Source organism: Rhineura floridana, chromosome 10 (assembly GCF_030035675.1).
Source record: "Rhineura floridana isolate rRhiFlo1 chromosome 10, rRhiFlo1.hap2, whole genome shotgun sequence".
Lineage (NCBI taxonomy): Eukaryota > Metazoa > Chordata > Lepidosauria > Squamata > Rhineuridae > Rhineura > Rhineura floridana.
The window spans coordinates 62046268-62174795 of NC_084489.1; the positions used below are offsets into that span (position 1 = coordinate 62046268).

A 128528-nucleotide genomic window follows, 5' to 3' on the forward strand; every position below is an offset into this window, starting at 1 on the left:
AAATGCAAGAAGCACAGTCTAATTCTGTGTAAATCTTAGATATAAAGACATGTGCAGTGACCATTCTAAACAATAATAATAGGTTATAGCATTATCTTCCTAGCTTTTCTATGCTAATTTAATAACTATAATGGAAGAAAACAGCCATTGTCCCTATAGTCCTAAATAAATAGAATCAAACATAATGATAAATGACGCCTAGTCTGCTGGATCATACCAAAGGTGTATCTAGTCCAGCATTCTGTTCTAACAGTGGCCAACCAGGTGCCTATGGGAATTCCAAAGCAAAACATGAGTGTGCTCACCCACTCCCGTGATTCTGAACATCTAGTATTCAGAGGTATTCTGCCTCTGGCACTGGAAGTAGCCATAGTGACTAGTAGCCACTGATTTCCTCATTCCCATGAATTTGTCATTACATTTTGTGGTAGCAAATTCCATTGTTTAACTATGCATTGTGTGAAGAATGCCTTTTCTGTCTTGGATCTTTCAAGACTGAGCTTCATTGGATGACCCCTGGTTCTAGTAATATGAGGGAAGAAAACTTCTCTAGACTCACTTTCTCATACGTTGTACACCATGTCCCCTCTTTCTCATCTTTTCAAAAATTACAAAGCTCCAGCATTGTAATCTTTCCTCATGGGGAGTTGCCCCAGCCCTTTGATCAGTTTAGTTGCCCTTTTCTGCATCTTTCCCAGCTCTACAACATCTTTTTGAGGTGTGGTGATCAGAACTGTACACAGTGACAGAACTGTACACTGAATTGCACTGGAGGTCCACTTTGAAATTCCTTGGTTGAAGAATGTTGACTTCAATAAGGCTGCAGAGTATTCTTGAAGACGGAAATATTATCTTACTAGTTTCTGAATGCTGTCATTTTTCATGTCATACTGTATTTGAGTTAATTTACTGTTTTAAACAGCAACTGACCTTTCCTATGTAGACGGGAGAAGAATATTGCTGACAACTAATAGTGTATATAATATAACACTGGAAGATTAACAGGTTGAGTCTCTCCTGGAATTTCTGATAAGATGGTATCTGCAGGAGACCTTCACCTGCAGAGAGCAGTGATCAACTGGGTATGTAAGAGATAAGACAGTCTTTTGGGTATCCTGGTCCCAAGCTGTATAGGGCTTTGTACACCAACACTAGAACCTTGAACTTAGCCCAGTAGCGAATAGGTAGCCAGTATAATTTTTTGAGAAGTGGGGTGACATGTTGGCGATACCCTGCCCCAGTGAGCAGTCTCACCGTTGCATTTTGCGCCAGCTGCAGCTTCCGGACCAACCTCAAAGGTAGCCCGCATAGAGTGCATTACAGTAATCCAGCCTGGAGGTTACCAGTGCAAGGACAACAGAGGTCAGGCTATTCCAGTCCAGAAAAGGCCGCAGCTGTCTTACCAGCTGAAGCTGGTAAAAGGCACTCCTAGCCATGGAGGTCACCTGAGCCTCTAGCAACAAAGATGAATCCAGGAGCATTCCCAGACTACGGACCTGCTCTTTCAGAGGGAGTATGACCCCATCCAAAGCAGGCAACTGACCAATTATCTGAACTCGGGAACCACCAATCCACAGTGTCTCCATCTTGCTAGGATTCAGAATCAGTTTATTGACCCTCAGCCAGCCCACCGCTGAGTCCAGGCAGCAGTCCAGGGCTTGCACAGTCTCTCCTGATTCAGATGTTACAGAGAAATAGAGATGGGTATCATTAGTGTACTGCTGACACCTCGTCTCAAATGTCCTGATGTTCGCTCCCAAGGGCTTCATATAGATGTTAAACAGCATGGGGGAGAAGATGGTACCCTGCGGCACCCCACAGCACAACTACCAGGGGTCTGAAAGACAATCACCCAATGCTATTCTCTGAAAATGACCTTGGAGATAGTATCAAAACCACTTTAAAACAGTGCCTCCAATACCCATCTCACCAAGTCAGCCAAGGGCTTGATAAAGACAATCACTATATTCACAAGCCATGCTAAACTATGGCTTAGTATGATGTACATGAGCTCGAATGAGCCTGAGTAACCTTGGCCTTGCACACTCCCTCTGTTCTCTCTTCCTCCTGTGCAGCTAGCAGCAAGTTCCTTTTTATCTTTGTCTTGTTGTGTATGAACCAGAGATCATGGTTTATAACAAACTCTTGTCAGTTTCCCAAGCCAGCTACACATCCCATGGTTTGAAGTTAGCTTGTGAAACTGGCCAGAGTTTATTATAAACCTCAATTCCTGGTTTGTGTGCAACTGCATGTCAAGATTAGGAGAATTTGCAAATAAATGCTAAAGCCGTCCTCCTGTCATGCAAAAGGAGAAGAGGGGAGGGTGGCACACAGAATCCTGTGGCTTGCCTGGGCTTATTCTAGCTTCTGATCGTTCTGCTATATCGTGGTTTAGTATTACATGTAAACATGACCAATGGATCATCTAGTGTGCTCTGAGCAGGAGCTGGAAGCAAATAATTATATTTAGAGGTCAGGTGAGTTTCTGGTATAAGGTGGTGCTTATATGTTCATAATGCAGATGCACAACACTATCTAGAAAATGAACTTAATGTATGACTGGGCCAGCCTTCAATTGATGGTGGTTCTGGTTGTTACTGAAGTTGTAATTCTTGCAGAATTTCTCAAGGTCCACTTGCTATTAATGTTGAAATCAAATATAGTTTAATATCAAATAATGTTGCTGGAGACAGAATTATCAGTGAACAGGATTCTGAGAATAATTCGAGAGGGCAAATCCCTGTCATGCCCTACCAAACATGCCCTAAGTTGGATCACTATTTTAGTTACTGTTCATGCTGGCATAAAACAGGAATTCCTGCTAGTTGGTTATTTGCTGCAAAACATCAGTTCACTGTGCAATTGAATTGGGTTTGTGTGTGTGTGTGTGTGTGAGGTACCCAGTGATGATCTAAGAAGACACTCCAAAAATAAATTGCTTTAAAAGGGTCAGACAAACAGAAAAGCTTACTTTAAATAACACTGAGAAACCACAGTATGAATGCTAAAAACGTTTCTCTAAATTGTAACATTTGTGTCACCCAAGATATAATGTGACTTTACTTGTTTCCTATAATACAGACCGAAGAGCAAACTAAATATGGTTATTTATATTCAATTGTAAACATGATTATATTTCAGGAAACACTTTCATCTCAGTTTTTAATTTGCATTCAGCTGCAAAAACCAATCAAACAAAACATACAAAAACAATTTGGTATGTTTCCAATGCAAGCCCTCCTCTGAGCCTTATCATCTAATCTGGTGAACACCCCACCCTGGCCTTATGATCTTGGGTGACAAGTTGATTTTTGTCATTTTCAAAGTGGGTAACAGTGCAGAAGAAGCAAACTCTGCCAAAACTTTTTCCCAGCATGGGGAAAGTTGAGGATTTATCTGCACTAAACCCTCTCACAGCATTTCCATGATGCAAATAAAATGCGAAAACAAATGGGGTAAATTAAAATCAAAGAAACAAAGATGAATAAGGTTGTTTCCCTCTCTCCCCCCCCCCTTCTGTGTTCTATCTATGAACTTAGGGGAGATGCTGGGAGTGGAAATGGCGGTTAGTCCTCTTCCTCAGCCTCTCAGGAATTCTTGCTGCTACAGCTGGTCTTGCTGCAGCAATACAAATGAGTACCATGTAGCTGCTTTAACAGGAGTGTTTTATTTATATCATCAGCTTAGTTTTCCATGAGAACAATGAGAAGCTAAAGACCACAAGAAGAGACTAGTTGGATCAGACCAAAAACCCATCTAGTCCAGCATCCTGTTTCCCACAGGGGCCAACCAGATTCTTTTAAGAAGCCCAAATTAGAACAGGAGGGTAATAGACCTCTCCCCTATTGTTCCCCAGCAACTGCTATTCAGATACATGGGGCTTCGTATCCTGGAGGTAGCCATTGATAATCCTCCACAACAAATTTGTCTATTTTCCTTTTTAAAATCGTCTATGTTGGTGGCCATGACGAAAGCTTTGTTAGTCTGATCCTGTGGTAGATTTCATGGAGACGCATGCTCATTTGTATGTCTTACTGGGAAACGTAAAAGTAACTCTCCCTGCATGGGTCTCCCTGAACAACAAAGTTGACTGTGGTGTGCGCCATCAGAACAGTAATGGATGAGTACAAAAGACAGGTTCTTTTGTGGAACCAAAGCTTTGGAAAGCTTTCCTGAGGGAGGTCTGTTTGATCCCATCAGTGCCTGTTTTCCAGCAGGCAATGAAAACTATCTCATTGCTGTATTTTAAGTATTATGCTTTCCCCACTCTCCTTATACATTTTTGTCTTGCTGTGTTAGAATATTTTTGTCAGTTGTCTTGATTATCTTTTAGATGAAATAGCAAGGTATAAATGCCGGGGCGGGGGACCTCAAGCCTGGAGGCCAAATGCACCCCTCTAGACTTCTCTGTCTACCCCTCTTCTCTTCCTTCTTTGCAGTCTCCTTGAGTGTTTTTGCCTAGCGGGAATATTTATTTGAAATCTGATCATGCCTCTTGTTTGCCTGGATGGAGGGGTGTGTGAGTCTCTATAGAAACCTGCCTACAGTAAAGGTGGGATTTACATTTGTTGCTCCTCTTGTTTTTGCCTCTGGCCTGCCCACCACTGGAATGTGGCTTCCCAAAGGTTGCCCAGAAGGGAATGTGGCCCTTGGTCTGAAAAAGTTCCCCCGGTATACATTATTAAAAATGAATATATTGGAAACAATTAATAGATTCACAGTCAGTGGTGTTCTGGTAGTGCTGCATGTGCTGATACATGTGACACAAATAGCCATGTTCTTTGTTTTCTTCTGTTGGTATAAGTAGTATTGCAATTTTCTGATGAGCAAATGCCACAATACACACTGTCAAATAGCTACTTATTTGTCAATGGCATTAGATAAAACTCAAGTCCTGAATAGTCAGTGCAGAATGAGATGAGAACCAGGATGTTTTCTTTCACAGTTCTGTTTATTCAACAGATTCTTGGTGGGGGTGGGGGTGTGTTGGCTATTTCATAAAACATTTTTTTCCTCCTACGAAAGAAAGAGGTGGAGAAAGAGGAATTTGAACAGCAAAGTTCTCTGCTAAAAGAAGGTTAAAAAGTTCTTTTCAAATACCAATTTGTTAATGGTCCCATGAGAATAATGTTTATATTGGCAACAATGAAACAAAGAGAGATGAATGACAGGTCCACAATTATTCATGAATGACAGTGAATACTCCCATGCATAGTAGGCACACCAACTGCCAACAGAAAGACAAACCAATATTTGGATGTCCTGAGGCCATATTCTTATGAATACATCCCCCCAGATTTCCAATTAGACCTGTAAATGGTCTCCTGGGATATGATCATACCTTTTAGATCAGTAGCATTAATACTCTCCACTTCAGTCATAGAATGCATGGTTATGCATGTGAACTTATGGGATGCTTTGACCCTGCACTGTTTGCATGCTTGCTCTTTGATAGCTGGGAAAATATATCACTCTGCCAATTGCTTCTTGTTGGAATTAATTATCAACAGAACACCAGTACAGGAATTTAGGCTGTGGGATAGGGAGAGTTCCTGTCTGGAAAAGAAGGATATATAATTTCTAGGTTACTGGATACCACCTGTGTGGTATTCTAATTTCCCCACAGTCCCATGGACTTGCATAGGTTGTCATTTTTTAAGCTGGGGAGGAGTGATGGCAACTGTTCATTCCATATTCAATCATTTCTCCTTTTTCAAGCAAGACTGGTGGGGCATGATTGGTAACAATTTATTTTGCCGGGAGGAGACAAATAGTCTGTGCAGTTTTTGTTCATTTCTTTGATGTCTTTGATGCTTCTGGTGTTCTTGGAGTTATGTCCTTTGGGTTATCTACTTTATGGACTCAAAGAAGATGAAGGATGTTAGTTGTTGTACAAGGTGGTATGTGTGCTTTAATGGGATTTTATATAAATTTATAGGCAGATTCTTCGAAATTTTGTGAAACTGCCTAGGGATCCAGATATATATGCAGGAAATATGCAGTTCTGTAGAGAGGTGGAGGTTAACTATCCTATAGTGCTGTAGTAGGGAAGGTTTCTATTTTGTGGATCTCCAGTGGTGTTGGACTTGAACAAAGGAGATCTGGGTTCAACCATGAAGCTTACTGGATGATCCTGGGCCAGTCACTCATTCATCCTAACCTACTTTAAACAAGGTCTGTTGTGTAGAGAGGATGGGCTGCAGCTTAATGATAGACATCTGCTTTGCATACAGAATGTCTCAGATTCAATCTCTGGCATCTCCAGGTAGGACTGGGGATGTCCCCTGTCTGACACCCTGCAGAGCCACTGCCAGTCACTGTAGACCAGAGATGAGGAACCTATAGCCCTCTAGATGTTGTTGGACTCCAACTCCTATTAGTCCCAGCCAGCACGGCCAATGCTCAGAGACAGTGGGACCTGTAGTACAACAGTATCTGGAAAGCTACAGGTTCCCACCACTCCTGGTGAAGATAATACCAAGCCAGATGGACCAATGATCTGACTCAGTATAAGGCAGCTTCCAATATACCTTCCTTATAGGATTGTTGTAAAATTAAATTGACTCCCACATATAGTGCCTGAGCTTCCAGAAGGATGTGTAGGATACAGATGTTATTAATCATGATGTAACCTTTCTATTGAGTTTATGGAGAGGTGAAGGCAAAGTCTCACCAGCTCCATAAGGGGTTGGACACCATCTTAGCAGGTTTTTATTTTACAGAAGTGGATATGGGCTTTATTTATTAATAATTTGTACTGGTGCAACACTTGTATATGTAATATTATGTACTTTTGTAACATTTGTTGTTTAAGATTTTTTTTGTATTATTTTGTATTTTGTAGCATTATAGGATAATAGTATGATTATTTCTGTATATTTTTTACATTTCTATAGTTGTAAATCACCTTGAGTGCAGTGATGTAGAAAGGTGGTATACAAAAGGAAATGAAATGAAATGAAATAAATGAAATAAAGGTGATTTTGCTCACTCCCACTTTTGCAGGTAAGACAATCTGCTCCTAATGACTAGCTAAGGGGAGTGAAGGTGGTTATGGTGGTAGCGATTTTTAGTGTCGGTTAAATTCTCAAAAGAAAGAGACTCCCATGTTTGTATGGGAGTTTATCTGTTGATATTGGACCAGGAAGACTCATCTTTTAATTCCAAATATGAGAAAATGGAATGTGGATAATGTGCTTCTGAGTTTGTTTAGTATATTTTTTCATCACCCAGTAATTTATATATATATATATATATATATATATATAATACCCTATCATGTACTCTTTACACTGCAATTAAAAGAGGCATAGATCCCTATCAATTCTAGAGTTTACAATTTACATCTCGACAGCTGGAGGCATAATCAATGGAAGAGGGAGGGAAAAAAACAACAGAAGAGAGGAAGAGGCAAAAATAATGATAGTGATACTTAAGAAATTGAAATAGTGAATATTCATGAATATTCTTCACCTCTTCCAAGAAACACACATGAAAAATCAGGCATGTGCATTCTTTGTTATTACGGTCAGTGACTAGCATTGAAAAACAGCATAAAATGTATGTCCAAATACATAAAGTGGAATAAAATACAGCAGAATAAGATAATACCATATTATAGAATAAAATAAGATATAGGTACTTGCATAAATATTACAGGCATGGGTTAATTGCAACCTTTTTATATGCACAGCGGCGAGGGGTAGGAGAGTGATGAAAAGCGTGGGTGTTTCATGCTGAAGTGTGGATAGACAGAAATCTGATCCGAAATAGTAATTCTGTAAACAAGCGAATTGATGTTATTCCAGATTAAGTAATCGGGAGTACAGGGCTGTGACTGTGTGTGTGACAGAACACATTATGGAAAATGTGGTTAAAGTGCAGTATTATTTTTTAAAAACGGCACTTACTATGTGAATGGCAGCCTAAGCTATGTGAATTATTTCCGAATGGGAACTGCATATCTAGTGCCAGAGGGAATGTGGGTGTTTTAGGAACTAACACTGGACCACATTTCTCATTTACAGCTCCCCTGTAATGTGGCACGACGTAGGCGTGAGGGAACGAAACAGCTTCCCGAGGAGAGACGGGAGGAGGAGCTGAGCCTTCGAGAGGCTTTCGAAATTCTAATTCCTGACAGCAACTACGCGTCCGTCAGCAACAACCCAGCGACTGCATAGGGATACGGTCCGATAGAAAAACGATTCAGTTATTCAGAGCAGGCCGGAATGAGGGTGGGTTCGATTTTCAGCCAAAATCTCCCATACAGCCCACCCCTTTCAGGTTGCTGTAAATATAAGTCTACTAAAATCGCCCTCTTAAACTCCCTGCCAGCAGAAATCCAGCGCTCAGTTTATTTGTTTAAAACACTTTTACCCTCCTCTTTATCGCAAAAAGCAATACCGGAGCGGGCAACAATTAAAAAGTACAATCCATGGATATAAAAACAATAGCATGTTGAAACTTTCTATTCTATTGACCTGCATGCAGACTGTTGTGATTGTAAATGTGTTAAAAATTAATACAGAAAAGGTCTGAGAATAAAATCTTTGCTGCCATCTTTTTGTTTTGTGTGTGACGGGAAGACGCTGCTGCCCAATCGTAGGCATGCTAAATTCCATGTTTCCCCCATTGTTTTCTAGGGGAAGCATAATTAGTTCCGCCCGTGAGTGAAATCAAACCTGACGTTCAAAGCCACCCCGGAATCTATAAGTTGGACCTGTCTATGACTGGGGACCTCAGACTCTGCCTGCATCCAGCCGATACTCTGCGCTTTGCTGGCCCTGGAAGCTCCTCCAACGCATGCGTCCTGGAGTCTCTCGCCTGGTAGTGTTACCTAGCAACAGGCAAAGCCGGACGCGCTAAGAAAAAAGCTCTGTGAGTTCTTGGGGACGCTGCTCCCCGTATAAACAACAGTGTACAGATCTCGCCGAGTGAGTGAAGCTTCTCGAGGCAGTCAAAGAAAGGGACGCGTGTTTGTTCCCGAGTGACGTATGTGTGTCAATGTGGGTGTGTGCAAAAGATTTGTAAGTGCTTCATTTTCTTTTATTAGATTTATCACTTGATTAAATAAATCTTAGTTAATAAATCCTGTGGGATTTCATTGATGTTTTATTAAATTTGCAAAAAGTTCATCTGAATAAGACAATTAGTTTTAAAGGGGGTAGGGTCATTCTTTCATTGGGTTTAGAGACTGATAGTACACGCATGTATCACTCACAGCAGGCACCCTCTCAGAAAAAACATTTCCTCTTGGGGGGGGAGGAAGGAAGGGCTTTTCTAAGCAAGTGTTTTCTTTATGCAAGTATTCGAACGTTGTTTTTTTTTATTTAGTTATTTCAGAATTTATAAACCACTCTACATTAAAATAATACCCAAGCGACATACAAAAATAAAATATAAGGCAAATCATAAGACAATGTCAAAAACAGGAAGTCAACAATAATTAAAAGCTGCAGAAATGGAGACTGTTTTATTTATTTCAAATATCTGCTTAGTCCAATCCTAGGCACGGTTTACTCAGAAGAGCCAACCTGAAGGTGATGGCAGCAACTATGTTCTGGAGGACAAAGGGTAGGGAGGTGCTTTTCCACTTTCCGTTTTTATTCTTTCTGTTAGTATTTTCCTCTCCCACTCCTCCCCATATTCCTCCATTGATTCCTAATAGAGGGGAAATAAATGAGCTAGCTCTAGGTCTGGTGTACATTGCCACATATTTCAGGGATATGTCCAGGGATGCCTTTGGATCCACCAGATCCAACATCTCCCCAAAGCATTCCTAGAATGTTCCCCTTTTGGCTTCTCCACCGTTGGAGCTATGGGCCTTTCTGCAGCAACTGGAATAAGATTTCTCAAGGTAGATCTTCCTCTCTCTTCCCATGGAGAGAAACATCTGCAAAATTCTGTGGATCCTGGGATGCTGGTCCAGGAATCATAGGATTGTACTCTATTTTATTGCTTGTATGCATACCCTTCTCATCCTCTAGGTTCAGCATTATTTTTCTCCTTTTGAGTTCTGGCCACACTGCTTCCTGGAACCTTGGTAAAAGGTGCTTAGACACAAGTAAAAAAGATAAGTAGCCATGTTGATCCATTAGAAAAAATCTAAAAGTTAAGTAGGACAGTACCACTTTAGGACCAGCTAAAATGTGCTTTCAAGTTCTCCAGAATTCTTCAGGCTGGAGGTTACACAAAACAACATTGGGGGAAGGAGCAGGGAATAAAAAAATGGGTGTGATGAAAAATCCCCAAGTCTGCAGTTTCTAACATTTCAGGAGATGTTCTGTAATGATGTGAAATGTATGCAGATTTTAAATTTTTTAGTACATTTATATCCTTCCTTTCTTCTGTCCTGGAACTCAAGATATAATTAGATTAGACTTTTGGATGTATTTATTTTTGTATTGGATCAACATGGCTACCAACAATTTTTATTTGTATTTTCATCCCACCCTTCATCCACTGGAGATTAGGGCACTGTAGTTGGGGGCTTCTCTACTTCCCTGATCCTATATCTCCAGAATCCATTTGATCCCAATCCCATTTTAAAGATATCTACCTGCCAATGGGGAAGAATGAATGAGAATACGTGAGCTTTGCTCAATTTTGATTATACTTTGGGCAGCTCAACTAGGTTTTTTTCTTGACTTCAGAAGACTCACTATGTCACAACTGAGGATTTTGTGCTTTACTTGGTTTGCTCTTTAACCTATGTGCATTTCTCTTTTTCATATTCAGAAGCTAATATTATCCCTGCCAACATCACAGGTAGGGATAGCTGTGTTCTGTCTTTCTGGGAACATCTCCACTATAGCAGTATAATGAGCCTTGATTTAATGAACAGCAGCTTAGCCTAAACTATATGGGGAAAGCTCAGGGAAAATAATGACTTATGAAGAAGGATTTCAAGGAATTTAGAAAGTAATGCCTTTCTGAAGTATATATTTTTCCAGTTCCTAATAAATCAGTTGAGGTCAGTATAGTTATAGTTTCATGCTGTCATCTTTGCTACTCAAAGCGCTCCCTGTGTTTGTCCAAGAAGGAAATGCCACTTTTTAAAAAGGGTGAGGAAGAGGTGTAGGCATTAGTAGTGTGGATTGTCACAAGGGTAACTGACTGCTTGGGTAGGGATGCCACATCTGCCAGAGAAGATCTTACTTGTGTAAGTTAAGAGCAATCATTTTAAACTGTCTGTTGCAAATATTTTACTTGAACAAAAAACCAAGAAGAGATAAAATAAAGAGAACTTTCTTATACAGAATCTGGCCATTGCTTCATCTAATTCAGCACTGTCTATTCTGATTGGTAGAGGCTCTCCAAGGCATGAGGCAAAGAAGAATCTTTTCCAGTTCTGCAATCTGAGATCCTTTTAAATAAATATATAATATAAATAAATTTAATTTTTGTGTCACCTATCTGGCCGAAGCCACTCTAGGCGACGTACAAACTAAAATTCAGTAAATTACAATACAATACAGATAAAATACAATAAAATCAGTACGATCATTAATCACAGCAGCATGAAATCAGTTAGGGCGATCAATAGATAATAAAATATCCCCAAAAAGTTAGCCTTCCCCGGAATTCCTGAAGGCCTGTCCAAAAAGCCAAGTTTTTAATGCCCGGCGAAATATATCCAGGGAAGGGGCATGGCAAAGATTGAATGGGAGGGAGTTCCAGAGAGTGGGGGCCGCCACTGAAAATGCCCTCTCTCTAGTCCCTACCAACCTAGCTGTTTTCGTTGGTGGGACTGAGAGAAGGCCCTGTGTGGCTGATCTGGTTGGGCGGCTTAATTTGTGGTACTGGAGGCGCTCCTTCAGATAAACTGGGCCGAGACCGTATAGGGATTTAAAGGTTAATACCAACACCTTGAATTTAAGTGGAGACACCAGAGATTTTGTGTATAAAATATATGCTGTACTATAGAGATATGGCCCTAAGCAAACAAAGACCCCTAATTGCTCCTCCTTGTTAGTAGGAACTTCCTTTTCCTTGCATATGTCCTAATGGTATCAAATATGTGTGTGTGTATGTGGGTATCTTTATAGCCCCATCAATGTATCTGGCACTTTACAGAGCAACACAAGACAGATCTCTGTCCTAAGGAGCTTGCAGACTAAATTCAACAGTGGACAAGAACAGAGGGAGGAAAGGGAGGGGCAGTTGTAATAGAGGATGAAATCGTTGTATAGTGGTTTTCAAAACCTTAATTAGGTGGCTACTAACTCCTAATTGATTAGGATTGACAAGTCAGTTCCAATCAGACCAGAAAGTTATTCTTCACCCATTGTGTTTCATTGTCTCTTGTACACCCTGACACTGACCCAGGCTATGATCTGAAGGCATGTAAAGCCAACTCCCTGCTGAAGCTAAGCAGGGTCAGGTCTGGTCAGTGCCTGGATGGGAGACTGCTTGGGAACAATATATAAGCCGCCTTCGGTTTCATGAAAAAGAAAGGCGGGGCATAAATGTAATAATAAAATAATTGATTCACAAGACTCTCCTGTCACACTGAAAATTTTAGCTGGAGTGTGGTTATCCTGTGCTCTGACTGAGTTCTGTCTGGGTCCATTTCCCTGTTACTGATAGAAGTTAGATGGACTTTAGTAATAGGTTCAAGTACTCTTCCATGTTTGGTTGCTTCCCATTCATTTGCTCCTCTTGATTCCATCATGTTCTGTTCTGGGTGTTGGACATCTTTGACACTCATCTAACTTTTCAGGGGAGACACTTAAGACTTTTGCTGATAAATGTAGCATCCAGTAGGAGACCTTGCCAGTAAAAGATTTGAGGCAATGGATTTGCACTTTAATGAAAGGATGATGATGATTAGAAACAGCCACTTCCTGTTCACATGTATTAATTAATATAACAGCATCAAAATATAATTGCATATTGCCTAAGACTGGGCTGGTATCCATGAATGGTTGCATTATCCTGTTTTGCTACTGCATTTGAAATACGTATCATTCTGCTTGTATACTGTAGCAAACATGAACTAAATAACACAATTGAACTTCCAGATATTTTCGAGTCTAGAGATGGAAAACAGAACTTAAACTAATTACAGTGGCACTTCTTCAATAAGCTCTTTAGTTTATGTGACCCTTTAATATGATTTGCTTTTGAGGCAGGCCTCCCTCATTTTCTTGATAAAATTGCCCTGCTGTTAATTTAAGCAACTGATTGAATTGCTGTCATGTTCATTTATTTTATGTTCATATTAAAGTATTTTTTCTTAAAGTCTCTTCCTCTGGGGAGAAAGGATTTTACTGTGCATCTCAGCAAGACATTTGAAATCTCACACATCATTTTTCCATTCAGATTGTTTGTCACAGCATGTGGTTTGCTAGTGTCGCTTCCCCTAGAAATCTGGATTCTGCTTAAGAACTCCATGGCTGCAGAGTTTGGGATGAGTTTTATCCTAAATAAAGTTATATTAATGGAGCCAAATGTTGTCATTTGGCTCCATTAATATCAATAAATGAATAATGACTATATTTAGTATTGTATCAGAAATGAAGATATGTTTCCATTTTGAAATTTATTTATTTTATTTATTTATTTATTGAATTTATGAGTCGCCCATCTGGCTGGTTATCCAGCCACTCTGGGCGATGTACAAAATAAAACATCCAATTACATCAAAACATTAAGACATTAAAGTGACCTAAGCAAAGCATCTTTAAATGCGAGATGGAAACAATATATAAGGCAGGATAAAATAAATCAGTAAAAGTTTAAATATCTGGGAAAATGAATACGTCTACCTATAGCTTACAAGACTTGGTTTTGGAATTTCAGATAGGAACGGGGTCTTATAGTCACTGGGTGTAATAACATACAATGAAACTATTCCTACAATTAGATCCTGGTTGAAAAAGAAGTTGTTAGACAAAAACTAAATTTGAAACCAGTTAGCCAGATGCGCTGTTTAACACCTTGCCAATGATCTTCTAGTACTGCTTGAAAAGGATTCAGAGCAGTCAAAGATCCTGGAGTCACAGGTGTGATTTCTCTTAGGGAAAGGTGATGTTGGCTCCATCAGTGTATCATGCAATAAGTAACTACCCAGTAGCTCACCTTATAGCCTTCCTTTACTGCCTGTTCTCCAGAGGAGGTAATTACCCTCAGCGCTAACCTCTGATTTCTTGACAAAAAGGCAAGTTACACAACTGGCAGTGTTTTCCATTTTATGGTTTGCAGACTGCTGCGCTTCAGGATTTAGTTTTTCTTCTGTTGTGTGCTTTTCGAGATTGAAGGAGGATAAAGAAACACTCAGTATTTTCCAAGTAAAACTATTCATACCCACCTACAATCTGTATTTTTTGCTTTTAACATATGATTTGGGTCTGACATTTAAAGTGAATTATTTGCATTGTCAAAGGCACATTTATGAGAAGTCTTATAGATATGAAACAACATATATTGTCAAAGTGAAAATTGAAAACTGGACACAATAATTGATCATGAAGATGTTTGAAGAAATTTATATAGAAAAACCTGTTACAGAGTGTTAAAATTATAGTATAGGGTTATGCGGTGTATTCAGATGAAATGCCAAAACATGGTTTGGCATTAATATGCACAAGCAGCAGTGAGGCATGGACTCACATCTTCCCTTCAAATGCCACAATTTCTAAACTGACTTCTGGGTTCTTGGAAATTCACAGTTTGCTGTTGTGTTCAGTTGTGGCACAGTGGTTTGTGCATCCTGAAGTGGGATCTTTGATTTTAGGAACATTGTGGTTTGTGCAGACCATACTATAGTCTGCCAGGAACCTGAGCGTGAGCTGAGAATTCATGGCATGTGAGCAGAGGAGGAGGGAGGAAACACATGAGCCCAAAACTATGATTTGGAGTTATAATTTTCACTGGATTCAGACAGTCATATCTCACCTTAATAACGTGCTAAGATATGAACAAGACAACTGCACCCAGCCACTTTTCTCTGCCCTTTTGTGCCCATGGGGAAATGAGCCAGGAAGTGGCAGTTAATTATAGTTTCCTGTTAAATCATGGTTTAATAGGGTGGTATTCAATCCTAGTCCTACTCAGAGGAAACCCATTGAATAAATAGACATATAATAGACTTGATTAAGGCGGCAATCCAATAATGTCTACTCAGAAGTAAGCTCCATTGGGTTCAATGGAACTTACTCCTAGGTAAGTGTATATTGGATTGAAGCCTAACTTAGGTTCATTCAAGGATGAGTCTATTCTGAGCATAACGTAGTTGAATACAACCCAGAGTTTCCTGATTTGGAAGTAATGTCAAGCTATAGTTAACTGATAGTTCCTGACTTGTTTCCCCACTGGTGAAACACTGGACCAAAGTGGCGGTATGCCAGTGCAAGAGACTCATTTGTATCTCAGCTTAGATATAATCATCTGAATGCAGCCACTGAATGTGTTCTTCTGATCAGTCTAATAGTGTTAGCTTCGTATTAGACTGAGATTTTCCAATAACAATGTTTGCTTTTTAAACTCCCAGGTAGTGTAACTGGAATTTTAAGTTATAGTTGAAGAGATTCTACAAATATATAACTTTTACTAAGAAAATTATGTTTACATAATTAGCTTGTATCTGAAACTTTGTGTTTCACTGCTTCATACCATGAATTCAGCAATTTTACATAATTGGGTGCAGACCTGGATGCACTCCCCAAGTAATGTGCAACATGGCTGTACTCGTGTAAATTGCCTGAGTTAGGTGTGTTAAGTAGATAAAACTGCACACTTGGCATCTGATCCTTTGCCTTTACTTTGAATGATGGCTCAATAAGAAAAAGAAAGAAGAAAGAAGCATGCATATACTTACGGCCAAACTGGGTGTGATGGGCCAGGGTCATTTGTTTCATAATGTGTCTGCCCCATTCACATATAAAATGGGTAGAGGGGAGACCCATTTTTTCAAGAGAAAGTGCATGGGGGTGACAGGAATGGACCCCTTCCTTACCTCCCTCTATGCCACTTTGTTAGGCACTGTTCTCCCCAGCCCAGCTTACTTCGAGAATAGATCCTCCACCCCGTCACTCAAGGTCTCAGGGGTGGGGGGAGAGGCTTAGATCCCTTGTTTTTTTGGGAGCAGGGTGCTAGCTAGGTCCCTATGCCCCCAGCGTGAAAGGGGAGTGTGTTAGCCACTGAGAAGAATCTCCTAACATGCTTCCTTTTCCTTTCCTGCTGATTGGAGCCAATCAGGGTAAAAGGAGGTAAGTCAGCCACTGAGAAGAGTGTTCTCAGTTACTAACACACTCCCCTTTCATACTAATTGGCTCCTAGGAACATCTGCTGTTGTGAGAGAAGGCGCGTGGGGGAAGGACTAAGGAGGATGGAGAGCAAGCAAGCGTGGGAGTGTGGCTGTGAGGGGACATGGCATGTCTATCATGCAGGAATCCTGCATATCTAACTTTGCCGCTGCACTACTGCTGTAACCCACTTATATGTGAACAGGCAGACATGGGAATAAAAAACATAGCGGCTCCTTTGATCACATCTAGTTTGGCCCGTATATTGCAGGCTGAACAATGTAGCTCACTTTATCACTAACTCCATTACATAAGTGGAAAGAAGTCCCATGAGGTCTATACACCACTGCAAGATGAGAATGCTGCCCACCTGCTCCTCTTTATCCAGTTAGGAATATGTGTGAGCAGTACAAAAGTGAGATTTTGAATACGTTCTGTTGCTGCACATTAAATATGATTTGCCTTGGTCATGGAAACACAGCTGGGAAAAGGATGAGGCCAAGACATAGCCAAATGTGTTACAGGACGTTTCTGCAAAAAACAGAAGCCTGAACGAGGACCAGAACCAATACAGACATGATGCTAATCAACCAGGAATTTGCATAACTGAGGGGGAAAGTACCATTGTCATGATTTTTCAACATCTGTGAACATTTGTGTGATTAACACAAATAATTCCACTTCATTTTAACATGCCTACTTTTAAGTTGCCAATAAACAAAAACATTTATCATTCTTTGTTGCTTCAGATTTGAGAGGGCAGAGGGAATCCAGTGAACTAGCAAGGAGGGAAGACAATCGATTTGGATCCTAGTTGTAGACAGTAGAATAAAAGAGGTAATTCAGTTTCTGAGAAATAAGATCAATAAATGTTTCATATTACTGTTTTTCTCTACAAATCTTGGAGCACTTTAATGTTATTATTGAACTTGGGGGGGGGGTTGCACTTGATGTACCAAAACAGGAAAATTATATCTTTCAAAACACTCTAAACAGAATCCCAAGGTGAATATTTGATTCTCTAGCTCCACTTAGTCCTTGCAATGATCAAAACCTCAGATAAGTTCAAGATGGTGAAGTTAGATCGCAGGGCCAGGTCCAGGAATGCCGGGGCCCTTGGGCATCAGCTTGCCCTAGGCCCTGGCATGTGCGCGCGTTCGCCACATTCGCATTCGCGCGCACCCTCCCACCTACCTGTCTCCTGTCTTTTACTATTGCCCTTAACCAAGATGGCGGTCGCAGTTTCCCTAAGGGAATGAAGCCTCCCCCGCCATCTTTGTTGATGGCATGCATGCCTGTACGCGCACGCATTTCTGCCATCAACTAAGATGGCGGCAGGGGCTTCAGTACCTTAGGGAAACCGCGGCCGCCATCTTGGTTAAGGGCAACGGTAAAACACAGCAGACAGGTAAGTGGAGAGACGGGGGGGGCGGATCACGGAAGGGGAGCGGAGCGGCGGCTGAGGCGCCCCCTGTAGCTCCAGTTCAAGATGATGAGCTTAGATTGTCACTTAGCATAGGTGTAAATGAGAGCACAAGGTCAACAGCTCTGGAGGATCAATTCCATGATTTTTAAATAAGTTCTCCTTGTATAATTGTTCACTTCACTTCCTGCTCTTGGAGCTATTCAAATCTCTTTTTTCCAGAGGCAGAATTATACCTTTCAACTACATCCATGTTGTACATTTAAGTGTGTCAGCATAGTTAGTGCTATCAGGATGAGCCAGTTCTGTAGATCACAGACGAAATTTTAAAAAATGGTAATTGGTAGTTTGTGGGAAGCCTTTTTATTTTAATTTGTGGATAAAAGAAAGTCAAGGTACTATGTTCCGATATATCTATATATGGTAGGAATGTATGTGGAGTAGCAGTGCTAGTTTGCACAAAACTACGTGCTATCTTGGCAAATGTGTGTTCCTCAAACAGAAATGTTTACACCCATGCAAGGATGGGGAAAGGCACTTGCATGGGAGGGAATGCTCCTGTGTCTGCCTGCCAGTTCTCCAGTGCCAAACCCTCCCTGCCAGTGTTTTCTCTGCAGTTATACGTACACAAAGTTTTGGAGTCTATATGGGGGAAATGTTTTTAAGGGTTGTTTCCAAAGCACTAAGTAACGTGTTTCATCAGTGCAAGGATTTCCATTTGCACGATGGGACTTCCCCCTGCTCTTCATGCACCTCTTAAATCTGTTCTGGTTTTTTCCCCAACTCTCTGAAGCAGATTTAGGGAAATGCTGGGTGCATGCAGGGGGAGGGGGGAGAGAGTCCTGTTGCACAAGCGGAAATCCTAGTACTGATGGAAATCCATGTGTTAGTTGGATACCACCCTAAATGAGTGTGTGTGCGTGTGTTTATGTATGGCATTTACAGGGGAGAATTAACAGACAGGGGAAGATTAAACACTCTCCTTCAACCTTGTAATTCTCCTGTGCAAATACCTCACGTTAGTATTATGAAGAAAATATAGAAATGGGAACTTTTGCAATATGTTTCATGCTAAAGATTGCAGAAATAAAGCACAAAGAGCTCATCTGGTTTCTTCTATGCAAAAATATATTCAACTTACATAAACAAATTTTCAAGAAACTATTATTGTACACGTATTTCTGTTTTGGGCATACAGCTGAGTTTAGCTGTAAAGTTGACAGTATATTCCATGCAAAAACAATAATTTCAATTGAAGGCCTTTATAGCAGTCAACTTGTTTCTCAAGCTCTTATCTGTCTTTATGTCACTGCTGACCTGTATATTTTGCTGGGAATTGACTGACCAGTTTTAGTGGTCATACTTCATAATTTTATGCACTGTGAAATGAGCTCATAAATTACACCATTAGATCCCAGTTATAACTAGAGTTGTATGACATGTTCATGGTTCTTCCTATGATTGAATTTTCATGTATTTTGTATTCTAGCTGAGATCTTAGACTCTCTCTCTCTCTCTCTCTCTCTCTCTCTCTCTCTCATTGGTGGTATTCTGGCCTTGTCTGCTTTGGGTTGTACTAGAGCACCCAGGGCCGGTGCCAGATGTGACTGGGCCCTTGGCGCCAGCCTGGGCCAGACCCCCTGCTCCCAGCACCCCCTACAGACTGAGTGGGACAGCTCCACTTACCTCTTCTGTCTTTCTGCACGCGCAGGTCTCTACCATCAACCAAGATGGCGGCGAAGGCTTCTATAAGGGGCTGATACCCCTGCCATCTTTGTTGATAGCACGCATGAGCATTACACTGCATGCACACACATGCCTACCCTCAATCAAGATGGCGGTAGGGGCATTAGCCACTTAGAGAAGCCTCTGCTGCCATCTTGGTTGATGGCAGCTCTGCGCGTGGGGTATTCACAAAAAGGGAGGAGAAGTAGGGGGTGGAACAGGCGGATGCCATGGGCCTGCATGGTCTGCAGGGGAGCTGGGAGCTCCGTCTCTGCAATCTGCAGCAGGGTTGGGAGTCGACCCTACCGAGGATCACGGAAGGGGAGCACTACCCTCACATCCTAAGGAGGGGCCCGACTTGGCTGCACTTTGGCACCAGCCCTGGAAACACAAACCCTCTTTCGTTTTTATTTTTCTGTTGAACACATTTTATTTATTTATTTGTTGCATTTATATACTGCCTCATAGCCGAAGCTCTCTGGGTAGTTTACAACAATTAAAAACATTAAAAACAAGTATACAAATTTAAAACCATACCAAATTAAAACCCATAAAAACTGATAGGCAAGTTAAAAACTTTCTATTCAAATGTGGTTAAAAAATGCCTGGGAGAAGAAGAAAGTCTTGACCTGGCGCCGAAAAGATAATAGTGTTGGCACCAGGTGCACCTTGTCACGGAGATAATTCCATAATTTGGGGGCCACCACTGAGAAGGCCCTCTCCCTTGTTGCCAGACTCCCAGCTTCCCTTGGAGTAAGCATCCAGAGGAGGACCTTTGATGTTGAGTGTAGTGTATGGATGGGTTCATGTCAGGAAGGGGGTTCCATCAGGTATTGTGGTCCCAAGCCGTGTAAGGCTTTATAGGTTAAAACCAGCACCTTGAATCGGGCTCGGAAACATACAGGCAGCCAATGCAAGTGGGCCAGAATTGGTTTTATATGTTCGGACCGTCTGGTCCCTGTTACCAATCTAGCTGCTGCATTTTGCACAAGCTGCAGTTTCTGAACCGTCTTCAAAGGCAGCCCCAAGTAGAGTGCATTGCAGTAATCTAACTTGGAGGTTATCAGAGCATGGACAACTGAAGCAAGGTTATCCCTGTCCAGATAGGGTCATAGCTGGGCCACCAACCGGAGTTGGTAGAAGGCACTCCATGCCACTGAGGCTACCTGAGCCTCAAGTGACAGAGATGGTTCTAGGAGAACACATTTTAACATTTGTTTAGGGTTGGCCAAATGTACCATTAGTATGTGATGTGTAAATGATACACCTGTGGAAATGTGAAAAGTACTAGCAAGTTTCCCCTGAATGCACATGTGCTTGTCTTAAAACAAAACTGAAAATGAAACCAAACTCTTTTAGACTCCAGGCAAGAATAGAAAATGATCAGTATTATCAGACCTGCTTATCCATACCAGAATCTAGTTATTTTTGAAGTGTGAAATCATTCTTAAGAGCTAGTGACTGGAGTTAGAGGATTTTTTTAAAAACAAGTGCAATGTTGCTGCTACTGCTTTAGCAACTATTAGAACTATGGATTACATCAGAATGCCCAAGAGATAAAGGCCCTTTCTAACAGCTTGCATTAAACAGACCTAGCAGATCTAAGAATCAGTCAATGATCATTTCATCATGTCCAGTGAATTATGACTGAACCCCATGTAAACTGTGTTCGCTCACCGTTTGTTGTCTGATCATCATTTGCTCTTTTGTTTGTTTTTAGAATGGGTAAAAAAATTAAAAAGGAAGTGGAGCCTCCACCCAAAGATGTGGTAAGTTTATAAAATACTGCTCGCTGTAAAAATGAAGAGGTTTCACAATTATAACATCCAGGTTTGCTCTCCTCCTTCAATCTTTACTCCCACTTAACTTCCCCTTGTGCCTCTAAAAATGTCTTGTAAAGATAATAAAATGTTTGTTTCAGTTGGACTGTGTGTGTAAACAGAGGGACCGATCACATTGTCTTCCTGAAAAATCTTATGTTGTGGTAGGCCTTTTTCTATTTGAAGAAGTAGAACAGGGATGGAAAGGAATATATAATTTTTGGGTCCAGACTCTGGAGATTGGGATACAACTTCCTGTGGAGTAATGGTAGAGGTGGGTCTTGAGTCTGATTATTTGTAAACTTTGAACTTGTCTTAGAAAAATTCGTATGTGAACCTTTCTTAGAAACTTGAATAGGTGTGCTAGACTTGTACCCCAGTCTTAGACATCTTGGACCTGATATTGGGAAGGGAAAGAGGAGCTTTACTTGAGCAGTGAGGACTTTTAAACTTTTGTGAAAAAGCAGCTTACAATGTGGTAGAAAGAAGATACTATTCAACACAGGTGAACAAAACTTGAAAAAGTGAATGATGTGGTACCCAGATATCTGAAGGAGGTCCTCAATTGCAAAGATGTATCACTGAACACTAAAGTCAGGATCATTCAGACCATGGTATTCCTGATCTCTTTGTATGGATGTGAAAGTTGGACAGTGAAAATAGCAGATAAGAGAAAAATCAATTCATTTGAAATGTGGTGTTGGAGGAGAGTGTTGCACATACCATAGACTGCGAAAAAGACAAATAATTGGGTGTTAGAACATATTAAACCAGAACTATCACTAGAAGCTAAAATGATGAAACTGAGGTTATCATACTTTGGACACATAATGAGAAGACATGATTCACTAGAAAAAACGATGGTGGGAAAAACAGAAGGGAGTAGAAAAAGAGGAAGGCCAAACAAGAGATGGATTGGTTCCATAAAGGAAGCCACAGACCTGAACTTCCAAGATCTGAACAGGGTGGCTCACAACAGATGCTATTGGAGGTCACTGATTCATAGGGTTGCCATAAGTCGTAGTTGACTTGAAGGCACATAACAACAACAACACATCAGCCCACGTAGACCTGCCTGAGTGTCAAGATCTGCAGGAGAGACCCTGCTGATAGTCCTGCTGCCCTGTAAAGTTTATGCGGCAGTGGTTCATGAAAGGACCTTATCCAGATGGGAAGGCATTCCACAAACTAGGGGCCACTATAAAGAAGTCTTGCCCCATTGTATTTATTTTGGTAGGCCAAGATGCAGCTTTTTGTACAGGCCTTTGAGAATTGAGGAAGAGTTCAGACTATCACTCCCTCTGCAGTGTTGCTATTGATTTTGCTTGCTGTTTGATATGGTCTATAAGTTAAAAATAACGGTGCAAGCCTAACCATGCCTACTCAGAAGTAAGTCCTATTGAATTCAGTGGGGCTTACTCCCAGGTAAGTGGGGTTAGTTTTGTTATACACTACATGGCTTACTTGTTGTTTAGGCTTTATGTGCCCCCCCCTTAAGACTACATGGTGAAGCGTAGACTATAAATGCAGATAAATACATAAAACCCCTACAGCTTGCATGAAGTCACATGTGTATAAAAGGATTAAATCGATCAAGGACATGACATGGGGGAAAAAAGGTCCAAGGAAAAAAAAGGTCCATGGAAATCAGTAGGAACTTGGTTCCACTGCTGACTGTGTTAGGATCAAGATATAAGTGAGATTCCATTATCGCTATTGAAGCTGTTGCTTCAGTTTTCAAGCATGACTTCAGCAATTGATCTGTTCTCTGCATGCTCTGAAGCAAAATACCGTCTTACCATCATCTCAGAGTCCTCAGTGGTAGAAATTGAGAACTTTAAAGCCTGGTTAGAACAACATTTTAAGCTTCTTCCATGTAGAGTGTCATGTATAGGATTGCTCCAGAAAGCTCCAAGTTAGCAGCCATTAGCTTAGCATCCTACACCCTCTTCCTGCTTCACAAGTTATGGAAACCTTTCTGCTCAATTTTTCAGCACAGCAGAAGCAGAAGGCAGGGATCTGATACCGGAACGGATTTATCCACCCCACACACCTCAAACAAATGTGTATGGTGTGATCCACTCTGCTTCTTTTTGTTTCTCTTTACAGTGCTACTATCCTGTTAAGGAGAGATGTACATTCATTTCCAAAAATCACCTGGCTTTTTCTTTTAGTGAAAACTATTAATTTGGGTGACCTGTTCCTTTTTAAAGTTTTTGAATTGCTCTCAGGTTTCCTATAACTGGAAGAATAATTTACGAGCAGTTAAGACACCAGAACTATAAGCTGCAGTTAGTATTTAAAAACCTGTTATGCAAATCAAGAGGTTGAGTTTGAAAACCTGTTTTTTTAAATTATACAAGAATTATTCTACCACTATTTTACCTCTCTTACAATTGTAATGAAACCATTCATAAACAGGATTTCCGATTTTCTCCATTAATATTCAGAAATGTTGAACCAAAAGTATGCAGGCACTTTGGCACAGCATCTCGTCTTAATTCTTTCTAATTGCCCTTATGGTGCTGCATTCAGCTGTGCTATTAACAATAAGCATCCCCAAAAAGAATTGTATAGAAATAGTTCACATTCAAATGATGTTTAGGACCAAAAAGTCAGAGTGAAATCAAGTATGTTATGTTATGTTTTATTTCTAGGCTGCCTTTTGGCCAAAAAGATCCCCAAGGCAGCTTACACACAAATAGAAAAACACAAATACAAATAAAAACAATACGATTTACAAAAATTGAAGCCAACAAAATCCTAGCATTTCTAAAAAGCAGCAACAGCTGAAAACCAAAAGCACTCATCTTCCTGATAAAGGACAGTCCCAAGAAAAAGGTCACTAAGAGCAGGGGTGAGGGGGCAAGGCAGGTGGAAAAGCTTGCCCCTTGATGGTCCCAGCACATTCTCACCCCTGCAGCTATCACTAGTTTTTCGTTTGTGAAAAACTAGATACTAGTTTTTCATTTGTGAGTATTGGAGGTAGATTCCAAAGCAAGGATCAAACTGTTGCATTTTTGAAGATAGTCCACATTCTGTATGTATCGTTAAGGTTCTTGGAATTGTGTTTTCATCAGAACCAGGGCCGGTTCTAAAGGGTGGCCAGGTTGGGCACTAGCCCAACAGACCCTGGAGCTACAGGGGCCCCCTCAGTTGCCCCTCCGCTCCTCTTCCGTGATCTGCGGGCTCCCCACATCTCCCCACATCTCCCCACGTCTCCCCACTTACCTGTCTGCTGTCTTTTACCGTTGCCCTTAACCAAGATGGTGGCCGCGGTTTCCTTAAGGTACTGAAGCCCCTGCCACCATCTTAGTTGATGGCAGAGATGCGTGTGCGTAGCATGCATGCATGCCATCAACAAAGATGGCGGGGGAGGCTTCATTCCCTTAGGGACACCACGGCCGCCATCTTGGTTAAGGGCAATAGTAAAAGACAGGAGACAGGTAGGTGGGGGGGTGCGCGCATGCACGAACACAAATGTGGCAAATGCGCACGTGCGCACATGCCAGGGCCTAGGGCAAGCTGATGCCCAAGGGTCCCGGCATTCCTGGAGCCGGCCCTGATCAGAACTGAATCAGTGTACAGTATTTCAAAGCGGTAAGAGTTGCTCCTTTCAATCTTCTTTGAACATAGTGGACATAATTTTTTTGTTACCATCCTATCAACATCCTTTTGCTCATATCAAAGAAAAAACAAATAAAATTTTGCACACATACTTGTTGGATGCTTTTTCCTTTATCAAGATCGACTCTTTTACTACCAGTTGACCAGCTGCTGATAATGAAAGGGCTCTTGTATCCTAAGAATGTTTAGTCCTTATAGACTTGACGGTATGTTCTATAAATTTTCAAAAAACTGTGTTGGCTGCCCATTTTGATAGTTTATATTTCTGTGAATCTAGCACAGTAGGGCTCCATTCATATGGCGGGTTACGTTCCTGACCCCCGCTGTAAAGCAAAAACCGCTGTAAAGTGGAACTCATTGAATAGAATGGTGCGCAATGCCCGAAAACTGTTGTAAAAGCAGAACAAGCGCCGTATGAGTGGGGCTTCCATGTAATTGAGACCACTGTATTAGCAAATTGCTGTAAAGCGAATTGCTGTAAAGCGGGGCCCTACTGTATAGATATCCTTGCCAAACTCTACGACTAGCAATAAGTGTTATGATCTGCTTGTATTACAACATTATGAATTCTAATTGTTTTCATTACTTCTGTTAGCTTGACTAGCAGAGGCAGTTATGTAAGGATCTCCTCTATGGCATCAATGAATGGAAAGCTGGGCTTTACATTTTCCCACTTCCTCTACTAGCTAAGGAGGAGGCCCAGCAGCTAAAGTTGGTGATTTTGCATCCATGCCCTGCAGGGAGATGACTTTCCTGCTTTCTTTCTCAAAAATCTGCAAGGCTGCTGGTATCTCACTTTTGTATGAACCCAAAGCTGGCAGCTGAGTTGCATCCAGATCTGAGTTTGTTTTCCAGAGTTAGGAAGTTTATATAAAGTTCCCAGCTAATTCGGAAGTTTGGCTGGAACTATTCAGGGCTTGAAAAGCACTAGAATGAACAGCAATAGATAAGGAGACTGTACTGCTTCCAAAACCAGCCAGGATAGCTACAATTGCATACACACTTATGTGGGAGTAAATCCATTGAACACAGTGGGACTTACTTTTGAGTAAACATAAATAGGATTGCATTGCTAGAAAGACATCTGATCTTTCACCCAAAGTCTTGAATTTTGAACTAATAATGTCCAACACTTTATGCTATAGTTTTACTCTCATTTAGTTTGTTCTAGCCAGACTTTTGTCTACTATGATTTTTTTTAAAAAAATCTTTGTATTTTAAAAAATATTTTCAGAAATTTCAGGTATATCCACAAACCTCAATAATTAAATGATCTGATTGTACCTTGCTGTTATTTCAGTATAAACAAATCTGTGCAAGCCATTCATGAGGTTTTTCACACCTTACTATCTTCCTCAGTACTCTCATGATTGATATATTAATAAAATATATTCCTTCTGCCCACCTTCCATCAGTTCTTGCATTTTTTTTCCAGTTAGCTGCCCTGAGGCTAATATGCTTAGAGTATAGAAGATGATTATGTACCACAGACATAGTTGGCCAACTATATGCATCCATCAAGTTGAATTCATGGTTTGGGGTTACTCAGGGCAATGTCAGTATTCCAGTATATCTGAAACTTTGAAAAGGCATTAAAATGTACTGTGTTACTCAAGATCTTTTCTAAACATCATCAACCTCTTTGTAACATGTTATTACATAATTACAAAAATAGAGATTTGGTATAACTATATTTAATATGTGATTAAAATATGGTTGTAAATGCTTGATATACGTTTCAGATAACTTACAGCACACTCTTAATCAAGTGTACTCCGAAGTACGTCCAATTGAATTCAGTGGGATTTACTCCCAGCTAAGTGGGGTTAGGACTGTATACTTAGGAATAAGTCTCATTGAGCACAATGGTACTTGCATCTGAGTAACCATGCATTTTATTTGCCTATTAGATACATTGTTGAACCAGGAACAAAAAAGATTGACATTGCTAACATGCACCAGTGTAATGCCCTTAACATTGTCCGTGCAATATAGCCATTAGACGTGACATGGTATAGACTAGGCAAAAGAGAGCTAGTTCAGATCCAAGATACTATTTTAATTAAGTATGATAAAAGTGCTTAATATTGTTAGTGTTTGAATGTAAAGACTTCCAAAATGTTTGATTTTAAATAAGGAATGAAAGGCTTTTTGAAGGATTTATGTTTTCTCATACTATGGTGGTTTCAATAATCTATTAAATAGGTTTAGAACAGCTGGATTTCATAGCAGAGTTCTCTCTGTTTGAGAAAGGTCAGAAAAGGAAATGAAAATGAATTATTTTGCATCATTTCCAGATGGCTAAACGGGGATCATGTCATGACAGTGTTTTCATTGGCCTCACATCTTGGAGAGCTGGCTTTTGAGATACTCAGTTATGTGAAGAAAACATAAGAAGGGCCATTCTATTTTTAAAATCCACTATAGTAATAGTGCAGAATATGCCATCCAGGGCCAAAATCTGTTACTATCCTTGAATGCAGTTAGCTGTGTAGAGAGAGATTGCTTGGCTAGGATTATTTCTAGAGAGAGTGCTTTGCTGGCTCTCCAGTGAGCAGAAAAAGAAGCTGAAGTTGCCAAAAGCTTCTTGGAGCCTTGCCTGGCATAAAACAATTAAGTCATTCCTGTTGCCTAAAGAATGCTTTGGATCTACAAGGGAGCTGCAACATTTCCCCAGCTTTATTCATAATGCATGGGAAATATTTTTAATCTCCATTTGACATTATGAGTGCAATCCACCAAGTACTTATGCTATATGCATCATCAGTTAGTTTAAAAGGGACTGTGTGGGAAGATGTGCAAAATTCCTGTTGAAATTACAGTGTTACTTGGAGTGTGTGGAAAGCTGTGACAGAGTGGTGAGAGGCTTTGCAGAATTGGTGTTTGAGGACAGCAGCCACCAGCACAGGACTCAGCACCACCTTAGGGAACCAACATGGATCTGTCAATGCGTGGTATATTTATAAGAGACTGCACTTTGCTTTGGACATTGGCTAGGGGACACTGGAAGTTTAATAGAAAGAAAAAATTCGGAATCCTAAGATTTCTACAATTGTTCAAAGGCAAAGAGTCTCATGGACTGTAGAAGAAGCAAGAACCAGGGAAGCTATCTGATAATATTCTTTTATACTCTGCTACTTTCTGTAAACCTCGGTAAGCCTTACCCCAAATCAGACCACTGGTCCATCTTGGTCAGTATTGTCTGCACTAAGTGGCTGTGGTCTCCAGAGTTTCAGACAGGAGTCTTTCCCAGCCCTTCCTAGAGATGCCAAAGATTGAACCTGGGACATTTTGCGTGGAAAGCATGAGCTCTGTGCACTGAGCTAGGGACCTTCCCTGTTAAAGCCTGAAGTTTTGGATTTTACTTGTTGTGATATACTTCAATTATTCACATAGCAATTTTTTTTAAAAAAAAATAGTGACGTAGCTCACATATGAGATTCTCTAAAACTTTAATTCTGATCCTATGGCCTCATTCACATATACCAATAAGCCAAACTATGGCTGAGTGCGAATGAGCAAGTGTGCTGGTGCTTGGAGCAAAAACTGCATCCACTTTGTTGCTTCACCAATCCTGCTGCTGCCACTGTATTACCTGGAGTTAAACCATGGTTTGGCTTGGCTTTACATGGTTTGGCTTGCTCCAAAGAAACCAATAAGCTAAGAACAAACCTTGCTACAGATTGTGGTTTGTTTGGAGCAAGACAAACATATGTCCAGGTTCACACATAATGCTAAGGTTCTGGATAGCATAGCAGCAGGTCTGGAGGAGGACTGAAGCAGCTGCGATTCTGCTTTGTGCAGCAGCATACTTGCTTGTTCATACTAAGCCATAATTTGTCTTTGTGTTCCATGCGAACCAGGCCTATGTTTTGTTACATGCCACTGTCGCAACTACAACTGTACTAAAGATTAAAAGTTCTTGCTAGAGACCATATAGATGCTGCTTTCATTGAACCTTATTCAATTTATGGACCTAGTCGCATCCTATTGCAAAAGATTCCACAGTTGTATAACTGCATATTATGAGGAAAATGAATTGGCAACTTTTCCCACTTTTACCTTATTTCCATTTTTGTTTATATCATAAAAGAAGAAAAATATATAAATTCTGTTCTGCCTGTTCATGTCATTACATTATTACTTGTGCTTCTATTAAAGCTACTTTTATTTATCCACAAGCCAATGCTTCAGAAGAGTACTTCAATAATCTTAGCTGTAATTTTTGGTATCCTTTCGCCAGTTTGGCAATACACTTTCGGAGTTGACATGACTAGCATTGTGCACAGATTCCAGATGAAGTTGAATGGCACTGGGTTTTTTTCCTTTATTATTTTTTCTTCCTTTCTTTTTCATGTCTTTTGTATCCCTAGTAACCTGTTTGCTTTTTTAACTGCACCTGCACACTGAACAGAGTTCTTCATTGAGTAGTTTACAATGATCTCCATTCAGGCCTTTCCTGACCCTTTTGTGTAGGACCTTGAGAGCTGGTTAAGAACACTGGAGTGACAATAGTGTCATTCATGTTGAAAATCATCTGTGGGCATTATCTGGAATCCATACTGTTTGATCAGATCTGTAGGTTCTTCACTGCCAGCTTTACACATGATTATTGCCTTTAGCCTTGTATCAACAATAAATGTTATCTTGCTTAAGAATTCATTGTTAAGTCTGTCCTGAGCCAATAGGGCACTTCACTGCCAGCTATTTTCCTTTCAAGATTTCTAATCTTGGGGTGGGTGGGTGACATCATTGATTAAAGATAGCAGTCTAATCTTTTCACTCCTGCCCAACCCCAAGCTAATTAAACTTTAAAAAACCCAGTTTTTTAAACAGACTCCCAAACTGAAAATTTAATGAGGATATGAGTCAGTCCTCTCAGAAATCTGAAAAAAGGGATCACAATACTCACTGACTCCTGATATAAAGTGCTCTCTTCTGACTATCGACACTGAAGCAGATGGAGGCCTGATGGCTCCCAAGAATCAAAAGTCTGGTAAGGACGACAGACTCAATGAAAGCTATGTTTGTGCAATTTAAATGGGAATTAATGGGGGAATGGCAAACAACAATTAACCCATTAAAAGAAGAAATAAAACAGGACCTCTCAAGAGAATGGCGGGTGGCGATAGACCCCCTTAAAGGGAAGATCCAAACTATGACAACCACAATTGCATCCCTAGTAACAAAATCAGAGGAAACCTTAAACCTAGGCCACAAGAACAAGGGTACCATTTCTAAACTGCAGTGAACAGCTACAATTAAAATTACAACTGACTGATTTGGAGAATCGCTTCAGATGGAGCAACCTCTACTTTCTCAATTTTCCTGAAAACTTAGGAGAACCCGGATCACACTATAAAACCAAAAGACTTTGAAAAGGTTCATAGAGCACTAAGCACCATGCCCAAAGATGGCAACTGCCCCAGAGACATCATTACAAAGTTCCTCCATTTTGCCACAGAAGAGCTGGTAGAAGGAAAATTAAGGGATCTTGGGGAAATTATATATGAAGGCCACAAAATTAAGATCTACCAAGATCTCAGTAATGACACTCTGGAGAGGCAGAAAGCCTTTAAATATTATACAATGTTACACATGAAAACATGCAGCACTCAGTTTCTACCCACAAAGAGGCACAGGAGCTAATGGAACATTTAAACTCAACCCAGGAGACGCTGTGTCCTCAGATTCTGACGTGGAGGATGATGAGAGGGAAGAGGATATTTATTTATTTATTTATTTATTTTATTTCATTTTTAAACCGCCCATAGCGAATAGCTCTCTGGGTGGTGTACAAAAGATTAAAAGTACAGAAATACAAAATATCACAATAAATAAACTGAAACAAAGAGATTTAAAATTGTAACATTAAACGCTTTAAAATGCCTGGGAGCATAGCCAGGTCTTAACCTGGCGCCGAAAAGATAGAAGCGTCGGCGCCAGGCATATTTCTTTGGGGAGGCTATTCCACAATTCGGGGGCCACTACAGAAAAGGCCCTAGATCGAGTAACTGTCCTCCGGGCTTCCCGATGGGTTGGTACCCGGAGGAGGGCCTTAGACGCTGAGCGAAGTGACCGGGTCGGTTCATAGCGGGAGAGGCGTTCCACAAGATACTGCGGTCCCACGCCGTGTAAGGCTTTATAGGTCAAAACCAGCACCTTGAATCTGGCTCGGAAGCAAATAGGTAGCCAGTGCAAACGGGCCAGAACAGGTGTTATATGCGCTGACCGGCTGGTCCTCGTCAGCAGTCTGGCTGCTGCGTTTTGCACTAGCTGAAGCTTCCGAACTGTCTTCAAGGGCAGCCCTACATAGAGCGCATTACAGTAATCCAACCTAGAAGTTACCAGAGCATGAACAACTGAGGCGAGGTCATCCCTGTCCAGATAGGGGCGTAGCTGGGCTACCAACCGAAGGTGGTAGAATGCATTCCTTGCCACTGTGGCCACTTGCGCCTCCAGAGACAAGGAAGGATCGAAAAGAACCCCAAGACTACGAACCTGTTCCTTCAAGGGGAGTGTAACCCCATCTAGAACAGGGTAAGCATCCACCATCTGGGCAGGGAAGGCATTCACCAACAGTGTCTCAGTCTTGTCTGGATTGAGTCTCAGTTTATTAGCTCTCATCCAGTCCATTATCGCGGTCAGGCAGTGATTCAGCACATCCACAGACTCACCTGTAGAAGATGAAAAGGAGAAATAGAGCTGCGTGTCATCAGCGTACTGGTGGCAACGCACTCCAAAACTCCTGATGACGGCACCCAGAGGCTGCATGTAGATGTTAAAAAGCATGGGGGACAAAACCGACCCCTGAGGGACTCCACAATGGAGAGTCCAAGGAGTTGAGCAATGTTCCCCAAGTACTACCTTCTGGTGACGATCCGCCAAGTAGGAGCGGAACCACTGCCAAGCAGTGCCTCCAACTCCCAACTCCACGAGTCTCCCCAGAAGGATACCATGGTCGATGGTATCAAACGCCACTGAGAGATCAAGGAGAATCAACAGAGTCACACTCCCTCTGTCCCTCTCCCGACAAAGGTATCATACAGGGCGACCAAGGCTGTTTCAGTGCCAAAACCAGGCCTAAAACCGGATTGAAACGGATCCAGATAATCGGTCTCATCCAAGAGCACCTGGAGCTGACCGGCAACCACCCGCTCCAGAACCTTGCCCAAAAAGGGGACATTCGCCACCGGTCTATAGTTGTTCAGGTCATCTGGGTTGTTCAGGATAGTGGAAGTGGCAGGCGAGTTCAGAAGAAGAAACACAGATGCTCCAAAAATAATAAAAAGCAAAAGACTCCGCAGGACTCAGAATGCACTTGATGTAGATAAAGACCACTGTTAACTACTCTTGTAACTTTACTGCTGAACTAGATAAGTTCCGATTTTATGGATTGTGATTACTGACTCCTACTACTTGCCGGACCAGACAAACTCCTGGACTTAAGTCTATTACATCTTTTTACTTACAAGATTGTAACTTCATCATTTGGATAAGACTTACCAATATAACTGGACTGAAACATGCTGGACTTGACCTCATCACTTATCTGGGATTCACACATTTGGACAGACTCACCTGATCTCCATATTTGAATAAACCCTACTGATCTGACTCCATTATGACTTGACCAGACTCAGCTAGACTTGTCTATCATTTACAGATCTAAGACTAACTTGAATAGACTTACCTAAATTGATTCATAACTTAACTGACTAGAACAGACTTTGTTGGACTTACCGTTATCATTTATGGATCTGAGACCAAGTTAACAGAACCATCTGAATTGAATCTTTGGACAAACACACTTGGTTGGACATTGAAATAAACCTACCTGACTCAGATTCAACGTGAGTAGGCCAGAGTCTACTAGAACGGCCTTTGCCATTTATAGACTTAAGACTACTTAAACAGATTCACCTAAACCGGACTCTAAGAACTCTACACATAGACAGACTTATTCAGATTGAAAGGCTAAACTAGATTGGACATAGACTAAAATATGTTGAACTTGGACTTATCACCTACAAAATTAAGAATAAATCTACCTGACTCAATTTCAATAAGTCCAGACCCGACTCTACAGGACTCGACTAACCTCACCCAAAACACACATCTCTCATAGTAAGTGGTGCTTACTATATTGCTCATCTATTGAAATGGAAATGGACTGCCTTCAAGTCGATTCCGACTTATGGCAACCTTACGAATAGGGTTTTCATGTTAAGCAGTATTCAGAGGGGGGTTACCATTGCCTTCCTCTGAGGCTGAGAGGCAGTGACTGGCCCAAGGTCACCCAGTGAGCTTCATGGTTGTGTGAACCCTGGTCTCCCAGGTCCTAGTCAAACACCTAACCACTACACCACACTCATCTATTAGTTATATAATAAGGTTAAATTGAAAAAGTTAATGTCTTTTATTATAATATTGGCTTGAGAGGGAGGGGGTTATTGATACACTTTACTAATTCCACACCCATTGGAGTAGAGATGCTTAGAACTCTCTACATGAGCCTTCTTTTTCATAGGAGGACTCAGAAATGGGATGTATTTTGATTTTGGCTTACCTGTTATGTTTTATTCTTCTTTCTTTTCTTAATGTCTTATTTTTTCTCCCTGGAGATATTGGAGATCCTGGTCCTGTACAATTATTATAAGGCACTTTATTTCACCATCTGTGGAACAACTATACTCATTAGTACCATATTCACCTACCATGATAGTCTCTCACCTACATATTATATCATGGAATGTTAGGGGACTGGGTACAGTAGTAAAAAGGGAAAAATTGGAACTCATTGAGACAGTATAACTGTAATATTTTCTTGCAAGAGACACACCAAAAAAGGACCAGACACTACCTGCTCATGCCCTCAGCAGGCAAAACTTGGCATGAAGCACCCGGAACCTGTAAATCGAGAAGAGTGGCCATATGGCTTAAAGATTACCTAGGCTTTATTCTAAAGGATACACTGAAAAACCAGATTGGCAGATATCTCTTCCTCAAGGGAACATTTTGCCCAGGAGGCCAGATATTTACACTGGGGATGATTTATGCTCCTAACACACACCAATTACCTTTTCTAACACAAGTATTGGAAGACCTGGAAACATTTAGAGATGGTGAAATAATCCTGGGAGGGGATCTAAATTTGATAGAAAATCCAAACCTAGACACAACTGGGAAGAAAACAAAGGAATCCTACTCATCTGGGGGTAAACTCACAGAATTTCTTTCTAAACATGACCTACTTGATGCATGGCAGTTAGACAACCCCACCACCAGGGACTATACATGTTTTACAGGAAATAATAAGGTACATAGCAGAATAGGTTACCTACTTCTCTCAGCAACCAATTGTTGTCGTTATGTGCCTTCAAGTCGATTCTGACTTATGGCAACCCTATGAATCAGCGACCTCCAAGAGCATCTGTCACGAACCACCCTGTTCAGATCTTGTACATTCAGATCTGTGGCTTCCTTTATGGAATCAATCCATCTCTTGTTTGGCCTTCCTCTTTTTCTACTGTTTTTCCCAGCATTATTGTATTTTCTAGTGAATCATGTCTTCTCATGATGTGTCCAAAGTATGATAACCTCAGTTTCATCATTTTAGCTTCTAATGATAGTTTTGGTTTAATTTGTTCTAACACCCAATTATTTGTCTTTTTCGCAGTCCATGATATGTGCAAGCTCCCCTACAACACCACATTTCAAATGAGTTGATTTTTCTTTTATCCACTTTTTTCACTGTCCAACTTTCACATCCATACAAAGAGATTGGGAATACCATGGTCTGAATGATCCTGACTTTAGTATTCAGTGATACATCTTTGCATTTGAGGACCTGTTCTAGTTCTCTCATAGATGCCCTCCTCAGTCCTAGCCTTCTTTTGATTTCTTAGCTATTGTCTCCATTTTGGCTAAGGACTGTGCCAAGGTACCCTTGACAAGTTCGGTGTCCTCGTTGTCAACTTTAAACTTACATAAATCTTCTGTTGTCATTACTTTATTCTTCTTGACGTTCAGATGTAGTCCTGCTTTTGTGCTTTCCTCTTTAACTTTTATCAGCATTTGTTTCAAATCATTACTGGTTTCTGCTAGTAGTATGATATCATCTGCATATCTTAAATTATTGCTGTTTCTTCCTCTAATTTTTGCACCTCCTCATCTTGGTCCAATCCTGCTTTCCATATGATATGTTCTGCATATAGATTAAATAAGTAGGGTGATAAAATACACCCCTGTGTCACACCCTTTCCTATGGGGAACCATTCAGTTTCTCCATATTCTGTCCTTACAGTAGCCTCTTGTCCAGAGTATAAGTTGCGCATCAGGACAATCAGATGCTGTGGCACCCCCATTTCTTTTAAGGCATTCCATAGTTTTTCATGATCTACACAGTGAAAAGCTTTGCTGTAATTTATAACAGACAGGGTGATTTCCTTGGACCACAGCCCAGTACAAATGACCCTAGAATTGACTCCCCCTAAACCTAGACTTTTTATGTGGTGTTTGAGCCCCCATTAATTGAAAATAGCCTCACACAGGAAAAAATACAGGATGCTTTTAAAATCTTCTTCAAGGTCCATTAAATTACCCAATATTCACCAACTCTGCTTTGGGACACACTGAAAGCAGTCTTATGAGGAGGCTTTATATTTGACTATAATAGAATAAAAGCAGTTAGAACAGCAACACAAAAAAAGCTTCTAGCCAAAAAAACCAGCCCTAAAAGGAACATTTAAAAGAAATAACAGCAACAGAGTGAATATAATATGACATAGGAAAAAAGCAAGATATAGCATCCTAGAAACAAGAAAAAAACTTACCTCAGTACAATAAACCAATCAATTCTACTACAAATTTGATAGTAAAAACTCTAAATTACTGGCTAATAGACTTAAGAAACAGAAAAAAAGAAACATGATTCCATCCCTGGTCACTAAAGAGGGAATTAAAACATTTGAATTGGAAAAAATCACTCAGTGCTTCCAAGATTTTTATGCATCCCTGTATGCTCCAGTGGAGGTAAATACTAAACAAATAGAAAATTACCTAGATAAGGTTGGACTAGAACTTGTTTCCCCAGAGCATGCCCCAATCACTGCTGAAGAAATAGAACAGGTGATTAAAATATTGAAACCAGGCAAGTCACCGGGGACAGACGGCTACGGTGGCCTATTTTATAAATCATTCGGAACTGAACTAACACCTTTCCTGCTGTCACTTTTCAATGATATCCTGTTAGGAGGCCCCACCCCAGAAACTTGGAAACAAACATGCATAATGGTAATACTCAAGCCCAATAAAAATGGGGAGGTGGTGGAGTCGTGCTGGCCAATCTCTCTGATTGATATCGATGCAAAACTCTGTACTGCAGTGTTGTCCAAGAGATTGGCCAGGATTGTACCCCATTACCTCCATCCAGATCAAATAGGCTTCATCAGGAATAGGACCATTAGTGATCCCATTTGTAGACTTTTCAATGTCATCACCGCAGCAAACACTCCAAACAACCACTGGTTATCCTATCCTTGGATGCTAGCAAGGCATTCGATAAACTCATTTGGAAATTCTTATTCCCTGTACTGAGAAAAATGAAACTGGTAAACACATTCATCTCTACAGTCCAACAACTTTATGATGGCACAAAGGGTGTGTGAGAGCGAATGGAAGGGACTCAGGATGGTTCAACATTGCCTGGGGCACAAAGCAGGGGTGCCTATTGTTGGCCTGCTTTTTGCCCTGACAATGGAACCCCTAGCATGGGCCCTAAGGGGGGATGATACCATCCACAGGCAAAACCCGCTTAATAAATTAATTTGCAGATGACATTGCTATCATGATATCTAACCCAGAACAGGCAGTCAGGGCCAGCGTCAAAGGGTGGCCAGGTCGGGCCCTGGTCAAGGGACCCTGGCACCACAGGGGCCCCTGAGGGGCCCGTGGATAGGGTGGGGGAGGAGAAGTGCTCCCCTTCCATGATCCACAGGTAGCTGCCGTGGATCACAGGGAGGGAGCTTGCAAGCCACCCACCTGTTCACTGGCTCCACCTACCTGTCTTTCCTGTCTTTTGTGGCTGCACGCACTGTGCGCGCAGGGCTACCATTAACCAAGATAGCAGCCAAGGTTTCCCTAAGGTGCTGTTGCCCCTGCCCCCATCTTGGTTGATGGCAGCAGCAGAGGCTTCAGCCCCTTAGGGAAACTTTGGCTGCCATCTTGGTTAATGGTAGCCCTGCATGTGCAGCCGCAAAAGACAAGAGAGATGGGTAGGTGGTGCGCGTGTGCATGTGTGCGCATGACGGGGCCCAGGGCAGGCTGGTGCCCGAGTGCCCTACCATGCCTGGCGCTGGCCCTGCAGGCAATCCCCAAATTACTATAATCAAAGAATATGGAAATCTGGCTGGCTTACAAATTTTGGCAAATCAGACATTGTGTGTGAATATGGCCCCAAACCTCCACCAATGTATCCAGCAACAGACACATTTAAAAATATGCCCCATAGCCATCAAATATCTGAAATGGAAATTGACTGCCTTCAAGTCGATCCCGACTTATGGCTACCCTATGAATAAGGTTTTCATAGTAAGCGGTATTCAGAGGGGGTTTACCATTGCCTCCCTCTGAGGCTGGTCCTCCCAAGCAGCTAGGGCCTGCTCAGCTTGCCACAGCTGCACAAGCCAGCCCCTTACTTCCTTGTCCACATCTGCCAGCTGGGGGGCAACTGGGCTCCTTGGGACTATGCAGCTTGCCCACGGCTGCACAGGTGGCAGGGCACGTAACCCCTGAGCCACTCACTTTGGGGGTGATCTGTAGCTGGCCCTTGACACCGAGGAGACATGAGTGGGGATTTGAACTCACAGATTCTGGATTCCCAGCCAGGCTCTCCTTCCCACTGTGCTATACCAGCTCCCATAAAATATCTAGGAGTCATTATACCTAAGAATTTACATAGGACAGAATCCCTCAATTACAAACGCCTACTTAAACAATTCAAACAACTACTCCTTGACTGGAAAAATTCACCACTCACATGGCTAGGTCAAACAGCATCAATAGAAATGATGATACTCCCAAAATTTTATGACTTGTGGTTGGTCTGGCATTGGGGTTGGCCCGGGTACCGGATGCAAAGCAGCAAGAGGAACTTCTACAACTTCCTATTGAAAGGCAATATGGCTGGGCATTTTGTTTGATCTTAATGGAAATGTGTCTTGAGATTTATTAGCTCACAGCAGGAATTGCTACAGATATGGAACTTTATGCAACCTCAGTACAAAAAGAAGCAAAAGCCATCAGTGAAAATGCATGCTTTGGTGGCTGGGGCTGATGCTGGTTGTTGCTTTTGAAATGGTTTTATTGATTTCGGGATTTGTTTAGGTAACCTCTCTACAGTACGGGATTTGGAATTTTTAGGAATGTGTTACAAAATGTTTGAAAAGCATCTAATTTTTTATTTTGTGAGTAGCAACAGAGAAACTAAAAACCTAAAAGATTTTGATGCTTATTATTATTTTTTGTATTGCTAATAGTGGTGGTCTGGATATAGGGGGTAGTTCTATCTTAGAGAGAACTTATCTTGGTGAAGCGGAACCGATTTTGTGACTCAGGCTGCAGACGCACTAGCTGCTTCAAAAGCAGCCAGAACATTTGTCTGGCTTCAGTTAAAAACACATTTGAATCACATTTGCCCATGGCTGGACACGTATGCTTTCCCCACTGCTGATTAGCATTGGGCCAGTCACTGTGTCTGCCTCAGCTTACAGAAAAGTGTTTTCAGTGTTTTCACTGGACACACCTGGAGCGAAAATGGAGTTGATGGCCAATCAGTTTTGAAGTCTGTATGAAGCTGACTTCAAGATAAAATGCACTTGAGCTGCAACTCCTGAGGCTTTAGAGTAAAAGGAGGCAGAGTTTTACTAGCGTTGTGTGTCCCTACATTCAGAAATTGGAGGTGAAGACGTACTGAAGCCAGCAAAACCACAAGTATGTCTGTATCCTCAGCCTGTATGTTTCTGGCTTCTTTGTTGACATGTTACTCTGTTTTCCAGGAGAAGATATTAATCTTTTAAATACGTGGTCCTTAAAGACCTGGAGCTGCAGTGGTATGGCTTGCCCGCGGTTTCCAACATGCTGCTCGAGATCGGAGGCTTGGAGTTCTCGGCCTGCCCCTTCAGCGGCTGGTACATGGGCACCGAGATCGGAGTCCGCGACTACTGTGACAACTCTCGCTACAACATCCTGGAGGAAGTTGCCAAAAAGATGAACTTGGACATGCGGAAGACCTCCTCGCTTTGGAAGGACCAGGCCCTGGTGGAGATAAACATTGCTGTCTTATACAGCTTCCAGAGCGACAAGGTGACCATTGTGGACCACCACTCAGCCACGGAGTCCTTCATCAAGCACATGGAGAATGAGTACCGTTGCCGGGGAGGTTGCCCTGCTGATTGGCCTGATCCATGGAACACGCACATCTGGAAAGGCATCAACGGCACTCCCACCAAGAAGAGAGCCATTGGGTTTAAGAAGTTAGCAAACTACCAGCTTCATAGTTCGGGCAGCAGCAGCGATCGCACTCCCAAATTAGCCATTTCTTTCCTCACAAGGCTCCTGAGTGAGAGCTGGAAGCTTTGCCCTCGCTCGGGTTTGGCTGTGTCACAGTGCCGCCCCATCAGCACTGAGAATAATGTCAAAATTGGTTGTGAAGATCTTGGAGGCTTCAGCTGATTTCTGTCTCAGATGATCTTCTAAACCCTGGGTTGGAAGATTTGTCTGTAGCGGATTAGGCAAGTTCATGGAGGGTAGCACTATCAATGGCTACTACTAGTCCTGATGGCTTTTCTTATGTTTTCTTTTCTCATGTTTTTATGGTTTGTCAGTTCATGCACAAAACTCCAGCCATTTGGTATCTTAATTTTCTCGGAGGCGTGTTCAGAGAGCGGCTTCATTCCTAGCCTCACCCTCAGCTTGGGAATTCTAAAATAAAAATATCAGTATAGTTTTGAAAGGTTCGCTGTGCCGTCTTGATGCACAATGGTGTCCAATCGTATCCAAACAGACAAAAATCTTCTTGATCTCAGGAACCATCATGTAAAACATCTTAAGAGGTGTCCAAACAAGTAGTGAACAAACAGCTTTCCAAAATATGTAGTAGACATACGTATCAGCCTGCACAAATTTATGTCGTCAGCTTCGGCCTTGAGTCTGTTAACTAGCTAGCAACACGCCTGGTGAGCATGCTCAGTTGTTACTTAATGCTGAATGTCAGCTGGAAAAGAAAAAAGGAAAAACAGGGTGGGGAGGAATGGAGTATCCTGGAGGAGGGCAAGGAAGGCTTGTTAGAACCCTGAACAGGAGCATTCCTATTACAAGGAGAGTTAATTAATTGTAATCTCCATTAATTTTGTCTTAATCTGTTTTTAATGTGTTTTTATACCTATATGTTGTAATCCACATTCACTGGTTTTTAAATGTGGTTTTATTCTGTTGTACACCGCCCTGAGAGCCTGTTGCTAAAGGGCGGTTTAAAAGTGCAATAAATAATAATAATAATAATAATAATAATAATAATAATAATGGTTAGCTAGCCATCTCTTTTGCAGATTGCTAGCTAATGTCCCATGGTGGGTTGGGATGCTTCCTTAATAGGCGATAGCTACATAAGTCTCTCTGGAATGTAAAATCTTTTATCTTTCCTCCACCAGCTAAGAGAAGGGGTTAAAGTGTATGCAGACATTAAAATGAGTGTTGAGACAGTGACGGAAAGAAAGAGACAGAGAGAGCAAAGTATTATGGGGTTCATCTCTCTCTCTCTCTCTGAATATTTGATATGGGGTAATAGGGTCTGCTGTCTGCTCAGAGTGTGTATGCTTCTTGCTTCGGCTTGTGCTGTACTTACAAGTATTTTAAAAATGCCATAAATTTCCAGTGATCTCTCTTCCAAAAGGAAACCAAACTCTGGGAGTGCTACCCCATGAACATTTCACCTCTTGGGGAAGTGCTGCATGTATAACAGTACTGATGTTGTGGGATCTTTTGTTAGGCTGCCTTGAATGCCAATTCTGGCATAAAGGCAGCATCCTGTTTTTAAAGAACAACAAAATGAATATATAACATTCTCTGTCTTCTGTATTCTCCTTTCTGTATCTAAAAGATGTATATTCTAGTAGCACAAAGGGAGAGTGCGTGTTTCTTACAAGAAACAGATAAACAGGGTGTCCTCCTTGCAGCAGTGTTACTCCTCCCTCCTGCCCAGAATTATATTTGTATTGACTTATGGTTGCAGGACTGGGGTCATAGAAATCAGTTGTCCTGCCCTCTTCAGTAATCTAAGGAGCAGTCTCCAGTCCTAATTTTTGAAATTGGCAATATTTGTGCACTTGGGTTTTTGTGTTCCTTGATGTATATCCAGTGCTGCCTTGACAGTGGCCCAGTTTGTGCTTAATGGTAAGCCATGGTCTAAAAAAAACCATGGCTTACTGTGAATGAGCAGGATGTTGGTGTATGTTGCTAATTCTCACTCCCTGTTCTCCCTCCTGTGCTGTGCTGGGAGGAAAGAAACCAGAGCACTGTCTTAGTATTACGTGTGAACCATCACTCATTGTTATAGTCCTCCAAACAAGCCACAAGTGGAAGCCAAGAACAAACCTTGGCTTCCACTTGTGTATTGTTTGGAGATAAACAAATTATGAGTGCTGATTTGCACATAATGCTCAGCTAGTACTCTGGTTTGTTCCCTCCCAGTACAGCACAGGGAGAAGGGGGACAGGTGCAAATAAGTAGTATGTATTAGCATACTCCTCATTCACTGTAAGCCATGGTTTATGGCTTGCATTTATGAGTGAACTAGATCTTAGTAGCTCATTTGAAAACAATATGTTTCTGGACTTCCGGGAAGGGTGACTTAGCCTGTGCCTGCTTTTGAGACGGGCTCCTGCCTCAAAAGAAGCTTATTCAGATATATCAGTCAGATTTTTTTTTTTTTTGACTGATTAAACTTCTCCCGGGTAGGGAGAAACGAAGAGATTAACCTCAAAGCCTATTTTTGTTGGGACGACCAGATCTCATTAATTTATGGGACGAGGTCCAGCCGACGAAGGTGGGACGGATTTTCAACAACAAGCTCTATCTGATAAAGCGAACGTTCATCTTATCTTCTAAGAGAGAACGCACTAACAGGCAAGCACCCTTCTTTCTATATTTTTCTTTTACTTGACTTAAATTGTTGCTGTTTAAAAGAGATTTGCCAGATTGATCGGTTTTTGACATCTCACTGGGGAGCCATAACTTCTCTCTGCTACTCACTAATTAATAGCTTATCTCTGTTTTTGTTGCAAAAAGCTGTCCTGGATTTGCATTCTAAAGATATACACAGAAGAGGGATTTCTATTCCAGATTTTTATTTTGAAGAATATTATATTGTCTGAGACTACTCTCTTTTTGGTCTATTTTATTTTGACGAATCTGTTTCCTGACGACCGCCATTAATTGTTTCGATCCTGGGAACTGCATTTTGTTTACTTAAGCATGGAGAGATAAGGCTGTCTGCTCTGTTTATACTGTGATGTCACCAAGTTTGGAGTATTAACCCAATTGTTGCTGAAATAAGAAGTGGTTTTCCTATATTTTTCTTTTAAAATGGCAATTAAGAAAGTGGCTGAGAATCTGGAAATAACTATGTTTCAGAAAATAATGGATGAGATTGAGATAACGAAACAAAACCTGCGACAGGGTTGTAAGGAGCTGAAAATTGAATTGAGTAAAATGACGCAGGAGATTAAAGATATAGGGGTCCCTGTGAGAGAGGTGACCCTGGAAGGGGTCCCTGTGAGAGAGGAGACCCCGGAGATTGGAACAAACGTGGAACAGGAAAAAGATTTGGAGTCTATGGACTTTAGAAATAAAATCTATTGTTTGGAGACACAGGAGATTAAAGACATAGGGGTCCTTGTGAGAGAGGAGACCCTGGAGACTGGAACAGGGGTCCCTGTGAGAGAGGAGACCCTGGAGACTGGAACAGGGGTCCCTGTGAGAGAGGAGATCCCGGAGATTGGAACAAACGTGGAACAGGAACAAGATTTGGAGTCTATGGACTTTAGAAATAAAATCTATTGTTTGGAACTCAATGTTATCTCTGAAGAAATTAATGAAGATTCTAGAGATAAAGTTATCAATGGCATGGATAATCTTCTGGACTGGAATGATGTGATGGAGCCCAATATAGAGAAAATCTATGGAATTAACTGCAGCCATGTGACAATGGAAAAACTTTCAAGAGATGACCCAGTGTATTTTGAAAAAAAGAACAGAGATATGATTTTACAGCAGTATTTCAGCAACCTATTCAGAATGGATGGCAAGAAAATATTTGGGATAGAGGTAATTCCCATCAGACTCTTACTATATGACTATGGCTTTGACAGCAAGATTATTATGGAATACTGATAATGGAAGATTGGATACTGAAATTACTGGACTTAACAAGACTACTGAAGATGGAAGATGGAAAATGGAACTAATAGGGATAATAGAACAATGGCTACTGAAATTACTGAACCTAACAGATTCTGATGTGATGGATTAATTGAAATGTTTATTTTGACTATGGTTATGACAATAAGATTATCATAATTAGTAATGAGATGGATTAATCGATATGCTTATCTGGAAAAAAAAATTGATAGATATATTTCTTAAAGAATTGAAACCTCTCTTTGACTTTTTGTGGAAAGAATAAAGTAATGTTTATGAGATTTGATGATTAAGTAAGATAACTACTGGAGGAAAGTGATTTTATAATATGACTTAAGAGACAGGATTGTTATATATTATAGACTTATAACTGATTTGATCTTTGACAAATGGGAAGTCAATATTTTACTCTTTATTTTTTATTTTTGTTTTTTTTTTCTTTTTTTTTTTTGTTTAACTATTTTTGATTTTGTTTTTTGTCTTTGAATGTTTTATGATTTCGTCTTGTATGTTTTATGAAAATCTGAATAAAAATTATTGAAAAAAAAAAAAATGAAAACAATATGTTTCTGCTCTCCCTATGCGCGTAAACCCCATTGTGATTTTGGCCCCTTCTCATAAAATCACCCAATTGCTATCAAAGTAGCTAACAAACAAGCCATTTAATACTTGGAGTTGTTATCCCTGTTGAAATATCAATATTCATTTGAAATATCAGATTACATCCAATGTATTATTACTGTATCAACCATGATAAATTTTCAGAATGGACACTAAAGATCTACGTCAATGTGTTTACATTTGTTAGTAAACTTATATTTTTGTTTTCTAGTTTGATCCTTTATCAGTTGAAAGCAAGAAAGCTGCAACAGTGGTGCTGATGCTCACTTCCCCTGAAGAAGAAGTTTTGTCTAAAGCATGTGAAGCTCTCTATAAATTTGCAGCAAAAGGTTAGTTTTTCAGTGATCAGATCTTATCACGTCTTGTATTTCTTCTCTTTAATAAATCTGCAGAGTACCAAAAACTTCCATTAATAGTTGCTGCTACTACTTAATATTTCTTAAGTGCCAAGATTATACAAGATATTGTTTAGAGTGCAAAATGATATGGTTTGTGTCCTGACTAGCTGGGTCATAAGTAGGGATGGAGTCAACAGTCAGTTCTGTTAGAGTTTTAATGTGAACCTACCTAATTCATGCTTTCCAAAACAACATGCAAACTGAAACACAGCTATCCTTTGAAATTTCTACTCCTCCAAATTTTGTGAGAAAGTTTTCCAACCAAATATGTACAAAATGTGTATATTAGGGGAAAGTTTGGATAAAAACACATATTTGAGTAAAAATAACATATAAATATGCATATGGCTTGCAAAAATGTGTATATTACGAGAACTTTGCACTAAAATGGTAATGACCTTTTATGAAAATCTTTTTTTGTTTTAAAAATTGCAAACTGATGTAGAAATGTGGAGAACTGAACTGAAGACTGGGAAAATGAGAAACAAAACTGACAAGATTCATCCGTCTCTAGTCATGACTCAGGAGCAACCTCTGCAGGATGAGGATGAGGAGGGACTTTTTAGTCAGATCTGACTTACAGCTGATTCAGACATCTGCTTCAGATGCATGTTTTATGAGATTGTGTTACTGTAGAATAGATGTGAGGGGTCATTTCTTTGAAAATGAACAAGACAAAACTTGCATGCAAGAAGCTTTCTGCCTGCTGCGTTAGCTCTCCACCTTCAGGAAGATTTTTAATGTGGTACTTTCTGTTATGTTGTTCACATAATGTCTTGGGAGAGATGCACATTATGTACATAGATGTACGTTTCAATCAGCCTTCATTGCCCCCCCCCCCAGAAGTGGCCCCAGACTCTGAGCTTTCATTTAAAAAAAGTCTATATCCCACTAGAAAAAAAGTATGAAGCAAAATGTGCAGGTACCCTTCTAAATGATTTCTGTGCAATGTGTTAGCCTGACTGTTCCCACCTGTCAGTGTTTTAGCCAATGAGCGAAATCAGAGCTGTGGTTGGTAAGTGAGTCATTTGGACATCAGGCAACAGGAATCCCTGGGGTCCTAAAGAGCTTCTGTTTTCTGCTCCCCTTTCGTGCATTTCCCTGCTTCTGTCTTATTTTCTAGCAGTCCTTGGAATCTCTGTAGTTTGCTCTTCCTTTAATTGCCTATTATCATTCACTCATCCATTTTTCTAACTGTCAGTTTCATTTCCTGACATGTTTGCAGTAAAGCCTTTTTAAAAAAGTAGCTATGTACTTAACAGGAGGAGAAAGGGGGGGAAAGGAAGGCTATAGCAAACTCCGATGTGGGAGGACAGAGCAAGTCGGAAGTGGCTGGTTAAGCCGCTGGAAACAAAATGGAATTCATGGAGAGTTTAGTGGGCGGAGAAAGGGGAGTATCTGAAAGTGATGATCCACCAGCCCAGTAAAAAACATCGAAGCAAAGCTCCAAATGGAGGAATGCAGCGAAGCAGAGACGGGTTTTCCTTCACTTTTTGCATTATCAACGGATTGGGTTAGTACGGTTTTAAAAGGGAAAACTGTGTGATAGCTTCGGCTTACCTGCAATGTCATGTGAACCATGAGAATTAAACAGGGAATGCAAGTAGCACCAATCTCACAGTAAGTTGCTGTGTGAGCGACCCCTAAGTCTCTTAGCATTTAATGGGCTTTATTCCAGGGCAAGTGGGCACCGTAGGCTTTGGTTTAGGATTGGCATTGGGGAGAACAGAGTTCTTGTGCCTTTAACAGCTGTATCTCCATCAGGACCAGCAGGATGTAAGTGACTTGCCATGATAAACTGAGATTGTTCAGGAGGGAAACAGCAACAACTGTACTCTCTCTAATTTTGTGTTATGCTATGCCCTCCATTACAGATATGCTGTGTTATGTCGTGCCCTCCATGGCAACCATTTTGTGACTGGTGCCCTCAGGACTCTCTAAAAATTTTAACTGTACTCCCTGATCCAAAAGGGTTGATGACCCCTGAGCTATAACATTAAAGATGTTGTTTGTGTTTTTGAGGTGCAAAAAATCTTCCCATTAATTTCTGTCAGAAACAACCATGTGCAAAGTCAGCCCTAGACACCATATGCTTATCTTTTTGTTGTAGTAGTTGAACCACACATGTATATGTGCTTGTAAGAATATACCCATGTCCCTATGATTTGAAGTGAGAGGGGAAAGCTTTATAAAGATATAGTGAAGATTTTGTGTTTTAAGACCCGGATACTCATATTAGAAGCATTTGAGGAATTTGACCTTTGTGAATTTTGATACAACTTTCTTGTTTGTATCTCCAGTACTAATAAGAGAATCAAAACTTGGTTATCTACCTGCTTTTCAACTTCCTGAATGTTCCAACACAGTTCTCTGCTGTTAGTGTGTGCCAAAGTTTCCTGTGGCTGGTGTGTGTGTGTGTTTTGTATGCCTATGTGTGTATGTGAATTATAGGTGTTTATATGAGAATGTTGATACTGACATCATTCCTTATATTTCTGATGTTCAGGCTGTGGGTCCTGTTGCTTATGTAACTAAAATGGCACCAACCATGCACAAAAGGAGGGCGGTATTCAGAGACTTGAGAGAATCCCATGTTTTCAGAAGTACAATTTTTAAAGAAAAACCATGGGGGTAGAGGGAATCCCAAAACAGTCTTATCAGGACCGCAGATGCTCAGTAGCCATGGACTACTGAGAGACTGTTGAAGGTGCGTGTGATAAAAAAAGGAAGGTGAGGGGTGAAAGGGTGGCTGGACCTGTGAACAGCAACACTCCATGTTGCAACATCATTGCTGCAGGTCCCACTTGTTAATATTATTGTTCATCATGTGGTTGACATTAAGGACCGTTAACTTTTTCTTTTTAGGTGAAGAAAATAAGCTGACTCTTCTTGAGCTTGGAGCCTTGGAGCCTTTATTTAAATTAGTCACACATGAAGACCCTGTTGTCCGCAGAAATGCCACCATGGTACTTGGCATCATGGCTTCTCATAGTAAGAATTTTCTTCTAACTATGCACATTTATATTTGCTAGCAGGTGTATGATGAAATCATAATATATTTAACACTCCAGTAGAATGACAACAGAATGATACATCTGAAATGTCATTACGGTAATGGAGTAATCCCATAAACTAAACTGGAGGTATCATCACTATTTACGAAGTCTCTGTGCAGGGAATTTTTTTTTAAAAAAATGGGCCTACACAGGGAACAATAATCTAGTACATGAAGGTGATGATTCAGCCTAGGGCTCGTTCACATGGCGATTTACTGTGAGATTGGAAGGGTGAATGCCTACTTTGCCTTTCACTTACTTCATATATAGTTTTGTGTCAGTTGCAACCCCATGGCTCTCCCTGCTTCAGCGTGCAATTGACAAGAAACAATGAAACTGACAAAAAAACCTCCCCTTCTCCATTAGCAATATCAATACTCCAGAGGGAGTAAACATGTAAAATTGGGGGTGGGGCCAAAAGGAAACAGCAATACTAAACCTTTCCAGAGGAACGCCAACTAGTGTGAATGGAAAACAGCTGATTGGAAGGTAGGAAGTGTGAACCTTGCAAATCTGTCGCAATGGCAAAAACTGTGTCTTTAATATGAAGTGCATCTCCCATGTGAATGAAAACCTAGATTAGGCTTGCACATCTTGTTACTCACCCAGCCAAATGCAGTCCATTGCCATATAAGGCAGATTAGCAGGGGCTCAATAAATCTTTTATTTTTGTTTCCTTCCTGAGACTCCAAATACAGGAATGATTGTCAAGTACCTGGTAGGCCACAATACACTGCTGATGTCCAACTTCTGTGTTTGACACACTGTGCAAACCTGGCCTAGATTAATGATATACACACAGCCTTATTAAAAAAAGGTGTGCCAAAAAGCATCCATGGTTAAACAGTCTCATTTGTAATCATCATGGGGTTTGAACAAGCAATCCTGCAGACCAGAGCTACAAGCTATTTCAATTGCAACATGCCCACAACAGCACATAATTCTTCTAGCCTGGGAAGTCAGGTGACACTAAAGAGCCAGTCCAGTGTCACTGGCTTTTATAAAGACTTTTGGATTTTGCTGAGTTCCCTCAGTCTGGGCAACTTATTGAACGGTCAGGTCTTCTGCACCACCAAACTATCAGCCTGCAGACAGTCACTGAAGACACTCAACTACCCTCTGCTCTTAACATCTGCTTAATCAGGGCCAGGACAACTTGGCACCAAGCTAGATTCAGCCCACTAGCCATGTATGTTGGCCAGACAGGGTTTTGGTGGGCCTGCAAAAACAATGGGATTGTCAAACCACAATACATGATTTGGTGTGTTGCATTTGACTTGATCTGTCACAAGCCGAGCAGGCTGATTAAGATTACCACCTCCTCTTTAGTAGGGATGGAAAGATCTGTCAGTTTGGTTCTCTCTGTTTCTCATTTTTCCAATATTAAATTCAGTTCTGCAGCTTTTAAAAATCCTCATGAAAATCCTTTAGCATTTTAGCGCCAATATCTCCTACTAAACCCATTTGTGCATGCAGTTTTGACTAACACACACACTTTTGCAAGCAGTTTCTCCTAATATAATACATTTTTGTATATTTTCACTTATTTATTCATTTTTATGCATGTTCCCCCCCAAAATGTGCATTTTTGTAAACATTGTTTGATTGGGAGAAATGTATCGCAAAATTCAGGGAAGTGTGAATTTTGAAGGATAGCTCTGTTTTGGTTCTCATATTGTTTCAGAAAGTGCAAATGTAATAAATTTGACTGTAAATGCAAATTGAATTGAATTTCTCCCCCATCCCTACTCTTAAGTGGAAACATTTTTGCTTAAACGAGATGTGGATCAGGTTCTAAGGCAGGGGTGGGGCATCAGTGGCCCTCCAGAAGTTGCTGTGTTTTGCCATGGACAAAGCTGCATTCCAAACTATAATTAATAATGTATCAGATTGTATAAATTTAAAATTTTTTAAGGAAGCCCATTTTTAATGTTGTTTGAATTGTTTTAAATATGTGTTTTATTGTGTTTTGATATTGTCTGTTGTGAACCGCCCAGGGAGCTTTGGCTATGGGGCGGTATATAAATTTAATAAATTAAATAAATAAATAAATAAATAATGGATGTGATGACATTTTAGGAAATTGGATATTTGGGATCAGGACAAGTGCATATGTGTGATTAGCCAAAGGACTCGTTTGGGTGATAATCTTCCCTGCCTTCTTTCGTGTGTTAGCGGAGGAGTGGAATCACTCCCCTGAACACACCTATTGTGACTCCAACCCATCTGCACATGCATATATGGACAAATGTTTGCATAGGATTTATGAATGAAGGCCCAGATCATGTGATTGATTGGATTTTATGTAAACATGAGGTTTACCTTCACTGGATTGTATGTCATCCACTTGCATAGATGCCTGGTGGTGTCAGAGGTGGGGAAAGTGTATGTGGTGAGCAAATGTAATCTTGCTTCCTTGCTGCTTATAGAGACAACATAAGGAAGATAATGAATGAAAGAAATGTGGCTTTGGTGAAGGATCTGCTGTTTATTTTACAAAGCAATCTGTTTGCTGTACATTTGGACACTTCTTAAGATATCATAACCATATTTTGCATTTTGGTTGCTGAGATCATGGGCCAGGTTTTCCTCAGTTTTTAAATACAATTTGATGCCATCTTGAAGCAAGATGGCAGACTGAACCTTTAAAAACTGCACTGATTTTAACCACTGTTGTAAAAACTGCACTGATTTTTTGTTTCTTAGAATTCCCAAGCAATGCTGCTTATGAGGCTGCTAGTTTCTAATATGTCAAAGTCTGATCAAATCAGAACTTTTTAAAGCATCACTGAAACTAGAACACTGCATTTCAGTGTAACTTTAATAAATGGATCTGAATCTCCTGGGGAAAAAATGACTGTGACTATTTTTAAACCCATAATGCATTCAAAAACTGTTTTTAAAGAGGTTTCAGCATGAAAGCTTTTGTGAAAATGTTGCCAAAAGTAGCAAGTGGGGTTATTTGTCATTTTTGTCCTTCTTTGATGGACTATTATTGTGCAGCTGATGTTGTTTGACACACAAAGGATATAAGTATCTTTTGGATGTTGCTTGCTTTTTGTTTTTCTAATTTCTCCTAAGATATTTTCTCTGTGAACTCCCAGCAAAGTATGCTCTACCGCTGATGTTACTTGCAGAGCAATCATATAATTTCCACCACCCAGCATTAAACTATAGTATTAGGTTTGCATCACCAGTTCTGATTATACTGTATTCCTTCAATTAACCAAATATATTGCTTCATATCTACATTTGCTTCATTTTAGATGATGTGAAAAAATCATTAAGACAGCTCGATGTCACAAGTGCATTTATTGCTCGCTTGGCACCAGAAGGTAATTTGTAGTGCCTCTTTGTACAAATTCTTGTTTGCTGTTGTCATTTGATGATGTTGGACCTCAGCTCCTCTGTGGGGGCCAGGAAGGGGGAAGGCATGAGTTTCAGGGTCCCCAGCTGTTAGAAGGAGCAGTAGATCCAGGAGTTGTTGAGTCTCCGCAGGATAGGGGATGTGGGAGTGAGTTGGAGCCAGCGTCAGTTCCCACGGATAGCGTGCTTTCTGAAGAAGAGCGTGCCCCACCCCCAGACCAAGACGAGGAGCCGTTGGAAGTTGCTCCGGAGGACGCGCTCCCTCCCCCTCTGCCTAGCGGTTCTCAGGAGGCGCCAGGAGAGCAACCTCCCCCTGACATCAAGCCTGTTGCCAAGGCCCTTTCAGATGAGCCATTGGATGCCCGCCCCCCGTCACCCCACGCTCGTTGTCGCGAGGAACGGACCGGTCAGAGGCAGGACTTGAGAAGGAGTCAGAGATTAAGATCAAGGACTTTCCCTACTTAAACCTGCAGCTCCAGGGGAGGAGCTGCTGAGTCAACTTTCTTTAAACAGAGCATGTCTAGAGTGCAGTTAGGGAATTCTAGTGAGTTAGTCTATGAAACGTACTGCTTTTGATGTATCCATTACTCTAATAAAACAAGAATTAATTACATGTGCCGTGGATCCCACTCTGAACGGGACAGACAAAGATTTCTTTGTGAGACTGTGGTTTGGGTTTTTTTAATTAATTGTGCTTTTTTAAAACTTACTGCTTGTATATAATAAAATAGTATGAGACTGGATTAAGAGCTACTGTTATACAGAGAGTTTCTAATGACATTTTGTAACAATCAACAAATGAGAGCATTTACTGTGTTGGTTAATGTCTAATTGCACTATTTTTTTATGCTGTAGAAGATGTAGTCATCCATGAATTTGCCAGCCTTTGTCTGGTACACATGGCAGTTGAATATAACAGTAAAGTGCAAATATTTGAGCAAGGTGGGCTAGAGCCGCTTATCAGACTGCTAGGAAGTCCTGATCCTGATGTTAAGAAGAATTGTGTTGAATGCATCTATAACATGGTACAGGTGATTATTTTTCCCTGTTTTAATAGTAAAGTAATATTAATCTTCAGTTTGTAATTAAAAATTCATTACTGGTTGGGGCATGGTTCTCATTTAATTTACGCCAGTTTCTCCTGATAGTCATTGTCAGATGCATCCTTCCCAGACCCCATAATCTAGGAACTGGCTGTGTACCTACGGTTGTACTTGAGAAGTCCCCCTCTTAAGTCTTCCCATTAGGTGGTTAGCAGTCTCATCTCTATCAGTTAGTGCTGATCACATGTTAAGCAGAAGCAAGATAAGAGGTGTGACATCCAGTTTTTTTCCATGCCTAAATAATGATTAGTGCTGTCACTATGTATGGAAGTCCAGGCTCTGTTTGCAGGAATTGTACTGTCCTGAACACCCTTTGGCATTGGCATGGGGATGAGGAGTGTTGGGAGGTGAGATCCATGAACAACTATCTGTGGATCTCTCTTATGCTGGTTTGATTTTCTTAATGACAAGTGCCTTTGATTCCAATGGAATTTGCTTCCAATTAAACGTGTTTAGGATAAGTTGGAACAAACTTCGTTTGCATGCATACGGAGTCATTTTCAAGATTAGGATGAATAAAATCCATTGTCTCTTCATTGTGTGGAAAAAATTGTTTGACCCTTCCAGAGGGGTTATGGAAATGTCTGTCTTTGGGGGAGACGGAGAGAATCAGAAATGGGTTTTGCCTTATTCTTGCATAACACACCATGATTTTGCACATCTTCTTAATTATTGGTAAATGCTTTTGACAGATTCCTTTCATACGGAAAGGAAGGTTATTGTGATTGGTTACTTTCACAATCAGTGTCCATATGCTAGTTTGCAAAAGAATAGTGCATTTGTATGGGAGTTCTTTTCAGAGTCTAATAGCTTGATCCATAATCCAGTGAAGCTGAAACATGAGGATTTAAATGGATTTATTTCCACTGACTTCAGTGGTAGCAAATTGGCTTAAGTTCAAGCACTCAAATTTAACTGTGTTGTGGATCGGGCTATAAGTGAATCAACTCGGTAATGAATTCAATTCATAGCTCAATCTTTTCTAGAGCATCAGAGCATGTCTTTATTCTGAATCACATTTTGCTATTATCCTTATTTTGCTATCTAGCTGTCTTTGTTGTAAGATATATCTGGACAACTGCACCTGGTGCTTGCTTAGATTGATAAGAAAAATTGCACAGAAACATGCTGTTTTTAACTAAGTATATTTTTACCATTTTAGTGCTGCCTGGAAGCAGCTATTCTTTTGGAAGGATTTATTGCTAGAAAAAATGATTTATTAATAGAAAAGTATTTTGCAACTATTAAAAAGTAAGAAAACAGAGCAGTGAAGGTACAGAGAAGTGTGTAAATATCTTTGTCATACTCAGATAGAATTATCAGATTGCATTTGATTGATCCTTTCTGTGAAATTCACATTTATAAGTTCAGTTCTTCTTGAAATGTACTTTAAAAATGTAGCATAAAATGAATACACATTAAATTATATGCAAACTAGGATTGCTGAGAACTATTCATTGTAATATCACGGGTACCACAGGGTTCCATTGTGTCTCCCATGCTCTTTAACATTTTTATGAAACTGCTGGGAGAGGTCATCCAGAGATTTGGAGTGCAATGTCATCAATATGCTGATGACAGTCAACTTAATCTCTCCCTTCCCTCTGATGGCAGGGTGGGAGTGCTCGTCCTAAACCGGGGCCTGGAGGCTGTGAAGGGCTGGATGTGGGCTAACAAATTGAAACTTAATCCAGACAAGATGGAAGTGTTGCTGGCCAAGGGAAAAACTGCACCAGGGTTAGGGTTGCAACCTGTTCTGGATGGGGTTGCACTCCCCTTGAAAAAGCAGGTCCGCAGTTTGGGAGTTCTTCTGGATCCTGCCCTGCTGCTTGAATATCAGGTGGCTGCAGTAGCCAGGAGTACTTTTGGCCATCTCAGGATGGTCTACCAGCTACATCCATTCCTGGAAGCAGCTGATTTGGCCACAGTGACACATGCATTGGTGACATTGAGGCTTGATTACTGTAACGCACTCTCCATGGGACTGCCTTTGAAAACGATTTGGAAACTACAGTTGGTCCAAAATGCAGCAGCCAGGATGTTAACTGGAGCACGGCGCAGGGAGCATATCACCCCTGTGCTTTATTGACTCCACTGGCTCCCAATTTGTTTCCGAGCCCAATTCAAAGTGCTGGTTTTGACCCTGAAAGCCCTAAACGGCTTTGAACCAGTGTACTTAAGGGACCGCTTACATCCATATGTTCCTACCCTGCATTTAAGATCATCTGCCTCTGGTCTCCTCTGCATGCCTGGAATGAAAGAAGTTAGATTGACAGGCACATGGGAGAGAGCTTTTTCAATTGTGGCTCCCAGACTTTGGAATTCTCTGCCCTAAGAAGCCCACTTTGCTCCCTCCCTGATGGTTTTCCGGAAACTTGTGTAAAAACTTTCGTTCTGGAGAGCTTTTGGTTGGGACTAACGGGTCAGCCTAACACTGTTTCAAGTTTTTTATTTTTTATTTTTATCATTTAAGTTCTTTTATTCTCACTCCCTCATATGTGTATGCACATATATACATGTATGTATGCTTGTATGTGTGTATGTGTATGCATAATGCATTTTATGTATTTTAATTGTATTTTATGCATTTTAATTTACTGCAATGTTTGTGTTTTTATTGTGTATTTCATTATATATGTGTGCAATTTTATTGTAGCCGCCCTAAGTGCCCTATTGTAGGGTAGAAGGGTGGGATAGAAATATTTTAAATAAATAATAAATAAATAATATGTAATTTGTAACATTCAGAGCCTAACAATTGACAGCTTCAAAATAACAACTCATTTAATTGTGTTTGTAATTTTCATATTGCAGAACCACAATATTACTCATTGTGTTTTTCCATCTCATCATTTTTATTTTGTAATTAACTATAGGATTTTCAGAGTCGTGCTGCAATTCGTGAACTAAATGTGATTCCTCCTTTGTTGGATCTTCTGAAGTCTGACTATCCAATTATTCAGTTGTTGGCTCTCAAAACTTTAGGTATCATTAGTATTGACAGGGAAACTAGAGTGATGCTAAGAGAACATCAAGGACTAGACCATCTTTTCAAGATACTTGAAACTAAGGTACCTTTTACTTGAAATTAGAGCTGTCACTTGCTGGAAGTTAGTTGTGTGAATTTTAGTCCATTAATTGATCTGCTCTGGAGAAATTCATGGTTGTTCTAGAGAGGAAAAAAGCATTATTTGTTTTTAGGTGATGCATGTGTGTGTCGTTGTACACATCATCTTAGAGAAAATACCTCTTCTAAGTTCTGTATAAAAATAATTAGTTTTTTAAAATCTTACCAGTTAATCCAGGGTACCGTTTTATAGTTGAACAAAATGTTTTTAATAATTGAATCTGATTATTCAGTTAAACATTTCAACTTTATTAGATATATATAGTCAACTCTAAACTCACTTTAAAAATATGTTCAGTAAATAAAATCCAACTTCCTTCATGTGAAACGTACTGATAATCCTTAGTTTGTTCTTTCTAAATGCATGGGATGGTAAGGTCTTTTTGAGCAGGTGGACAGCACTTATTACTAGTGAAGGTATGGTTGTGAACAGTCCCTCATCTAAAACAGATGACCAGCTTTGGATATTGTGGTAGAAGGGAGTTAATTCTTTATATGGCTATATATGTAGCCAAAATATAGCACAGTGCATGCAATCCCAGGTGGTAGATGTACCCCCCGGGCGGGGGGGGGGGATCAGGACAAATGTGTTGAGCAATTATTGTACTAGCATTTTATTCAATGTTACCAAATATTTGTTATAGAGGAGAATAATTTTTAGTTTCAAAGTATACCATGCTAACCTGGGATTGGGTCTATAAGAACCTTCTGTTTCTCTGACAAAATTAAAATGGAAATGGACTGCCTTCAAGTCGATTCTGACTTATGGCAACCCTATTAATAGGGTTTTCATGGTAGGTGGTATTCAGAGGTGGTTTACCATTGCCTTCCTCTGAGGTTGGGAGGTAGTGGTCACCCAGTGAGCTTCATGGCTGTGTGGGGATTTGAACCCTGGTCTCCCAGGTCGTAGTCTAACACTTTAACCACTACGCCACACTGGCTCTCTCTGACAAAATATGCATAATTTATTTGCCTCAAAGATAAATAACAAGGCTTAGTTAATTTTAAGTCTATTGGAATGTTTGCAATGTCATTGTTTCTACAGAGATGTATTCAAATTTTATTGGAGTCAATGAAATAATTTTCCTTCTTTTTTTAATAGTCATTAAGAGATTAATAGCAGATTTTGTACAGGTTTTTTTAAACACCCCCACACCTACCTGGGATGCAGGAGAGATGTCCCCTCCTGCAAATCCTTTGGCACACATGGATGGGCCACAGACAAAAGCGTGTGTCAGGGCTGACTTTAAATAGATTGCAGCAAGCCATTTTATACAGTTTGGTGGTATCTTTATATAGTGTTATGGAAACTGCAAACCAATTTTTAAAGAGAGGCCCAGTGAATGATATAGGTTGTACAGATGTGATACAGATACAGTATGATACAGATGTGATCAGACATCGCATTAAGCATGTAGCAGTTTCTAAACACTCTTATCCTCATTTAAAGTTTGCATTTGTTTAACTTTTAGGAATTTAATGATTTACATGTGGAAGCTCTTGGAGTGGTGGCAAATTGTCTTGAGGATGTGGATACTATGCAATTGATTCAGGAGACAGGGGGTCTCAGAAAACTACTTGCCTTTGCTGAAGTTTCTACTCTCACAGATTTTCAGAAGAATGCAGCAAAGGCCATTGCTAAAGCTGCTTATGAACGTATGTCACTTCTGAAATTTATATTTCTTAAGAAAAATCTTTAAAGCATATTTGTGCCCTATAAAAGATTATTTCTTATGGTTGAAGGTAATATTGGATCTCATAAGATGATGGGGGATGTTCTGCCTTTAGAAGTATTCCTTCAAGTTCCTACTGACTCGAGGATTCTTTGACACAAATGTTTGGTAATTAGTACAGCTTTCAACATAGGTATTATTTAGGAATTGTGGGGTGGGAGCATATTCCATCTCCCTTGTGCTACTGATACAATATGATTTTTTTTAGGAACACCTATATCTTTGGTTATTATGACATATATAAAAACATTTATATATAAACGTATATAAGAACAAATGCTCTTAAAATACACTGACTTTTTGCAATATGCAACCTGATCCTATGGAAATTGGCTTGGAAGTCCCAGTGGGGCTTACCCCCAGGTAACTGGGAGGCATAAAAACCTAGCTGCCCTTGGGGTCCTTGGGAACAGCTGCAGCACTAGAGGACTGAAGAAGACATGCCCTGGGAGTGAGTATCTGAGCATCTGGATGCTTGCTGCTCGCTCCTTTGGGTTGCTGTCTCTCAAGACAGCTGAAGCCCCTGGTAAGTGCTGCAAAGACTGGGACCTCCTGCCTGACCCTTGCTCCCAAGAGAGGCTGCAGTTAATCTTGCAGCCTCTTGCAACAGCTGCTGGCTAAGTCAGGAGGCATAAAAGCCCAGCTGCCCTTGGGTGGTGGGTCTGCCGCTGGTGGGGTCGCCACCGAAGGAGAGACACCAAAGGGGGTTGTCCCTTGGGAAGCCCCTTGAAGACTTTCCTCTTTCAGTAAGCTTTTTAAGTTGAGACCTATCCCAGTATGCATCTGTGTTAGAATTGCTTAATATTTTTTTTAATTAATGTTTTTAACCCTTTTTTAAAAGATGTTTTTAAAGCTTTTTTAAAAAATGTTTTTAACGTTGTTTTGTTTTAATGTATTTTAAGGTCTGTTTTTATGATGTTTTAAAGTGTTTTTAGTGCTTCTGTTTGCCGCCCTGGGCTCCTGCTGGGAGGAAGGGTGGGATATAAATCAAATAATAAAATAAATAATAAACTGTGCATAGGATTGCATCCTTGCAGTATAATCACTATACATGTCTACTCAAATGAAGCTTCCTTTTGAGTAGATGTGCAGAGTAATCTTATACATATCATGAATATACCTGTGACCAGGCCTTTGAATCTTGTTTGAAATCCCTCTGCCCCTACATCTTTTACTGAAATCTGAAATGCCTCACTGCTATCAGGCACTTGCTCCATTCATTTGTAGATGCAGCATGAGTAAGAAAAACATCTCACAAAAGATTTGTCATCTCAGTTCCCAGTCTTGTTTGTTTGTTTAATTAATTAAGCAACTCTGATCTCACTAGTTCCCCCCACCCAGCAAACACTTCTCATTTCCAGGATTATCTTCATCTCATAACCTTAGAATTCTCCATCTCAAACTGCTAAGTAGTGGACATCTTTCTTGTAAAGATATAGCCGACTTTAAAATGACGTATAGATTGATGTCCCCAGTGGATTACCCACTTCATTGTAACTTTGGTTAATTATACATTCTGCATTGCTTTGTTTATATGAACCATTCACTGTTTTTCAATGCACTGTGGAATAGTGAAGCAAGCAGGCTGGATGCTCATACTTGGCACTCAGTACTGCAACGCTATTTAAATCAGAGCTTGGAAAAGTTACTTTTTTTGAACTACAACTCCCATCAGCCCAATCCAGTGGCCATGCTGATTGGGGCTGATGGGAGTTGTAGTTCATAAAAGTAACTTTTCCAAGCTCTGATTTAAATATGTTTCAGAGTTGTATCAGTTGAGTGATTTGTCAAGCTGAAAGCAAAACACAGCAGTGCCATATAACAAATGAAATAATATAAACAATAACATAATTCATATTGTCTGTAATAGGGTTCCAAGTCCCTTGAGGAGTTCTGGTGGCATAAGCTGCAACACTTATTTCCACCATCTTTTGGTTATTCGTTATTTCTAGCATTATTACTTTATGTATGTTGGTTGTGCACAGTTCCTAATGCAGAAAAGTGTCCTATTCCTTGCTAGAAGATAGTTTTCCAATATTTTACATATTTTTCCATAGCCCTCCAGTTTGGCAGGTTAAAGTTTTAGAGTTATACATAGGAACTAATGAAACCATAGGAAGATTAGAAGTTATACCAACAGGCCAGTATATGGCCTTTGCTGCCTTATTCTATTACATGCCAACAAAGATTCATCACACAGAAAGTCACTGTCAGGTCCACATAACTGATTGCCGATACCAGTAGGCAAGAACTTGAATCAATTATATATTTTGAGTACTCTGTTTTTACCATGTGAATAGAAAAACAAAGAAAGTAATAATGCTTTTTAAAAAAATAATATTTATAGGACTAGTTACTATATGATCTTCAAATCCTGCCTTCAAGCTCTACCGCCATTAAAATGCAACAGGAAGGCCAGGACTTCTAATGCTGGCTGCTACTATCCTGAAATCTTAGGTAGCACCTTCCTAGGGGGACTAGCCTGATGCAATCCCTTTTGCCCGTTTGAAAGCTGATTGAGAATGTTTAATAAGAACTTTATTCCATCAACCTTTCAGTTGTTGCTGGCTCTCTGAGATTCCATGGTGCTTTTTTATGTTCTTGAGCTTTGAACAATTATGTTTTTTTTATTTTTAGAGCTGATGTCATTATTTTTGCTGCCTTTGATACATTTTAAGCCAATCCTATGCATATTTTGTTTATTTGGACTTGGGAACAAGCCCCCACTGAACTCAGTGAGATTCATTTGGAAAATAAAACATGTTCTCCTTCTCTCTACCTCCACCTTCTTTTGCTTTGGTGTACCCCACAAGCATTCTTAAAAGTAAGAAGAGTACTATAGGCTATAACACATTTCTGAGAAGAGCAACATGAATTATGATTCTATTTAATATGGCAGTCTATCTCTGGATATAACTGTCTGTACCTTCTTGCAACCTTTCTTCAAAAATGAAATCAGTGTAGTCTTACTATAAAAGTTTTATTTCATCTGCCTACAGCAAACTGGCATGAGTGCAGCTTCTAGAGAAAAGAAAAGTGAGATGTTAGAAGAATTGGAGTTTGGTATACAGTATATAGCAGCAGAGTGCAGAAATGAATAGTCTGGTTAGACTGGTGTCTGAAAGAATAAAGAAACGTAAGATTTATTACTCCTGGGAAATAAAGCCATTCTGAGTACAGACATAGATGTGGCCATTATGGAGTCAGGAGGTTAACACTCACACAGTAACTCAGAAGAAAGAGGAAGGAAGTAAAGCCTGAGAAAAACAATCTGTATATCAACAAGTGGTTACTAAAGAAGAATCAGTGAGGGAAGAATAGGCTACTTTTCTGACTATTCCCCCCTCCCCCCTTTTAGGTTACTTGTTACTTGTTATTGGTGCTTTACTCCCAAAAAGAAGTACCAAATTGTCTACAGTGACATGCAGGCATTTGGGTTCTAGTTTTTTTCCCCAGGCCTAAAGATTTTGAACAACCAGAAATTTGTAACTTAATACAGTAACTTAATTTGTGTCCAAATTATTTTTGCTGTTGCAGTCTGCAGCTATTGTAGTCTCTAACAAAATACTGAAAACATAATTCATTAACTTTCTGCAGCTGTGAATGGTTTCCCTCAAAATCCCTGCATGTTGCCTTCAACTGCTGCCGTAATTGATAAGACTGGGCAGTTTAGTGTACAGAGGTGGGTATGAGATCTTCTTCTGAGGCCCTTCTCCAGTCCCTCCCCCCTGAGGGAGACTTGGAGGATGGTGACAGAGGTTGGTATGAGTACATGTATGGGGGGAAAAAGTTTTTTCTCTGTGTGTGTATGTATCTGCATCTGCAGTTCAGTTGCCCTAAACTATATAGTAGAGCTGATTGGGGATGATGGTGATTGAGTAGATGAGCTAGGAGTAGGTACAGGTATAATGATTCCATTATTAAGAGGTGGGAAGCCCAGTCCTGCTAATGTTTACTTTGCAGTAAATCCCACCTTGTTCAATTGGACATGCTCTCTAGTGCAGCCTTAATCTACATTGTACATGGACTTTCAAAAAGTTTTCAACAAGGTACCTCATTAAAGACTGAGTAAGCTTAGCAGTCATGGAATAAGAGGAGAGGTCCTCTTATGAATCAGGAACTGGCTAGGAAACAGAAAGCAGAGAGTAGGAATCAACGGACAGTTCTCCCAATGGAGGGCTGTAGAAAGTGAAGTCTCCCCAAGGATCGGTATTGGTACCTGTGGTTTTAAACTTGCTCATAAATTATCTATAGTTAGGGGTGAGCAGTGAGATGGCCATGTTTGCTAATGATACTAAATTATTAAGGTTTGTTAAAACAAAAAGAGATTGTAAAGTTCTCTAAGAGAGTCTGTCCAGACTGAGTGAATGGGCAGTATAATGGCATATACAATTCAATAGAAACAAGTGTAAAGTTATACATACCGGAGCAAAAAGTCTTAAATTTCACATATACACTCATGGGGTCTGAATTGGTGGTGACTGACCAGGAACAAGACCTTGGGGCTATAATGGATAGCTGGATGAAGATGTCAATACAATTAGCTGTGAAAAAGGCAAATTCCATGCTAGGGATCATTAGGAAAGGTATTGAAAATAAAAATGCTCATATCCTAATGTCACTATACAAATCTATGGTGTGGCCCCATTTGGAATATTGTGTACAGTTGTGGTCACTTCACCTCAGAAAGGATATTGTAGAGCTGGAAAAGGTTCAGAAAAGGGCTACCAAAATGATCAAGGGAATGGAGTGACTCCCCTATGAGGAAAGGTTGCAGCATTTGGGGCTTTTTGTTGTAGAGAAAAGACAAGTAAGAGGTGAGATGATAGAAGTGTATAAGATTATGCATGGTATGGAGAAAGTGGACAGAGAAAAGTTTTTCTCCTTCTTTCATAACACTAGAATTCATGGACATACAATGAAGCTGAATGTTGGAAGATTCATGACAGAGAAAAGAAAGTACTTCTTCACCCAGCACATAGTTAAACTATGGAATTCACTCCCAGAAGAGACAGTAATGGCCAACAGCTTAGATGACTTTAAAAGAAGTTTAGACAAATTCATGGAGTATAAGGCTGTCAGTGGCTGCTACCTATGATGGCCATGCTCTGCCTCCATAGTTAGAGGCAGTATGCTTCCGAATACTAGTTGCTGGAAACTGCAGGAAGGGAGAGTGCTCTTGCACTCAGGTCTTGCTTGCAGACTTCCTATGGGCAACTAGTTGGCCACTGTGAGAACAGGATACTTGACTAGATGGGCCATTCTCCTGCTCCAGTAGGCTCTTCTTATGTTCTTATATACATCAGTGGAACCAGTGCTGCCTTGCCAGTGAAAGTGGTTATGAAATGCATTTTTAGGCTTTCTGATAGTTTTCATTTTCTCTTTCTACAATTAAAGCAAACATTAATTTTATTTCTCTCTATGCAGAACCTAAATATGTTTTAAATGTAAAGTATTTTTAAAAGCACACATATTCAAAGTGTTCAGAACAATAAACACAGGTACCAAAGAGCATAGAACTCCTGTATCAAAAACAAATAACTGAAGTATGGAGACCCCCAGAGACCATTACTAGAGATTACACACAAGTTTCAAGGATCAAGCCAGAGGCAAAGTCTATTATGTGTCAAGCCAATTTGTAATCCCGATTAATGTCATCTCTAGAGCGTTTGCAGTTACATGTCGGTGGCAAAACTTGTGTCTGCTTTTGTTCAGAATTCTTCCAGAAACAATTGACTTCTATAAAACACAAGCAAACAAGCAAGACAACAACTATCACCATATGAAAGGGTGTATACTGAGAAAGGGGAATATCTAGATTTCTAATGCTTCTTTTTAGTTCGAGTCTAGTTTTTAGTATGAACGTTCCAAACAGTTAATCAAATACATTTTTTTATATTTTGCACTTTTATTTAAAGCAATCGGCGTGTTTAACAATGCAGTGAATTTTCTTAATTTTTATTATTAAATACAATATGTAAAGTAAACTGAAGGAAAGTTTCATTTTTTTGTATAAAAACACTTTAAGGTGACATTTTTCCATTTCTAAAATAAAATAAGTATTGACATGTCAATAGGACTTAGCAGGTCTGCCTGTCTGCTTAAATACAAGTGCAGCAGTATGGATATACAAAATTCTGCCAATCAGAGCTTTCTTTCTTTGTGGAGTGTGATGAGGCTTTCCAGAATATTTCTTCAGAGTACATTTCTCTATCTCTTTTGTGTACTTATTTTATAGGACTACTGAAAATTAACCAAATTAGCTGAGGGTGGTAGATACATCTAGGGTTCAGATGATACTCATCATATTAAAACAGAAGAAGAAGTTATGCTATTTAAATTCTTAAGCTGTATGATGTTGAGGTGGGGGAAGATACTTCCACACCTTGTTTTATGTATCACTGCGGCACTAGATAGAACCTTAATTTCATCTTGGAAGGGCAAACTGTATTATGCTGCAACATTCAGAGTGTAACCATTTGTTCAGCTGCAAACTGTCTATGAATGGAGGAGTCTGTGAGGTTGACTTAACTGGGACATCAAGATGTACCAGTGCTTAGTTTCTGATGATAAAACAGAGCACCTTCACAGCCTTCTTCCCTCTTTCTATTCATCTAGATCTGAATGGATAGTGGATGAATCAGTGAAAGAGGCATAAAACACATTTTTAACACACATTCATTGTAGTTTGTCTGTGTGCTAATTTGATTTGTATGGCAACTGTCAAATACACTACATCTCTACTGGAAAAGTGACCTTTTAATTTTCATGTGCATGACTCCTATTTCATGTACATGACTCCACTAACTGAAGAGAGGCATAATACTCTAGTGAAGATATATTTGGGTGTGGTGAGGCACATGTGTTCTGATTCTGCATAAATTCAGTTTGGTTTTTTTAAAATTTCTAACATTATCAGCTCACATGCTTATTGCTGGTAAGCGGGATACATCTTTTTCACCTGCTCTAAAGACTGCTATATCTCCACAAAATTCACCAAGCTTGAGTCAGGTTCTACATGCAGTTTAAAGGCTAATATCTTATAAATGAGTATTAGCACACTGTGTTTGGGTGTTGTGCTGAACAAAAATAAATGTTTGCTAGCAACATAATCTGTAGGGGAAATTGTATTTTTCTTCCCTTCCATGCATTTGCCATTATATAGAACGGAACATTTGCTGTTGCTGATTGTTGTTGTTTTGCTTTATGTACAGCTGAAAACAGAAAAATCCTGAATGAACAAGAAGTTGAGAAATGTCTTGTCACCCTTTTGGGAACAGATAATGATGGAACTAAAATAGCTGCTTCTCAAGCAATCTCTGCTATGTGTGAAAATTTGGCTAGCAAACAAACGATTGGAACTCTAGGTAAATCAGCTGTGGTGGAGATGGAATTAGGATCCGCAAGAAGATATTTATTAGTCTGCAGTTTTGCCATGGCTAATTTTAAATTGTATATATAAAATTATTACTTTTCCCCCAAAGGAATTCCCCAGCTAGTTCAGTTGCTAAGCAGCGACAATGAAGAGGTAAAGGAAGCTGCTGCTACTGCTGTAGTTAATCTGACAACAGCCCATCTTGGCAATGCAAGGTAAGCTCAAGATGAACGGATTGTTGAGCATGTTAATCAAGGCATATATTTTACCCCTGTGAAATTTGTAGGTGACACATTGTCCCTTTACTTCCATTTTGCTTTATATCCCATTCCTACACTACTCAATGAATCAGCCATTATTATACCATAATTTTCTTTGGTATATAAATCCAGTATAGTGTGTGAAACTAACTAGGTGGGTTTTTTGGGTGTGTTTTGAAACCAGGAAAGAATATGTATGTTTACTGATTTTCATCTTTGTATATCGTGGTCATTTTAGAAAAGTAGGCTAATAATAAATACATTTGGGGGTGGGGGAGTTCATGAAAATTTTATAGCTCTCCTAAAAATTGGTTATTTGGGAATCTCTTCTTTCTGTGAATACTGAGACATTTCTTGACTGAGCAGAGGAGACTTGGCTGGATTGGGAAGTCTCCGATCCTTGAAATGACCTGGTGTGGAACCTGTACATGCTGCTGTGAACACGTGTCAAGGGATAGGGAAAATCTCTGTGTGCACAGGCGTGACACGTCCAGTGGACTGGATCAAATCCCATATTTAAACATTTCTTTCTACATGGAATTCCAGGGTAATGGTCTCAAGGTACATGACGCTACTGCCTTGCTGAAGCTAAGCAGGTTTGGATCTGGTCAGTGGGTAGATGGGTGACCACCTGAGAACTACATGTGTGCCACCATAGGTTCCATGATGGAAGAAAGGTGGGATAGAAATATAAGAAAATTAAATTAAATAAACAAAATCCTATTAGGGCTATGTTTCATTGCACTTTATGTTTGTGTGGGTTTAAAACAAAATAGCCACAGGGACCTCCAAACAGGATCAGGACCATGGGCATGAGTTAACTCATCAGCACTGCAGTTCTAATGAAAATTCCCTTAAGCTGCTTTTTGCCACAAGAGAAGATACATTGTTGATTGGCTCCTAGATAGTCCATGAAGAGAAGAAGACATAATTCATCAGATACATTTTGTGTCACAAATTATTCACTCGACTCTAATAGCCACTGACATTAACATTACCAGACAAACATCATTATTATGTATATCATTATTCTACTCACTTTTTCCATTCTCTGAAAGAATTGACTCCGATACTCCTTTCTTGTGCTCTTCAGTTAATGTCAATTTTAGCTAGGCTCACATATAGAACAGCTTGCTCATCCTTCAAGTTGGAAAATGATTGTAAAGCTGATTGGTACAGTCCTGTAAAAGCCAATTCTCAAGAAGGTGGGCTGGTGTAGTTGTTCTCTAGTACCCCTTTCAGAATCCCATTTAAGGTAGATTATTATTATTATTATTATTTATTAAATTTATATACCGCCCGACTAGCGATAGCTCTCTGGGCGGTGAACATAAAATAGTATAAAAATACAATGAATAACAGAATAATATTAAAATACAATCAACAATACAATAAACATTATTAAAATTAGATCAATGTAACTTAAAATGCTTCAGAGAATAGGAAGGTTTTGACCTGGCGCCGGAAGGAAAGCAGAGTCGGCGCCAGGCGTACTTCCTCAGGGAGACTGTTCCATAGTTCGGGGGCCACCACTGAGAAGGCCCTAGATCTTGTCATCACCCTTTGAGGTGATTGAGGATTTGATACTGGGCTCCAATGATATGTAGAGTCTTGAGGTCCTGAGCTTGTTACCTTTTTCGTCTAGACGGTCAGTCTTACTTACACCAGCCATGGTAAAAGGGTGTGAAGTTATTGTAAAGCACATACTGTATTTATTTAAATAAACTTATATCCCATCCTTCATCTTAAGACCCCAGAGCAGGTTACAACAATAATAAAGCAATCCACAAACATTATTAGTCACTTCTTTTTTTTTTTTTTACAAAAGTGAAGTCACAGTACAGTTCCCCAAATTTAAAAGTGTTAATCATCTGTCAATGATAGGACAATTACTTGATGTTCAAAAGACCTGAAGAAAAAGCACCAGCTGGACTTCTCATGGAGAGTGAGTTTCGTAGCTTCTGTGCTATTGCCGAGAAAGCCCTCCTTCATTTTTTTAATTTTTATTTAACAATATATATATAGGTACTGCTTGATTATAAAAACCTCTACGTGGATTCCAAAAGACATTAAAATTTTCAATAAAAACCAGTAATAAAATAATTTTCAAAACAAACAACAATAAACTGAAAGGATTTAAATACATCATCATCTGTGTTCTGGATAGGCTTGCCTAAACAAAAAGATTTTTAGCAGGTGCCGAAAGGAATACAGCAAAGGCGCCTGCCTGATGTCATATCCAGCACAATTTGCATATGCCAATTTCTTGGTTCTTGCTTCACTATACAGGCCAAAACTTATGTTGAAGGCTGCTTTGCAAGAAATCTTTTCTTCACAGACACCACTCTGTACATCTCAGTGTCCAACCTCTGCAGGAACAGAGCCGTTTCCTCCTTGGTAGTGTGGCTGAAAGCTGCCCTCAACATCTGAAAAGTACCCTTGAAACAAGTATCACTCAAATCCTCCAGCTCCAGTATGGATGGCCAGACTGCTTCTGTTCTTGGTAGGATCCATCTCTGCATGGAGCAAGCTATTTCTGCATACAACTGGTGTCCGTGGCTGTTGTAGAGACTGCAGCAATCACCTGTTCCTCTGCCAGTGCATGTTGTTGATGTGACCCCTGTAGATTGAAGTTGTGTTCTGTGACAAGCTCCATGTAGAGTAGGGGGTCTGCTGAAAGAAATCCAGCAAAAACTGCACTGAGTCATGGCAGAAATCCAGCAAGGACTGCACAAAGGCACATCTAGAGTTCATGTGCGCCACTGTCTCTTTCTATTTTACCTGCTGTTGAAATGATGAACTCTAGTACAGCGCCAAAGATGGTCTTATGGGCATGAGAGTCTGCCATTCTTTTTCTTAAAGCAGGGGTTGTTGCAGCTGCTTTTTTGATGTGGCACCATCATTTGATGCTCTTTTCTCAGCATTCCCAAAGAGGAATGGCAACCTTTGAGACCCGTGGTGATGGGGTAGGGGGCAACAGTAGAGGGGGAGTTTGGTGCTGACATTGCTGTGATTGGGTGGTGTAAGATGGTGGAGATGGGAAATGTGTGATTGCATTTCAGTGATGGGGTGTATGAAGAAGGGGAAGGTGAAGTTTGGAGGTGGATGTTTTGGTGATTGGGTGTGGGGAAATGGTGGTGGTAGTGGTAGTTTGGGGCTAGATTTATGATGATGGGGTGTTGCTGGTAGTGGTATGGACAATGAGGTTTTAAGTTAAGTATGTTGCTACACTTCTGAAAGTGGACAAGCTGAATATGAGCCAACAGTGTGATATGGCTGCAAAAAAGGCAAATGCTATTTTAGGCTGCATTAACAGAAGCATAGTTTCCAAATCACATGAAGTACTAGTTTCCCTTGATTCAGCACTGGTTAGCTTCATCTTGAGTACTGTGTCCAGTCTGGACACCGTGCTTTAAGAAGGATACAGACAAACTGGAGAGCAACAAGGGATGATCAAGAGACTGGAAACAAAGTCCTGTGAGGAGAGACTGGAAGAACTGGGCATGTTTAGCCTTTGGAAGAGAAGACTGAGGGGAGATGTGATAGTACTCTTCAAGTACTTGAAAGGTTGCCACATAGAGGAGAGGGCCAGGATCTCTCCTCCATCATCCGAGAGTGCAGGACATGGAATAATGGCCTCTAGTTGCAGGAAGCCAGATTTTGACTGAACATCAGGAAAAACTTCCTAACTGTTAGAGCAATATGACAATGGAACCAATTACCTAGAGAGGTGGTAGGCTCTCCAACACGGGAGGCATTCAGGAGGCAGCTGGACAGCCACCTGCTGGGTATGCTTTAAGTTGGATTCCTTTATTGAGCAGGGGGTTGGACTCGATGGCTTTCTAGGCCCCTTACAACTCTACTATTCTATGACATAGCACTATAATAGTGGTACAGTAAGGAATAGTGGTGATGGGAGCACCTGGGCATCTTCTTAGTTTTTCTTTATTAGAATCATCTAACACTTCAGTGTCACCAAATTCTCCCTCATTCATTTCCATGTCCTCTCCATGTGAATCATCACTATAACTACTATCACTCACTCTTAGAGAGCATCCCCCTGCCTGAACTATAGCCTGCCTTCTTCCTGCACATTCCCTGATGCTTCACATTACTGTTTTCTTTGGTATTTGTACCCACCTTAGTAATCATATTCCCATTACCCATCTAGAACTGAAGTACGCAGCTCCTGTTTGGAGTCCTGATTTTTAAAAAAACAGTACCTTGACCTCAGGTTTTAACTGCGTTGTTTGGGGAGGAAGGTCATGGTCTTTGGGTGTGGGGTTATTGGGGTATGATAATATATTTGATAAGGTAAAAAGAAAAAAATGGGATTTGAGAGAGGGATAGTAAAGATAATTAATGGAATATGAACTGTAAACCTTCTTCCTCCACCCCAACCAACCAAATAAAGAAAGACATTTTAATTTACCATCCAGCCCAAAAGCATTGTTACCCTTCATTACAATCTTCCAAGTATACACATCTTTTTCTGTACATATACTTGTCTTGTGGTTCATCCTCTCATACTCAAGGATATTCTCTGCTTGTTAATTTTTGGCAATTAGGCTTCTATCTCCAGACTTTTTCACAGGAAAATTAGTCATGATACAAAGACCTGAGTAACTTTTCTGGGTTTAGAACAAGATTATTCGCATTTCTCTTTTTACATGTTTAATATCTGGAGATACACAATAACACTCGCATATCCCCATAGGCAACAGCATCCACATGATCCCGGCTTTAGAGTTCCTGAATTAAACCATTTCCAAGTAGCCATTTTCTTAACATACTGACAATAATTTAAAGTTTAACATTACTACAACACCACAGTGTTCTAGACATCTTCATTTTTTAAAAACGTGTTTTACTTTTTAATAACTGCTCATTTTAATGAGTAAACATTCGAATAATGTCTATGTTTTTAAACTCTGGATGAGAGTAACAGATCCCACACTACACGCATTTGTAGTACATCCTTCTCCCTCAGTTCTTACTTTAGAAGAAGCAACCTGATTTAAGGAAACACAGAACTTTTTCTAGCTATTCAGTGGCCAATGTTTCAAAGCTTACTGGGAATTTCCTCCTCCCCCTCCCATTTGTGTCTCCTCCTGATTCTCAGGAAATTTTGTCATTGGGCAATGGAAGGATACGGTTTTGGGGAGGCAGCAGGGGAGGTGGGCATAGGTGCTGCTGAATGGCTCTTGCATGTACTGCTGTGCAATGTAATCCATGGGCTAACGCACCTGGTGTGGGGAGGGGAGGGAGAAGAGTGCAACTGGCAAGCAATCACTGTGTCAGCAGGAGCTCCAAAATGCCAGTCTGCCTTTTGATTAATCTTGGGTGAGGGCGAGCATGTGCACTAGCGCACTGGATGGCAGTGCAGGAGGTAAGCCCATGCCACCTGCATCGGGAGGGAGTGTTGGGGAGCATTATGGCCTGGGGCAGTCTGGTGCCCAAGGATCCAGTCAGGCCTGGTGCCAGCCCCGGCCTTTGGTACACAGTGAGGGTCGAGGTGTCTGAGAGTTGGTCTTCTGTTATTAATATGTTTGTCTCACTGGGGCTGGTTTTGGGATGGCCTTGTGCTGCTCCACTGGTTGATGTCTATGGGTGGTCACTCCAAACTGCTTCTGTCCACTTGGCACTGCTGTAGAACAGCCAAGACACTATGTATACTACAAATTCATAGTAAGGATGCAGGGACCACCTTTGGTCTGAGCAAGTGCAGACTGTTTCTGAAGATGTTGTAGCATGTTGTGAGTGGGAGCCTTGGAGAGAGCACCAGTAGGTGCAGCAAAAGGAAAAGGGGTGTTTGAAAGTATTGGCACCTGTCCCTACCCTGACATTCCTGGGGAGGGTAAAGGAGAGTGCCCTTGACTGGCCAGATGTTCCTGGTATGGATGATGAGGTTTGCCTGGACATAACCTCTTTGGCTGATCTGGGTCTATTTTACTCTACTGACTCTGGTCGAGAACACTGATTCCACTAGTCACAGTGTAGCTTAGAGTCACATTTCTCTTGTCTAAAAGTATGGTTGCCAATTTATCATAAAAGGACATCACCCTGGGTTCTACTCTCAAGGGCTTGTTGTGGGTGGTGACTTCCTTCAACTTCTTAAAGGCATTCATTTTCTCCCTCCGCTGGGTGGTATTGCAGTGGCAGCTCCACTGGCATATCCTCAGAGAGCCAGGTGAAAATAGCACATTTCTGAAACCAATGTGAGACTCCATCCTGTACATGTGGTGAGATCCAGATATAAATGCACATTACAACCTCCTCATCGGACCAGAATTTTGTTTTTACTCTCTGGGAGGCCACCTGTTCAGAATCAAGGTATCCCATGGGTTAAGTATCCTGTGATTCCTCCTCAGCAGGAAGGGGCTGTATGTCAAAAGGTATTTGCAGACCATACTGGAGGGTCTGTGCTGCTGACCAAACCATCCTTTAGCTTATGGGTCATGCCAGAAAATGGGGAGCCTGGGAAGCAAGATCTCCTCAAAGCTCCTACTATAGGGTCTGGTAATCCCACCTCTGAAAGCATGTACAGAACACAAATAGAACACCAGGTTGCCAAGGTCAGAGATTTTTGTTCCTGGGTTTGTGAAAATAGAATTGAGACTTCAGGGCACAATGTGGGTTGTGAATCAGGTGTTTGCACAGGAGGTGCTAATTTCCCTGCAGCCATGAGTTGCAAATTGCAGGCAACAGGGATTTTTTTCCTTCAAGGATTGTATTTCTGTGCCATAAGGAATGTGAACTTTCGTAACCTTGCCGGTTTTATCCATGTGAATGCTTGCTTTTATTTTATTTTTATTGCTTTTATTTTGTTATTTTATTTCAACAACTGCTGTGTATCCCTATAACTCTTCTTAAAAATCACATATAAATAGTTCCTACAACTTAATAAGGTAAATTGGAGTATCATTGTATACTGTTCATTTGAGTTTACTGCCTTCCTATTCATCCCATTTTAGATTTAATAGGCAGTACCGAGCTGTGATTGCTTTAAATTTTCCTCTGCTGGTCAGCAGCTGCAAAGTGAATCTGTCTGCCTTGCGGGGGAAGGACTGTAGTGGAGAAATGGATGGGAAAAGCAGCTCTTGCCAGGCAAAGTTAGTTCTTTGGGGAAAGCACCAGGGAATGTTGCTTAGACTTGGGAGCAGATACATTTCTGCACCCTTTTGCTCTGGCTTGGCAAGCATCTGAGAGCAGTATGAGCAAACAAACCATGATTAACAAACCATACTGGTTCTGCACATAACAAAAAGCCTTAGTTAGAACAAGCCAAGATTCATAAGACAAAAAAAAAAAGCTTACGACTGGACTGGGTTTGCATGATCAAACAAACCATAATTAAGCGAAACAAGCCTTGGCTTAGCATTACATGTGAACCAGGCCACGTGTGCTAATTAACATCAGATCAGACCTTGCTTCTCCTGAGAGAAGCAGACATGTATTAATTATGGTGAAATATTTTCCAATTTGAACATTTGTCCACTGGGAGAGTTGTCACTTCATTTTGAGATTATTTTCTCTCCTGACTAATCTATGTCACCCTTTTTAAAAAGAATGCCTGATTTGTTATTTTAAGTATCTTGTGTATAGAACAATGTTTTCAGTACAGAATGCAGAAGACCTGTGCAGTCCCACTTGCTTACCAGAGAGTGCTGCTTCATTTACTGCAGCGTATCTTGACTAGTTGCTACACATTCGCTAAAGCAACCATGGGCAAAGGCAAGCATAAGACTGAATGCCCAGAGCCAGATTTTCAAAGAAATTTAAGGGTTTTGCCTTCAAAATAAAAGGCAGAAAGGGGAAAAAAGGAAAGGAAAACATGAGCTTTCCATCTCAGTTTCAGATAGAAGCTTGACAGAAAAGCCGACCCCAAGGAGGCATTTGTGTTACTGCTGCAAAGTCTCTGGGCATCTCTTCAGTGATCTTGTGTGTATTGTTGATTTCCCATCAATCCAATTATAAAATAATCAAAACTGTACCCAGAGTTCACTCTATGTTCTCAAATCACTGATTTAATAGGCAGGACTCTTATTTCTGTATGATTTAGTATTAATTTACATCATTACTGCCATCTATTGGTCATTCTCTTCTAGTTGTACCACTTTTTATTGAGGTTGAACATGTGTTAACTTATTTATTAATACAGAATATATGTATTATATAAGCTGTTAAATGTAAAATGAGGTAATAGTTGCATTTTACTACTATGTATATTTTAACAAGCTCCTAAAACCTGCTAACATAAATAGCTGCTGTAAAATGAAGATTAGACTATTATTATACTGGATTTAAATTGCCTCCATAAATACTAATTATTCTTGGTAACAAGTTGCCAATGTTTACTCTTCACTCCACAGAGGATACTGGAATAAATGACTTTGGTTAGTTTGTTGTGTCAGGATTTAATTTTTTAAAAATTGTGTTTGAAATATTTTGAGGAAACACGCTGACCATCACATAGTTATTAAGGATGAACTGAACTGAACTAGTTATTTATTATTTGTGTTGATTATAGATATGGCGCTTACAGAGTTTCATAACCGCAAAATCAAGTTCTTGCTTACAAAGAACTTACATTATAAATGTTGACAGAGGCGTGGAAAGAAGGTGACACTGTGAGCAAATCTTAGACTCTGGACTTAATGGTGTTGTGGAGGGGTCTTTAGATGGGGAGGGAGTGCTATGGCATCCAGCTTCTGCCTTGTAGGCTTCCCATAGGCTTCTAGGAAGGGCCATAGCTCAATGGTACAGCATCTGCTTTGCATGCAGAAGGTCCCAGGCAGGTTCAATCCCTGGCACCTCCAGGCAAGGCTAGGAGAGAATCCTGTCTGAAATCATGGATAGCTTCCAGTCAGTGTAGACAATACTGAGCTAGATGGACCAATGGTCTGACTTAGTATAAGGTAGCTTCCTATGTTCGTATGTTGTTCCTATCTGGCTGGCCACTGTGAGAACAGGATTCTAGACTAGATGGGCCTCTGGCCTGATCCAGCAGGGCTGTTCTTAATGTTCTTGATGTGTAGTCACTTTTTTCAAAATGTGGTATGCCAACCTTGTTGCTTTTATAGCCCTCTTGCTCATTCTGCTGAGTAGACAAGGAGAGAAAATGACTGAATGTAATTAGATGCAGTTTATACATAATAAGGCTGTCTTGCAGTTGGTAATTAGAGAATTAAGCCAAAGGCTTAACAGAAAATGTGGTGTTTTGTGGAGGGATTTGAAGGGAGTGAAAGAGGAGGCTCCAGGTTCATCTTCATGGAGAGAGTTTTGTGCATAAAGAACAAAAAGAAAGAATGGGTGGTTGGAAAGCAGGAAACCTTAAAGTGAATATGGGTGGTTTATAGTTAGAGGAACAACTATCTTGGGCAATACAGGCATACTTATTTTCCAGAAAAGTAATACTTATGTGACCACAGAAGCAACATATATATTTCTTTATAGACATATGTCTATTTTACGCTAATTGTGCCAAGATTAATTCACTGTATTTGCATTCACAATAAACCAAACTAAGTGCAATGCATTTATGGGAGCCTACCTAGTTTTTCCATGTTTAAAATTTCAGCCTTCATATCAGAAAACATTCTACAAAAAGTAACAGAAAGCTGACTTTAATTGAACATGAGTTTAATACAGTCAGTTCAGTGGAGTATAACGGATTCATGTTGTTTGAGTGACTATCACACATCAAACACAGCGGAAAGTGTTTCAAAACAAATGAAATGTTAGCATCATTTGGTGTCCCATTGATTTGAAAAATGGCATTCCTCTGAATGCAGCAGCTGAAATAGACACAATACCATAATTTCTTGGGAATTTCATTCTGTTTACATATGTAGAACTGAAGAGGATGTACTGGAATTCCACTTTATCAGAAGAACAAAGATGTACCAGAAGAAACTTTCTGACAATGAATTTATGTTGGTATAAGAGTCATTTAATAATTAGACTGAATGGAATCAATTTTATAGTGCAAACTCTTCCCCTTCAACCTTTGCTATAGGCCATCACTTTCATTCCAGACCTTCAACATTTATTGGGCAAAGGCCAGATGGCTGGAAAAGTCATAAGGTATCCCCTGAGTGACATTGGTTCCAAAATGTGAGTCAACTGTGTGTTCCTCAGAAATGCCTCAAACATCACTGACTGTTTTAGGAAATGTTTTATGAATGCCAGCACCCAAATGCAACCACCAAAGAGCAAGTTCAGCTTTTCTCCACATGTACGGCTACAAGTGGCATATTTTCTGTTGAAAGATGAGAACTGAAATAATGCTACTGCAGACACACTTTTAGTAGACGCACACAAGCATTTGTTACAAAAATGCTTGTGTAAACAATTTGACATAATTGTTGAGTTTGTATCTGAACTATGAATATTCCCCTAAACCTTGTTTTTAAAATATAATTTGAGATAATATATAAATAGTATGTTTTCCCCATAGGCTTATTGTCCTCAAATAATATTTCTGTTCTTGAAGGATGGAATAAATCAGCTAGTCTTTGTTCTAGTAATGTATGACTTAACACTGACCCCTAGTGACAGCCTGTAGAGCTTAATGCAAAGTGTATGATGGTATCCCAGAGAGGTAGCCATGTTAGTCTGTGGCAGCAAAAACAGTTTGATGGCACCTTAAAGACTAATAAATTTATTATGGCATACATGTTTGTGGACTACAGTCCACGTCATCAGATGCATGAAGTAGTATGCTGAGTTGCAGGTACATATATACATTGTTAGTAGTTGCGTATCTTTGTACAAGAGCATGCCATATTATATTATTGGTTCATGGCAGTGGACACAGAATCCCTCCTTTATTGTAATTTGCATTAAAGCAAGAGGGAAAAGACCCATTAAAATTACTAGAAGATCCCACTATTCTGACCTAAATATAACCCATTTTCCCATGGGACCATATTCTCATATGTGGGGCTGCCAAAAACCCACAAAGAACAGTCTTATATCCTAACCCTAAACCATATTTCCAAGTAATTAAGTACCCAGGTTCAGGACCTTAGATTTCTAAATGAGTCTCATTGCATTGTATATGAGTATCAGCATCCGAAAAGGAGAGGATGTAATTCAGTGGTAGAGCACATGCTTTGCATGCCAAAGGTCTTGGGTTCAATCCCTGCCATCTCCACACAGGGCTGGGAAATAATCCTTCTTAAATCCTAGAGAGCCAGTGCAGTTCAATGTAGTCAAAACTCAGCTAAAATTGGTTCCTATGAACGACCCAATGAGGTTCCAGAATTGGCTTCTCAAAACCATGCCTCCTAAAGTTACTATGACTCGCAGTGAGTCTGAGAGGAAGGCAGGATATAAATTTAATACATAAATAAATATATGAGTCCACATTGTAAGTGGGAAGTCATCTCCACTTTCCAATTCAGGAAGGTATTTTCTTTAAGATGGAACTGGACCTGACTTTTCTTTATTGTCTTTGTTTGGGTTGGAGACTTGGGGTAGGCCTATGAAGATCATTTGTTAGTTTCTAATACTTTAACTTTCCTTGCCCTTGGATAATTGTAGTCTAGGGCAGCTACTTTGCCTAACTTCTAACACTGACTTTGAAATGGACCTTAGACTACCATTTTTTATCCCTGTTCTTATTTATTTATTTATTAGATTTATATACCACCCCATAGCCACAGCTCTCTGGGCGGTTTACAAAAATTCGTACAATCCTGAACAACAAAAGTACTAACCAGAAAAAGATTAAAGTCGCTGTTTTGTCACTTTTCTTTGAGTTTTATTGTAAAGACTGCATTTGCTTCTAAATCCCTTTTATTTCTGTGTTTTGACTTTGGGAATTTCAACAGATTGCACCCATCTTTCAACAGACTGCCTAATTACTTGGATTCACATTTAATAGTGCAGTCCTATGCATATTTCCTTTCAAGTACATCCCACTGTGTTCAGTGGGGCTTATTCTCTACTTAACCTGTTTAGGATTGCTCCTTTAGAAGAATTTTCAAGATCATTTAACCAATTTGTAGTCCAGAAATTGAGACAGACTAAATGTTTCTTCCTACAGCTTGGTTTTAGGCCTCCATACCTGAGTAAAATATTAACATTTAATTATTAATACGGTTATGGTGGCAGCATATGACGTTTTATTCCTGTTTTGTTTTTAGGCAATAATTTGGGAGATAAATTCTTGTGGGGTGTAAAAGGAAGCATTTAATCACAAACTTACAATAAAGTGATCACAAAGTATAATCAAAGTGCCAGCTGTTAAAAAATCAAAATCACTGAGCTTAATATGAAATGGAGATAATTTTCTAAATGTTTACATGCCATCAAAAGCCTTTCCAAAAGTAAACATAGAGAAACATATTTCAGTCCATGTACAAATAGATTAAATTTTTTAGAAGTGAGGTCATTTTTTCATTGACAGAACAGGGGAGAGATTCTCATATGTCACATTGTGTGCACAATGCGTTCCTGTGAATGAGTTTCTTCAGCTGGAACCATGGAGCCCAAGGACTGGGCTGAAGGACATGTGCTGTAATCAGGCCTGATTCTGTACACTTGGAAATCAAATTCTGAACTCCCTAGAGGTAGAGTTGGATATAAGCACAATAAGTAAATGTAATAAATAGTTTAGAACCATGATTTGAAATGGGGGAGGGGATATTAATAGCTATCTTGGACTGTTTTGGTTTTTTTCTTTGATGGATGAGGGTAAAAAATACATCAACGCAGCAATCCTATAATGGAGAAACTGCCACTTCCTAGGCTTTGCTGGCTGACACTGGCCAGGGCAGAAGTTGGGGGTAGATTTCTCTCTCTCTCTCACTCTCACTCACTCACTCACTCACACACACACACACACACACACACACTTTTTAATTCCTCCCCCTCCCAACACACACACACAAGAGTGCCTGGCTTTTTCATTCCTCCCCCTCCCAACATAAGATCCAGGATTGCTGTACTTCTTTGCCCCTGTGAAGGCCATGTTAGAGAAACAATGGGGCTTTGAATGCAGCAGATCCAAGTCCTCCCTGATCCGCTCCCAGAATGCCCGATTTATGGCCCTACTGCCCTTGGAGCGCTGTCAGTGATAGCAGAACAGCTGCTGCACTGCAGAAGTCTCTGCTTGTGAAGCTCCTTCCCTCTGCACCCACAGAAACAGAGGTCTACAGCATCCTACAGCTCTTCAGCCAGCCACCCAGGGAGTTTAGGATCACCCCCTTAAGCTAGTATAGGGTTGTTCTCTATGGCTCCAGTCCATTGTACTCTGTGAGACTTACCTTTGAGTAAAAATGTTTAGGATTGCACTGCAAGATTATAATCCTAAACACAATTCCTAGGACTTCATTCAGAGTAAATACGCAGAGGATGGTGCTGTACAGCAACAATACAAATAGCAGAGCACATGGATAACTGAAATTTCCATCTGTATATTTCCTATGTTAACACTTATGCCAAGTTTTGTTTAACAAACAAATGAGCCTACTATAAAATGGCTATGAAATGATAGTCAGCTGGGCATATGCTTTATGTTCTTTACAAAAATAATACACAGGCATGTAAGAGGAAGAATTTCATTGCTTTGACTACACTACTGATAGATTAAGTTCAGACTGAAGAAGAATTAGAACTCCACTATCTATTAGACAATGTGGGCAACAGTTACATGAATCTAAGGTTGTGGTCACACTAGTAGCTTCAAAAGCAGCAAGAATGTTTTTTTTCTGGTTGTGTTTTGAAGAAACTCTGCCCTGGACTCTGCCCGTTGCTGACTTTAGACCTTTCAGGACCACTCCCAGCAAAGCATTGGGCCAGTCACTGTCTCTGAGCTTACAGCAAAGCATTTCCATTGGCCACATCTGGAGAGGCAACAGGTTGATCTACCAATCAGTTGCAAAATTTGCCTGAAGCTGAATTTTAAAAAATGTGCTGGAGTTGATCCGACCAGGTTTTAGCAGAGCTTAAAAGATTACTGTTAAAAAGTAATAAATTATAGTTGCAATTACATCGCCCAAAAAGTACTAATTACCATTACAATTGCTCCAAAAGTAACGGATTACTTTTTCTCAAAAGTAATCACTACAATTACATTTCAATTGCTTTTTTTAAAAATGCCTACAAGGTGCTGGCCTTGGCTGCTGCACATCTAAGTAGACTAAAACAACATTAAAAATACACACACACATACAGAAGTAGTAGAATAATTCTTTTTATCCATAAGATAGCAATGGTGGTCTCTCCACTGGTAAGGGAGGTGGGGAGGGAGGCAGAGGCCACTACTCAGATCTTTGCACGTCAAATCAAGTGCAACCCCCCCCCTCAGCCAGCAAGCATAATCTATCTCACTTAACACCTCCTGGACCCTGCCCTGCCCCCAACAAAGGGACACTCACCCAAGCAAACATTTTCGCCTGAGATGCAAAAAAGTTAAAATACTGCAAATACAACACAATTGCCAGAGAGGGTGGTGGAGGCCACTTTGTGTGCCAAGTGCAAACACAGTATGTGTACACACACACACACACACACACACACACACACACACACACACACACACACACACACACACACACACACACACACACACACACACACACACACACACACACACACACACACACACACACACACACACACACACACGTCATCTTTCAACTCCACAGTTCTCTCCATTCTACTGCTGCCTCCTCCTCCTTGCCCTCCAGCTCCTTTTCCCCTCCACTCCATTCTTCACCACCCCCATCCAATTTTTAAACAATTGTTTTCTCCACTCCACCCCGTCTCACTCTCCATCTCCTCCCTTGCCACCTCCTACCCACCCACAGCATGAGGGAAGAGGGACTCTGCACGGAAGCCCAGTTTAAGGCACCTGATTTTCATCCACAAATCAGAGGAGCAGAAGACTTCCCCTGCGTCCCCCCCCCAAGTAATGCCCCAAAGTAATGCTGGAAACATTACAATTACTCCACAAAAGTAATAAAATTACTCCTAGTTCTATTACAGTCAAAATGTAAAGGAATTATCCACTCGTTCTTCAAAAATGTAATGAATTACAAGTAATTTGTTACTTGTAACTAATTACTTCCAAGCTCTGGGTTTTAGAGTAAAAAGGGACAGAGTTTGGCTAGCATTGTGTGCTCCCATTTTCAGAAAGCAGTGGAGATGCACTGGAACTGGCACAACAGTAAGTGTGTCTCTACCCTAAGATTTGGGGACATAACACATTTATTGTTTTGAAGAAGAAGCCCTCTTATTTATCAAAAGGAAGTAGAAGGCTGATTGTCCTGCTTCTCTCTCCCTGCCAACCTCTCAAATTATAAATTGATAATATAGGACAGCCTTTCCCAACCAGTGTGCCTCCAGATGTTGTTGGACCACAACACCCATCAGCCTCAGCCAGCATTGCCAATGGTCAGGAAAGATGGGAATTATGGTCCAACAACATCTGGAGGCACACTGGTTGGGAAACGCTGATATAGGATATGGACTTTCAGTATGAATTACTCATAAATTTGAAAACAAAAAAGCATTTCCTATTCAGTTCAACATAAAATTTATTTGTTATTACATTTATATCCCACCTTTTCCCAATGAGCTCTAGGTGGCTTACATGTTTCATTTCCCCTCTTCCAATTGTATCCTCACAACAACCCTTTGAGGTAGGTTAGGCTGAAAGTTGGTAAATGGCCCAAGATCACCCAGTGTGCTTCATGGTCAAGTGAAGATATGAACCCTGGTCTCCCAGGTCATAGTCCAACACTACAACCACTACGTGACACCACACTGGCTCACTTAAGTATCTTACTTGAACAAGATAATACTTTATAATTAAATAATATTAAAGAGGTTGTGACAACCACAAAAAAGCACAGTATTTTTTTTCCTTTGATGGTGTTCCCAACACCTACTGTCTGGATTTTTCTTTCTGTACAATATGTGTCAAGCCATATTACATTCAAGTTTTCTCTGGAAAGTAATAGACAAGTGCAGCACCTATCATTTTTATCTGTTCCTTTTGCTTAGCTGACCTGGCTTTGTTAAGGTAGCAAATGTTGGAATATTATAACACTGTGAAGAATGGATTGAACTATATTTTATTTAGTGTCAAGTCATTTTTTAAAGGCAAGACAATTCTACTTTGCCTCCCCTTGTGTTTTTGGCATTCTTCACTCTCGCTCTAATAACAATTGTTTCCTGAAAAACCATTGTGGCTGCCTCATCCTGGATTTATCTGGGGGTTTGATCCTCAGTCCCACTCTCTGGCTATGTGATTTAGAGGAGGGGTTCCCAAGCTGTGGTCCGTGAGCTTCATTCTGGTGGTCCACAGCATGTCTCCATTAGATATTCATACAAATGTTTAATTGTATTTTATTGCTTCATTTATTTCTTATATTGTATTACAATTTGAATTCTATCGAATGCAAATTGTAGTACAATATCATACAATATAAGGAATTAAATAAAATATGATTAAAAATCATATAGCACAACAATTAGTACATCACACAGAAAAATCATGAAGTGGTCTGCCAAGACCATCAGCAATTTTGAAGTGGTCCATGGAGTGAAAAAAAATTGGGATTGACAGATTTACACAAGTGTTATATTCACTTCCTTCTGTGCCCCGCAGCCTTTCCACACCATCTGCAAATCCCTGGAGACTGGGGCGTGTAGAAATAAGCACAGATCCGCTTATCATATTCCCACTGGATAGCAATAGTCTTGGGCATTTCTGAGGCAAGAAATGGAATTGCAGGTTCTAGGGCTGAGTGAAAATGACCTCCAGAAATTCCCCACCCTGTTCGTGGGAGCAAAGTGGGGGGAGGCAGCATTTCACTGAATGTTCTCTGAGGTGGGAGCAAATTCCACAACAGTTTAAAAAAGAAAATTCTCAGAAAATTATTTTCTGAGAAATTTTGGCTCAGTTAATAATGAATGAGATTTTATTGTTAAATTCATACTGGTCGTGGACAAAGAGAGTAATGGACTAAGAGAGGAGGACTGAAAGAACAAAGCGCTAAGCTCATTGTTTCCTTCAACAAGATTAAAATATATTGGATCGGATCTACAGTTGCACTGTATTCACAGATGGTGAAATTTTGGGGTGAAGGGATTTTCCAAAATATTCTCCCCCTCCTTCTGAAATCTTCCAGTAGTCGACGGGGGAGAGCTTTTATTCCAATGCAAATGCTAGTATTGGAGGTGGGATATTTTCATCAGGATAGCAGCAGCAGGGAAAAGGGAAAAAATCTCCTCACCCAAGTTCCCATGTCTGATTGGGCCCTTCCACATCTGCTATTTTTTTCAAACAAATTTAAAAAACAATATAACGTTGTTTGGGCCTAAGGCTGCAGTCCTGTGCACACTAATCTTGGAGTAAATCCCATTGAATCTAATAGGACTTATTTCTGAATGAAAAGGCATGGGTTTGTATTCTAAGGTCACAATCCCATGCACACATACTTGAACTCTATGGGACGTCTAAGGAAATATGCATGTATGTGCTGTAAATGTTCCAGCCCTATTACACACCGTACAGTATACAAAGTTATTCACTTAACCACTTCAGCTGATTTCTAAAAGTTAACAGCAATTGATATGGTTTATATGTTAATATGTTAAGGATACTGTCTTTGCTGAGCCTAAAAATTAACATAGCTTTGGGTTTGTCCCCTTGTTATTCACTTTTCTAGTGCAGTTGCTGAAGCTGATGGTATTGAGCCACTGATCAGCCTTCTGAGTGCTAAGAGAGATGGGGCCGTGGCTAGCGCTGCTACCGTTCTCACAAACCTGGCCATCCAGGAGCCATTGCGTCTCAGCATCCAGAGCCACGGTATTATGACTGCAATTGTAGAACCACTACATTCCACCAACAGCATAGTGCAAAGCAGAGCAGCTCTTGCTGTGGCTGCAATCGGTTGTGATGCTGATGCAAGGACTGAGGTGAGGTATATGCCATGTGGTGTCTGCTTTGAAAATTGTCATTAGGAGGAGGGGGGGACTGATATCCTTTGCTTTTTGTGGCTTTCCTGGATTGATACATTTTATAATGCTTTTGAGAAAAATCCAGTTTGTGGTTCTCTAATGCACACATATAGGTTAGCTTGTAATAAGCATTTTGGAAATAAGAAATATTAGGCCCACCTCTGCTTTCTTGTTTCTCAGCCAAGTTTGAAAAAGGTTTGTAGGAATCCTACAAAGCAATCAGGGCTCTGTGTGTGTTTAAGACTGCACTGTGAATCGGCAGATTATGCAAAGAGGAGGATCTAAATATGGCTCTTAGTTACAGTATACAGTATATAATTTGTGCAGGGAAATTTTACCATGGAGCACTGTGCAAGGTTTTTTACTTTGAATTCATATGATTGATGCAAGTTAGACTTGGGACAATAGTTTCCTGTTAAAGCCCATGCCTTTGCATGCAGAAGGTTCCACATTCAATCTCTGGCTTCTTCAGTTAAAAGAATCTGAGAGCAGTAGGAGGAAGATCTCTCCCTGAGACCTTTGAGAGCTGCTCCCAGTCAGAGTAGCGAGTGCCAGGTCTAATTTGTTACATTTATACCCTGCCTTTCTTTCACCATGGAACCCAAGGGAGCATACATGTGGTTCCCAGGCAGTCTCCCATCCAGGCACCGACCAGACCCAGATCTGCTTAGCTTCAGCAAGATGGTAGCCTCATGTGCCTTCAGTCCACAGCCTGGGACCTAATGGATTAGTGTGTGTAAAACTGTTCAGTGTATTCATATGTTCAATCTGATTCATCTACTCATCACTCTGTCTGTTTGTGATTAAGCATGCCAGCCTTGCCACTGGAAACAGTGTATACTGCTGTGACAAGCAGCAGACTGGAATCCTTCCTCACTGGCAGTTGGGCCCAATGCTGGTTCCAAGCCCTTGGGCAAGATGCTCTCAGGGGAGTCCCTTGTCTGTGTACATCCACCTCCTCTTCACCACTGTTGCCATTGCCCACTTGCTTGGATCTCCTGCGCCCAGTCTGCACCCCTCACAATGGGAGAGGACAAGGCCCCTGTCAGTGAAGGAAGGTGAAACAGCAGGACCTAGAGGATTAGCAGTGCCGCCCCCCGCTGGGGCATGGGCCTCAGCAGGTGCCTGACAATGCCGATCTGTGACACCTTCCCCAGGCAGATCCATGCAAGTAAGCATCCCAGTCTACCATTTCACTCACTAGGATAGGGCACGGTCAAGTAATTCCTGTGTTGCTCTTTGCAATTTTCTTTTCCTTGCCCAGAAAAGATACACACAGAGAACCTCTAGAGCAGACAGAGCCTTCCTTGTTCAGCTTTCATTGTTGCCAAGTGCCTTTTACACTGGACAGTCTTCCAACCTGAATTAATATAGCCTCTACCAAGCAATATATATGTGTATATTTCTTTTTAGTTACGGAATTCAGGTGGGCTTGAGCCTCTTGTGAAGCTCCTACATTCTAAGCATGATGAAGTCCGAAGAAATGCCTGTTGGGCTGTTATGGTTTGTGCGGGAGATGTACTAACAGCAGCTGAAATGACCAGGCTAGGGTGAGTAGAAAGGCTGCTAAAGTGGAAGGGAGTGGTAGATTTCTTTTAATGATGACAGTAGTGTAACTTGTATTTTTGAATGTACAAGTGTATACGGTGCTCCTGTTCAGGATTCCAGTCAGCCAGCTGTGCCCCTTTTCAGCATACTCCATTCCATTCCCTATCCCCCCAGTTTTCTATTTCCCTCCTCTAGCAGTCAACATTCCATGCCCACACTGAGTATGCTCAGTCCTTAAGAAGCTGCTTTCCCCACCTCCCCCCATTTTGTTTTCCAGGATATTTTTTTTCTTCTGCAAACCTTGGCATTTTTTTCAAGCTTCCTGATAACTTCCTTCATGTGCATGGATGATGCTGTTTTGACTGCATAAGGATCCATAGAGAATTTCTCTATTAGTATATAGAGATGAATTTTTCATTTCTTAAGATGCATGTAAATAGTGTTGAGAGAAATGATTTCATAGGTTATTCAGGCATACTTTTGCACGGCTGTAGCTGTTATGCATTGGTCTTAGTAAGTATATAGAGAACTAGAAAAGGCTGAAGAGGTACAGTCTTAACCCAGACATAACTAACTACAGAATGAGTCTTTTTGTAACAGACTTATATCATGACAGAAGAGAACATTTTCTAATGAATTGTTTAGTGTACGTGTGTCTTTTTAATATGTCCTTTTGTTTTTGGAACAGTGCATTAGATATTCTTGAAGATATTAACCTGTCTATTGGGCGCAAAAATAACTTCAGTGAAGCAGCTTTGGATAAAATACTTGATCACAACCTTCCCCAGAAATATAGTCAAATGGGTTTTTTAACATCCAGCAACATAATAGCAGATGGGTTCTACGATTATGGTCAGGTACTTTTGCTTTAAGTATCTTAAAATCTTCAGAGGGCTGCTGCCTGGCTTCTTGCTCTGATTATACCCCCTCTGCATCAACCGTGGCCAAAGAACTCTTTCAAGGCAAGACTTCACATACATGAAGCAACCCATTACCTTTTCCTGCTTCCATTGGCTGCACTGGGGTGGGTTGGCTGGCTGGCAAGCTGGGTTACTGAGCAACAGTGCTGTATCTGACGAAAAAGGACCTGAGTGTTCACTTATCTCCAATGAGATCCATATACATAGTGCAGAGAGAAATTATTTCACAGGTTATTCAGGCATACTTTTCCATCACTGTAGCTATTATGCAGTGCACTTGGTATATCGAGAACCAGAAAAGGCTGAAGGGGTATGGTCTTAAGCTAGAGGTAACTAATTGGGCTCCTACTGTGAGGAAGGGTGGGATATAAATAAATAAACCTTCCACATGGCATGCTGATGCACCAGGATGGTTTATAGATGTTTTCACAATAGGAACTAAAGGCTAGGAAATAGCTGGAGATCTTTCCTGAGTGATTTAAATGGGGAACTTGAAGATGTCATCACCACGCCTTGCCCATTGTTAGCTATGGGGAGGCAGCAGATGTGGTGTGTGAAGAAACAAAACAAGCAGTTTTTGGAACAGAGAATGCTGTGAGTTGAGAAGTGGAGGACAAAAGCATATTTGGATGTGGGGTTCTCTGGAGAACAGGTGTGGAGAAGCAGACCTGCTGCTCTGTTGAGGAGGCATGATGTTTGTCTCCAATTATGCTCACTATTTATATTTGTAAATAAAGCAAATTTGGCAAATGTTGAAAATCTCTAGCACTCCCTCCTACATAATCTTGACTTGCTTATAAAGTTCAAGCAAAGTAAACCACACTCACAAGAAAGAGAAGTTTCTTAGGGAACAGAATTATAAACAAAAATATGTTTTTGGGGGGAAATACTTGTTTTTGCCTTGCGCATCTGGATTTGAGATGTTATGTTTTATATTTCATGTATATGTTGTAGATGTATTATTAATAATTACTTGCTTTTAAAAACTAAAAAAGTACACTTTCAAAAACCATTTGACTTCTATTCTCTTTCTTCATGCTTTGATTTTTATTAAGCAGATACCAAGTTCGAGCTGTCTTTTTTTTTTTTTAGTGAATGACAGGCAGAGCAATCCTAAACTCTTTCCACAGGCTGGAGGGGTTAGGATTGTATGGAAATGCCCTTCTGCTGCCAGATAAGAGCTCTGGGGGCATGTCTACTTCAGAGGCTCCCGGTATGCCTATAGAAGACTGTGGCCATAGATTTATTACCACTGGTGTCCTGTTGGCCCCTTGGTTTGATAGGGAGGTCCCAGAATTGGAGTTGTCACCCATACCAGCCCAGAACTGGCATAACTGATTTCCCCCCATTGGAATCAATTGGGGAGTGGTGTTGAAAAATCAGGGGAGGAAAAGGAAGTACATATCCACCCCCTCACCTCTGCCCCTGGCAGGGATTTGGAAGTGTCAGGTCATCCACCACTTCACTCCTCACCTCTCCTTACTTAAGATTGCACTTGGGAGTTAGCAATATGAATCCATAAAAAACACACTGCTTAAAATCTTGTGATGGGAAAGCTTACTTTGTAGTTTTCACAAAATTATTCAAGATATGAACAAAACTAAAAAAAAGCTTGTGTTTTCAGAAATCAATTTCTTCAATTCATGTGAACCGTTTTGGCTGCTCAGACAGTGACTGTCTGTGAGCTTGAGACTGAAGTTGATTATATCTTGTGCTTCATTCTACTCTTCCGATGTAGGTAAAACCTGGTGTCAAGCTACTGTCACTGGAGGAACTCAGCACACAGGAGCTTAATGATCATCGTGCTATAATCTTAATATATGCTAAATCACCAGAACTGTGAGTCTGTTAAATGCTACCCTGACTTGGATTGAGTGTTACATCAGGCTGAGTATCCTCCAGAACAGATTATTCAAAGGGGGGTTGCTGGGGGCTCAGCAGGAAGGGGGAAATCAGCCCTCCTAAGAACATAAGAAGAGCCTGCTGGATCAGGCCAGTGGCCCATCTAGTCCAGCATCCTGTTCTCACAGTGGCCAACCAGGTGCCTGGGGGAAGCCCGCAAGCAGGACCCGAGTGCAAGAACACTCTCCCCTCCTGAGGCTTCCGGCAACTGGTTTTCAGAAGCATACCGTCTCTGACTAGGGTGGCAGAGCACAGCCATCATGGCTAGTAGCCATTGATAGCCCTGTCCTCCATGGATTTGTCTAATCTTCTTTTAAAGCCATCCAAGCTGGCGGCCATTACTGCGTCCTGTGGGAGCAAATTCCATAGTGTAACTATGCACTGAGTAAAGAAGTACTTCCTTTTGTCTGTCCTGAATCTTCCAACATTCAGCTTCTTTGAATGCCCACGAGTTCTAGTATTATGAGAGAGGGAGAAGAACTTTTCTCTATCCACTTTCTCAATGCCATGCATAATTTTATACACTTCTATCATGTCTCCTCTGACCCGCCTTTTCTCTAAACTAAAAAGCCCCAAATGCTGCAACCTTTCCTCGTCGGTCACCGCCAGTTCAGAACCCATGAGCGTATACGTGAAATTAAGATTTGTTGCTCCAATATGCATAATTTTACACTTGTTTATATTGAATTGCATTTGCCATTTTTCTGCCCATTCACTCAGTTTGGAGAGGTCTTTTTGGAGTTCTTCTCAATCCCTTTTTGTTTTAACAACCCTGAACAATTTAGTATCATCAGCAAACTTGGCCACTTCACTGCTCACTCCTAACTCTAGGTAATTAATGAACAAGTTGAAAAGTACAGGTCCCAATACGGATCCTTGAGGGACTCCACTTTCTACAGCCCTCCATTGGGAGAACTGTCTGTTTATTCCTACTCTCTGCTTTCTGCTTCTTATCCAATTCCTTATCCACAAGAGGACCTCTCCTGTTATTCCATGACTGCTAAGCTTCCTCAGAAGCTTTTGGTGAGGTACCTTGTCAAAAGCTTTTTGAAAGTCTAAGTACACTATGTCCACTGGATCACCTCTATCTATATGCTTGTGGACACTCTCAAAGAATTCTAATAGGTTACTGAGACAGGACTTTCCCTTGCAGAAGCCATGCTGGCTCTGCTTCAGCAAGGCTTGTTCTTCTATGTGCTTAGTTAATCTAGCTTTAATCATACTTTCTACCAGTTTTCCAGGGACAGAAGTTAAGCTAACTGGCCTGTATTTCCGGGATCCCCCCTGGATCCCTTTTTGAAGATTGGCGTTACATTTGCCACTTTCCAGTCCTCAGGCACGGAGGACCTGAGGGACAAGTTACATATTTTAGTTAGCAGATCAGCAATTTCACATTTGAGTTCTTTGAGAACTCTCGGGTGGATGTCATCCGGGCCCGGTGATTTGTCAGTTTTTATATTGTCCATTAAGCCTAGAACTTCCTCTCTCGTTACCACTATTTGTCTCAGTTCCTCAGAATCCCTTCCTGCAAATGTTAGTTCAGGTTCAGGGATCTGCCCTATATCTTCCACTGTGAAGACAGATGCAAAGAATTCATTTAGCTTCTCTGCAATCTCCTTATTGTTCTTTAGTACACCTTTGACTCCCTTATCATCCAAGGGTCCAATCGCCTCCCTAGATGGTCTCCTGCTTTGAATGTATTTATAGAATTTTTTGTTGGTGGTGTTTATGTTCTTAGCAATGTGCTCCTCAAATTCTTTTTTAGCATCCCTTATTGTCTTCTTGCATTTCTTTTGCCAGAGTTTGTGTTCTTTTTTATTTTCTTCATTCGGACAAGACTTCCATTTTCTGAAGGAAGACTTTTTGCCTCTAAGAGCTTCCTTGACTTTGCTTGTTAACCATGCTGGCATCTTCTTGGCCCTGGTGGTACCTTTTCTGATCTGCGGTATGCACTCCAGTTGCGCTTCTAATATAGTCTTTTTAAACAACTTCCAAGCATTTTCAAGTGTTGTGACCCTCTGGACTTTGTTTTTCAGCTTTCTTTTTACCAATCCCCTCATTTTTGTAAAGTTTCCTCTTTTGAAGTCAAATGTGACCGTGTTGGATTTTGCTGGCAATTGGCCATTTACATGTATGTTTAATTTAATAGCACTATGGTCACTGCTCCCAATCGGTTCGACAACACTTACATCTCGCACCAGGTCCCGGTCCCCACTGAGGATTAAGTCCAGGGTTGCCGTCCCTCTGGTCGGTTCCATGACCAACTGGTCTAGGGAATAGTCATTTAGAATATCTAGAAATTTTGCTTCTTTGTCGTGAATGGAACACATATGCGGCCAGTCTATGTCTGCGTAGTTGAAGTCACCCATTACTACCACCTTTCCTAGTTTGGATGCTTCCTCAATTTCATATCTCATCTCCAGGTCTTCCTGAGCATTTTGATCAGGGGGATGATAGATCGTTCCTAGTATTAAATCCCTCCTGGGGCATGGTATCATCACCCACAACTATTCTGTGGAGGAGTCCACCTCCTTTGGGGTCTCGAGCTTGCTGGATTCAATGCCTTCTTTCACGTATAGAGCAACACTGCCACCAATACGTCCTTCCCTGTCCTTCTGATATAGTTTATATCCAGAGATAACCATATCCCACTGGTTTTCTCCATTCCACCAGGTCTCCGTTATACTCACTATTTCAATGCTCTCCTCTAAGACCAAGCACTCCAGTTCTCCCATCTTGGTTCAGAGGCTTCTAGCATTAGCGTACAGGCACTTGTAAGCAGTGTCTCTCTTCAAGTGTCTTTGGCACTTTTGGTTTGGCCTGTGGTAATTTTGCCCTTCTGAATTGATATCCTGCGCCCCTGCTCTCACAATGCCTACTTCTAGGCCTACCCCTTTTAAAATTTCATCATTTCTTTGGTCTTTATCCCAGGGGGGAGGTTTATTCCGAACCGGACCTTCCTCAGCTCCTGTCGGGTTTCCCCCCTCAGTCAGTTTAAAAGCTCCTCTGCCACCTTTTTAATTTTAAGTGCCAGCAGTCTGGTTCCATTCTGGTTCAAGTGGAGCCCGTCCCTTTTGTACAGGCCCGGCTTGTCCCAAAATGTTCCCCGGTGCCTAACAAATCCAAACCCCTCCTCCTGACACCATCGTCTCATCCACGCATTGAGACTACAAAGCTGTGCCTGTCTGTCTGGTCCTGTGCTCGTGGAACCGGTAGCATTTCAGAGGAAGCCATCTTGGAGGTCCTGGCTTTCAGCATCCTACCTAGCAACCTAAATTTTGCTTCCAGGACCTCACGGCTGCATTTCCCCATGTCATTGGTGCCAATGTGCACCACGACCACTGACTCCTCCCCAGCACTGTCTACTAAACTATCTAAACGATGGGCGATATCCGCAACCGTCCTACCAGGCAGGCATTTTCCATTCCTCTTCCATTAGCAGACACCTCTGTCTAATGAAAAGACTTTGAGCACATAGAAGGACAACAACTGGCTGCAGCAACCCTCTGGTTTTATAACTTTCAATTAGGAATTTAGGAAGCCATCCCTCTACTAGGTCAGACTATTTGTCCATCTAGCCCTGCACTATTTATTCTGATGCAGCATCTCTGTAGTGTCTCAGGCAAAGGCCTTTCCTATCAACCGCTATTTGATTCTTTTAACTGGAGTTGCCAAAGATTGAATTAGGGCACTTTTGTATGCAGAGCATGTGCTCTTCTGCCATGGAGTTATGTTGTTCAGTATTAGTATCCTGAGTTATAGATGTTTTAAAAATCCAGTTATCAGTTGTGGCACCAATGTCCCTCTTTAACTATCAGGCACTGAAGGAGACATCTAAGGGAGCACCCCATGCCTGTCTCATTGAATGAAATAATCTTAGCCTTCGGGAGCAGGGGGAACAAACGGGTGCCAAACCCTCAGTCCTTGCCCAGTCTCCAACACAACCAGTTATAGAGAAACTCCTTTCTTGTCATCAGCTTTGGGGCTTCCACCTTCTGCGACCACCACTTGCCACATTATTTTCGATAGCTGGATGCAATCAGTCTTGGCCTGGCCTACCCCTATCTAATCTCTTCTTCCACCACTAATTTCAGTCCAGTTGTGCTGAGGATTAGTCCACTTTCTGCCTAATTCTCTACATCTGCTTAGTGCATCTAAGTCATCATGGCATATGTTTTACTTTGTAGTTTTTCTGTTAGTTACTATCATATTCTGCTATCAAACACATGAGGGTTTTTTCCCATTTCTATGCTGGAAGATATCACTAAAAAGTTGTTTGTTAAAAAAACACATATTGAACATCTGTAATAACATCACATTTTAGGTGGAGGGTTGTTTTGCATAGCCTTTTTAGTAACACTCTCTTTTCTGAGCACTCAAAGTTTAAGTTAAAGCAGTCCTGTCACGTAAACGAAATAAAATGTCCCAGGACAGATTGGCAATAGGTACATGAATAGAGAGAAATAGAAAAGATGGAGGGGAAATCCAAAGAAGGAATAGAAAGGCAGAAAATGGAAATGGACTGCCTTCAAATCGATTCCAACTTATGGCGACCCTATGAATAGGGTTTTCATGGTATGCGGTATTCAGAGGGGGTTTACCATTGCCGTCCTCTGAGGCTGAGAGGCAGTGACTGGCCCAAGGTCACCCAGTGAACTTCATGGCTATGTGAGGATACGAACCCTGGTCTCCCAGGTCGTAGTCCAACACTCTAACCACTACGCCACAAGGCAGAGACATGTCTAAAAGACCATGACATGAAAGGAGTACCATACAGTTTCCTACCTCTCTAGTTTCATCCCTCTTTAAAGATGACACACTAACTGACCACAAGATTCAATAAATTCCCAGTCCAATTCTCTGTACTTCAGTAGGCTTGTGCCTGCAGTACTGAAACACCAATCAGAATGTTCTTAATACAGGGTTTGGCTAACCTGCAAGCTGGGTTTGGCTCCTAAGAGGATTTTTGTAGTTCCCAATAATTTGGCTTTTAAAAAAGTCTCTTCTGCTGAGGAGTCCCCAAGTGTGTCCCCAGCTGTCCTGCTGAGGTGTCCCATGGCCCTCTAAAAATTGGGTGCCTCTGTCTCGATTTACTTTGAAAGCATGTCTCTTCTTCTAGAGCAGCACCACTCCTTCCCGTTTCTTGAAGTCTGGGACTTTCTTGCAATGTCAACTATTGCAAGAAAGACTTAAGAGTTCAAGAAACAAGAAGGAACACTTCTTCCTCTTTCCTGAGCAGTAAAAACTTCTTAAATTGGTGCCACACCAGAGACTGAAGAGGCTGCTTTGCAAGGTAAGTGGAGGTCTTTTCTCCCCATCACAGCACTGGGCTGGGAGGAGAAGAACCTCTCCTCCCAGCGTAGTGCTGCCGTATGGAGGAAAGTCCCTGCTCCTTTATTGATTGGCAGAAGAGTGGAGGGGGCTGTCTGTGTGTTCAGTGGGTGTGTCTGTGGGGGTGGAGTGTGTCGTCTGTACATGTACTTTAAATGTGGTGTTTGCGCATGTACATGTGTGCAAGGGAATGGGTATTGGCCAGTTTGGCCATGCACACAGCTGGCATGTAGCCCTTGGAGGGTTGGCCGTTGGCTTGTAAAAGGTTAGCCACCTCTGTCTTAGGGCATGCTGTCTTGAGGGGCATGTTCCTCTGCTTGAATATGTGACATGCATTTTTACTTTTTTTTTCATGCAGACATATTTTTAATTCTGTTATGTAGGCAGAAGACCAGTATGTCTGTCAGATATGATGGTGTGCAGCAACAACATTGTGTCCTTTATTGTTTCAGTGAAGTTGCAGCTCCTCCTGTTCCAGCAGAGGAAAAATCACAAGAGGCTCCTAGTGCCCGAGTTGGGTCCTCCGTCAGCAGTACTACCAGAAAAATTAGTAGAGAAAGAGCCAGGTATGTACTGAGTTTTAGAATTGCTGTTTCCCTCTGGATGTGACAGATTCTAAGCTGGAAGAAAACTGTTCTGAATTCAGTGAAGATAAATATATGTAAAACAAACAAACATCTCCCTGGTCAGCTTTTGAAACCAGAACGAAGAACTGAAATTAGAAAATTCCTTTGGTTTGAGATGCAGTCGTGGCCCAAGACATCTTGCTGCCTGAAGCAAAGCCCAAGTACCACACTGCCGCCACGTTTGAAAATCTTGGTGCACCATTTAGACCTTGGTTCCTGCCTTCATCGATCCCTCTGCCCCCCACCCTGTCCCCATGTCATAGTGTTGCCTGAGGTTAGTTGCTTTACTTTGCTGCCTGGCCAGGTCAGCTCTGCTGTGATTCTAAGCTAGGAATGGGCGAGAAATTCAATTCAGTTCTCATTTCAAGCCAAACTTATCAAATCCATGCTTCCGAAACAATATGAGAACCAAAACACAGCCATCCATCGAAATTTGCACTTAGTCAATTTTTGCAATGTGGTTCTCCAACCAAACAATGTTTACAAAAATGCATATGTTAGGGGAAAGTGTGCATAAAAATGAATATATGAGTGAAAATAACATACAAAAATGCATTATACGATGAGATAATGCTTGCAAAAATATGTACATTAGTCAAAACTGCCTACAAAAATGTGTTTATTAGGAGAAATTTGCACTAAAATACTGGAGAATTTTCATAAGGATTTTTGAGGTGTGGGGCAGGTAAAGGCATGGCTGGGATGGGCTGCACTAGGGTGTTCCCCATAAGGAACTCCATAGTACAGCTGATGGGGCTGTGCTTAGCAATTATCAGCTGAGGGGTGCTGAGAGTCCTTCTTCAAAAGGTCTGCTCACAGTGCCCATCAGCTGGTTAGTGCTGAGAAGATCACCTTTTAAGGCAATTTGTCAGGTGATTGGTGCTGACAGTGCACCTTCAAAGGAGCTCACTCTCAGCACTGATCACTCTCAGTGCTGAGAGGGAGCCCCTTTGAAATCATCACATTATATTATAACAATGTCAGGTGATTGACCCGTGGGTGGCCCCACCCTCCTGTCAAAGTTGACCCGCAGGGATGGGGAATCCAACCCCATTGGCTGGATCCAGTTTTCTGCCCCTGAGATAGGACTCTAGTCTGGTCCAGCCTGGCTCTTTTTATGTTCTTAGCAGGTTCTGGCAGCAAATAGCAGCTTCAAGGGAGAGTTGTTTTCAGTGGGAAAGCTGTGTGTGTGTATGTGTGACAAGATCTTTTAAAAATTTATTGGTCCTACCAAGGCTGCTCTGAGTTTAAAAAAAGAGAGAGAGGATATTCTCAGTCCAAGGAATTATAGACATAGGTGAAGTCACATCTAGACTGACCCTTAGGGCTTGTGTACACTGCAGCATTTAAGGTTCATGAATTCACTTTGCCGGGCATATGCTTCCTTTGGATTTGGCCACCCTGGACCATCTTGTATTTTAATTGCTGCTGAACTAAAAGGGAGCCCTGTTTTTACACAACAGCAGCCTTTCCAAAACTAAAAAGGGATTCCATAGATCAGGTAGTGTTATTTTTTGTTATACATTATTGGTGTTCATGTGCCATCTTTATAACGATTCATTTTGTATTAATAGCGATCAAAACTGAAACCAGACATGTTAATACCATCACTTGAATGAAAAGCTACAGGCAGTGTCAGCTATTTACTGAGCACTTATCTGCTTGTCTGCATTATGCATTTTGAGCTTGTGCTTAAAATTTCTATTGACAAGGTAATCTTAGTAGATAAAAAAGAAAGAATACAAAAAAGAAAGAATAGACTCTGAATGCAAGCTCAACTTTTAAATATGCATCACAATTCTAGACAACTTACCGAATGTGTTTATAAACACTAGTTTATAAAAATTTCTCAAATCAATGTCTCATATAGTGTTAGATCCTCTCAAACTCATAAAGTTGTGAATTCCAAAATAAAGCACACATATCATATTCTATATTAGAAAAGAACTGAAAACATTAGAAGCAGTGAATTATCCAGTGTATTAATATCTACTTTTTAAAACATCTGGAAAACACATTAATCCAAAATCTGTGCTAAGCAGAGGAAAGCCTTTTAAATTATATTCAGCAGCAAAAATGAGATTTACCCACCCACATATAATAAGGACCAAATGTATAGGGCATCTAACTCCCCAATAAATACATCATTTCTGTGGCTCTCCATGATTTCCTACTTCCGCAGATACAGCCCTTCTGAATTTCCCCCCTCTAATATAATCACTTAATACATCTCCACAACATGATTTATATAAAATAATATACAATATAATGAAAGAACTGTGAAATAACAATGCTATCAACATTCATGTATGTTCCCCCCAATGCAGATCTGCATTCAAGCATGAAATGAAATTTGTTTGTCATTCTTACAAAAACTTTATCTCTGCTCCTTATTACCAGTCACATCTGGGTTTGATCTCTGCTGACTGTGTGCTTCTCTCCTGTTCTAAAAAGCCAATCTTTTAGTGTGTGTATATGTGCTTAAAAATCTCCGGTAAATTAATAGGGTTGAATCCAGACTAAAGCTACAGTTCTATACAACAGACGTGGGCCATCTGTGGTCTTCCAGATGTTGATGGACTCCAACTTCTATCAACTCCAGCCATCATGGTCAATAGTGAGGGACAATGGGAGTTGTAGTCCACAGGTTCCCCACTCATCCTGTACATGCTTACCTGGGAATAAATCCGATTAAACCCAATGGGGCTTACTTCTGAGTAGTCATGCATAGGATTTCACTGTTTTGCACTGCAATCATTGTAATAATTTTATTCCTATTTAAATCAACAGAATTGTTCATCATTATGAACTTGTCACGTTGATTTCAGTGGGGCTTAAGTGCATCTAGAAAGCCAGTGTGGTGTAGTGGTTAAGGTGTTGGACTATGACCTGGGAGACCAGGGTTCGAATCCCAACACAACCATGAAGCTCACTGGGTGACCTTGGGCCAGTCACTGCCTCTCAGCCTCAGAGGAAGGCAACGTTAAACCACCTCTGAATACCTCTTACCATGAAAACCCTATTCAAAGGGTCGCCCATAAGTCGGAATCGACTGGAAGGCAGTCCATTTCATTTTTAAGTGCATCTAAATTAATCTAAGTCTAACCCATTGTAAATATGTGTTTCTGCTGTTGCTGCTGCTATTACTATTAAGGTACTGCTTTTTTCATTTTCATTTTTATTGATTGCTGTTTAAGAAATGGGGGAATAGTATTACTTTCAGAAAGGAAACTTTTCTTGACAGAGGTTATTGCCAACATTTTAATTCACTAATGGCTGGCTACCATGAATGGATTTCTTATCAGGGCACTACACTTCATGTTTGATATTATTGTTATTGTTATTATATTCCACCTTTCCTGCATTGAGCCCAAAGTAACGGACATAGGCCTGGCTTGCACATAGCGTTAAGCCATAGTTTAAAATAAACTATAGTTTAATGTGCATAAGTGTTTTGCTCCGCCTCTGCTTCAGTCTATACTGGTAGTGGGGGGAGGAAACAAGCCAGACATGCAAACCCAGGCTCATGCTTTATTTTTGTCCAAACAAACCACAAGCAGTAAACAACAACAACAACAACTTTATTGCAATCATAGCCATAAGCCTTTTGCAAGTACAAATACAAATACAAATACAGATAAATGTACAAAATCAAACAAACGTTAAACAAATTAAAAAGAAGAAATCAACCTATGAATCTGTTAGTCTATGAATAAAAAACTCCCTCAGTTTTTGTGCGGCTACCGCAAAATTTGCAGCCGCAAGAGAAACTGATCTGGGAAAGATACTATTGGTTCTAAAAATATTTTTAAAAATTTTTGTCTGGGTTGTTCATAAAGAGGACAATGAAGTAAATAATGATTGATCTCATCTACAGCAACATAGCCATATGAACATTGGCGTTGAGCCAGAGGAATACCTTTATACCTGCCCTCTAGAAAGGCTGAGGGCATGACTTGAAATCGAAGAGCCGTAAAAGCTCTTCTGATTTTTACTCTGTCTATAGTATCAAGGTAGTTAGACATATAGTGATTTAACTTAAAGCGTGGATACCAACGAGAAAAGGGGGCCATCATAATATAGGCTCGATCTTGGCCAAGCAGTAAGCAAAGATTTGTTCTTCAGCAAGGTTTCTGGGTCACCTGCCTTCAGACCAGGGAAACTAATCCCTGTTAACGTTCCCTTTAATCAAGGGATACCCTCTGGCTCCTCTTCAAAACAGGATTTTAGGATGTTTCCAGATGGATGTTTATTGTGGGATAGAAACATAGATAAGGACCAATGCTGCTGATTCATGCAAGTTTTGCACAGCAACTACATGACATCATCATCATCAAAATGCCATCCTGTATTCCCCCCCATTTAATCCAGATTTACCCTTTCCACAGAAAATCCAGTACATTAAAAAAACTGCTGCCAATAGCTGAATGACCTGTTTATAATATTAAGCCCCCACAGTGTTTTTATAAAAACAAGAAAATATAGCAAGGGCACTTCCAGATGGGAGGCTCATAGCCCTGGATACATTCTGCTCTGTTCTGTCTGCACTAATGAGCGTGACATAGCCATGTGAGTGGGAAAGATATGATTCACTAAAGCACTCATTTTTAAAATTTATGCTTTTCCTTCAATGTCTCCATTGGATTGCATGAAGAAAGAGAGGCAGTACTCCCCTAACCCTCTGGTGAGGAGCAAACATCCATCCCACAGCAAAAACCCTGTTGCACCAAGGGCCTTGGTAGGTGATGGGCCTTTGTCCCTGTCCTTTTGGGAGTGTACCCTTTTTACCCCCTCTGAAAGAAATTGAGACATCAGTGTCTCCATTGGTTGGCAAAATGATGATTGTACTTTATAAAAACATGGTAGTGACCGGTAGTGTGGTGGCAAATTCAGAAGTGCAGGTTCACTTCATGATAGTCACAGCCACGCCCCCTCCCATCTTTTGATTCTTTTTTTTCTTTTTGGCTGCTGGGTTGAGAATGAGATCCTTGTCAATGCCTTCTCCCACAACAACAGACATCAGGAGCTAATAAGCATGAAAAGGGGAAGTGTTAGCTACTGAGAAGAGTCTTCTCAATGGCTAACTCACCTCCTTTGACTCTGATGGGCTCCAATCAGCAGGAAAGGACAAGGAATCATGTTAGGAGATTCTTCTCAGTAGCTAACACACTCCCTTTCATGCTCATTGGATCATAGGATACTGGAGACATGGGGACCCTGCTCCCAGAAAATAAGGGGTCTATCCCCTGAGACCCTGGACAGTTACACCCCTGGTAGTGACTGAGAAACCAAATGCAGGCTAGTTATGACCCACCTGATTGAAGATTGCAAGCAATTGTGAGTGAAGTGATTCAGAATGATGTCCTAACTAACCTGCATTTGGTGTATCAGAAGACTCTGGAAGAATTAAAGAGAATGAAACTGTTAAGTGACAGAAGTTGTAGAGGTTTACTTCCAATGGTTGATTTGGGGTGCAAGGGGGAGTAGGAGTGTGTTCCACAAGGAACCACATACTTTTATTTTGCCTTTGGTTCTGTTGGAGGAACACCCGCAGATTTTTAACATCGCTTCCATTGCCCTCTATGTGATGTGTGCACAACCTCCTAAGAGTTCCTATGCCTTTTAGAAGTCAAGGAGAAATGGGAAATTATTATGTAATTTTGATAGCTCAGTGGAGGACAAGCCAGAATCTCCAGGACGGTCTTCTTCAATCAGTAAAGGAAGCAGTAGAGAGAAAGGATCAAGGTACCTTTATTCTTATTTAGAGTTAAAGGGCAGAAGGGTTAGCAGATGATGATGTATTTTGTTTATTTATTTATGTTTAATTCTATTGCACCATCTATGTACATAGCGCTTTACAAAAATTATACCCCAAAGGGATTCCAGTCTAAAAACAAAGGGAAATGACAGTAGATGGGGAGGGAAATGGAAGCAGGAGAAGAATATGTGATTATTTCAAGAACACATAACAAATACAGCCATTTATAAATCAGGCCTGTACCTGCATGAGTCTTCAAGCTGGCACTTTGCTATTTTATAGCATTCTGATGCTGCATAGAGGCCAGAGTTTCCTGCCCTCCTTGGGCCATGACAATTTTCCTACACAGAGCACCTTTGCTTGGGGAAAATGTGACACTGTATGTACACATGTTAAGCCACAGGCGACCATGGCTTGCTAGCATGTGTACCCTGCAGGTATACATAGGAGAATAAATGCATGTGCAATGATCACTTGTGATAAGCCCAATGTACACTATCTTATACTGAACTGCAATGCATGTAGGAAATTCATCATGTTTGAAGCATCCCTTGTGTTAGAAGACCCTCTGAACTTTTCTAGATTCATGTAGTCCTAGAATGGCTATGAAGGTTCTCTCCTCCAAAGCCCTCTACCAAGTTAGGACAGGGAGGCTAACTGTCCAGATTTTGACTAAATCTTCTTTTTGGCTAGAATTAGGTGACAGTCACAAAACTCACTAGCATGATTCAGACCCTAGCAGTGCAATCCTATTCATATCTACTCAGAAATAAGTCTTGTTAAGTTAAATGAGACGTACCCTCCGGTAAATGTGTATAGGATTGCAACTTAAATCTAGGGGGAAGAGCAAATGCAGGCTGAGAAACAGATTTAAGTTTATGGTTGGAGGCTTTGGAGTAGCTTTGTTTGCATCAACCCAGCACAACAGTTTTATTAATTATTTTGTTCCTTTGCTGTTTGGTTTGGGTTTGTTTGCTTGCTTTTAAAGTTTCTGCTTTTTAAAGGAAGACTTTTGCATTCATGGAAGCATTAATTGTTTTTAAAATGATCATGATTATACAGGATCCAAATCAGTTCGTTTATAACCATATTTATGCAATGTATTTCATCAGCAAAAACCTCATATTGTCTTAACTGAATGCTGGAAAACCTGTTCTGTGGGGCCCATGTGAACCTCGGGATAGAGGGGAGTTCCACAATCTGGGTGGTCATTAGTAAAGAAATTCTGTCCTGTGTCACTGCCAATCACATTTCTGATGGTAGTAGGATGCAATGGAAGGGCTTTGCTGAAGATCTTAGCAAGCAGGCAGATTCATATGGGAGGAGGCCAGTCAAGAAAATAACACAATATCTTACCACTTCTGCCTTGGCAGTGGTAGGATACCTTTCTAGAAAAGAATGGTGGGGGGATGTTTTTCCAGGAACACGCACACACACATACATACATACAATCAACATTCATTTGAGAATGAAGCTAGCTGAAATATAATTCGAAAGAGACTAGAAATTCTAAAGGTGATTTAAGCACTTTGGATAGTGAGAAGACATACTTTTTGTTTTCAAAGCAGGCCGGCCCCTGTCTATTCTAAGCATTCCTAATATCCCTGTGGTTTTTTTGCAAAAGAAAGGGGAAAGGCAAAAAGGAAGAAGAAAAACCCAAAGAAGAAGAAATAGAGCCAGTGATGCCTAAAATAGTTGAAGAAGTTCCTGAAAAGGCGTTATGGTTCCCCCCTGTTGATTCCATCTTGATGGATTACATCACTGAGGTTTCTAAAACAATTCTGCCACTAGCGACCACCAAGGAACAGGTTGTAGCCCTTGCACAGTGAGTATTTTCTATTAATCCAAAATAAATCTTTTAAGTAATTTATTTTGAAATCTATTGACCATAATCCCCATTGTGATCCTCTTAGCCTTGCTGTATCTTCAGACAACTCATCCCTGTTTACTCAATATTGTGGGTCCATTTAGTCTCACATGCTCTGCAGAATAGTCCCAAGACAGGTTTCAATTTCACATAATTTGAAAGTAAAGCAAGATTGCCAAATAGTCAATAAAACCAATCATCTTAAACAAAACCTAAACAATACCGAGTTTTTTAAATAAAAAGTTCTAGTGTGTAGGAAGGGTTGAAAATATGAATGTATTTTTTACAGTTTTCCTGGAAATTGCCCAAAATTGGCACAGCTGAATGTTCCAAGGAAAGGAGTTCCAACACTGAGGCATCGTTATGTTAAAGACTCCACTCCTTGTAGTGCAAAATTATGGTGCAATCCAACTGCTATTTATGCCAGGCGGAGGGGAGTTGATATCGCAGATCTCTGTCTGAATCATCCAGGCTCAGCCGGCAATCCTTCAGAGAAGCCCAGCTTGGTGTAAGGGAAGCTGGCAGAAGGCCTGAAAAAGGGGCTTTCCAGAGAGCATGTTATGGGAGGGCCAAGGGGGGAGTTATGCTATATCCAGGTCCCATTTGGCTCCCTCCCGCAGCCCTCCGTCCCGGTATGCCGGGCAAAGGAGTGGTGGAAGGAAACAAAGTACCCTGCCTGCGCAGCCAACATCCTCCTCTCCCAGGGGCCTCCAAACAGCATCTGGATGTGGCAGCCTCTTCCGCCACCTCCACTCCCACCAGCGAGATAGATTGCTCTGCCCACCTCCAGGGATGACAGCTGGTGGAGAAAAACATTTTGAGATGGCAAATCTGGTTTATATGGGAGCAAATATTTCTCTTTACATCTGTAGATGCATTTTACTTCCCTATATTTCTTTTTTAAACTTTTTAAAAAGTATCTAGGTGCTGTAGAAAAAAAACCAGATGCAGGCAGGTCCTGCCCACAAGCTCTCTACCTCAAGATGAGAGGGCACGTACAGTCACCAAAGCAGCTAAGAGCAGTAGACTTCTGTGGTTGTGGAGAGGCAGAAGGGGAATGTGTGGAACCACACCTCTTTTGAAGTCCATTGAGATGGATAGTGAAGGATAAAGCAACACACCAGTTAAGGTTTACAATGCCATTGCTTCCCAGAATAGATTTATGCAGCTTGCAAAAGAGAAAGACCTTCCTCTTATAGCAGCTAGGGCAAGTTTACAAGTTCAGAAATCTTCAAAGTTAGAAATAACATTGTAATTTGTTTATTTGACTGCAATATTATGTTTTATGTGTTCTTGTTAATCTAGTTTTTTTAATTAAAACTATTTTATTTATTTATTTTAATATTTATAGCCACACTTTCATAAAAATACAGCAAGGTGGCATAAAACATAAAATAACATTTCAATAAAAGCATCAATAAATATTGGCTGGTAAAAAAAATCACATTTCCAAGACCTATCTGATTAACACAGTTTTCAGAAGACATCTAAATGTAGGCAGGCATAATCCCTGCTGAACCTATACTGGCAGGGAGTTCTACAGGGCAGGGCAGGGCAGGGCAGGGCCTGCCACACTAAAAGTTCAGTAAAAGCCAGCCAAACCTTAGGGGCATGGGAAGCAAGAGTCCTGAACCTGGCCAAACAGCAAATTGGTGACCAGTGTAGTTACCATGTTCTGATCTGCTTTAAATATGCTTTAAATGTATGGGATGGATGTGACCTTTGACTCATTGTAAAAGATTAACTAAATAAAAAACTAGTGCAATGCTGTCCCAGTCCCATCCTAAACACTTAACGTCAGCACAGCTGCTTGTGGCATCAAGCTGCAGGATTCCCCCATTCCCAGTGATGAATCTTCAAGTTCGAATGTTTGTGAAAACAAAGGCAACAAAAAGATTTTACTTCTCAAAGGTAGCTTCTTTTTGATAAGGGGTATTTGTACACAGCAGGCTGCTTGCTAGCCAAGATAATAAACTGAGATTTTATGTATCCTTAAAAGACATATATTATAATGATTTCCAGAAGCACCCAGTGCTGCTTGGTCTATAAAGATAACAAAACTCCATGACAGCATTAGCATTTTAATCTGTCCAACAATATTCAGCAAAGTCATAGAAGTAGAATAATAAAAGTAAAAGCAGCTATAATGAGCATAATGTATTTTTATTTGCTGTACGTAGGGATGGGGGAGAAATTCAATGTGGTTTGCATTTTAACGAGAAGCTTCCTAATTTGCACTTGCCAAACTGAAACGCAGCTATCCTTCGAAACCTGCAATTTTGCAATGAAACAATGTGTGCAAAAATGTGCACATTAAGAGAAAGTGTGCTTAAAATACATATATGAGTAAAATTGACCATCCCTGGCTGTCCAGAATGTTGTGTTCTTGTTTACTGAGAATCTAATGGCAGTTTCATCCCTGGCCAATGTGGAAGTTGCTTCCACATGGCAACATTGGCAGTACTGACATGGAAACCTGTCCACATTAATTGCCCAATTCATGTGATAGTTTTCTACACATGCTATGAGAGTGGCGTGGGAAGCAGGTAAGTGGAGACCCAGGCTCAAACCTCTGCTTTGCCATGAAACTTGCTGGGTGACTTTGGGCATTTTCATTCTTTTTCATCCTCCTCTGCCTCACAGGACTGCTAGGATTAAAGAGGGGGAGGAAGAACCACACATGCTGGTCTGAGTTCCTTTGAGAAGAAGCATAATAAAAAAGTATTTTTTAAAATAAGAACAGCTTGAACACTGTTCAGGTAAAATGCGATCTGGCTCTTAAAAATAGGCTCTGAACCTTCATGTTGGAGCATTCAGTGCCTCAGGGCATAATGAAGAACAAACTCACTCCCCTTTCCTTTAAGCCACTTTTCTTTAACATACATTTTCTGTGCGTCTTCAAGTGCTGGCCAGTGGGGCTTCCTTCTCTATCCCCCCCTCACGAGACAATGCAACTGAAACGGAGTGCCTTTGTGATTTAGTGTCTTCCTAAGTGAGGCGTGGTGGGAGAAACATGGGAGCCTGGCTGGCCGCCAAACACAGCTGCTCCACACCACTTGAAGTGGCACAGAGAATGTACATTAAAGAAAGAAATGTTGTGAAAAAGAAAAAGATTTTGCTACCCCCACCTTATTTTAAACTCTTGCCTGCTCCTCAAGAATGTCACTGAAGAATGCCCTCCCACTTTTGCTGCATATAGATGTTGTTGCAAAAGTGGAAGGACATTCTTTCCTCACCACTATCCTGTAACTACTGGCAACATGCCAGGGTACTAAGAACATAAGAACTGGCCTGTAGTTGTAACTCACCTGCTTTACATGCAGATAGTCCCAGGTTCAATCCCTAGCATCTCCAGGTATGATTGGGAGTGTAGACAATACTGAGCTGATCAATGGTTTGTTGTTGTTATGTGCCTTCAAGTCAATTACGACTTATGGCGACCCTATGAATCAGTGACCTCCAATAGCCTCTGTCGTGAACCACCCTGTTCAGATCTTGTAAGTTCAGGTCTGTGGCTTCCTTTATGGAATCAATCCATCTCTTGTTTGGCCTCCCTCTTTTTCTACTCCCTTCTGTTTTTCCCACCATTATTGTCTTTTCTAGTGAATCATATCTTCTCATTATGTGTCCAAAGTATGATAGCCTCAGTTTCATCATTTTAGCTTCTAGTGATAGTTATGATTTAATTTGTTCTAACACCCAATTATTTGTCTTTTTCGCAGTCCATGGTATGCGCAAAACTGTCCTCCAACACCACATTTCAAATGAATTGATTTTCACTTATCGGCTTTTTTCACTGTCCAACTTTCACATCCATACATAGAGATCAGGAATACCATGGTATGAATGATCCTGATGTATCACTGAATGATCCTGTTAGTGATACATCTTTGCATTTGAGGACCTTTTCTAGTTCTCTCACAGCTGCCCTCCCCAGTGCTAGCCTTCTTCTGATTTCTTGACTATTGCCTCCATTTTGGTTAATGACTGTGCCAAGGTATTGATAATCCTTGACAAGTTCAATGCCCTCGTTGTCAACTTTAAAGTTACATAAATCGTCTGTTGTCATTATTTTAGTCTTCTTGACGTTCAGCTGTATTCCTGCTTTTGTGCTTTCCTCTTTAACTTTCATCAGCATTTGTTTCAAATTATTACTGATTTCTGCTAAGAATATGGTTTCGTCTGCATATCTTAAATTAATATTTCTCCCTCCAGTTTTCACACCTCCTTCATCTTGGGCTAATCTCACTTTCCGTATGATATGTTCTGCATATAGATTAAACAAGTAGGGTGATAAAATACACCCCTGTCTCACACCCTGTCCGATGGGGAACCAATCGGTTTCTCCATATTCTGTCCTTACAGTGGCCTCTTGTCCGGAGTACAGGTTGCACATAAAGACAATCAGATGCTGTGGCACCCCCATATCTTTGAAAGCATTCCATAGTTTTTCATGATCTACACAATCAAAGGCTTTGCTGTAATCTATAAAGCACAGGATGATTTTCTTCTGAAATTCCTTGGTCCATTCCATTATCCAACCTATGTTGGCGATATGAGCTCTGGTACCTCTTCCCTTTCTAAATCCAGCTTGGACATCTGGCATTTCTCACTCCATATATGGTAAGAGCCTTTGTTGTAGAATCTTGAGCATTACTTTACTTGCATGGATTATTAAGGCAATAGTTCGATAATTACTGCATTCCATGGGATTACTGCATTTCTTTGGAATTGGGATGTATATTGAACTCTGCCAGTCTGTGGGCCGTTGTTTAGTTTTCCATATTTGTTGACAAATTTTTGTCAAAATTTTGACAGATTCAGTCTCAGTAGCTTGTAGCAACTCTGTTGGTATGCCATCTGTTCCTGGTGATTTGTTTCTTCCAAGTATTTTAAGAGCAGCTTTCACCTCACATTCTAAAATTTCTGGTTCTTCATCTTACAGTTCCTCAGTGAATGAATCTGTCATCTTTGCATCTCTTTTATAGAGTTCTTCAGTGTATTGCTTCTATCTTCCTTTTATTTCATCTTGTTCAAAAAGTGTGATTGTGAAAAACAAATTATTGGCTTCATAAAATTCAATAAGTCTCTCTCCTGCTTCATTTCTATCTCCTAAGCCCCATTTCCCCACAATACCTAGTTCTTCTCTGTTCTCTACTTTTGCATTCCAATGGTCTGACTCAATATAAGGCAGCTCCCTATGCTACTATTTGAATCAGCCCTATATTCAGAACCTTGAGGGTTAGAATCTTACATTTTGAGGGGAAGGGCTGTGGCTGAGTGTGGAGCCTCTGCTTTGCATTAGGGATGGAATCCTCTCCTTTTTTACATTTCGCTGTTAAGTGTGGCCCCCTGGTGGTCATTTCTGATTCCTTTTTCCTCCAATATCTTTTCATTTTCCCAGTCTCCTCCAATATTTATTTATTGCCTTGCAGAAAAGGTCAACACTAATTTTTATTGCCAATGATGTTTGATCAATTTTAGGGTAACTTTGTGTCGCTGATTCTGAATATGGCATCGGTTTTGCTAGATTGGCTCTAATTTTTGAGATAATGGATGCCCCCATTGAAAAACATAACAAATTCAAAAAATTTAATGGTCAGGCATAGCCTACCCACAAATGACATGGAAACTGTCTCAAATCATACAAAAGTAAACACATGAAATACCTAATGGCGTTGTATTCAGTACAATAACATTAAAACAAAGTAAGCTGATTCAGATAATCACAATTAATGCATAGAAAAACGCTGTGTGTACGATTTTCTTTTATGTGGGACATCAGGACAATCATGTTGGAGGCTCTAGCAGTAGTCTGCCATCATGTGTCTGTCCCATCTGCCTTGATACCTTTCCTCCATCACCTTTATATCCTGATGGAACCTCTCCCCTTGTTCCTCACTAAAATCACCAAGATTATCCGGAAATCTGTCTAAGTGTCTATGGAGATAGTGTACCTTTATGCTCATATTAGTACCCAAATGTTTAAAGTTAGCGAACATGTTTTGCACCAATTCTTCATAATTGTCTGTTTTGTGGTTACCCAAGAAGTTCTTGACAACTGAGACATAACTGCACCAGGCAGAAGCTTCAGCATCATTCATAAATTTAGTGAAATTCAAATCATTGATGAGTTTACGAATTTTAGGATCGTCAAAGATTCCTGCTTTTAGTTTTTCCATAGTCAGTCCAAGGAACGATCTACAAATGTATTTGAAGCAATCACCATCTTTGTCCAAGGCCTTAACAAATTGCTTCATCAGTCCAAGCTTGATATGGAGTGGTGGGAGAATGATTTTTTCTCTGTCAACCAATGGCTTGTTAATGATGTTCGCTGCACCTACAGTCATGTGTTCCCTTGAAGGCCATGTCACTTTTTTCCAGTGATCTCACTTTGCCCTACTATCCCACAAGCAGATGAAACAAGGGTACTTCATGTATCCACTTTGCTGCCCAAGCAAGAAGTTCACCATCTTTAGAGCAACACAAATAGACCACTGATGCTCATGATAGCAGAGCTTCTGCAAGACCATTTTGATATTTTCATATTCTTCTTTAAGTTTTGTTGAGTGAGCAATTGGAAGAGATGCATAGTGGTTACCATTGTGCAATAAAACACATTTCAAGCTTCTGGTGGAGCTGTCTATAAAAAGCCGCCAATCTTCTGGTCGATATTCCGGTAGTCCCATTTGGAGAAGTCCAGGAATGTTATTGCAGTATACAAGTTCTTCATCTTGGCTGAAGTATGGAAGAAGTCTCTCCTCTCTTGTCCGATAAGCTGTTATGTTAGCTTCGGGCTGTAGACAGTTCTTTTCCATTAGCCTGGATGCTAAAAGTTCAGATGCTTGCTTTGACAGACTGAGGTCTCATATCAGATCATTGAGTTCTTTTTGGGAGAACTGCTCAGGTGTTGAAAAGCTTTCTTCATATCCACTTCCAGGGCTACCACCTGTGCTACACTCCACGTCCAGCATTTCTTCAACATCTGACAATGGAAGGTCAGGCAGTGAGGTAAACACTGGTATGGGAACATCTTCGCTGTGTGGCACAGGTCGCCTTGCTGAGTCCAAATCAGGAGACTCCCACTTATGTTTCTTGTAGCGATTGAAGCCTTTCACATTCACAACACAAAAATAACAATCATCATGATGGTTTTGTGGCTCTCTCCACACCATAGGCACACCAAAGTTTAAAAGTTTCCTTTCTCCATTTTTCCACTGTCGTCGGCACTCTACACAGGTTTTGGAAACCTTATGGGGAGCCCAAGACTTATCTTGATCTCCAAGCTTCACTCCAAAATAAGCAAGATATGCTTGTTTTACAAAGTCAGTGATGTTTTTTCTTTGTTTTTGCAGAGTGTATTCACCACAAATGTAGCAGAATGCATTAGGATTGTTTAAGCAGCCTCTTCGTGACGAACTCATATTCCTCTTTAGAAAAAAAAAAGTATCAATATGATATTATATGCAATGGATAAACTTGCAAAACAATGTTCAAGTGTAAAAAGACAGACCAAACCCTGCTGCATATGTCAGCAGCTACAGGTCGTATTGGGGTACAATCGTCATTTGAGGGGTATCCATTATCTCAAAAACTAGAGCCAATTAGGCAAAACTAATGTCATTTTTGGATTTAGCACCCCCAAAATACCCTAAAGTCATTCAAACATCCTTGGCAACTAAAAAAAAATTTTTTTTGTTGGGCTGTGTATCGATACTATAATCACTATTTGTCCGTGAGTCTCCACTGGTATCAATCTTTATTCTGAACTCTAATAATAATAATAATAATTTAATTTGTGTGTCGCCTATCTGGCCAATGGCCACTCTAGGCGACGTACAATTTAACAACAATACATTACATCATAATAAAATACATCATAAAATACAATATAACAATAAAACAATAAAACAGTTCCAGTACAGAGTAGTAGGCTATTGGTCGTAAAAATTTAACCCTCCCCGTAAGTCCCAAAGGCCTGTCTGAAGAGCCAGGTCTTCAAAGCTTGGCGGAATACATTCAGGGAAGGGGCATGTCGAAGGTCATACGGGAGGGAGTTCCAGAGAGTGGGGGCCGCCACTGAAAATGCCCTCTCTCTTGTCCCCGCCAACCTAGCTGTTTTAGTTGGCGGGATTGAGAGAAGGTCCTGTGTGGCTGATCTTGTTGGGCGGCATGGTTGGTGGCGCTGGAGGCGCTCCATCAGATAAACTGGGCCGAGACCGTATAGGGATTTAAAGGTTAATACCAACACCTTGAATTGGGCCCGGAAAATAACTGGGAGCCAGTGTAGGTCGAACAACACTGGGGTGATGTGTTCCCGGCGGCGACAGTTTGTAAGTAGTCGAGCTGCAGCATTTTGTATAAGTTGTAATTTCCGGACCGTTTTCAAGGGTAACCCCATGTAGAGCGCATTACAGTAATCCAACCGAGAGGTGACCAGGGCATGTACCACCAGTGGGAGCTGATGAGCAGGAAGGTAGGGCTGCAGTCTACGAATGAGGTGTAATTGATACCAAGCTGCCCGGCTCACTGCCGAAATCTGAGCCTCCATGGACAGCTTGGAATCAAGAACAACCCCAAGGCTGCGGACCTGGTCCTTCAGGGGCAATTTCACCCCGTCGAACACCAGGTCAACATCTCCCAGCCTTCCCTTGTCTCCCACGAGTAGAACCTCAGTCTTATCAGGATTCAACTTCAGCCTGTTCCTTCCCATCCATCCACTCACGGATTCCAGGCACTTGGACATGGTCTCCACAGCAGACTCTGGTGAAGATTTAAACGAGAGATAGAGCTGAGTGTCATCCGCATATTGGTGACACTGCAGCCCAAATCTCCTGATGATTGTCCCCAGCGGCTTCATATAGATATTAATTAGCATGGGAGAGAGGATAGAGCCCTGTGGCACACCACAATTGAGAGGCCAAGGGTCTGAAACCTCCTCCCCCAATGCTACCTGTTGATGCCTGTCGGAAAGAAAGGAATGGAACCACCGTAGTACAGTGCCTCCTATTCCCGATTCCTCCAGGCGATGTAAAAGGATACTGTGGTCGACAGTATCAAAAGCCGCTGAGAGATCGAGGAGGACAAGAAAGGTGAATTCTCCCCTATCTAATGCCCTCCTCATATCATCAACTAGAGCGACCAATGCTGTTTCAGTTCCATGTCCAGTCCTGAAACCCGATTGGTATGGATCCAAATAATCCGTTTCATCCAAGTGTGTCGACAACTGATTAGCCACCACTCGCTCAATGATCTTGCCCAGGAATGGTAGGTTCGAAATTGGGTGAAAGTTATTCAAAACCTGGGGATCCAAGGAGGACTTCTTTAAGATGGGCTTTACAATTGCCTCCTTGAGTGCTAATGGCATTACACCCTCCTCCAAGGATGCATTGACCACCGCCTTAATCCCCTCGCCCAATTTCTCTTTGCAGCTCACAAGGAGCCACGATGGGCAAGGATCAGTTAGACAGGTGGTAGGCTTCACAGTCGAGAGCACCTTGTCCACATCCTCAGAAGGAAGAGGTCGAAACCGATCCCATTTGACCGGATTGCAACTGGCCAACTCTGTTACATTTACTGTGTCCACGGCGTACGGAATTGAGCTCCGTAAATGTTCGATTTTGTCGGCAAAGTGCTTTGCTAATTTGTCACAGGAGGCCTTAGACTGTTCCAAGGGTTCCTGAGCAACTGGACCGACCAGGCTTCGGACCACTTGGAACAACCTCCTGGGACAGCACTCTGCGGACGCAATAGAGGCAGCAAAGAACCTCTTCTTTTCTGCCTTTATTGCCACTTGGTAGGCAGTTACTGCTGCTCTAACCTGTGTCCGGACATCTTCGGAACGGGATTTCCGCCACCGGCGTTCTAGTCGTCTCACCTCCTGTCTCAGATTTCGCAACCGTGGAGTATACCAAGGTGCTAACTGAGTTCTGTTCAGGGGGAGAAGACGTTTCGGCGCCACGCGGTCCAGAGCCCTGGTGATCCCCTCATTCCACTCCATCACCAGGGTATCGACCGTGCAGCCTTCAGCAGGTTCCAATTCCCCAAGCGCAGTCAGGAATCCTTCTGGATCCATTAGGCGTCTGGGGCGGACCATTCTAATAGGTCCTTTTCCCCTACGGAGGGTGTGTGGTATCGAGAAGTCTATATTTACCAGATAGTGGTCTGACCATGACACAGGGGTGGAAGAAGCCACCCCCAACTTCAGAACACTTCCCTCCCCTCCCAGGACAAATATAAGGTCGAGAGCATGACCGGCTACATGGGTGGGCCCAATATTACTAAGGTGCAGTTCCCAGGAAGCCATGGTTTCCAGGAAATCCCGAGGGGCTCCTACGAGAGTGGCCTCAGCATGTACATTGAAGTCCCCGAGAATTAACAGCTCTGGGGACAACGCACGTACAGCCGAGACCATCTCTAGCACCTTGGCCAGGGAGTCTGCTGTGCAGCGGGGTGGGCGGTACACAAGCAGGATCCCCAAACTGCCCTTCGGGCCCAACCTCCAGTACATGCAGTCAACAAACTTAGTCCTATGAAGAGGAGGTCTGGTAAAAATTAGAGACTCCCGATAGATGACTGCCACACCCCCTCCCCGCCTTCCCACCCTCGGTTGTTGTGCATAACGGAAACCCGGCGGACACATGGCCTCAAGAATGGGAGCTGAGGCCTCATCCAGCCAGGTCTCCGTAATACATGCCAGGTCTGCTTGCCCATCCAAGATTATATCATGGATATGCGATGTTTTTTGTACTACAGACCTGGCATTACACAACAACAATCGAAGGTCGGTAGGAATCCTGCATCCCCCAGTTGTCGTCTGGTTCTGAACAGACCCGGAACATGGGATGGGTATTACACATCTATCCCGTGTTCCCCTCATCTGGCATGGTCTGCCAACAGTACCATTCCAGCGTCTGCCGCCCACTCTTTCTATAGTTTGGCCCCTCACCCTCCCTGTCACATCCCCCCGACTTGCACATGCCCCTGTCTCTGTTCGCCAGTCAGACAGGCCACCCACCCTAAAACAATAATGAGCCGGAGACCCGCCTCTAACACTCTGATACTGCTAAATTAAATTAAAATTAAAAATCATTACAATTCCCCACAACCACACATCCACACATCCCCACAGTCAAAATCAGCCCAAAATCAACACAAGTAGTCCTAGTCTTGGCAGTGGTGGCAATAATAAAGATGACAATCTTCCTTCGGTTGCTGGGCCGCACCCAGAGCCTGGCTGCCCTCTGCGGCGCTCCCACCGCCGCCGGGCTGATGTCCTCCACGGCTCTTCTACGCTGCCGCCCCGACCATTCTCCTGGCGCCTTACACCGAGTCCAGGGCCCGGCTGTTTTCTGCGGCGCTCTCACCACCGCCAGGCCGTTACTCTCTACAGCCCTCCACACCACAGGCAGGGGGAGCAGGCTAGGCGCTCTCCCACCACCACCTGGCTGATGTTCTGGCCGTCCGTCACACTGCTCCCTCACTGCCACCAAAACCAGACCCTAAGGTAGGGGGGATGGCCATAAAGGGGGGTGGGCTTCTCAGCTCAACACTACCCCCCTCTTATAGTCCCAAAAGGTGTTAAAGGGGGATAAACTTGATGTTAAAAAAGCGGCTTACAGAGCTCTAAGTAGAAGGCAAATAGAGTGTTGTAGTTCTCTCTCCCCTCCCAACGGTTCTTAACGCCGATCTGTAGGCTAGAGGCTGCTGCTGGGCTGCTGGGTGTGAGAGGCAACCAAACGCTGCAACTCTCTCTCTTTCTCAGCTGCTCTCAGCGTCGTTCTTGTAATTTCCAACTAAAGCTGCCAAAACAAGTTTGTATTCCATTCACATACCTCCCCTTGAGAAGATGATAACAGCCCACTCCTAGGCACAGTTCCAAACACAGATGCCCTCGTAAAAGAGGAGCAAAAATGCCATCCGGAGCAAGACAATCCCAAGGTCAGTCAATAAATTCTATGCAACTCTGTAATGATTCCCCATTTACATTCCATTTCAAATGCGCTGCAAATTAAGGCAGATAATCAAGTGTCTTCCCCCTGCTGCTTACAATCGTTCCCTCTGCTGCTTTCTGTCTGTCAGTTACAATCAACATCTCACTGATATCAGTGAAAGGGAATACACATTTGAAGAGCTCAGATAGAAAGTAGATTGATAAAAATATCAGTCATACTATCTATGATTTCAAAATGAATTAAAAAAAAGAATCAGAAAAAAGAATGAATTGGAAACCAGGCGCAGACAGTTGCTATTCCAACATTCTCTCTGCAAAGATAGAGAATATCAGAAATAATCATTAATCCAATGGTAACTCCAATTACTGCAGAAACAGAGCTCATCACTACTTTGCATGCAGAAGGTCCGTGATTCAGTCTCTGGCATCTCCAGGTAGGCCTGGAAGATAAAAATCATTAAGTGGTCCACCAAACCTCCCAGCAATGTTCAAGTTGTCCATGGGGAACAAAGTTTGGGAACCACTGATCTAGTCCAGTATTTTTTTATCACCAGCAGAATGTCTCCTTGTGCTCATAAACAAGTGATGGTTCTCACTAGTATTTTATTGCAAGCATCTGGTATTCCATGCCATTACTTCCATACTGGCTAGACTTGTGAAATGGATCCATCATAAGCTTTAAACAGAATTTTTGTAGAAGCAGTGCTAGTATTAAGCCTGATAAATATAATGAAAATGGCTGGTTTAACTCACCTTTGGATTTTAAAACAGGTTTGTTGCAGACAAGATGGGTGGTCCAATCGAAAGAGACAGATTACATGAATTCAGCTGGGAACTTCATATAAGCGAAATTGAATTTGAACTGAAATGCAATGTTGTGCCTGTTGGGAAGATCAACAAAGGGACCTTCTACCACAGGGCTTTGCTTTTCAAGGTAAAGTCAGTTCCTCAGTGAGGTACCTGATTGAAAAAATACATTTGTCATTATACAGATCTCATTTTATTAAGCATGTAGCACATGCTAATGTACACCATCTTCAATATAACCTTGCTGTAGTGTTATTCAGACCTTATTTATTTGTGTATTTAAGTCATTTTGTGTTTGGTTAGCATTGATTTCCCATTAAGCAAAGAGATGCACTCCTGTTCTGTAAGTATTCTAGTAATAAGCACAGTTTAAAATCGTTAGCAGAGAAGTGTGAGTGATGTTAATACAATGCTGCATTGAAAGCAAAAATGCAAATGACCATGTTTGAAAATTGGTGTAGAGCTGTGAGTTGGGAAGTCCACAGTTCAAATATCTCAGCTGTATATTTACTGAGAGGCCAAACACTGTTTCTCAGCTTCAGACCCCTCTTGCAATATGGAGATAACAGTACTGACTTAGGTCACATTCACACCATACATTTATTCCACTATTATTTCACTTTAAACAGTTGTGGCTTCCCCCAAAGAATCCTGGGAAGTATAGTTTGTGAAGAGTGCTGAGAGTTGTTAGGAGACTCCTGTTCTCCTCACAGAGCTACAGTTCCCTGTGTGGTTTAATAATCAATCCCTCTTCCCAAGGAACTCTGGGAATTGCAGGTCTGTGAGGGGAATAGGGCTAACAACTGTCAACACTCTTCATAGACTACACTTCCCAGGATTCTTTGGAGGAAACCATGACTGTTTAAAGTGGAATAATAGTGGAATAAACGTATAGTATGAATCACTAATAGGCAAAAAACCTTGTGATTTAAGAATGTACCTATAGCCCACAGCTATTTCTATCAAACTTTAAAAAGCAGGGAGATTGGGCAGCTATAGTGAATGCACCAGGGGAGCAGGAGACCTGACCTCCTCTCTGAGATATTGTACTGCCCTACAAAGTTGTGATGAATCTATCAACTGCCCTATAGTTACTGTAAGCTGCCCAGAGAACTCTGTTACTGTGCAGCATTTAGGTATTGTTAATAAATAAGTAACCAATCAATCAGTAATAAATAGTCATGGGAGAATGTTCCACATAACATATGGATCAGCTCTTGGAAGCTGATCCCTTCCAAGAACGGTCATTTTTCCTGGCTGCATGAGAAGGAGATGCTGCATTTGCACAGCACAGTACTGGTTTACCGTGAACATGCAAATAACTTCACTCCACTAGCATGAGCAACAAACCACAATTCCTGACTTAGCACTACATCCAACCAGGGTATTGTGGTTTGTTTTGTTCCAGACAAACCACACTGTAAAGCCAAGGGTTGACCTTTGAGCAAAACAAACCATGATCCTCAGGTTGGATGTCATGCTACGCCAGGAATTGTGGCTTCCTGCTGGTGTTACAGGAAGAATGAAACAGGAACAGTCATGTTTTACCTGTTACGTGCAAGCTGGGCCATTGGCTTGTCTGGGAACAACTGCCATTAGGCTCCTTTCCCCACCTTAGAACTGCCTTGTGCAGTGAACATAGCCCTTGGATTTGCTTGCATTCCTCTTATCTCCTTGAACAGAACAGTTTCTTTTTTGTACCATGTCTTTCTAATTGTAAAGCACTGTCTTAAAGTGCAAGCCGCCTTGAGTGCACTGACAAAAAGGCAATAATGCCTATGTAGTAAAAATAAATAAAATAAAATATATTTCTCATCTGGTTACTTCCTTCTCTAGGTTCTAGCAGACAGAATTGGTATTGGCTGCAGCTTAGTCCATGGAGAATACAACAGAGGATGGAATGAAGTGAAATTAGTTGATGATTCTCCCTTGGGAATACCTGGACTTCTGCTTCCCCCTCAAGTATATATTGTAGATCTCATGTACCAGCCAGGCAACCTGATGAAAGAAGGCAGTCCTGAGTCAGATCACTATAGGCGTATTTAATTATCTTCCCAGAGCTCTTTGAAATCAAAAGCTGCAAATTAGTTTTATTATGTATACGCAGAGAGGTTTGTAGGGCTTATTTTCAAAGTTAGGCTGGGTGCCAGCTATAACACCTTTACATGCACTGATGAGTCGATATGCGACTGGGTCTTTTATTGTCCTACTTGGAGGTTCTGAACTCCTGACTTTTGTTCTCAGAAAAATATTTTGGCGTCTCTCAGAATTTCAGGACAAGCTTGCTCATATTTTTGCTGCATCTTTTAGAATAAAATGCAAATATCTGGAAAGTAAAGTGGTGGTTAATTTATGCTTTATAAGTTGTGTTTTAAAATTCACAGTCCACCAGGACATTTGCTGTCACTTATGTCAAAAGGTCTGTTTTTTCCATGTCAATATAGCTGGAACAGAAGTTCTTGTATTATACAGTACCTTGTGTTTGCTATAGATTAACAGGTCTGTTCTCTTCCCTTTTTTCTGTTATGATTATGCAATTTCCATTAACTATTATTGAAAATGACATAGAACTGAAACACAAAAAATAGACTATCTTAGAGCCGAACTAGATGTGATAGGGCAGTGATAAATGTTCATGTACCTTCCCTGTTCCTATATGAAAAAGAGTCTTATTTTTTACATTAAATGGAGCAAGAAGGGCAGAGAAGTGAAAATATTCCTCCACCTCTGCTTTAACCTGCCGTGATCTGCTGCTTGACATACTCTTCTCCCAGCACTGTTCCCATAATGGAAGTTAACTGAACTGGGGGCAACAGGAAGAGGGAATGGCAGATCACAGTCAAGTATGGTGGCAGAGAGAGCAGGGTTTAATTCCCCATCCCTGTGTTCCATAAACCTACATTCATCCCTTTTTATTTGTGAATGGGGGAGACATGAAGCTTGTCTCTAAGAATCCCTAATGGAATGGAAACCAGCCACAGAAAATGGTGATGTGTGCGCTGATGCCAGAGCTGTATCCTAGCATCCAACACTCAGGTCTGCTGGATGGGAGGGTGTGAATACTGCTAATAGTTGGCACTGTTAGCGTAACAGTGCTGCTCATATGCTGGGGAAGAAAAAAGTTAGGCGCCCTTTCCCCCTTTACACACTATGCATGGGGAGGTGGATTTAGGATCACCATTTCTCCAAACAGGATTTGCTGCCCAAGATGTGATGTGATGCCACTAGCTTTGATGACTTTAAAAAGGGATTAGCCAAATTCATGGAGAGAGAAAAAAGTCTTATCAAACTGTATAATGAAAAAACATGATTTTGTTTTACTCAAGATGTAAGGCAAATACTATATTAAGAATTTTTTCCATATAAATAAATGATCAGCAGTATGAATCTAAGTTAGTTGATATGGCAGAAGTTTATCATTCATTTTTTTGCTGCATTCTACTTTTTCCCTAGAACCATTTTATGCTATACAATTCAGCTGACACTCTTAAAATTTACCAGGGCACCAATAGGCTATACATTCTGTGTTGAGGTTGGCCATATCCTTAATAAAATCAGACTTCAAATTTATCCTTGTAAAAATCAAATTATTCTACAGAATGACTTAGTGTAATCAGAACAAGCACTTCATTTTATAGATCCAACTGATATCTCTAGAAGTAGGTATAACCATAATTCCTTTTAGCTGTTTTTTATTTGATTGGAAATAGAGGATTGAATTACTGATTCAGACCCTTTTTATTTTTAGTTGTAGTTTAAGTGGACATTTTCAGGCTAAGTTTGGGGTTACCACAGTGTGGGTCTGCACAACAAATGTCATAAAATTCTGATGAAAACAGAAAAGGAAGTGAAAATTGTTTTCCTGTTCTTCTGTGGTCAGAAATGGAAATCAGTGAAGTGAATATGATCATTATTCATTCACATTGGCTGTGTACACACTATACATTTAAAGCGCTCTCCCAAGAATCCTGGGAAATGTAGTTTGTTAAGGGTGCTGGGAATTGTAGCTCTGTGAAGGGCAAAATCTAGTTCCCATGATTGTTTGGGTGGGTGAAATGTGCTTTAAATGTATGGTGTGTAGGGATGGGGTTTGCTATCTGATTACACTTCATTTTTCAATTTGTCAAATGGGCTGCCAGTTACGATTCGCCATAAATTGTGTTCCTCTAGTTATTTTGATTCCTGGTTCTCCTTTTTTTCATTATTTTTTCTGAAAAATTACTGAATTTTTTCTGTTATTCCTTATGCTGTTGTATAATTTATGTAATGTATACAGCAGCAGCTGATTACGAAAATACTTATGTAAATAATTACGTAATTCTCAGTGTTGATTTTTTAAAAACAATTACAGTGTCACTGACAGCCTCAAACACACACAAAGAGTGGGAGCCTATTCGATGACAAGATGAACTTGTGGATTATCCCAGAATTCGATACCAAATTGATTTTGGGAATATTCTACACCATGTGTAATGGTGTGTCCAGAGCCATCATCATTGTTGTTGTTACAGGTCTGCAAATGATATGTAATTAATAACTTTTTTTACATTGTTTTGACAATTCCTTTACATTGAAATGAATATAAATAATTACAAAACTGTTAAATAGTGGACAGTGAAATGAATAACAGCATTTGTCAGAAACAGAACTGCAGCAGAATGAAAATTGTGACAAATACATGTCAGAATGGAAATTGCTGCCTTCTTACATCCCTACATCTCCTAAAATTTAGTTCAACAGCCATGTATTGTGCATAGCTTAGAAAGTGCTTGAAATTCCCCTTTTCTTTGCTATCAAACAGTAAACAGCCTCTCCCCTGCCAAAAAGAATAGTTTATGAAGTCTCTAGTGGGCCACCATTTGTGAGTGGTGGGCTTGGCCGCATTCAGTTTGTTGGGCATGTTGTAATATCGTAGACTGTGGTGAGGTCAGAGTTTTTTCTCCACTCCCTGTACTGCTTTTCATGTAAAAGCAATAGAGCCAAACTTACCCCACTTTATATTTTTACATATAGATATGCATGCACACAATAACTGTCTGCCACACCTGCATTTTGTTATCTTTTGCAGCTTCTGAAGGCTAGAAGGAGCCAAGGGTATAATTGAGTTGGTTGTGTCAATAAGATTTTGTTCATTAGCTAAACTGAAAGGGCTCAGAGGATAAAAACGATCACAAGATTTGGGTTTCACCTTTTCAACATTTGGAAACCCTAGTTGCAATGAATCACACGCATAATTATGAATGGTAGCGTATACAGTGGTAACTAATGCGCGCGCAAACACACACAAATGGTGGTGTTCAACACTGTACTCCTATAATATTCATCCACCTAATTCTTGCAACTGCACATATATCTATGAACAGCCATTTTAAGTCAGCTGTATTTAGCCATTGGGTGCTGATACTTTGAAAAAAAACCATGAGCACTGGGAAAGAGGAAGGGAAAGAATTTTACTTCATTATTTTCAAAAATGCATTTGCAGTACTGGAGTGTGATGCCCTTTTCGTGATTGAGTGCATGCATGCATATATGTTAATATCCATGCATGGCATCCTATTAAATGCAACTCTTCTGCATATATATAACTACTTAACATGGAGCAATCAGCAGAAAGGAGTGGAAGAGCAGCCCAGAGAGCAAGTGGAATGCTTTTTGAATGTGCTTATTTCCATGATAATTAGCCAGATATTTTTTCCAACTCACTGGTACATTACTGACATACTGTATTTTACATGATCGTGTTTTGACAAGAGTCATTACAGTGTTGGTATAGCAATGGCACTCCTGATGCCAACTGCACCAGTAAGCACTGGCCATTAGGCCAGGCATGTGCTTTCATGAATAAAAGTGCTCACATGCCACAAACTGTTACTGTCTGGGTCGCAGGGCGTGCTGTCTAGAGATCAAATAATGCCTTCTGCTCCATTTTTATATGGGTCTCTGCAATTTTCCCATGCCACCTACTAATTTTGCTGCTTACTGGTAATATAATTATGGGAAGACATCAAATGCAGCATTACTAAGTACAGAACTGTGTGTGGTATAATTAACTTTACCCACAGAATCTTTTAGAAAGCCAACGATAACAAAAAAGTATAACCTCCAACAATGAGGAACACAGTCTTCTCCATTGTGTCACCATCACGTCCTCGCTGCCTTTTGCAGAATGTGCTTCCAAGGGAAATACAGACCACCTGTCTAACCAGTTTTTGTTGACAAATAAAGATGCAGCTAAGAAATATAAATAAAAGACCTACTGGGGACTCTGGTGCACCTAATTAGGCCCATGAGCTGAAAGTTTGCCACCTTTGTGTTAGGGGCAATGTGAATTGAATGGCTAATGTACATAACAGATGGCCATTGTACACACTTACTCTTGGAGAATGGGCATATAATCTGTTCATGAAGAGAGAACTGTTCACATTTCCCAGTCAACATACATACCCTAACACACCTTGGGGAATATGTATATTTTCACAGGGTTTTGTACGTTCTTCAGGCATTATCATAAACTCCAGCACTGGAGACATATCGAATGTGCATATCTTGACAAATTTTGTACACTGCCTGCTTACTGGTATTTATATTTGACAGGTTTTAGTGTTTTTTTTAGTATTAGCATATTTTATTCCTTGTCAACAACAACAAATTTTAAGATAGTCAAAGATCTGATCATTATTCTTCAGCCATTTTACTAAGTAGTATAAAAGCAGGATATAAATAATTTAAAATAAAACCTGTACCTTGATTTCATCTCAGAAACTCCAACTTTTGCTCATGTAGTGGAATAGATTCACATGTGCATACAAGCCTATTTCACTGCATGGATTCTGGTCACTGGTTGCTCTGTATAATATTCACCCAAACACACGACAGTTCAGCTTATGAGAAAAACAAATTATCCTAGTCTGTATTTGTTTTAATTATTATATCTGATTTATATACCAAGGTCTCAGAGTGGGCAAAGATGTGAAAGCTTTTTTTTATCCCTTCTTTTCAATGGGGGGTACAGGAAACAAGGCTTTGGGGTGAAAGGGGAAAACATCCCCTCCCCATTTTTCCCATTGTGTTTTTCCCCAGGATTTCACATCTCTCAGATGGGTAACACTTACTGACATGTATCGAGAACCTGCTAGTCTGTGGATAATTCGGTGCATTGAGGTCTCACACCTTACCTGGAAGACACTTAGATTTGAGAATCTCTAGTACTGGGGTGGGGAACCTAATTTCATGAAGTCTGCAAAGATGGAGTAGCAGAGAGAGAGAGAGAGAGAGAGAGAGAGAGAGAGAGAGCATACTATACAGTATGTAGTCCTGTAGATCAGAGCTTGGAAAAGTTACTTTTTTGAACTACACCTCCCATCAGCCCCAGCCAGTGCTGGCTGGGGCTGATGGGAGGTGTAGTTCAAAAAAGTAATTTTTCCAAGCTCTGCCTGTAGTTTGTAGTCCTGTAGTACTACAAACTCCACCCATCATTGACTCTGGTTCAGCTGTAGCCTCTGATTGTTTTTTCCTGAAAGTCAATGGGACTCTAGGAGATAACAATTCTAAAGGTGGGATTTACTGCTATCTGAAGAGGAGGAAATCCTCAGTTTACCCTTAAGTGCTTACATCTCCGGGGAACTGCTTAAAAAAGAGTGGCACAAACATTATGCTTAAAATGGGAGAAGAGAGGGAGAGAGAATGAATGAATGAATGATGGCTTGCCTAAGAAGTCATTGTCAATGTGCTGAACCGGTGCCTGGCTGCAACAATGGACTGGATGAGGGCTAATAAACTGAGGCTCAATCCAGACAAGACAGATGCTGCTAGTGGGTGGTTCTTCTGACCAGATGGTGGATGTCCAACCTGTCCTGGATGGGGTTGCACTCCCCCTGAAGGAGCAGGTTCGTAGCTTGGTGGTTCTCCTAGAACCATCTCTGTCACTTGAGGCTCAGGTAGCCTCGGTGGCACGGAATGCCTTCTACCAACTTCGGTTGGTGGCCCAACTACATCCCTATCTGGACAGGGATAACCTGGCTTCAGTTGTCCATGCTCTGGTAACCTCCAAATTAGATTACTGCAATGCACTCTACATGGGGCTGCCTCTGAAATCGGTTCGGAAACTGCAGCTTGTGCAAAATGCAGCAGCCAGATTGGTAACAGGGACCAGACGGTCCGAACATATAAAACCGATTCTGGCCCGCTGGCATTGGCTGCCTGTATGTTTCTGAGCTCAATTCAAGGTGCTGGTTTTGACCTATAAAGCCTTACACGGCTTGGGACCACAATGCCTGATGGAACGCCTCTCCCTATACGAACCCACCCGTACACTACGTTCAAGATCAAAGGCCCTCCTCCGGGTGCCTACTCCAAGGGAAGCTCGGAGGGTGGCAGCAAGGGAGAGAGCTTTCTCAGTGGTGGCCCCCAAATTGTGGAATGATCTTCCTGGCGAGTCACGCCTGGTGCCAACACTGTTATCTTTTCGGCACCAGGTCAAGACTTTCCTTTTCTCCCAGGCATTTTAGCATGTGTTTTACATTGTTTTTATATTGTTTTAAATTTTTAAAATTGTGTTTTAAATTGTTTTTAAAATATGTGTTTTAAATTGTATATTTGTTTTAATGTTTTTGATTGCTGTAAACCGCCCAGAGAGCTTCGGCTATGGGGCGGTATACAAGTGCAATCAATCAATCAATCAATCAATAGTGGCTGTGATGGGGAACAAACACACTCACTGTTCTGCAGGTTCCATTGTGTCTCTATCTTCTGAAAATGGGGCACATGATGTTAGTGGAACCCTGCCCTTTTTACTGTAAAACCTGGTGGGAGCAGCTTGAGTGCATTTTTTAAAAAAACCCAGCTTCAAATAGATTTTTCAACTGATCTGCAAATCAACCCATTCCCCCTATTGGTGTGGCTAACGGAAAAGCTTTGCTTTGTGAATCAGGATTTCCCAGGCCTGCTCTAAGACACTACTCCCCTTTAGATGCATCAATGTTTTCAATAATAAAATCTAAGGAGACAGTCAAGACAAGCAGTTGGATTAAATATTCATATGAGTCTTAATCAACTCACAGCACTGAGGGGAAAATATGAAATGTAAATGGGGATCTCAAATCTTTACTGAAATACTGCAACCTCCATTTGATCAAATATTGTCTGTTCAAAATTATTTGAAAGTGGAGCTTTGAAATATCACTGTGGGCTTGAGCCATAAATACTCCCCTCATTTTTGCCCTCCCATCTGTCCTCCTGGGAAAAGACCTGGGGGGAAGAGAAAGGAAAGAACATTGTTGTAATGAAAGATCTCGAACTCCACTAATAAATCAGCAACAACATAATCCTGTATATTTTAATTAATCAGATACGTCATTTTTGTTAATTGCAAGATTGATGATGCCCCAGAAGACTTGGTGGTTTGGGGGAAAGCATTCCTTTGCTGTGTTTTCTCATTCCTAACCTGCTAAGAAGATCTTTTTAAAAAAAAGTCATTTACCCCTGATTGGTGTGTGAAACATAACATACACTTGCCCTTAAATCATTTATATTTTACTTTTTTATTATTCCTTTGTGAATTACCTCTTTCTGCATTTGTAATTAGAGGATATAACAGATGGCCTAGACTAGTTCAGGGTGATAAATCCATTAAAATAACCTACAGGAAGCCACTGCGGACAAATGATTCTTTGTCCACTACGGCATTCAAGATCTGTGCTCCCCAAGAACTTATGGATAGGAAAGATGATTATAAAATAGTCTGGCATAGAGACTGGACAAATCAACAAGCACTGTTTGAATGGGGGGAAGGACCCATGCAATACTGCAGTTGATGAATGGACAGTGTTTATTACATTTTGATTAAATGAACAGTGTGATTTTTTTTTAATGGTGACCATTTTGGAGATGTTTGACTCAGTAAAGAAATGGTGCTAAACTGCATAATTCTTCTGTATGCTGGAATGATGGAACAGGCTACGTGTGTGTGAGAGAGAGAAGGTCTGTCGGGTGATGGAAATACAGGAACTGGGCCAATGCCATCCGAATGATATTATTGAGATGATGAATGTGTCTGGGAGGAGTTATCTGTTGCAAACATGAGTGAAGACTTCAGAATGTCCTTACATATATACTTAAGGTCCCTGGTCATTGTCTGTAGCTTAAGCTTCATATTAACTTATCTTAACAAATCAAAATTATGCACCAAGGTATTCAAAGTTCTTCTCCAAGCTGAATTCTATGAACTGCACAAAAATGCAAATCATCCTAGGCACACATGTAAATTAATTTTGGCTAGTCATGGGGAACAGCAAAGAATAGGGTTGCCAGGTCAGAAGCATCCCAAAACCTGAGGTTTTAGGGGCGGGCCCAAATGATGTCACGGGGTTAGGGTTGCCAGGTCTCCGTTTTTCTGCTGGAGTCTCCAGCAAAAGGGGGCCGTCTCCGGCCTCCGGCAATATTTTGTTTAAACTGGAGGATCTCCGGCTTTTCATTGGCCCCCCCAGCCATGCATGCGTGATTGACACACGCATACTGTTGGGCTGTAGCTGGCCGCCTTCCCGCTCTTTCTCAGTCAGGCAGCAGGGACTGTGGGGGCAGGGAGAGTGAGCGATCTGATCTCTTACTTTTAAACCATTTAGGAGGGCAGGCGGGGGGAGAGAATGGGGGTGGGGGCAGGGAGAGTGAGCGATCTTACTTTTTACTGCTGGGGGGGTCCCTGCAGGGGCGGCGGCTGCTCAAGTCCTCCTGTCTGTCTGCACTGCAGTCCCTGCTGCCTGACTGAGAAAGAGCGGGAAGGCGGCCAGCTACAGCCCAACAGTATGCGTGTGTCAATCACGCATGCGTGGCTGAGGGGGCCAATGAAAAGCCGGAGATCCTCCAGTTTAAACAAAATATTGCCGGAGGCCGGAGACGGCCCCCTTTTGCTGGAGACTCCAGCAGAAAAATGGAGACCTGGCAACCCTAGCAAAGAACTACGCACTGCAGTGTCCCCATCCACTGCCCGTTGCAAATCCTGCTCAGCTGCCTCCTACCTCTCTTTCAGAATGGGGTAGTCAGGCATTGCCTGCACAGATTTAAGGACTAGAAAAAGAAGAGGAAGAGGAGTGTGATTCTTAGGATATGGAATCCTGTGCATACCAGTTTCTTTTGTGCTTTTGTAGTGTGATTACAGAATACACACAGTCCTGCCTATAGTAGGTTTATATGGCCAACAAATGGATTTTTATGTGGTTTTGATGGATAGCTGGCATTTCATGTACCTCTGCTGGTGGGCAGAATAGCTCAGTGTGAAGCACGAAATGTCTGAGAAATGAGATGGCTACCAGCCAACTGACTGCAGGTCTCCACAAGTGCTCTGTGCTTTTGGACTAGTTCATTCCTAACACCTATTTCCTGTCAGGTTCTAATTATTATTATTATTATTATTAAATTTATTTATACCCTGCCTTTTGGCCAAAGGCCCTCAAGGTGGCTTACAAAGAAAATTAAACACAAGTATAATAATACAACAATAAAAGCAATACAATTTACAAATTAAACTAAATAACAAATAACATTAGAAAAAACATGTTAGAGGCCTTGGCAAATAGTCAAACCAGAAACAACTCTGTGCCCTATTAGCCTTGAGCACTATGCATAACCGTCTGTAATACCTGGCCCCACAACATGATTTCATTTTCTGTGTTTACATAGCTCATGTGCTTGGATAGTGAACGAACTAAACTAAGATACCTGATTTTCTAATCCTAAGAGGTCTCTTATTTCTAGTTAATTTGTAAAATGGCTGACTGTAATCAAGAGACAATGACTTCATACAGGGAACGAATACACATGACTTAACTAGAAGTTCCTGGCCCTGCTTTGCCACTGCCACTCATCTCTTTGAACTCAGATCCACCTGGCATGAAGCCACTTCCCATTTGCCAATCACGTATTTGGTTCTCTCTTATTGACGCCATGGCAATGCCAGGATTGTATCCACTGATTAATTTTCTTTTACTTAAATCTGTCTCCTGTCTTGGAACTGGTGCAACCAGAACAAAGGGAGAGGGTCCTACCTCCCTGTAAACATTATACTTGTGTGCAATAGTGTAGTGGCAAATTCAGAAGTGCAGGTTGTGATGCTTCCTTCCCTGGCTCTCCCTGTCAGGTTCCTACCTGCTCGTGGTTACTGCCTGTCTCTAGGCACCACCAGGGACTCCACCAGTCCGGACCGCACTCTCTTATGGTTTACCTATCCGCTCTAGCACAGATCTCAACAGATCCCCCTGCTAGGCAACCACCAGTAGCGTCCCAATACTAGTATTCCCAGAGACTCTGAATACTGGTATTGTTATTCTCTTCACCGCTGCCACCATTTGTTACAGTTCCCCTTCAGCCTTGGTCATTACCTTACCCTCCCTTCTGGTCTGTGAAACCCCAGCCAAGGATCAGGCCTTTGGTAAACCAAATTAAGTATTTATTACAGATAACAAAGCTAACAAGATTAACAAGATTTCTTCTTAAGGCACATAAGCATATGGTTTTACTCAATACTAATCCGAACTCCACCTCCCTCCTTCTTCACTCTCTCCTGGCAAACAACTCTCTCAAACCCCACCAAGCAATCCACTCAGTTCTCTTCTCCCCCCCCCCCCGATTCCACTCTCACTCTTCCTTTTATACATTCAGCCATTTTAAACACTCAGCCAATCATCTTGCATTCTACTGCCCATTCACTCCCCCTCCTCTTTCACTCCACTTACCATGTATCTTCTAAAACAACAACACTTACCATATATACATTAATATAGGAACATCACATTTCCCCCCCCCTTAAACAACAGCAGAGTATTATTCCTGTTCCAGGATTTATACGTCACGTTAACAAATAAAAGTCTCTATGGGGAAAATGTCTTTCTTTGTTCCTCTGTCTGGTCACGTCACTGCAGTCCCAGCCACTTGCCTGGAAAGTCCATCGGCCAGTACATTGTCCTTGCCTTTTATGAACTGGAAGCCCACTTGATAGTCCTGTAGGGCCCATTACATCCCTTCCCAGTATTACTGGTTCTTGTTGCTGGGCATTAATGCCTACTTTATATCGGCCCTCTCGGCCTCTCCAAGTCATTTCCACCAGGGCCACAGGCAAACTTTCTGGTTGACCCCTCACTCCTTGGATAGTCACAGTTTCCTGAGGTAATATTACCTCAGATTTTATTAAATCTGGCCTCAGATGTCTGAGCGGCACCAGTATCAAGCAATGCCCAATAATTTGCCCCTTGTACACTCACTTCCTCTCTCAGACTTGAATCATGGTCTGTTACTTCTGTCCAGTTTATCTGGCAGAACTGAACCTTTTTCGCTGTTTCTAAAGCCTTGGGCTCTGTTTTCACTGTCCTTGTCTGAGCAGGATTACTAATGGGTTTGGCAACCTCACATTGAAAACGTAGGTGCCCCGGTCTACCACATTTGTAGCATAATTTCTCCTCACTTTTAGGGTACACAGATCCACTCTGGGGTGTCCTGTGCCCTTCAGATTTTACTGGAGGACTCACTCGCTGTGGTACCACATCCCTTCTGCCAGCACTATATGGTCTGGGTTTAAACTCTCTTGATGTTTTCCCCACCCAGCCAGTTCTATTGGAGGCGAAGTGATCCGCCATCTCTGCGGCCTCCTACACAGATGTAGGGGAACGGTCTTTGACCAGGAGCCTTATTTCTGGTGGTAACTGATGGTATAATTGATCCAGTATCATGAGGCTTTTCACCTCTTCCACTGACTGAGCTTTGGCACTACTCATCCACTTTCCAAATATATCCATCAACTTTGCTCCCAGTTCCACAAAAGACCTCCCTGTCTGTATCTGGCAATTTCTGAAAAGCTTTCTAAAATAATCAGGCCCCTGTCTGAATCTTTTAAACACTGCTTCCTTGAATTCAGCATAGGTGACGGGCCTGTCTGAGGGGAAATATTGGTATACCTCAGCCAATTCCCCTTTAATCAGGTTTGATAAATACTGCATGTATTTATCTTCAGGTAGCCCCCACAACTGAGCTGCTTTTTCAAAGGTGCTGAGGTAAATTTGAGGATCTTGACCAGGCTCATAGACAGCAAAGTCCTTTGGAGTAATTTTTATTTTTGCTCCATCTCTGTCCTTTCTTGTTTCATCAGAATGAAACTTCTCTCTTTCAAATTTTAACTTTTCTACTTGTAATTCGGCATCCACTGCTCGTTGCTTCTCCCTCTCCTCAAACCCCATTCTCATTCTCTCAGTTTCCATCTTCAACTTCTCAGCTTCCAACTCTCGCTGTTTATCTTTTTCCTCAGCCTCAAAGACCCGCTGCTTTTCTTTCTCATCAGCCTCCCTCCTCAATCTTTCAGTTTCCAACTCATGCTCCCATCTTAACTTCTCTCTCAAATACTCTATATAAGCGGGATTGGTTGAGTATCCTTCTGGGGTCTCTTCTCTGACAGGTTGTTTTTGCTGGGCAGTTGCAAATCCTATTAGTGCTACCCTCAATTCATCTACCCCTTTACCCTCGTGAGGTAAATTGAATGTTACGCACTTCTCCACCAGCTCCTCTCTTTTCATTTTTATGTATTCAGCCATGGTGTTTGAGTTCACTCACTCTTTGCCACACACTCTTTGCCAGTCACTCTCACAAGAAATCTTGTTTTGTTATTTCTGTTTGCCACACCACTGTTCTGGATTCTCTAGTATTCGTATCTGGATTCTCTGTTGTTCGTATCCCACCGCTACTGACACCACATGTGAGGCGTCCTTCCCTGGCTCTCCCTGTCAGGTTCCTACCTGCTCGTGGTTACTGCCTGTCTCTAGGCACCACCAGGGACTCCACCAGTCCGGACCGCACTCTCTTATGGTTTACCTATCCGCTCTAGCACAGATCTCAACAGATCCCCCTGCTAGGCAACCACCAGTAACGTCCCAATACTAGTATTCCCAGAGACTCTGAATACTGGTATTGTTATTCTCTTCACTGCTGCCACCATTTGTTACAGTTCCCCTTCAGCCTTGGTCATTACCTTACCCTCCCTTCTGGTCTGTGAAACCCCAGCCAAGGATCAGGCCTTTGGTAAACCAAATTAAGTATTTATTACAGATAACAAAGCTAACAAGATTAACAAGATTTCTTCTTAAGGCACATAAGCATATGGTTTTACTCAATACTAATCCGAACTCCACCTCCCTCCTTCTTCACTCTCTCCTGGCAAACAACTCTCTCAAACCCCACCAAGCAATCCACTCAGTTCTCTCCCCCCCCCCCCGATTCCACTCTCACTCTTCCTTTTATACATTCAGCCATTTTAAACACTCAGCCAATCATCTCGCATTCTACTGCCCATTCACTCCCCCTCCTCTTTCACTCCACTTACCATGTATCTTCTAAAACAACAACACTTACCATATATACATTAATATAGGAATATCACACAGGTCCCTTCATAATGGTCACAGTCATGCCATCCACAGCCACAGACCTTTGAAAATTATACAACC

At 41.1% G+C, this 128528-nt stretch overlaps 2 protein-coding genes across 6 annotated transcripts; both read left to right on the forward strand.

Annotated features, from left to right (window-relative positions):
* The first annotated feature begins 17570 nt into the window (after positions 1-17570).
* On the forward strand, positions 17571-117292 carry ARMC3 (armadillo repeat containing 3). 5 transcript variants are annotated; one of them, XM_061587075.1, is made up of 19 exons: positions 17571-17655; positions 21116-21164; positions 44152-44269; positions 47204-47329; positions 50661-50729; positions 51616-51791; positions 54740-54934; positions 56463-56646; positions 63938-64090; positions 64208-64313; positions 82046-82295; positions 83751-83887; positions 84574-84742; positions 86544-86644; positions 92491-92604; positions 98332-98409; positions 100047-100247; positions 113014-113176; positions 114886-117292. In XM_061587075.1, the coding sequence occupies exons 2-19, from the start codon at positions 21117-21119 to the stop codon at positions 115093-115095; spliced, it is 2598 nt and encodes an 865-aa protein (XP_061443059.1). In that variant the 5' UTR covers positions 17571-17655; position 21116; the 3' UTR covers positions 115096-117292. The 5 variants fall into 5 exon arrangements, with proteins under 5 accessions (XP_061443059.1, XP_061443062.1, XP_061443063.1 ...); XM_061587078.1 differs by having other exon boundaries at positions 51616-51785; XM_061587076.1 differs by lacking the exon at positions 17571-17655 and adding an exon at positions 17676-18065.
* Positions 35772-39795, forward strand: LOC133365488 (nitric oxide synthase 1-like). The gene is made up of 2 exons (XM_061587445.1): positions 35772-35994; positions 38938-39795. Exons 1-2 carry the CDS (start codon positions 35772-35774, stop codon positions 39573-39575), a joined length of 861 nt encoding a protein of 286 aa, XP_061443429.1. The 3' UTR covers positions 39576-39795.
* Positions 117293-128528: the final 11236 nt, after the last annotated feature.

Bases quoted from the DNA above. Each gene is read 5' to 3' on its own strand.
- ARMC3 (XM_061587075.1), top strand. From the start codon at position 21,117: ATGGGTAAAAAAATTAAAAAGGAAGTGGAGCCTCCACCCAAAGATGTG. The intron at 92,605-98,331 runs GTATGTACTGAG...TAATTTTGATAG, and splicing joins ATTAGTAGAGAAAGAGCCAG to CTCAGTGGAGGACAAGCCAG. The intron at 100,248-113,013 runs GTGAGTATTTTC...ATTTTAAAACAG, and splicing joins CAGGTTGTAGCCCTTGCACA to GTTTGTTGCAGACAAGATGG.
- LOC133365488 (XM_061587445.1), top strand. From the start codon at position 35,772: ATGATTCCATCCCTGGTCACTAAAGAGGGAATTAAAACATTTGAATTG. The intron at 35,995-38,937 runs GCAAGTCACCGG...TGGTCCTTAAAG, and splicing joins GATTAAAATATTGAAACCAG to ACCTGGAGCTGCAGTGGTAT.